Source organism: Humulus lupulus, chromosome 7, assembly GCF_963169125.1.
Source record: "Humulus lupulus chromosome 7, drHumLupu1.1, whole genome shotgun sequence".
NCBI lineage: Eukaryota > Viridiplantae > Streptophyta > Magnoliopsida > Rosales > Cannabaceae > Humulus > Humulus lupulus.
The window spans coordinates 200,811,125-200,955,303 of NC_084799.1; the positions used below are offsets into that span (position 1 = coordinate 200,811,125).

Genomic DNA, 144,179 nt, shown 5'->3' on the forward strand with positions numbered 1-144,179 from the left:
TGGTGGCAAGTTATATGTCGTCAACACAACTGGCCACATACTATAAGAAAGACTCATATTACCAAAGGGATTGAATCCATCTGTAGCCAATCCAAGCCGCACATTCTTGGGTTCCATTGCAAATGTTGGATTATTTCGGTCAAAATCCTTCCAAGCTTTCCCATGAGCAGGATGACGCAATACACCATCTTATTTTATATGTTGCTCGTGATGCCATCTCATATGTTGAGAACTGTGCCTCGATGCATATTTTCGCATTAACCTAGGGGTTAAAGGAAAATAACGCATCACTTTATGAGGCACTTTCTTTCCCTTGGTGTTCTTGTCCACCCATCGATCCTCCCCACAAACAGGACATTTTCTTTTTCCAGCATGTTCCTTCCAAAACAGTGCGCAATCATGCTTGCAGACATGGATTGACTCGTAGCCCAATCCAAGTTTCCGCAACAACCTTTTCGCTGCATAATGCGATTTTGGAAGCTTATTTGGGGCTGGAAATGCATCATGTAACAACTCCAGCATTCCATCAAATATTTTGTTGGGAATTTTTCCCAACACTTTGAAATGCATTAACTTCACTAGGAAATTCAATGATGTGTAATTTTGACACCCGGGGAATAATGAAGCCTCGATCTCAGCAAACAAATCGTTATAATGTTGCCCACCCCTGTAGTCCGTTGTAGGTATCTCTTGATCGCACTCATTCTCTTCGTATTCGTCATTGTCATTTTGCATAACATCATTGAGAACATCCATCATTTCATCTTCATCATTTTGATCTATCACTTTCCTCATTGGTATATTTCCGTAGAAAACCATTTACAAAGAGATGATTTTCTAATACATAAATCGTCTCAAATTCAACGTTGACACACCTCCTACACGGACATTTCACCAATCCCCTTGAGTCAACGCACTGCCGAGCTCTTTGGAGAAAATCCATCACACCAGCCTCATACTCATTGGATAATCAATCTGTCAAATTAATCCAACTCTTGTCGATCGACATTGTATGAATGTAGCACTGCACGAAACACTAATCATCAAACTTACAATCAAGTTGTGTGTGTGTCCTAATTCAGAGAGAGGAAAATTTAAGAGTATTCAATGACTCACCCTCTCTGAACGGGTCTAAGGCTTCTTGTGATGAACACTAAAAAAATAAAAAATTATCACTAGGTGATAATAACACACTATCATATCTTTGGTAATAATCTCTTATTACCAAAGAAATAAACAAATAAAATTAAATATTGTTTTTATAATGTCTTATGCTCTTTGAAGTTAATTATGTTGTTTTATGATATCTAACTATAATATATTTGAGTGTAAATATTATTAAAATTATTTAAATTTTTTGACATATTTTTTACTAACTTCAAATATTAATTTTAATTTTAATAATGATTAAAATTATGTTTAAAATTGGTTTTCTAATAATATATTTGTTAATTTTATTTAATCAAAACTAACAAATATTATTTTTTTACATATTAATTTAGTATTTATTAAATTACATATTTTACTTATGCTTTATTGAATAGTTTTATTAATTTAAACAAAATTTCTAAGATTTGTCTAAAATTTATTTAATTACCATAGGATTTAATTATTACTTAAATTATTTAATTAATGTTTATTTTTATTAAAATTTAGTTGCATAATGTTAATGTTAATTTTTTTTAATGTTAATTTTAAAATATATTACTTTACTTATCAATTCACTATTTATTAAATTAGAAATTTTGTTGAGTACTTCTACTAATATTCACAAGATCTCTAAATTTTACAATTCTATAAAAAATTCGGCAGCATAACGACTATATTTTCATCTACCCCAAAATTTAAAATCCTGCAAATAACACATAAAAAATATCCAGACTCAAATCATGCAGAGAGCAATACAAATACATTATAAACGACTATATAATTTATAATTATTAGTCTAAATTTTATTAATTATTCAATTTTCTAAGCAAAATATCAAAAATCTACTAAAAATTAACAATAACAAATCATTAATATTTATAAAATCTGATTTTTTACTACTAACATAACCAAAAAAATTAAAAAAGACAACAACAACATACTAACATTAGCACCAAAATTTTCAAATTAACACTCAAATATTTAATATGTTTACTAATATGTTTAATACACATAAATTTCACCAAAACAACATAGAATCTATTTTAATAAAAAAAATACTAATTAATCATATAACAATTTTCTAATTCCTAATCTCATTTTTACTAATTAATATTTTTAAAACCTAAAAATAAATACATTCTATCTAATATAATAATTTCATATTTTTATTAAAATTAATATTATTTTATTTATATAAAAAACATAAATTATTCAAAAATTGAAAAAAGAAATTAAAAAAAAAACAGAAAAATTAAAAACAACTTACCAATACCTTCAATTCCTTGCAAGCTTTCTCTCTGTAGTTCAACAAAAACCGCACCCAACCTTCAAACAAAACTTACAAAAAATCATTACCATTTCATAAATATATATATATATATAAAATGAATAAATAAACCTTACCTTTAACAAATAGAGAGAAACTCCTTCACCTTTGGAGATTTTTGGGCTTAAAACTGAAATTTTTGGGAAGAAAATCGAGGTTTTCGGCGGAGAGAGGCGGACGGCGTGGAGAAACCAAAGGGAAACCAGAGAGAAAGGAGAAGGGGGTTCGCGGCTGTTGGGCATATTTATAAACCCTATACCGAGAACATGTTCTCGGTATAGGAACTAACCCTATTTCAGAACCGCGAAAATGTCCTGCGCATTTAAAATGTCTATACCGAGAACATGTTGTCGGTATAACGTTCTCGGTATAGAACTTTTTTTTGTAGTGTCAATGCAAGGCATATATTATCTCTGCTATGTTAGTTACGTATTTATAACCAAAATAATCTTGGAACCCATCTAATTAACTAAACCAGCTATACTACAACTTCTTTCATAATATAATATTTTAATTTTTCTCTCATTAATGTCACATTAATATAATTTGGTAGTACACATATACATATTGTGCCTAATTAAAAAATGACCCTTCCCGCCCCTTCTTTAACTAATTCCAAATTTATCATAGCAACTATATATATATATATATATATCAACACGTACACAAGCAAGTTATTTATTATATCAATAATATGTGTAAATGAAGACTAAATTTAGTCGTCCCTCCCTACCTTATATCGAATATGTAATATATATATATTAATTTATAAAATAACAATTAAAAAAGACTAATAAATTACTTAAATAAGACTATAAAAATTAAATACGTAATACAGTCCAAACATTTTAGGTCAAGATCTCTAAGTGTGGGGAACATATTGATGACTCAATATATTTAGTGTGAGAACGACCATGACATGTGGCCTTATGAGAAAGGCATGACCTATTGGCTCACTCTGTTTGTCATAGTGATTTGAAATCGTGAATTTATAATGAAATCTAAATGAATTTTCAGTCTAGGTGTACATATTGAAATGCCAGAACTATTAATTTAGATGTTTTTTCAGTATATAACCAGACACTCACTACAAATAAAGGTAACATTTAGTGACAACTTTTTAGTTACAACATATATTTTGTGTGACTAAATGCCACTTTTAGTAACAACAAAAAATTACTTGTGACTAAAAAGTCATACTTAATCACAAGTTGTCACTAATATAGTTTTAGTCACGACCTATTATTTTTAGTGATAAAATTTGTTGTGACTAAAAATACATTTAGTGACAACAAATTGTGATCTTTGTGACTAATACTTTTAGCCACGGACTTTTTAGTGATGACATAGGTATAATGATTTTTCCTTAGTCACAAATTTTTTGTTTTTAGTCACAAAATTTTTTGTGACTAAAACTAAGATTTTTCGTAGTGACTTAAAGGAATATGTGTGGAAAAAATTACCTAAAGTTTTTTATTTATACGTGGGATACTCCCAATCTTTTATTTTTAGCAGGGAAAGTACCCAAACATTGTAAAACTATAATTTTGTTAGCGGCAGACATGTGCCCCGTTTTTATTGGTCCAAATCATAATTATTTTTTTAAATTTATTAAAAATACATTTTAATTCATAAATTTTTTAAATATTAAATTAAAAATAGAAGATCAGATTTTTTACAAATGAGTACTAATTAAAGGCTTTTCTTTTACAAAGCTAATATAAAAATAAATTAAAGAGATGGTTAGAGAATTCATGTAAAAGAGGAGCATGTCTTGATCAAGAATGAGAGAGGAGAGAGAGATTGAGTAATGGAGTTTCGGCTTTAGGGACAGTGAGAACTCAATGCCGGCATGGGGTTTTGGGCAAGGGAAAGATTTCGACGCCAAACATGGGGTTTAGGGGTTCGGAGACAGAGAGATATGCAAAAGCTCTTATGATTTAAATAAAAACATAAGAGTACGATTGCTCAATCCAAATGAAGAGTTGTCCTAAAGATGAAAATATAATAGTCTATAAAACAAAACTCATACATAAGACCTCCTACTAACTCGGTCCTCCAACATCGGGATTATCAGGTAGTGGTGGGATACACATTGAGATCTCGTGGTGATAGAATGAGTCCAGATGTGCTCATCTAATTGTCAAAGACGCTTTCTCATCTTAACAATCTCTTCATCTCTAGTTTACAGTGGATGATCAGTAGCAAATGGAGCTTGGTCTCTTATATTAAGTATGATGTTATTGACATTCAATCAAAATTGTTGATAAAAAACGGTTTAACTCATGCGTATAGTTTCTTTTTCAGCTATAAATGGAATGTGAATAAAATTTGTTGGTGTTCTTGAGATTTATTTTTTTATTTTTATGAATTTAAATGTTCTTTTCATTAATTTTTTATTTAAAATTAATTTTAAAAAAAATAAGTATGGTTTGGACCAATAAAAACTTGACACGGATGTACCCAATTATCTCATCAATAGACCTAGCGGGGAAGCCCTAACTGAATTAGGGTTTACTATGTTTGATTACTTTTGGCAATATAAAAAATTCGGAGTATACCTCGTACAAATCCAAAACTTTAGGTACTAAGCATATTAGTAAAAATTGTTGTAACGATCGAACATCGACCATAACAAGTATTCTAACTATCTGTTTTTTGGCTGTTGCTTCTCCCAGCAGGTTGTCCATCAGGTTCAAGATTGGTTAGGCTGTACATGGCCTCTAATCTTCTCGAACTGGTGCAGGTGGATAGAAGACATGAGGAAGTGGATTCGAGCCTCTATAGTGGTGGTTGTGTTCTCAACTACTATCTATTATTTGTGGCATAATAGAAACACTTGTTTTGTCCATAATTACTCTCTTAGTGTTATAGCTGTAGTTCACTTGATTAAAAAAGACATTAAGTGTAGGCTTAGTTTTTTTTCTCTTCACACTACAGGGAAAAGGGGTTTTAGCGACGACTTACGTCGTCGCAAATTCCCAAAATATAGTCGCTAATTCCTTTAGCGACTACCATGTCATCGCTATTTGTCGTTGCTAAATGCTGGTCGCTAATTGGTTTTAATTAGCGACGAAATGAAAAATGTCGTCGCTATTTCCCTTTAGCAACGACATGTGGTCGCTAAAAGATCCACTTTTTCGTCGCTGTTAGTTAGGAATGTCCTCTGATTTTTGAAATTATTTAGGTATTTAGCGACGACATGTTACTTTTTTGCGACAACATATTGTGGCTAAAAGTCTTTTTTTTTCTTTTTTTTTATGCCTAAAGCACTATTATATATACTTAAAAAAATGCCATTATTCAATATATATACTAACACATTTTTTTGCTAAAAGATTTGAAATAGAAGAGAAATTTAATCATGCACAAAATTATATTTTTACTATAAATATTTTTATAACAAAGTAACTATCATAGTAAAATTAAAATACATAAATATAAATATTTTTAACTAGGTGTTGTAGGATCGGCACCATGACCTTGCTGAGAAGATCCAGATCCCGAGACTCCACCAATCCTAGCCAAGTGCTCCTTTATGGCTCGGAGTCGCTCCCTCACCTCTTGCATGTCTTGTGCGGTAGGAGGTGGTTGGGCTGGTTGAGGTACCTCAGCCGCTTCACAATTCGCCCTCGTGCGAATCCTGCGACCAAGACCCGGCTGATAGCCTCGATGACGTCCAAAGATCGTCTCAACAAGAATAATGTCATCATCTTCTCTCGGGATAGTACTCGAGGCAGAGGCGCTCGTAGATGATTGTGACTGCAGAGTGTCACGTTTCTCTATCATCTTTTCCTGTATCACACAATTTTCAAGAATATTAGAATTTACAACACAATAAAGTAAGAAAATCATAAAATATAAATTTACTTACATAGTTATCTTTCGCTGCCTTGCTCACCCAACCTTCCCCGTCTATGTACTTAGTCGCCATCCAAATCTCTGGAACCCCAACAAGACACCCAGTTTGTAAATCACGCTACAATACAAGAAGTTTGAAAAAAATTAAGAAAAAAAACATTATAAAAAAACATAAATAAAAATTATGTAAAAAAGAAAGTACCTTCTTGTAACGAAGGGCTGGCGTAGACTGTGAACCCTGCACGCTTCTCTGTTTTTGTTTTGCACGGTTCGCAGAGTTAGTCTCAAAACGCCTCTGCAAAGAACTTGTGTTAACCATATGTTAAATTAACAAAAATAAATTAAAAAATAATATTTTTGTGAATACCTTCACTTCAGGGCGATCAAAATACTGGAGCGCCTTTTGCCATTTCTCCACCACCAAACCATCAAGAGGATGTGCTCGACCATTCTTTTTTAAATGAGTGGACAAGTCATTCTTCCACTCCGAGTAACGATCAGCGCACGACCGTTGAATGCCCAAAAGAATGCCGAGGAGGTTCTCTGAGGCATATCGACTTCGACCAATGTCGAATAAATCATCCTGAATCAAAAAAATAAAATAAATTAGCTAGATTTAATATTAAAGTGAACCCAATAAAAAAATTATAGAAATAAATTACCTCTAGACGAGGAAGTATGCGATCTCTAACTTCGCTGGGTACTTTATCCCATCGGTCGTAGTCAGGATCGGCATATTGTCGAATGAGAATGCCGATCTCTCTAGAGAAATGTTGGGAATAATCACCAATTTCTTTGTAAGTCTTCCCTCGAACATCCCACTCCAGTGGTAGTGGTCTACCTAATGCAACTCTAGCTTCTCGAGTTGAAAACCCCTTGTTGATGCCGCGCCTTTTCGTTTTAGTCGTCACTATTATTTCTCAAATACATATAATTATTATATACACATAAATAAATTAATTCAATATATTCATCCAAAAAAAATAATTGCATGTGTTACCTCTCTCACAATCAGCCTGTATCTGCGTTGGATCTGGAGGAGGATTTGCCCCACCATCACCTCCGTGATGTTGCATAACCGCAGAAGACATATCTAAAAAAATTGATGATATATATGCATTGATAAATTTGTACAATCAAATTTAAATATTATAAAATTTCAATACATTTGAACAATCTTTCAATGTAAAAATAATATAAGCTTCACTATAATATTCACTATCACCGAAAATAATATAGATTGCTGACATTTAAGATTCATGTGAGGTATTCTAGACACTTTATTTATCACCGAAAATTAAGAATATATATTTCTAACAGTTAAACTCAACATACCAACTAATAATGATATAATGATATATATGTGTGCATATAATAAAATGTTGACAAATAAAGATAAACATAAATAATATGGTTATCCATAAATAATAAGTGCAAACAATCTTTGAATGCAAAAATTACAACTTAATCATCACTATAATATTCATTATCACTATCATTCTCATTTTCTTCTACATTATCTTCTTCTAAGTCCATCTCTTCCTCTTCCTCTTTCTCTTCCTCTTCATCGACCATCTCCTCTTCCTCTTCATCGACCATTTCCTCTTCCTCTTCCTCTTCACCTTCCTCTTGATCAACAGGAGTATCTACATTGACAACATATGGCGATTGATCTCTACGGCAAAAATTGATTTCTGGCAACGGACCAAGATCGACAAACAATTGGAAATCAGATGTTATTGTGTCATGCATAACATCTATTTCAATGGGATCCAACTGTTCATAAGCTGCTGGGGTGTCCCACACATTTCTATGATGAACTTCTTCAACAATTTTCCAATCCCGGTCATTTTTCAAATCATCAAGATAGAAAATTTGTTTTGCCTGAGTTGCCAAGATAAACTTGTCATTTTTGTACCACTCGAACTTAGTAAATATACTGGTTATATTATTTTCATGCTTCATCCTACTCTTGGTAGGATCTGTATCAAACCATTTACACTTAAATAATACAACAGAACAACCAGCAAGGTATGACATCACTATAACCTCTTCTAATTGCCCGTAGAAATTTTTGTTGTCTACTCCGGGTACTAAGACACCACTGTTTTGAGTTTTCAAATTTTTATCTCTATCATAACACAAAAATCAAACTCCATTGACAATACACCCAGTGTATGAAGAAACAAGATTAGAGGAGCCGTTTGCTAAGGAGAATAACTCTTCAGAAGCTTCTGCAGATCCTGCTTGTCGAAGATTGTAAAGCTTATTGTAAAACCACATGGGGAACTCCTTTTTCTGTAATTGATCTAGGTTTTCAGCACCACTAGATAAAAGGATCTGCTTGTGCTCTCTACACATATAAAATATGAAAGACTTAAAAAATTTGAAAGATAAATGGAAGAGTAGATATATTGTTAGTGTGATCAAAGTACTTACTGAATATATGGGAGAATCTCAATGCAATTGTTGAGAATGTACCACTCAGCAGTTTTTTTAAGTTCATCGTCCAAAGTTGTTAGTGTCTTCTTACCGATCGGACAACCTTGAGATTGAAACACAGACAACTTCTTTAGTGATGGAATTGCATCAACATTTCTATCTGGACGATTAAACCTTGTTTCCACCCCTTTGAAGTACATAGAACAGAATGTCAATGCTTCATCGACGACATAACCCTCAGCTATGGACCCCTCAGGACGAGCTTTATTACGCACATAATGTTTCAATTTTTTCATGTATCTCTCAAAGGGATACATCCACCTCATGTGTACTGGACCTCCATCTATTGCTTCTTGAGGCAAATGTATCATTAGGTGAACCATAACATCAAAAAACGCTGGCGGAAAAATGATTTCTAGTCCGCAAAGAATTTCAACAATTGATGTTTTCACTTTCTCCAAATCAGAAACAATCAGAGTTCTAGCACAAATAATCTTGAAGAAAGTGCACAAGTCAATAATGGTCTTGGCAATAGGTTTTTCTAGGAATGAATGAACACCAATTGGCAAAAGACGTTGCAATATGACATGACAATCGTGGGATTTCAACCCAGTAATCTTATTGTCATTTTCAATCACATTCTTCCTTAAATTAGATGCAAACCCATCTGGAAATTTGACTGATTTCAAAAACCGACAAAACTTATGCGATTTTCAGGAATAAATGTGTATTTCGCTGCCGGCTTTTCCATTCGACCATTTACCATTCTCAGATGCAATTCTGGCCTTATCTTCATCTTCTCCAAATATACTCTAGCGCTAATTGTATCTTTGGTCTTATTTTCCAACCCGACTATTGTGCCAACTAAGCTGTCGCATACATTTTTCTCAACATGCATGACGTCTAGGTTATGTCGCAACTTCATATTGGCCCAATATGGGAGCTCAAAGAAAATGCTTTTTTTACGCCAACCAACTTGCTCTTTTGTGCGTTTCCTTTTTTGTCCACCGTAGCTAACATGCTTACCAGGAAGAGATTCAGGCATAAAATTCATTTGTGTGAAAATAGCTTCAGTGCTAAATTCCTCTGGAGGTGGTCTTTTCTCAACTGAACCATATAACTTCTTCTTTTTTCTAATTTGGTGTCCCATTGGTAAAAAATTTCTGTGACCGTAAAATGCAACCTTATTTTGCAAACGAACTGATGGTGTTGATACATTGCAAGTAGGACAAGCAGTGTAACCTTGACCACTCCATCCAGAAAAACTACTCCTCGCTGGAAAATCATTTATAGTCCACAATAAAGCTGCTCGAAGCTTAAAAAAACTACCATCAACAATATCCCGAGTCTGAACACCGCTCACCCATAATTCCTTCAACTCATCAACCAATGGCCTTAAGAAAACATCAAAATCTTTTCCAGGTGAATGTGGACCAGGAATTAATAAAGTCAACATAAAGTTAGTCTCTTTCATGCATAACCACGGTGGCAAGTTGTAAGTCATTAACACAACCGGCCACATGCTATAAGACAAACTCATATTTCCAAAAGGATTGAATCCATCAGCAGCCAATCCAAGGCGCACATTCCTAGGTTCCATTGCAAACGCTAGATTGCTACGGTCAAAATCCTTCCATGCTTTCCCATCTGCAGGATGACGCATGATACCATCTTCTTTAACACGCCCTTCATGATGCCATCTCATATGTTGAGAAATGTGCCTTGACGCATATTTTCGCATCAACTGAGGGGTCAATGGAAAATAACGCATAACTTTTTGGGGCACTTTCTTCCCCTTGGTATTTTTATCCACCCAACGATCCTCCCCACAAATTGGACACTTGTGTTTTCCAGCATTTTCCTTCCAAAACAATGCACAATCATGCTTACAAACATGGATTGACTCGTAACCCAAACCCAATTTCCTCATCAACCTCTTCGCCGCATAATGTGACTTTGGTATCTTATTTGGAGATGGGAATGCATCTTCTAACAACTCCAAGATTCCATCAAAAATTTTGTTAGGAATTTTCCCCAACACTTTGAAATGCATCAACTTAGCTACGAAATTCAAAGATGTGTATTTTTCACACCCTGGGAATAACGGAGACTCCATCTCGGCAAATAAGTCATTATAGTATTGGCTAGTACCTCTGCATTCTGATGCTGGTGGTATCTCATCATCAACCTCATTCTCATCATCTTCACAATTGTTAGGTTGTGCTATATCATTAAGAACATCCATCATCTCGTCCTCGTGACATTGGTGGACTACTCTATTGGTCGGTATTATTTCCTCCTCTCCATGCCAGTACCAATTTGTATAACTTCGTAGAAAACCATTCTCAAAAAGATGACTTTCTAGCACACCAATCGTTTGCAATTCGATATTAATACACTTGTTACAAGGACACTTCACTAGTCCCCTTGTATCCACAAATTGCTGAGCTCTCTCAACAAATGCAAACGCTCCAGCAACATACTCATCAGAAAATTTATTTGAATTATTAATCCAAGTCTTGTCGATCGACATTTTATAGGACACTGCACAGTGTAAGAAATTATTATTTGAATTATTAATTATTACACTGCACAGTGTAAGAAATTATTATTTGAATTATTATTTTTTCAATGAATTATCATGTTTTACAAATAAATCATCAATAACTTATTAGATTAAAGTTTATTAATTAATAAATTAAGTGAGTAATTAATAATCAATTTAATTTCAATTTTATATATAATTTAGTAATTATTTTTATTTGATTTAATTATTTGTTTTATTATACTTATTTTATTAATTATTACTTTTATTGGTTATTAAATTTAGTAAAAAATTTATAAGTTTATGCATATTGACCATTTATAAAATATTTATGAAAGAGAAAACCACAAAATGAATAACATAAATCTTATGGTTATTATTTATTGTATAATTTTATTGATTCACTCATTACTACTTTTTTCTTTCTATTTTTTTTAATGAACGCAAATTGCTTGCTCAGAGTTGATGTATGGTACATATATACATAAATTTCCCTAAAAAAACACACACATGTACCATACATCTTAATTAGAAATATATCATATTTTTTCTTGGGTAAACCTGACTCCATATTTCTTGAGGAAAAATAGTTGCATCAAGAAAATTGATAGACTATTACAAAAGGATGGGAAGTAATTAAAGAAAAATAACATCACAAAGAGCAACAAATATACATATTATTATGAGAAACTCAAAACTTGTAAAAATAGTAAGACTTCTTTTTCTTGATAAAAAACAAATATACTATTTTAAATAGGACTAAATATGTGTAAATATCAATCTAGTTATAGGTAGCTATAGCTTAAACATATTGTATTAATTACATGGAATTGGATTAACCTCCACTTGACTCTATATTGGGTTCTCTTAGAACAATATATATTTTTCTACATACATTAAAGTTTTACAAAAATTCAGTTGAAACATGTATTCTCTTCAACTTATAGCACATAATGAAAAAAAAAAACCAAAATAAACAATCCTAAATATAGAGAATAAACACATTTGAAGAGTAAATACCTCAATAAATCAATCAAAATCCAAAGTCTTTCATTATAGAAAATCCTGCAAAACCAAGCTCCTGCTCAAATTACAATCAACAATTAATCGTGAAAATTAAAAATGTCGTGGTTAGTCAACAGAGTACAAATTAATAAAAAGAAGAGTAATGCAATAGTGATTTATTATGTGGTTTGGATATAAAGACACATCAAATACAACAATATCAACAAGTGCATATGAGCCATACCACAACTAGAGGCAAAACAAACTTTCACATTCTGTAAATTTCTGTCTGCAACACTAAAACTTATGTCCATGTTCGAAGGCATTTAATAGTGCAGTTTCATAAATAAAATTATAATTTCTTTTAATTTTCCTATTTAGTATGGGACTGGTGCTTGTTGGTTTGTTGCTCTTTTTTTTTTAGTCTATTATTTGTATGTATTAGGTATGCATGCTTACTAAGTTTGAGTTTAGCGAAATTTTGGCTCAGCTTCTTTAAAGCTACATTTATCGTGAGCATTTTATTTTGCACATGACACTCCAAACTTTGTTGAGAAATAATCTAATTGATTTTAACTTTCCAAATCTCCAATTTCTATTGCTATATTTTATTCCCCTTCAAAAGTTATAAGGCAAAACTTGCTGAGACTTCCCTGAAATTTGGGGACAATGGCCTATGGACTCTGAATGGTGAATCTTGTTTTTCTCCATTCTTCATTACATCACATATGATTTATTTGGCCTAATATGGCCTAATCAATCCAAACATCAATTTGTATCACATTAAATTCCGAGTTTAGTTGAACTGAAATACATAGCCAAATTGTGGACAAAATAGATACAATGTTGTGCAATGCATATCTTATTGTGGAAAAGTTGGTAGATGATATTAGAATGCTCTTTCAATTGAAACTACTATGTTCATATAGGTTGGTGAACTTATTGGTGGTAGTCAAAGAGAAGAACGGCTTGAATATTTGGAAGATAGGTTGGATCAATTGAAGCTAAACAAGGACAGCTACTAGTGGTATCTAGATTTGCGTCGATATGATTCAGGTGAGAATTTTTTAAGATTATTAAGAATTGTATTCAATATTCATTTTCATTCAATCTTTTCTAACATTAGTTTCTGCCATAGGCTTACAATTTGGGTTTTACAATTAAAAATATAATAATAATTCAATTAAATGTCCCAAAAAATTTCTAACAGTATTGAAGATTGACTTGACATCTATAATGAGTTATTTTTCTGCTGTGGTTGTTGTATGTATCATCTGCTATGCATTTGAAACGAGCCATGGTTTAATTTAAAGGCTGCGATTTTGGAAATTAAAGTTGCCAATCTGAGCACAATGTCTAACACACTTTGTGTTTACAAATTTGAGATTTTGGGGATGAGTAAAATACTTTTTAGCATATGTGGATTTCATCTGTGAGTTTCACCACCCCAATTGTGATAGAGGGTATGTTTTGGAAATCTTGTTTGATTATTTGGGATTAAAAATTTAAGGAGAGATCTAATATTTATTAGTTAATAGAATTGAGAACTGGTAAAATGGTACTCTGAGAAATTAGAATATAATATAAAAAATTAAACAAAAGTTATTTATTTTCTATGTTATGTGCTTGTGCTGAGTATTAACTGGATGAGATATTTTATAGTTTCTTCTCCTAGAGAGGGTTTTTGACAACAATTAAGTAGATTAAAAGAATAGCTCATATGCACTTTTATTTTTTCAGTAATATAATTTTATAGTAATAGATAGCCCTTCTTAACCTACTACGAATCTACTAGACTATATACAGAATCCTAAAGCAGTTTAACTCAATTCTCAGTTATCTATCTGTGATAAAAAAAAAAGGATGCAGTTGAAATCAAAGCCAACTATATACTCTAAGCTAATTTATTTTGTCTTTCTAGAAGGATTCAAAATAGCTATAATTATACAAAAGCAATGTTCAAGATACAGAATAAGTGTGAGTTTTACAAACTTAAATTTGTTGTGACTAAAAATAAGGTTTTTGTTTTTATTTTTAAAAGTGAAAATAAGCATTTTATAATATAGTGAAGAAACAAGTCGTTGAGTTAATAAGACAAACCTTTTGCCCGGAATTCATAATGAGTACACTGTCTTGCAGTTAATGTGTTGTTTGGTGCATGTACCAGAAGAACCTAGATTAAAGGAAAGGCAGAGAAAAATAATGAAGTTGTTGAGCTTCTGGGTGTGAATACAAAAGTGTTTTAGAGAAAAAGAGTTCTGAATCAGTGAAAAAGACTGAATAGAACTTGTATTATTTATATAGAATAGATACAACTGAGTTCTGTTATAAACCAACAGAATATATATATGTCCATGAAAGAGTCTGTTAAGACAGCTGAAAATACAGTTGAAATAAACTAATTAGCAGTTAAATACAAGCCTAACCATATGTACTAACAGCCCCCTCAAGTTGATAGGGACCAACCACCACTACTCTCCTTATTGTGGTGCCTAATATTTTTTATTGCCCAAAAAATTTGTACATGTTTTTAAATCACGGGTGATAAAAAAAACACAGAAAGCAAAAGTTAATGTGAGAGATTATTATATCAACTTGCTTCATTTGGCCTCTGTTCTCTGGTGATCCTGTATGCAAGAGTGGAAGTAATTCAATGAAACTCACTATTTCAGAGTTACTATTTGACAAGATAATTTGGTGTACAATCTGTCTGTCAGATGAGGACTGAGGGGCCCAAACTTGTTATTTTTCATAGATAAAAGAGGATATTATTCTCAAATAACACACACATAGCTAGACCTAAAGAAAGGCTTGTTATTTTATTGTTTAGTGTTGTTTAACTTAGACGAAAAAAAAAAAAAGAATAGCATTGAGTGAGTCTTTACTACTGGGCATCCAATCTTAGTAAAAATAGTGAATCCTTTCAAACTGGGTTTCTGTTAAAATTTGGTTCTCTTTCCCTGATTTACCAACACAGGGGTAAAACATAAAAGCATATGTCAATGGTTAAATCATCCAAATTTGGCCAATCTATTCCAACCCTTTATAATAGTTTGTTTGTATGTGTAACGGGTTTAAATTATTAATGTTCACAACCCATACTTTAAATTGAAAACAACTGCTTTGCAGGATTAATTAAATTAGGGAGAGAGGGGTGAGGAAGAGGTAGAGATAAACGGGAATGAAACCCCCTAAACTCCAAGCACAACCTATAAATACTACTAAATATACTTTATCTATATATATATGTAATAGTAACAGCTAATTTTCTAATAGTAACAGAGAAATCAGTGTAAAAAGGCAAAAAGAACAAACGAGGGGAGTCAAGACATTACCCAAACAAGTCAAATACAGGTTTTGAAACATTGAAATAGAATAAAAATCATAAATAAGCGACCCCACATAGCTAGAAAAGAAGCAGACACAACTTGGATTTTTTAGATTTATGGTTCTTGAAAGTATTTCAATAAAAACACAAGAGAGTTATGCAGATCAAGGCCCATAAATATATATACAATAGAAAATACCTGCTTGAGAGCTTTAGCGAGAGAGTGACCAGTCAATGAAATCCAACAGATCAACCTGGTCATCACAAAATTCAACATCAGAAACAACAACCAACCTCACCACAGACCCTTGTCACTGAAAAAGACCATAACTTGGGAATCTGAGAAAAGGGTCTTCCCCCTCAAATACCCAGTCAAAAGATTCCAAGTTTTCTCCCCATATTTTTCCTAGTCTCTAATTTTTCTGAAAGAAAAAATAATAATAAAAGGGTTTGGGTTTACTCACTTGGCTTCTTGGAATTGCACGATCTGATTCCCCTTGTTGAGAATGATAATGAACGGTGAGTTTCTTAAAGAGCTGAAAACTTTACCCAAACAAGTCCAAAACAGGACATATACATGCAAAACAAAGAGGGAGTCGAGAGATACCTTCAGTCACAAAAGAATATATATATATATAAATTAACTGAACAATACTAATAATAAAAAACTAAATATTTATATATATATAAATATATGTACCCGTCTCTGATGGAGCTTAGAGGAACCGTCTTCGTCTTTGATGGTTCTCACGGTCATCTCCGGCGGAGCTTGGAAGAGCCATAGATGGAGGATGCTCGAGAGGATGGGGGTTCTCACGGTCGTCTCCGTCTCTGATGGTTCTCACGGTCGTCTCCGGCGGAGCTTGGAAGAGCCACAGATGGAGGATGCTCGAGAGGATGGGGGTTCTCACGGTTTCGGGTTGAGGTCTGAGAGAAGAGAGACAGAAGAGAGTGGGGTCTGAGAGGAGATGGGGGTTCTCACGGTTTGGGATTGAGGTCTGAGAGAAGGGCTTCGGTCTGAGAGGGGAGAGAAAGGGGTTTGGGGTATATATGGGTCTGAGGGAAAAAAAACTGGGCAAAACAAAAAATTGGTGGGGAAAACAAAAATTTGGTGGGCTTTTTTATTTGGGTTCGCGGTAAATAGGGTAGACGTGGGGAGTAAGTCTAAAAGTACCTCTAGCGACGAAAATCGAAATGTCGTCGCTAGATGTGTCGTCGCTAGAACCCAATTTTCCTGTAGTGTCAGAAGATGAAAGGCTTTGAGCATTTATAATTGAGGTTTTTGGGGCTCAGGTCATGAACCTGAGTTTTTTGTCCTTTTGGATTGGTTTGTTTGTATTGTGTTGTGATCAATAAAATCTCTTTTCTTGATTAAAAAAAGAATTCTAACTATCACTTATATTTACAATTTCGTTAGAGTACTCACTTTTCTATGTAAATAATTGTTCTATGTTTACACTATACTCCTTCATTAACATATTACAATATTACAAACAAGTACAGTAACGGTCACTTGTATATGTATAAAAATGGTAACCCAGATTTGTGAAAAAGGCTAATTATTTAAAATTTAATATTGTTACTTATTTGATTTGTTAATTTAACAACCAATTAAGTAATTATTTTTTTTTTTTTTATTAATTATTATTTTATTTTAATATTTATATATGAAATTGTTATGGATGGTTTATTTTTATATTATCTCTGTTTAGTTTCTTACGTATTTATAGCCAAAATTAATCTATAGTACAACTTCATTAATAATATAATATTTATTCTATTGTATTTAAAATTATCATTTCTTATCTTATAATGGTACCTAAGTATTTTGTATCAATGTCACATTAATATAATGTGGTAATACGCATATACATATACGTATATTATTATAAATATATATATATAAAAGAAGACTAATTAAATTTGGATCAATTACGTAATTAAATAAGACTAAATAGCAATTAAATACAGAATACATATAATTTATCTAGACATACATTCAGTTGAAAGCATGATATTAATTTTTTTTCATCATTCCAACGTGGTACGTTTACTATGTATATTTATTTTAAATGACCTCATACGCCAACTGTCTATGTAATACGTCATTCCCTTTTAGATCTAAAAAGTTTAATATGTTGTTTTTTAAAAAACAAATATAACATGTTGTTTAATTCGAAATATTAAATAACAAATATAATAACTACTAAAAGTCCATGTTTCTCTCGGCAGCCCCATCCAACTAGAATAATCACAGGAATATATTATAGTTAAATTTTACCAGCTAGTGAATATGGTTTCCTTACAAGTGTTTATACAGTGTGAATGACAATGGATTTCGTTACGCAACAGTCAGATAAACACGACCATCTACATAGCGTACGAACACTGCGAGCCACATCTTGAAAGATTGGAGCAACAGAGCAAGTCAAAAGTCTTGAAAGACAGTCTAAAGATTACAGGTCGCAATGTGTAAGTGTAGGGAACATATTGATGAACCACAGTATATTGAGTGTGAGAAAGACTTTGCTTGTCCCAATAGTTCACGAATGCAGCCATGACACAGTACCTAATGAGAGAGGCACGACCTGGCCACTCACTGTGTCCACACCAACCATAGTCAGTAGATATCTTGCATTTATAATGTCATCTAAACGACTCTTCAGTCGAGGTTAACATGTGAAAATGCCTGAATTATTAACTTAGGTGTTTATGCAGCATGTATCTGAAGACTCAAATGTGCATTCATTAGCATTGATTATTGTAACAGTCGAAGTCATTGACCACAATAAGTATTGTAGGTACGTGTTTTGTCTCAATGTGACAAAATGGTATTATATATATATATAGGGTGAGGTTTCCTTGGAGCAACATTTTTGGTTGCACTAGTGCATCCATTTTTTATTTCCTATACATCTATAATTTTTTTATATAACATTGAATATTGTAGACATTTAAGACACTCTCTAAATTTAAAAAAATTTCGAGTAATTTACAGTGTCGAAAACAAGATTCGAACAGTTGATTTTTACACACGCATACAAAATATTAAACACTCACGCAACAAGTTGTTTGCATCTTGTTTTCAACACTGTATATTATTTAGAATTTCTTGAAACTTTGTAGGGTGTCTTAAATTACTTCAATGTACTCCATCATATGAGAAAAAAATTAGAAAAAAATTATTGACATGTAGAAAATATTACAACTATACTTTCAATCTTACAAACCGCAATTTAAGCTCCAAATTTTTTTTGTTTGTTTTTCTTGTTCCATTTTAAGATGATTTTTTCTTGTTTTGCTGTTTTTAGAAGGGGTTCCTTATTCTTGTTGGTTTAATGGTACAAGTATATGATTGACGTTTCAATGAGAGACACTTTTTCTGTAATTGATGATTTTAACATCTAGCTGAAGGATTTTCCTTCTAGCAATCTCATTTCTGTGGGGAGTTTTCAAATGCGACTAAGTTTGCGGGCTTTAAGTTTTTTAATTTTTAATATTTTAGTTGTCTAATTTTCCGAGTCATCCTTACATGCTATTTGGCTAGACTATAAGATTAAATTGTAATCTCATACAGTTTCAATTTGAATAGTGATAAAGTCTATTCGCCAAAAAAAAATTAATATGTTGTTTAATTTGAAATATTGATTAATAAATGATTCATACACGCCTAGAAATAGCTTCTAAAAGTCCATGTTTCCCTCAGGAGCCCCATCCCATTAGAATAATAATCACTGGATTGCATATTAATTGGATAATCATTGGAATATACTATAGTTAAAATTTACCAGTTAGTGAATATGATTGCTCTACAAGTGTTAATTTATACAGTGTGAAAGAGAATATATTTCGTTAGGCAACATTTAGCACAACACGACCATCTACATAGCGTTGGAAAACTGCGACCTACATCTCGAAAGCTTGGAGCAACAAAGCGAGCTAGAGTCTTGTTAAGCAAGCGATGTCTCGCAAGACAGTCTAAAGATTACAGCTCGCGATGTGTAAGTATAGGGAACATGAACCACAATATAAATAATAAAAAGTTATTTAATTTTAAATATTGATCAATCCATTACACAGAGCTTTACGAGAAAGGCGTGACCTACCCATTTACTGTGTCGACCATAGTGAGTAGAAATATTGCATTTAAAATGTAGTCTAAACGATTCTTCAGTCGAGGCTGACATCTGAAAATGCCTGAAATATTAACTTAGGTATTTATGCAGCATATATCTGAATACGCAAATATGCATTCATTAGCATTAATTGTTATAACAGTCGAAGTCAATGACCACAATAAGTACAAAATGGAAATATATATAGAGTAAGACTTCAATAAAACCACATTTTTGGCTATATCATTGCAACCTTTTTTATTTCCTACACATCGATAATATTTTTTATAAGGCAATGTACATTATAGTCATTTAAGACTTTCTACAAATTTTTATGAAATTCCAAATAATTTACATTGTCAAAAATAATGTTCGAACAACTGAATTTTATATGCATATACAAAAAAAAAAACGTGTGCAACAAGCTGTTTGAACCTTGTTTTGAGCATTATAAATTATTTAGAATTTCTAAAAAATTTGCAGGATGTCTTAATTGACTACAATCTAACCGACATATAAAAAAAATTGGAAAAAAAATTACCGAAGTGTAGAAAATAAACCAAAATCCAAAACTGGATGCACCGTATAGCCGGCCCTTATATATAATAAAATACCAATACACATGTTACTTAATTTCCTTTTATAAACCATGCATATCGAAGTCCATCCATTTATATATATACATATATATTTATATATATATATATCTATTTTATATAATAAATGTGTATATAACGGAAATTTTTAGTTTTAACGGTTTTTTTTTAATGTTATCTTTAATGGAATATTCTTATATTTAGTTGTAGATTGTAAACAGTTAAACTTAAATAAAATAAATAATTAAAAAAATAAAATATGACATTTTTGAGATATTTTACACTAATAATTATTTACAAATAATATATAATTAAAAAATTAAAATAGAATATTTTTTAGATATTTTACAATGATAATTATTTAAAAATAATAAATAATTAAAAAAATTAAAATACGATATTTTTGAGATATTTTACGATGATAATTATTTAAGAATAATAAAATCATACAATTTATAAATGAAATAAAATTTAATTAAATTTAAACTCACTTATTAGAATAATATCATATTAAACATATATAATATAATCTACTATCAATTAGCAACAAATTACTTTTTTTTTTAAATAGCAAGAAACATAAATTTAAAATCCACGTATAATATTTAATATTACATTAAACATATATTATATAATCTATTGTTGTCACTCCCAAATTTATAAACTAGAACAAACATAAACTTAAATATAAATAAATAAATTATTTAATTAAAATATGTTATTTATTTGAAATTTATATGACATTAATATTAATTTAATAAAAATAATTGATAAATTCTATAAATAAAACTGAACAAACGTGCATATTGCACGTTGCTTGTATCTAGTATATATATGTGTATGTGACTCTTCCCCTTCTTTAATTCAAAATTGATAGCAAATATGAACACACGTGTAATTTATTGAATATATAAAAGAAGACTAAATAAAAATATAATATAATAAATTAGTGTTATATAAATGAATATATAATGAGAATTTAAACTTATCTAAATATTAAAATAATACAAAAAATGTGTTATAATATCTATTACAACAACACATTTTATAAGTAAAGAATTTTGTTATGCAAACTTCATTATATAACACAAAAAATGTGTTATACTAAAGTGTAGTATAACACAAAAAATGAGAGTAAAAATTACTTACATTAGTGAGAAACTCATTGATAATCCACCATTGTTGTCCCAAGCTTGAAGAAATTAAAGAAATTTGAGGAATAGATGGTGATTTTCATATTAGGGTTGAAATGAGTGGAAAATTGGTATTTGTGATGGATTTGGGTGGAGAAAGGTAAAGAAAAGGATGGGAGAAGTGATTTTTATGAAATATGGTGAAGAAATTATGAAAAAGGAGTGAAATATGGGTGGTTATGGTGTTTAGAGGTGGTTGGAGGCGAGTTATGCTCGGGGAAGGAGAAGAAAGGCGGAAGAATTGTGAATTTAGGGTTGGGAAAAAAATTGAGATTTTTGGTTTTTAAGTGAGTCAGTCCGATCTTGGGCGGTGACGCTAATTATTTTTTTCGACTTGCTCCAGGATCCGCAGTGCAAGAAATGGGGCAGCAATGCAAGATCAAAATTCAAAAATCCACCCATTCTATAAATGGGTCTCGCCACGGTGCTAATACCTCCAGGCGGCGCGATCCTAATTGAAATCAGACAATTTTCTCTCTTTTTTTTCACATTTTTCACGGCACTCTGTTTGCAGCATTTACAGCTAATTGGGTCTCTGTTTGCCGAACGTTTGAATAGCTTTTCCAGCTTGTGCATCAAACTCTACTTTCATATGGCTAACTTTTTTGGTGGCCAGCTCCTTCTCGATATTGGCAGCGTAGTAAGCTCCCCTGCCCCTCTTGGAGCCACCACCGATGTCATTACTTGGTTCGACAGTTCTACATTAAAATAGTCATTGATTAACTAATTCAAATTATGTATGTCTTTTGTTTTTTGTTATAAAATTAAAATTTTATTACTTATGGTCTTTCCAAACCTACCCTATTCTGACCTGGTGGATCCCTTGGAGATATTAAGCAGTCATGTAGTTCTCCACATTTTTTCAACATGTTTCTCAAACATCTTGAAAAAATGAGGAGCAATACATGAATACATTGGCTATCCCCAAGGCATCCACTAGGTTCATGTCTATTGTTTTTTGTTATAAAATTAACATTTTATTACTTACGGTCTTTCCCAACCTACCCTATTCTGACCTAGTGGATCCCTTGGAGATAGTAAGCAGTCATGTACGTATCCTCATTTTTTCAAGATGTTTCTCAAACATCTTGAAAAAATGAGGAGCGGTACATAAATACATTGACTATCCCCAAGACATCCACTAGGTGCATGTCTATTACTTTTTTTTATACATAAAATTAACATTTTATTATTTATTGTCTTTCCCAGCCTACCCTATTCTAACCTAGTGGATCCCTTGGAGATAGTAAGCAATCATGTACTAATTCTCATTTTTTAAAGATATTTCATCAAATATCTTGAAGAAATGAGAACCAGTTACATGAATACATTGATTATCCCCAAGGCATCCACTAGGTGCATGTGTACCTATATCTGATACTATCATTAATTAATGATAATAAATAAAGTTTTCATTGAATTAAATAAAAAGTTACATATATTTGTTTAAATTACATATCACTGTCCTCATCATCACTAACTACAACATCATTACGGACACCACTATCACTATCACTATCGGCTAGAACATTGTCGTCATCCTCATCGTCTTCATAATTGGCCAACGTGTCGTCTTCAAATTCAACTTCATCATCGACAACAAATTCATCTGAACCTTCACCAACCAAATCATCGACGTTGTACACTTCAGCGGGATTGACATCAACCCAATCATACTTAAGATTATCAAAAATTGGAAGTTCTACCCACAACTGAAATGAAGAAGAATTAACTTCTTGCAATATTGTTATATCATTTGTGGTCTCAGTATCATCAACATTGGAATTTGAGAAATCCCATACATTCCTCGAAATGTATTCATTAATGAGCCTCCAACCATCCCCATTTTTCACATCTCGAAGATAATACACCAACTTTGCTTGAGATGCGAGAACGAAAGGATCATCTTTATAGCATTCTTCCTTCATATATACGCTCCTAAAATTGGATTATTCCACTTTAATTATACTTGTATTGAACAATCTACACTTAAATAGGAGAACACTGTAACCCATCAAGTAGGACAATTCAATTATTTCTTCCAGAACTCCATAGCAGTTCACTCCTTCCTCACTTATCACCATTACACCGCAACTTTGTGTTTTAAACTTCATATCACGACCATGAATAACAAATTTCACACCATTCACTATCATCCCTGGATAAGATAACACGGTGCTGCTTGATTTGTTTGCGAGAGCATACAATTCATTATTAATTTCAGTAGGTGTTGACTCATGCAAACCGTTCACCTATCAACATTCACATTGAAAGTTAGTTTTGGATTGATTAAGTGGGGTTTCAAAAAATAATTGACTAATATACATACTCGTTCTTTGAACCACTGAGCAAACTCAACTTCTTGTTGAACTTCAAGATTCAAGCCCCCCGTCTTCTTGTTGAACTTGTAACTGGCAATCGTGTGATTTCAACCTAGTTATCTTGCCATCATTGACATTGAAATTCTTTGAAAGGTTTGCAGCAAAACCATCCGGGAATTCAACTGACTTCACAAATTCACAAAAAACTCGACGCTCCGAGACACTAAGGGTGTAACTGGCGTGCGGTTTCTTCCACTTGTTTCCCTCTTTGCGGAGATGGAGTTTTCCCCTAATTTTCATGTCTGCTAGATCAAGTGTTGCCTTGTCAGTGTCTTTAGATTTTCCACCTAAGTTCCACAAAGTTCCCAAGAGATTGTCGCAAACATTCTTCTCAATGTGCATTACGCCCAAGTTATTCCTCATCAATAATTCATTCCAATAATCAAGCTCGAATAATATGCTCTTCTTCGACCAATTAAGTTCAGTCGGAGCCCTTTTGCGTTTCACACCACCAAATTCTTTGTGTCGTTTCCCAGGTTGTCTAATCTGCAAATTCTCTAATTTCTTCAACACATCATCACCGGAGTAATCTTTTGGTGAAGGCCTGAGTTCCTTGTTACCGTTGAATAGTGCTCGTTTACTCTTCCATTCATGATCCATATCAAGAAATCTTCTATGGCTAATGTATGCAATTTTACTTCTAATCCCTAGAGAGGGAGTTTCTTCATTGCATGTGGGGCACGCCTTGTACCCTTTTGTGCTCCACCTAGACATCATTGCATAAGTTGGGTAGTTGTTAATCGTCCACAAGATTGTTGCACGCATATTGAACAAGGTACTATTGTATGCATCTCGTGTCTCGACACCATTCCCCCATAACTCCTTCAACTCGTTAGGCAAAGGTCTCATATAGACATCAATATCTTTTCCAGGTGAAGGACTTGGAATTAGAATAGACAACATTAATGACTGTGGTTTCATGCACTTCCACGGCGGCAAGTTGTATGGGACAAGTATCACAGGCCACATGCTGTAAGAGTTGCTCATGTTCCCAAAAGGATCGAAACCATCTGTAGCCAACCCAAGCCTAACATTTCGAGGTTCAGCTGCGAAAGATGGGTACAATTCATCAAGGTGCTTCCACGCCTTACTGTCAGCAGGGTGCCTCATCACACCATCTTCCTTTGGCCTTTAAGAATAGTGACATCTCATATCCTCTGCAGTATATCTAAAATTGTACAACCATTTCAATCTCGGTGTTAACGGAAAGTACCGTATGACCTTATGAGCCACTTTCTTCCCGTTCCCACGATTATCTTGCCAGCAACACTCACCACAAACCGGGCAGAATTCCAAATTCGCATTCTCCTTCCAAAATAGTGCACAGTCATGCTTGCAAGCATCGATGGACTCATCTCCCAATCCAATACTCCCCAACTTTGCCTTCGCTTCATAGTTAGACTTAGGTAAAATTGTTTCGTCGGGCATAGCGTCGACTAACAATTCCAGCAAACAATCAAAGTAATGATTGCTGCACTTGTTAATAACTTTTAGATGCATCAGCTTCACCAAGAATTTCAACGCGGAATACTTTCTGCAACCCGGGTACAGTTCACCTGACATCTCCTTAAATAAATTGTCATAATTGTCGCGATGTTGAACATCATCTTGGGGAGGATCATTATAGTTTCCAGCGAGAGCGTCATCTTTAGCGTAAACATCCTCCGGGATATCCACTATCTCATCTCATTCCTGATCTCGTACCACATCTGGTGGCGGTGGCAACGCCTCTCCATGGTAATGCCACACTTTGTAGGACTGTATGGTGCCATTGTTGAATAAATGCATCGAAATTTCATTTATAGGCTGGAACTTAACAATCCCACATTTCTTGCACGGACAACGAACCAAACCCCAATCGTTCACCTGATTTTTAGCGATCTCGAAGAACTCCTTAACACTATTTTTATACTCCAGAGACCAACGATTCGTTGCACTCATCCAGCTTCTGTCGCTCGCCATCTTCAAGCGAAATAATTCAGAAAATATTAATAATTTTCTTAAAATGAGGAAAATGATAGTCAAAATATTTCATGACTGGTTGTCTCCCTAATTATCACTAAGTGATAATAATATCCTTTCTCTAGCAAAAATAATTATTTATATTTAACAAAGAAAATGTAGTTAATTATTAATTATTACAATTTCTTAAATCATTTAATTATTTATTACTTTTATTTTAAAATTAATTTAATTATTCATTAATTTCATTTTGTAATTTTTTATTAAATTCTTCAATTTGTATTTGATTATTTACTTAATTAATAACAATTTTATTATATTTATATTTTACTTAATTATATTTTATTAAATCACTTATATTTTTAACTTTTTTCAATTACAAAACATCTAATATTAATGTTAAAATTAATTGTTAATTATTATGATTGGTAGTTTTATTTTATTTAAATTATATTTAAAAATTAATTTTTAGATGTATTTTTTAATTATACTTAAAATTTTATTTTATTAATTATTAAACTTTTATTAATTTTACTAACCCTAACAGGATTTGGGCAGCATAACGCTATATATCAAATATCCCAACAATTTTAAAACCTACAAAATAAACACTGTTGACCCTCGTTTTGTCAAACTGACACGGAGTCAAATGCTTGATGTGATAGAAATTATTGAAATAAATCTAATGGAAAGAAAAATAAACGACACAACAAATTATAGTGGTTCGTCCCCACGAATTGGTAATGACCTACGTCCACTTAGAACTAGGGTTCTAAGTGATCAAAGAACTAGAGTTTAAGCTGTTATTGATCTTGATTATCAAAGGAGTGATCAAAGAACTAGGGTTCTTCGAGTTTCACAAGCCTTAGAGAGATGAGTAATACAACCGAAAGATAATAGCTTTAATTCTCTTCTAAACCATAAACCAAAATCAGCCAAAAGTCCCTTCCTTGAGCTATTTCTCTCTATTTATAGGCTCAAGGAGGGTCACATGAATTAGTTGCAGATATTTTTTCCTAACTAATCGGATAATCTCGGATATGATTACAATTGTATAAGATTATCTCAAAATATACGGAGTACACGACCAAGCTGGTCGTATATAAAACCCAAATGTTGTGTCAGGGGAATCTCCCTAGTCGATGGTCGAACAGAACCTCTGCCAGGTGTCAGCCACGTGTTAAAAATGTTTGCCACGTCATCCACACCTGCTTTTTAAATAACAAACACATATATAACTAGAATATTCCTAGATCATACAAAACATATATATACATTAACAAATACATCAATTTACATATATGAAATATTTAACCACGAAAAAACATATACCAAAATTGATTTTTTTATTAATACAAAAAAAATTATTAAATACATATTTACAAACATATCACATTTAATATAAAACAATTGAAAAATATAAACATACATTATTATTCGGATTTTTTTTAAGTTCATACTTTAACTAAAATACATATATATCACAAAATACAATATAATAAATATTAACAAGGAAAAATACACAAATATATATAAAACATTAAAATAAAAAAAATACATATTCAAATCTGTTTTTTAATAAATACAAAAAACATATATTATAAAAATAACTTTAAAATAGTTGTTATTAAGATAAACAAATACATATAAAGCATTAAAATAAAAATTAATGTTAACGGCTATATTTTTTATAATTAGTGTTAATTTTCCTAAGACTAGCAAAATTTGGGTAGCATAACAGCTATATTTTAAACTCTCCCAAAATTTTATAAAACCAGCAAACTACACAAAAAAAATATACATAATATTCCTAGAGCAATATACAGAATATTCCCAGAACACGCACAACATAAACAAAGATTAATAACATATATCAAATATGTTTATATCAGTAACATCAAAATAATTTATTTAGTAAATATTTATAAACAAATAATCTTTAATATAAAAAAGAAAACTATAATACAAATATACAATATAATATAATAATCTAATCTATTTTTTAAATATACATATATAGCATTAAAATTAAAAAAAAATACATACTCAAATCAGTATTTTTTTCATTTTTTAATAAATACTTAAAACATATATTATAAAAATAACATAAAATTAGCAAATAAAAAATATATTATATAGTGGGTCGGCAGTGGCTCGGGGTCGGCAGCGGCTCAGGGGTTGCGGCGGCTCTGGGTCGGCAGCGGCTCGGGGTTGGCAGCGACTCTGGGAGACTCCAAAGAAACAAAAAAAAAATCAAAAAATATTCAATACATAACAAAAACTAAAAAAAATACAAAGTCAAACTCAACTTACCTTAGGCAGAGGCTCGAGGTCAGGGGTGGGTCAGCCTTGGACAGTCAGGGTGGCCGATGGAGCTCGGGGTGGGTGGCGATGGAGGCTTGGGGGTGGTGGTGGGGAAGAAGAAAAAAGATTGTGTTGGTGGTGGCGTTGAAGGGAGGGTCGAGGTGGAGGGTTGGGGTGGTGGTGGGGAAGAAGAGAAAAGATTGTGTTGGTGGTGGCGTTGTAGGGAGGGTCGAGGTGGAGGGTTGGGGTGGTGGTGGAGGGTCAGGGTGGTGATGGTGCCGTTGAAGGGAGTATGAAGATGAGAAAATCGAAAGATTGCAAAAATAAGGAAGAAGGGCTTGGTGGCAGGGGTATATCGTTATGACTTTTGCCGACGCGTTTTGTTGCGCCGGCAATAGTCAATCAGAAAACCCTAATCCAAAACGGTACCATTTAAATAAGTATACATTTTACAGACGCAGTTTAGACTTTTGTCGGCGCAACAAAACGCGCCAGCAAAAGTTTGGACACCTATCTTCTTTAAAACGTGCATCGAGTTTAATATAACACGTTTGACTTTTGTCGGCGCGTTAGATGAAATGCGCCAGCAAAAGTGTTTGCTATCTTTGCCGGCGCAATTCGGGGTTGCGCCGGCAAAAGACCTAGTTTTTGCCAACGCGTTTCACTAATTGCGCCGGTAATAGTTTATTTTACCGACGCAATTCTGAATTACGCCGGCAAAGGCCTTCTTTCTTGTAGCGAGCCTTTTAAATGGCAGCTCGCGCTATTGCTATGCTATGTAAATTGTCATGTTTATCTGAACATTACCTAACGAATCCTCTTCTTGTTAAGAGTGTATAAATTAAATGTTACGCTTAGATCTCATTGTTCATCGAATCCTCTTCTTGTTTGGGCTCCCAAGGGACTTTTCGTAGCTATTGCTATGTGGGTAAGAATCACTTATTGATCAATATATATTAAACAATTTTTTATTATTTTTAATTCCAAAGCATTTATCCTAGGAAGAGACCGCTTATATTTTTCCTGATAAAACAGCAATATATTTAACTTGGTAGATTTAAAAATAAATGACGTACATAGACACATGGCATATGACGTCACTTTAACTAAATGTATATGGTAAACTTACTATGTTCGACTTATTAGAGAAGAAATTAATATCATGTTCTCCACTTAATGTATTTCTAGATGTAATCAATGTATTATGTATTTAGTTTTCATATAGTCTTATTTAATTACTTTATTAATCCTAGTTTTATTAGTCTTTTTTAATTGTTATTTTATAAATTAATATATATATTACATATTCGATATAAGGTAGGTTGGGACGACTAAATTTAGTCTTTATTTACACATTATTGATATAATAAATAACTTGCATGTGTACGTGTTCATATATAGTCAAGGGGCCGGAAGGGTCATTTTCTAATTAGGGACAATATGTATATGTGTATTACCACATTATATTAATGACACATTAATGAGACAAAAATTAAAATATTATATTATGAATGAAGTTGTAGTAGCTAGTTCCAAGATTATTTTGGTTATAAATACGTATCAAACATAGCAGAGATAATATATGCCTTGCATTGAGTGAATCAATCAAGTTAATTAGTTGAGAGAGCATATATATATATATATATATATCAAAATGAGTGGGTGTAGTACTAACGATTACGTAGCATTCAGGCGTTGCAGCGATGGCAAATATTTGAGCGCCAATATGATCGGTGGGCTAGCATATCTGCAGTTCACTATGACTGAACTCTCAGACAAGAATGTGAAACATGAGATAATTCACGTTAACAATGACTTTGTCCGAATAAAATCCATAGCCAATGGACTTTTATGGAAGCGCAGCAGCGGATCCAACTGGGTCCTGGCCTCCGGTGACCCCAATAGTCACCCCGACTCTGACCCCAACATGTTGTTCCTTCCCATTCAACTCGACGAGAACGGCGTGTCATACCGCAGTAAAGGGAACCAGATGTTCTGCAAGAGTCGCTCCCCGGATGGCAAGAGGGAGTGTCTTATTGCCTCTGCTGCCGACATGTCTGATATTGCCAAGTTCGAGCTGGTCGATATCCCAGCTGCTGCTACTTAATTAAAACTACAAGTACTGATGTTGTGTGTGTCCTATAATAAGGGGTCTACCTATTATGTCCATCCATCGATCTCATCTATATAGCTAGATTAGATTGCATTCAGGCATAATATTATATTGACTCCAGGAGAGGGGTATCTTCTGTAATAAATAACTAAGCTCATTATTAGACTAGTATACTACTTACGTACGTACTAGCTAGTCAGGGCTTAGTTCTTCCTTGTGTTGTCTACCTGAATTATTAATATCATTACAAGCATTCATGTTGTTTAAAGTTTCTTTAAAGTTTGTATTATCCATGGATCTCCAACTTCTTATTTTGCTATATATTATGATTAATTACAAAATAACTCAACCCAGCCTAATCGAGTTTGTTGAGGATATGAAAATAGAGGAATCAACTGATCAGAAGACAAATCTAGCTAATAGATTATTTAAAGTAATACATGGGGCACATGCAGCTATCTATAAATATGTATACTTACGTAACATTATTAGATTAGTGATGATCATATATTATATTATGCAAAAGTTGTACTAGCTAGTTTGATTGATTAGCTAGGTTTCAAGAAGGGTATATATATACTAATCAGCGGTGACGGGTTAAAATATTAGGCTCGAGGCGTCTCTACCGATATTAAAACGGACCGTTTCACACAAATGAGACCCGAAAAATTTCCCACATCTATTTTCGGTCAACATTTCAAATTATTAACGGTGATGCCCCATCACTAATAATAAATCTTGTTGTGATTTAATTTGATCAATAATTTGCAAGTGTACACAGTCAACAAGTAATATAATTATAAGTTGAGTATCGTCTCCATAGGGATTGAATTAGCAAATAATCGTGCGCAAATCAATTACCAAACAATCTAATATTGATGAAAAATTAATTGAAAATGATTCGAAATAAACTAAGAAAACAATCTAAAAGCAAGAGAAATTCAATTTGGTGAAATGGGCTTGAACTATTAAATTCCTCTGTGCTCCCAAGTAACCTGTCACGTTTGCTGCAGCAAAATTTCAGTAAAATTCCAAAAGTTAACAAAAATCCCAAATTAGCTCATAGAACTTTCCTAAATCCTATGGTATTAAATTTTTTTCACCTAATTCACATATTCCTATGCAAATCAAGTTTAAGAATTCAATTTCAAGCTTCAATTCACAATTTCTACACAAGGCAAATAACGCATTCCTATGCTATTCACAAAACATCATATAACAAGATTATATACTTGTGTCATTCAAGTTCATCCATTATATTCAAACTTTTCCAGTACAAATTACCTCAAATCTTGCCATTGATGGCCAAAAAACAATAATAATTCTTCATTAACAACACTTGAATGAACCTTCGACTTATAAGTCGATTCTTTTGCCTTTCATTGATAAGTCAATTCTTTTAACCTTCGACTAATAAGTCGATTCCTTAGACCTTCGACTGATAAGTCGAGTCTTTTAACCTTCGACTTATAAGTTGAATCTTTTGCCTTTACTTATAAGTCGATTATTTTGTCCTTCGTCTCATAAGTCGAGTCTCTTAACCTTCGACTGATAAGTCGAGTATTTTATAAACAGATACGTCCTTGACTATTAAGCCAAGCTTTTCGTCATATAACACAGATAAATCTTCAGCTTATAAGCCGAGTCCTTGAATCAGATACAATAGACAGAGCCTCGACTTATAAGTCGTGCTTTACAATCAGATATACATATAAGCAGTTAATACTTAACACAGGTAAGCATAATGCAATTAACACGTTTAATAACACATTCTTAGCATAAACCATGTTCTATAACCTTGCCAAGCCCTACACACAGACCGAGTGCAGTTGTCTTACTTCAGGTCCTGAGTAAAAGTGTTTGATGACCTTCGAGTACGGTCCTTTCCTCCCGAGCCTAATGGTTCACCTTAGTCACAACCATAGCAATGAATGACTATCAGGAAATGAACTAATAAAGGAGTTCAAACAAAGTCCTATAGCCTCCGAGACCTTCCATTCTACTAACCCGGGTAGTAGAACCATCCCCGAGCCCTTAGTTTTGGGTTCCTAGCTCCCCAAACCCAATTTTTCTCATTTCCTCTATTTGAGTCGTGGTGCCCTTGAAAAAAGACTCGCGGTGCAACAAGTCAGAGAGCCCTAAGCCCAAGACCACATGGCATGCACGGCGGCACCAAGGCGGTTCGAGGCACCTACTTGTCCGTCTGAGTTCATAAGAGTCTCAGCGCCCCAAGAAAAGAGCCGCAACGCAACATGGCGAACTCAGAAAACCAGCAATTTTAAAAATCTTCATTCCTCCAAAAACCATCCCAAAATATGGTTTTCACCTGTTTTGACCATAATAATGGTCCCAACAGCTCATAAATTCTATAAACAATCTTAAACTGAGTTCAATAAAACTTAAAAAAAAATACTATAAAACCAAAACTACAACTCAAATAACTGAGTTACCTCTGATTGAGTTCAACCAAGCTAAGTTTCCTTATGCTTATACGCTTTCAATCCACCAAAACTTGCCTCAAACCTCAAGGATCAAGTGTTTTCTAAGAAATTTTGAATTACTTAAAGTGAGAGAGAGAGAGAATGCCCTGTTTCATTGGTGTTTGCTCTATTTTTCCTCTGCTTCCTGAGTTGACAAACTCAGCTGCAAAATAGTCTAAGGGTCCAAATGACCAAAATGCCCGTATGGCAAAACTCCTCCCTTAAAGCACACTAAGGGCAAAACTGTCATTTTGCACTGTCGTCTCTCATTAAACATAAAATTTCAGTTAATTCCGCAAAGCCTGGAATATTACCAATAATCCCAAAATATGACTCATACTCTATTGAGTCCCGGTATCTCTCCGAATTACCGAAATACCATTTGGCTCACCCCCAGTCTGGTGTAAATTTCCCGTTGTGACTAAACCACTAACTTGCTCAAAAGGACCGACTTCTGCCGAATATCTCAAATATATCAACATAATAACATGGTCTCAATCACATAATATCATACAATTACAATTAGACCATAAACGGGTCAAAATTACAAATATTCCCCTTCAAATAAAAGCGGGCATGTTTCGCACATTTAATACACTAAAACATGCATAATCGGCTATATAAAAATATAACTCATGCAGCTCACGTAATCACATCAATATAAAATTAATTCACACAATATTTACATATTATTCCAGTATTTCCCTCCCAGACCCCTAATCAAGGTACTAAGCCTTATTAGGAATATCGGGATGTTACACCTTTCCTTGCCATAAACTCATCAAATCTTCTATACCATTGTCTTGGAGATTGCTTTAAGCCATATAAATATCATTGCAAAAGATAAACTTTTTTCCCAATACCTTTATGTTCAAAACCTTCTGGTTGCCTCATTAAGATCATGGATGGTACATTAGATATCTCCCTTTGACCGGGTCCTTGCTTCTTCCAACAGACCTTAATAAATAAAATATAAATATATTTAAATAACAATAATATAGCTATTAGTTCGGGATATCTGAGAGATTCCCGCGGCAGTTGAGAATGATTCGGGTTGAAGCTTTTACTGAGGCTTTACTTAAATATACGGTAACTTCTGAGATTCTGATCCGTGGACCGACCAAATCAATCCCCAAAGTGACTGGTCGGCCAAGACAACTCACCGGTCGGCATAAGCAAAAGCACTCCTCTAGCACACCTCTGGTCTAACAAGACACATCTCTGGTCTAGCATGACACATCTCTGGTCTAGCATGACACATTTCTGGTCTAGCAAAACACTTGACTGGTCTATCAAAACAAATGATTGGTCGGCCAAAACATTTTACTGGTAGCCCAGAACATCTTACTGGCCAGTCAAAAATCTTTACCGGTCGGACAAAAATTCTACCTGGTCGGTCAAATCATTTCCAAACTAGATAGACAATTCTCATGACCAGTAATGTCACAACTACGAAGAGCCAACACATTTATTGACTATTAATGTGCCATTTACTGACCATGCATTGCCACTTGTCACTTCTGATTGCCGTGTCATCGAATTGAAATTTTGGGGATAACAAGGGGTAAAACGGTAATTTACACATGTCTCATTAATAGATCATCTATAGAGGATTGAATGACGACTATGGTTATTACAATGGATAATGTGTTTACATTTGGTGTAAAGCGTTCTATGAATTAAAGAGTGCAATTCTTATTCTATAGTGGAGTCACGAGGAATTAATAAGATAGTGAGTTTATTTGTTATAATTAAAAGAAGACTAATTAAATTTGGATCAATTACGTAATTAAATAAGACTAAATAGCAATTAAATACAGAATACATATAATTTATCTAGACATACATTCAGTTGAAAGCATGATATTAATTTTTTTTTCATCATTCGAACGTGGTACGTTTACTATGTATATTTATTTTAAATGACCTCATACGCCAACTGTCTATGTAATACGTCATTTCCTTTTAGATCTAAAAAGTTTAATATGTTGTTTTTTAAAAAACAAATATAACATGTTGTTTAATTCGAAATATTAAATAACAAATATAATAACTACTAAAAGTCCATGTTTCTCTCGGCAGCCCCATCCAACTAGAATAATCACAGGAATATATTATAGTTAAATTTTACCAGCTAGTGAATATGGTTTCCTTACAAGTGTTTATACAGTGTGAATGACAATGGATTTCGTTACGCAACAGTCAGATAAACACGACCATCTACATAGCGTACGAACACTGCGAGCCACATCTTGAAAGATTGGAGCAACAGAGCAAGTCAAAAGTCTTGAAAGACAGTCTAAAGATTACAGGTCGCAATGTGTAAGTGTAGGGAACATATTGATGAACCATAGTATATTGAGTGTGAGAAAGACTTTGCTTGTCCCAATAGTTCACGAATGCAGCCATGACACACACAACATTAGTACTTGTAGTTTTAATTAAGTAGCAGCAGCTGGGATATCGACCAGCTCGAACTTGGCAATATCAGACATGTCGGCAGCAGAGGCAATAAGACACTTGTAGAGTCCAAGAACTTTACTTAGCTAGTTAGATAGTAGTATTATAGTATTTATAGCATTATCTTTGTAACTGTGGATTTTTGGTTCAGACCGGGAATTATTTGGACACTCATAGTAGTACTTGTAGATTTTCTAAGTTTAACCAATAGTTTAAGAATATTAATGTTAACCTAAGGTTTCATTATATGACTGATATTAAGGATAATATTTATTATACTATAAGGTTTAGATAAGGACCAATAGGATTTTAAGCACATGTTATGTATGGATGATTAAGGATTAAGTATTTTGAGGATTAAATTTAATAAGGGTAAAAGTTTGAATGCTATAAGGTCAGTCAGCAGCTTTGAATACGTTGAGGGCTTAGTCAAGGCTGTTTACTCCATTCAAACTTAGCTAAAAATGTGTAATTTCGTGTTTAATTAATCAGCGTGTGCCGATATATCGCAGCACGTAGATACGGAAAACACGAGACGATGCACGACAGCCTTGGGCATACTGGCCCAGGCGATATATCGCCTACAGGGGGCGATATATCGCCTACAGGGGGCGATATATCGCCTCCTTCAGCATATTTTGAAACATTTTGAATTTGTTTTCCATTCATCCATTCAACCTCTTGATAAGTCCAGTACCTTTTTGAACGAGTCTTCAGCCTCTGCTGAACGATTATTCAAATTATTTTCACCTAAAAAGCTATTATTTTTATTCAAGTAAAATTAAGATCCTTTCATTCCTAAACTCTATAAATAGGACCTATTACCCAGCCATTATTCACCTTTTACTCTAAGTTCAGAGGCTGCAAGTGCTAGGAGAGTGTGAGAGTTAAACACTTGGGTGGGGAAATCATAAGCTTGATCACCATAAGCTTATCAAACACTTGGGGAAGTAAGGTTTTATAGTATTTCGATTTGAGGTGTAGATTGGCCTTACAATTCTTCAAGGTAACCCAAAACTCTAGTTCATTTCTGTACTTGTTCTTTTATGTTCTCATAGTCTTCTACTCAGCCTCTAACCTTAATCTTTATTTTGGTTAGGAAATCTAAGTTCTTGAGCAGAAAGGTTTTGGTAAGTATTTTTCTCAAGGTTTAGTCCTTCCATTCCTTTCATTTCTTTTTCTTCAAATCTACTCACCCTGTTATATATGGTTTTAGGAGTGTTCCAAAAGTCCCAACTTTGTCCTCATATCCCGGTAACTTTGGTAAGGAAAATAGGATAGAATCTATATGTTATATGCTTATGTTATCTTATGTTTTATGCTATGAAATATGTTATGAAATATGTATGATAGGCTTGGGCATATGACCCATTTGACTAACAAGCCCCAAATAGATTATGGGCATATGACCTACTTAGCTAGTAGGACCCCACTAATCTAATGGGCATATGACTTGATTAGTCTATGGGACCCCAAGTAATAATGGCCCTTATAGTATGTGTATGATAAAGTGTTATGTTAAGTTTTTATGTTTCTTATGAAATTATGTATATGAACTATGTGTTAGATTTTTCCTTGCTGGGCATTAGGCTCATTCCTTTTTGTTTATATGTGCAGGAAAATAGCTATAGTGGCGGTAAGATTCATGGATGCTTGGGAGAATGTGTATCAGTGGTGAATGGAGTCAAGGAGTCTAGAGTTCGATTTTCGAGGATGTAGTCTTGTTTTACCTTTTTTATGGTTTTACATGTATTTTTCCACACTTTCTATGTAACTCCTTTTCACTTTAAATTATGTTTTGTTTTAAAGACAATGGGATCCCATATCCTACTTGATATTTTATGAAAGTAACTCTTATTTCTACAAGTTTCCAATAAAGTTATGGTATTTTCGCAAATGTAAGTTTTATTAAGGATTTGTATGTGTAGTTTCGTTAATGGTCCAAAAGTCTAGAGTAGGTGGGTCATTACAACACTCCTTCTTGCCATCCGGAGAGCGACTCTTGCAGAACATCTAGTTTCCTTTACTGCGGTATGACATGCCGTTCTCGTCGAGTTGAATGGGAAGGAACAACATGTTGGGGTCAGAGTCGGGGTGACTATTGGGGTCACCAGAGGCAAAGACCCAGTTGGATCCGCTGCTGTGCTTCCATAAAAGTCCATTGGCTATGGATTTTATTCGGACAAAGTCATTGTTAACGTGAATTATCTCATGTTTCACGTTCTTGTCTGAGAGTATAGTCGTAGTGAACTGTAGATATGCTAGCCCACCGATCATGTTGGCGCTCAGATATTTCCCATCGCTGCACCGCCTGAACGCTATGTAATCGTTAGTACTGCACCCACTCATCTTGAGTTATCAACTTATTAACTTGATTGATTCACTCACACTACAAAAAACAAGGTCTATACCGAGAACAAATGTCATCTGTATAAGCCTAAATGTTCTCGGTAGACCTTATACCAAGAACATGTCGTCGGCAGTAAGTCCTCGGTACAGCCGCGTCAGTAGAAGTAAACGTCTACCGACGAAAATCAACATGTTCTCGGTATAGGTTGTACCGAGGACAATTTCATCAGTATAGAGTGAAAAATGTCCTCGGCACAACCAACCCAAATTTGTCATCTTAATGGAATATACCGAGGACAATGTCCTCGGTATAGACTAAACCATAATTTTTTTTTATATTTGATATATTTATTCCCTTATTTATTTATTTATTTAATTTGAATTAAATATAAAACAATAGAATAAAATTAAAACACTTATATTAAACATATAAATAAAAACATAAGAGTATGTTTGCTGAATCAAAATAAAGAGTTGTTTTAAACATGATAATGTCCATTGTAATAAAATTCATACATAAGTCCTACTGAGTCGGTGCTCCAACATCGGGATCATCGGGTGGTGGTGGGGCACATTGAGATCCCGGGGTGATACAATGAGTCCAAACATGCTCCTCTAACTGTCGAAGACGCTCTCTCATCTCAGACATCTCTTCATCTCTAGTTTGTGAAGGACGAAAATCAAATGGAGTTCGGTCCCTTATGTTAAGGATACGTCCATATCCTTTCTGGTGGCCCCGTCGTTTTCCGAAGACAGTTTGTACCGAAGATATGTCTTCATCTTCAGGCGCACTCGAAACTGGTGTGGAACTCTCAGTATCAGTTGTCTGTGTCTGCTGTGTGTCGCGATATGCACGCAAGCCCTCCTATGATACAATGTATAATGTAATTATGTTTTGTAAACAAACAATTAAAATTTTGAAAAATGTTAAAAAAAACTTAACGTACCCAAGTATTTTTGGCTCTCTCTGTCACCCACCCTGTGCCTGATTTATGGTGAGTATCCATCCAGCTATCCGGGATGGGCTCAAGTTGCCCAGTCTCTAAATTGTGCTGTCACGTACATATATTTTTATAAAATTAATAATTAAACGTAAATAAGAAAAACAAACTAAAAAATAATTAATTAACTAACTTTTTTATAGCGCAGCGCTGGGATTGACTGAGAACCTCCATAGCTAAGCTCTTTCAGTTTCTTCCTATTTTCCTTGTTGACCACAGAACGTTTCTGAAAAAAGTTATCGTTAGTAATATATTTAATTAAGATAGTTAAGTTTAGTAAGAAATTATTACCGTAATTTCTGGGCATCGGAAAAATTCAATGGCTTTTTGCCACTGCGTATCCGTGCAACCACCATAACGATTTTGTGGCCCATTAATCGTTAAATGCTCTTTAATATTGTACTTCCAGTCAGAATACTTTTTTGCACACGAAGTATCAATGCCTCTCAAGATCCCAGGCATATGCCCTTCTCCATATCTAGTACGCCCAATACCAAACAAATCATCCTAATTTACAAACATTTATTAGTAAATATGATATATAACATAAAATGAGAGTTAACATAAAAATACATAAACTACTTACTTCCAAATGTGCAAGTATTCTTTGTTTCGAGGCATTCGGTACTTTTGACCATTGAGGACAGTCCGGATCTGTGTAATGTCGAACAAGTAATCCGAGCTCTCTTGAGAAATTTGAGCTGTAATCTCCGATCTCTTTATATGTTCTCCCCCGCACATCCCACTCATGTGGGAGAGGACGCCCCAACTATTCCCTTTTTTCCCGCGTGTTCAATCCTTTATGGCGTCCACGTTTGTTTCGAGGCTATTGTATGCAAATTCAATATTTTAAAATTAATATGGATTAATTGTTAAAATTTAAGGAGTATATCAATGTGTAAAGTATTACCTCATTCACAATCAGCTGGGATATCTGACGGTCCACGTGGAGGATCACATCCTCCACCTGCACCCCCGTGAGATCGAGCAATAACATCAGCCATATCTGTGAAATTAATCGATATTAAAATTACATTTATCGGTTAAAAATGACTATATAAAATTAATTATTGATAAAAATAATTACTTCAACATATTATAAAATTACCACTTAATTATCACTATAATAATCTTCACTATCATCATCGGTTTCTATGTGTTCATCTTCCTCTTCATCATCTTCATATTCAACTTCCTCCTCCTCCACTTCCTCTTCCTCCTCCTCCTCTTCCTCTTCCATTTCCTCCTCCCTCTCCTCCTCAATTGCAACATTATCTATCTCAAAAAATTGTAATGGAGCCCCCGTACTTTCAAAGCTGATTTGTGGCAACGGTCGAAGATCAAAATCTTTTCCTGGCGAATGAGGTCCCAGAATTAATAAGCTCAACATGAAATTAGTTTCTCGCATGCACAACCATGGTGGCAAGTTATATGTCGTCAACACAACTGGCCACATACTATAAGAAAGACTCATATTACCAAAGGGATTGAATCCATCTGTAGCCAATCCAAGCCGCACATTCTTGGGTTCCATTGCAAATGTTGGATTATTTCGGTCAAAATCCTTCCAAGCTTTCCCATGAGCAGGATGACGCAATACACCATCTTATTTTATATGTTGCTCGTGATGCCATCTCATATGTTGAGAACTGTGCCTCGATGCATATTTTCGCATTAACCTAGGGGTTAAAGGAAAATAACGCATCACTTTATGAGGCACTTTCTTTCCCTTGGTGTTCTTGTCCACCCATCGATCCTCCCCACAAACAGGACATTTTCTTTTTCCAGCATGTTCCTTCCAAAACAGTGCGCAATCATGCTTGCAGACATGGATTGACTCGTAGCCCAATCCAAGTTTCCGCAACAACCTTTTCGCTGCATAATGCGATTTTGGAAGCTTATTTGGGGCTGGAAATGCATCATGTAACAACTCCAGCATTCCATCAAATATTTTGTTGGGAATTTTTCCCAACACTTTGAAATGCATTAACTTCACTAGGAAATTCAATGATGTGTAATTTTGACACCCGGGGAATAATGAAGCCTCGATCTCAGCAAACAAATCGTTATAATGTTGCCCACCCCTGTAGTCCGTTGTAGGTATCTCTTGATCGCACTCATTCTCTTCGTATTCGTCATTGTCATTTTGCATAACATCATTGAGAACATCCATCATTTCATCTTCATCATTTTGATCTATCACTTTCCTCATTGGTATATTTCCGTAGAAAACCATTTACAAAGAGATGATTTTCTAATACATAAATCGTCTCAAATTCAACGTTGACACACCTCCTACACGGACATTTCACCAATCCCCTTGAGTCAACGCACTGCCGAGCTCTTTGGAGAAAATCCATCACACCAGCCTCATACTCATTGGATAATCAATCTGTCAAATTAATCCAACTCTTGTCGATCGACATTGTATGAATGTAGCACTGCACGAAACACTAATCATCAAACTTACAATCAAGTTGTGTGTGTGTCCTAATTAAGAGAGAGGAAAATTTAAGAGTATTCAATGACTCACCCTCTCTGAACGGGTCTAAGGCTTCTTGTGATGAACACTAAAAAAATAAAAAATTATCACTAGGTGATAATAACACACTATCATATCTTTGGTAATAATCTCTTATTACCAAAGAAATAAACAAATAAAATTAAATATTGTTTTTATAATGTCTTATGCTCTTTGAAGTTAATTATGTTGTTTTATGATATCTAACTATAATATATTTGAGTGTAAATATTATTAAAATTATTTAAATTTTTTGACATATTTTTTACTAACTTCAAATATTAATTTTAATTTTAATAATGATTAAAATTATGTTTAAAATTGGTTTTCTAATAATATATTTGTTAATTTTATTTAATCAAAACTAACAAATATTATTTTTTTACATATTAATTTAGTATTTATTAAATTACATATTTTACTTATGCTTTATTGAATAGTTTTATTAATTTAAACAAAATTTCTAAGATTTGTCTAAAATTTATTTAATTACCATAGGATTTAATTATTACTTAAATTATTTAATTAATGTTTATTTTTATTAAAATTTAGTTGCATAATGTTAATGTTAATTTTTTTTAATCTTAATTTTAAAATATATTACTTTACTTATCAATTCACTATTTATTAAATTAGAAATTTTGTTGAGTACTTCTACTAATATTCACAAGATCTCTAAATTTTACAATTCTATAAAAAATTCGGCAGCATAACGACTATATTTTCATCTACCCCAAAATTTAAAATCCTGCAAATAACACATAAAAAATATCCAGACTCAAATCATGCAGAGAGCAATACAAATACATTTTAAACGACTATATAATTTATAATTATTAGTCTAAATTTTATTAATTATTCAATTTTCTAAGCAAAATATCAAAAATCTACTAAAAATTAACAATAACAAATCATTAATATTTATAAAATCTGATTTTTTACTACTAACATAACCAAAAAAATTAAAAAAGACAACAACAACATACTAACATTAGCACCAAAATTTTCAAATTAACACTCAAATATTTAATATGTTTACTAATATGTTTAATACAAATAAATTTCACCAAAACAACATAGAATCTATTTTAATAAAAAAAATACTAATTAATCATATAACAATTTTCTAATTCCTAATCTCATTTTTACTAATTAATATTTTTAAAACCTAAAAATAAATACATTCTATCTAATATAATAATTTCATATTTTTATTAAAATTAATATTATTTTATTTATATAAAAAACATAAATTATTCAAAAATTGAAAAAAGAAATTAAAAAAAAAACAGAAAAATTAAAAACAACTTACCAATACCTTCAATTCCTTGCAAGCTTTCTCTCTGTAGTTCAACAAAAACCGCACCCAACCTTCAAACAAAAATTACAAAAAATCATTACCATTTCATAAATATATATATATATATAAAATGAATAAATAAACCTTACCTTTAACAAATAGAGAGAAACTCCTTCACCTTTGGAGATTTTTGGGCTTAAAACTGAAATTTTTGGGAAGAAAATCGAGGTTTTCGGCGGAGAGAGGCGGACGGCGTGGAGAAACCAAAGGGAAACCAGAGAGAAAGGAGAAGGGGGTTCGCGGCTGTTGGGCATATTTATAAACCCTATACCGAGAACATGTTCTCGGTATAGGAACTAACCCTATTTCAGAACCGCGAAATTGTCCTGCGCATTTAAAATGTCTATACCGAGAACATGTTGTCGGTATAACGTTCTCGGTATAGAACTTTTTTTTGTAGTGTCAATGCAAGGCATATATTATCTCTGCTATGTTAGTTACGTATTTATAACCAAAATAATCTTGGAACCCATCTAATTAACTAAACCAGCTATACTACAACTTCTTTCATAATATAATATTTTAATTTTTCTCTCATTAATGTCACATTAATATAATTTGGTAGTACACATATACATATTGTGCCTAATTAAAAAATGACCCTTCCCGCCCCTTCTTTAACTAATTCCAAATTTATCATAGCAACTATATATATATATATATATATATATCAACACGTACACAAGCAAGTTATTTATTATATCAATAATATGTGTAAATGAAGACTAAATTTAGTCGTCCCTCCCTACCTTATATCGAATATGTAATATATATATATTAATTTATAAAATAACAATTAAAAAAGACTAATAAATTACTTAAATAAGACTATAAAAATTAAATACGTAATACAGTCCAAACATTTTAGGTCAAGATCTCTAAGTGTGGGGAACATATTGATGACTCAATATATTTAGTGTGAGAACGACCATGACATGTGGCCTTATGAGAAAGGCATGACCTATTGGCTCACTCTGTTTGTCATAGTGATTTGAAATCGTGAATTTATAATGAAATCTAAATGAATTTTCAGTCTAGGTGTACATATTGAAATGCCAGAACTATTAATTTAGATGTTTTTTCAGTATATAACCAGACACTCACTACAAATAAAGGTAACATTTAGTGACAACTTTTTAGTTACAACATATATTTTGTGTGACTAAATGCCACTTTTAGTAACAACAAAAAATTACTTGTGACTAAAAAGTCATACTTAATCACAAGTTGTCACTAATATAGTTTTAGTCACGACCTATTATTTTTAGTGATAAAATTTGTTGTGACTAAAAATACATTTAGTGACAACAAATTGTGATCTTTGTGACTAATACTTTTAGCCACGGACTTTTTAGTGATGACATAGGTATAATGATTTTTCCTTAGTCACAAATTTTTTGTTTTTAGTCACAAAATTTGTTGTGACTAAAACTAAGATTTTTCGTAGTGACTTAAAGGAATATGTGTGGAAAAAATTACCTAAAGTTTTTTATTTATACGTGGGATACTCCCAATCTTTTATTTTTAGCAGGGAAAGTACCCAAACATTGTAAAACTATAATTTTGTTAGCGGCAGACATGTGCCCCGTTTTTATTGGTCCAAATCATAATTATTTTTTTAAATTTATTAAAAATACATTTTAATTCATAAATTTTTTAAATATTAAATTAAAAATAGAAGATCAGATTTTTTACAAATGAGTACTAATTAAAGGCTTTTCTTTTACAAAGCTAATATAAAAATAAATTAAAGAGATGGTTAGAGAATTCATGTAAAAGAGGAGCATGTCTTGATCAAGAATGAGAGAGGAGAGAGAGATTGAGTAATGGAGTTTCGGCTTTAGGGACAGTGAGAACTCAATGCCGGCATGGGGTTTTGGGCAAGGGAAAGATTTCGACGCCAAACATGGGGTTTAGGGGTTCAGAGACAGAGAGATATGCAAAAGCTCTTATGATTTAAATAAAAACATAAGAGTACGATTGCTCAATCCAAATGAAGAGTTGTCCTAAAGATGAAAATATAATAGTCTATAAAACAAAACTCATACATAAGACCTCCTACTAACTCGGTCCTCCAACATCGGGATTATCAGGTAGTGGTGGGATACACATTGAGATCTCGTGGTGATAGAATGAGTCCAGATGTGCTCATCTAATTGTCAAAGACGCTTTCTCATCTTAACAATCTCTTCATCTCTAGTTTACAGTGGATGATCAGTAGCAAATGGAGCTTGGTCTCTTATATTAAGTATGATGTTATTGACATTCAATCAAAATTGTTGATAAAAAACGGTTTAACTCATGCGTATAGTTTCTTTTTCAGCTATAAATGGAATGTGAATAAAATTTGTTGGTGTTCTTGAGATTTATTTTTTTATTTTTATGAATTTAAATGTTCTTTTCATTAATTTTTTATTTAAAATTAATTTAAAAAAAAATAAGTATGGTTTGGACCAATAAAAACTTGACACGGATGTACCCAATTATCTCATCAATAGACCTAGCGGGGAAGCCCTAACTGAATTAGGGTTTACTATGTTTGATTACTTTTGGCAATATAAAAAATTCGGAGTATACCTCGTACAAATCCAAAACTTTAGGTACTAAGCATATTAGTAAAAATTGTTGTAACGATCGAACATCGACCATAACAAGTATTCTAACTATCTGTTTTTTGGCTGTTGCTTCTCCCAGCAGGTTGTCCATCAGGTTCAAGATTGGTTAGGCTGTACATGGCCTCTAATCTTCTCGAACTGGTGCAGGTGGATAGAAGACATGAGGAAGTGGATTCGAGCCTCTATAGTGGTGGTTGTGTTCTCAACTACTATCTATTATTTGTGGCATAATAGAAACACTTGTTTTGTCCATAATTACTCTCTTAGTGTTATAGCTGTAGTTCACTTGATTAAAAAAGACATTAAGTGTAGGCTTAGTTTTTTTTCTCTTCACACTACAGGGAAAAGGGGTTTTAGCGACGACTTACGTCGTCGCAAATTCCCAAAATATAGTCGCTAATTCCTTTAGCGACTACCATGTCATCGCTATTTGTCGTTGCTAAATGCTGGTCGCTAATTGGTTTTAATTAGCGACGAAATGAAAAATGTCGTCGCTATTTCCCTTTAGCAACGACATGTGGTCGCTAAAAGATCCACTTTTTCGTCGCTGTTAGTTAGGAATGTCCTCTGATTTTTGAAATTATTTAGGTATTTAGCGACGACATGTTACTTTTTTGCGACAACATATTGTGGCTAAAAGTCTTTTTTTTTCTTTTTTTTTATGCCTAAAGCACTATTATATATACTTAAAAAAATGCCATTATTCAATATATATACTAACACATTTTTTTGCTAAAAGATTTGAAATAGAAGAGAAATTTAATCATGCACAAAATTATATTTTTACTATAAATATTTTTATAACAAAGTAACTATCATAGTAAAATTAAAATACATAAATATAAATATTTTTAACTAGGTGTTGTAGGATCGGCACCATGACCTTGCTGAGAAGATCCAGATCCCGAGACTCCACCAATCCTAGCCAAGTGCTCCTTTATGGCTCGGAGTCGCTCCCTCACCTCTTGCATGTCTTGTGCGGTAGGAGGTGGTTGGGCTGGTTGAGGTACCTCAGCCGCTTCACAATTCGCCCTCGTGCGAATCCTGCGACCAAGACCCGGCTGATAGCCTCGATGACGTCCAAAGATCGTCTCAACAAGAATAATGTCATCATCTTCTCTCGGGATAGTACTCGAGGCAGAGGCGCTCGTAGATGATTGTGACTGCAGAGTGTCACGTATCTCTATCATCTTTTCCTGTATCACACAATTTTCAAGAATATTAGAATTTACAACACAATAAAGTAAGAAAATCATAAAATATAAATTTACTTACATAGTTATCTTTCGCTGCCTTGCTCACCCAACCTTCCCCGTCTATGTACTTAGTCGCCATCCAAATCTCTGGAACCCCAACAAGACACCCAGTTTGTAAATCACGCTACAATACAAGAAGTTTGAAAAAAATTAAGAAAAAAAACATTATAAAAAAACATAAATAAAAATTATGTAAAAAAGAAAGTACCTTCTTGTAACGAAGGGCTGGCGTAGACTGTGAACCCTGCACGCTTCTCTGTTTTTGTTTTGCACGGTTCGCAGAGTTAGTCTCAAAACGCCTCTGCAAAGAACTTGTGTTAACCATATGTTAAATTAACAAAAATAAATTAAAAAATAATATTTTTGTGAATACCTTCACTTCAGGGCGATCAAAATACTGGAGCGCCTTTTGCCATTTCTCCACCACCAAACCATCAAGAGGATGTGCTCGACCATTCTTTTTTAAATGAGTGGACAAGTCATTCTTCCACTCCGAGTAACGATCAGCGCACGACCGTTGAATGCCCAAAAGAATGCCGAGGAGGTTCTCTGAGGCATATCGACTTCGACCAATGTCGAATAAATCATCCTGAATCAAAAAAATAAAATAAATTAGCTAGATTTAATATTAAAGTGAACCCAATAAAAAAATTATAGAAATAAATTACCTCTAGACGAGGAAGTATGCGATCTCTAACTTCGCTGGGTACTTTATCCCATCGGTCGTAGTCAGGATCGGCATATTGTCGAATGAGAATGCCGATCTCTCTAGAGAAATGTTGGGAATAATCACCAATTTCTTTGTAAGTCTTCCCTCGAACATCCCACTCCAGTGGTAGTGGTCTACCTAATGCAACTCTAGCTTCTCGAGTTGAAAACCCCTTGTTGATGCCGCGCCTTTTCGTTTTAGTCGTCACTATTATTTCTCAAATACATATAATTATTATATACACATAAATAAATTAATTCAATATATTCATCCAAAAAAAATAATTGCATGTGTTACCTCTCTCACAATCAGCCTGTATCTGCGTTGGATCTGGAGGAGGATTTGCCCCACCATCACCTCCGTGATGTTGCATAACCGCAGAAGACATATCTAAAAAAATTGATGATATATATGCATTGATAAATTTGTACAATCAAATTTAAATATTATAAAATTTCAATACATTTGAACAATCTTTCAATGTAAAAATAATATAAGCTTCACTATAATATTCACTATCACCGAAAATAATATAGATTGCTGACATTTAAGATTCATGTGAGGTATTCTAGACACTTTATTTATCACCGAAAATTAAGAATATATATTTCTAACAGTTAAACTCAACATACCAACTAATAATGATATAATGATATATATGTGTGCATATAATAAAATGTTGACAAATAAAGATAAACATAAATAATATGGTTATCCATAAATAATAAGTGCAAACAATCTTTGAATGCAAAAATTACAACTTAATCATCACTATAATATTCATTATCACTATCATTCTCATTTTCCTCTACATTATCTTCTTCTAAGTCCATCTCTTCCTCTTCCTCTTTCTCTTCCTCTTCATCGACCATCTCCTCTTCCTCTTCATCGACCATTTCCTCTTCCTCTTCCTCTTCACCTTCCTCTTGATCAACAGGAGTATCTACATTGACAACATATGGCGATTGATCTCTACGGCAAAAATTGATTTCTGGCAACGGACCAAGATCGACAAACAATTGGAAATCAGATGTTATTGTGTCATGCATAACATCTATTTCAATGGGATCCAACTGTTCATAAGCTGCTGGGGTGTCCCACACATTTCTATGATGAACTTCTTCAACAATTTTCCAATCCCGGTCATTTTTCAAATCATCAAGATAGAAAATTTGTTTTGCCTGAGTTGCCAAGATAAACTTGTCATTTTTGTACCACTCGAACTTAGTAAATATACTGGTTATATTATTTTCATGCTTCATCCTACTCTTGGTAGGATCTGTATCAAACCATTTACACTTAAATAATACAACAGAACAACCAGCAAGGTATGACATCACTATAACCTCTTCTAATTGCCCGTAGAAATTTTTGTTGTCTACTCCGGGTACTAAGACACCACTGTTTTGAGTTTTCAAATTTTTATCTCTATCATAACACAAAAATCAAACTCCATTGACAATACACCCAGTGTATGAAGAAACAAGATTAGAGGAGCCGTTTGCTAAGGAGAATAACTCTTCAGAAGCTTCTGCAGATCCTGCTTGTCGAAGATTGTAAAGCTTATTGTAAAACCACATGGGGAACTCCTTTTTCTGTAATTGATCTAGGTTTTCAGCACCACTAGATAAAAGGATCTGCTTGTGCTCTCTACACATATAAAATATGAAAGACTTAAAAAATTTGAAAGATAAATGGAAGAGTAGATATATTGTTAGTGTGATCAAAGTACTTACTGAATATATGGGAGAATCTCAATGCAATTGTTGAGAATGTACCACTCAGCAGTTTTTTTAAGTTCATCGTCCAAAGTTGTTAGTGTCTTCTTACCGATCGGACAACCTTGAGATTGAAACACAGACAACTTCTTTAGTGATGGAATTGCATCAACATTTCTATCTGGACGATTAAACCTTGTTTCCACCCCTTTGAAGTACATAGAACAGAATGTCAATGCTTCATCGACGACATAACCCTCAGCTATGGACCCCTCAGGACGAGCTTTATTACGCACATAATGTTTCAATTTTTTCATGTATCTCTCAAAGGGATACATCCACCTCATGTGTACTGGACCTCCATCTATTGCTTCTTGAGGCAAATGTATCATTAGGTGAACCATAACATCAAAAAACGCTGGCGGAAAAATGATTTCTAGTCCGCAAAGAATTTCAACAATTGATGTTTTCACTTTCTCCAAATCAGAAACAATCAGAGTTCTAGCACAAATAATCTTGAAGAAAGTGCACAAGTCAATAATGGTCTTGGCAATAGGTTTTTCTAGGAATGAATGAACACCAATTGGCAAAAGACGTTGCAATATGACATGACAATCGTGGGATTTCAACCCAGTAATCTTATTGTCATTTTCAATCACATTCTTCCTTAAATTAGATGCAAACCCATCTGGAAATTTGACTGATTTCAAAAACCGACAAAACTTATGCGATTTTCAGGAATAAATGTGTATTTCGCTGCCGGCTTTTCCATTCGACCATTTACCATTCTCAGATGCAATTCTGGCCTTATCTTCATCTTCTCCAAATATACTCTAGCGCTAATTGTATCTTTGGTCTTATTTTCCAACCCGACTATTGTGCCAACTAAGCTGTCGCATACATTTTTCTCAACATGCATGACGTCTAGGTTATGTCGCAACTTCATATTGGCCCAATATGGGAGCTCAAAGAAAATGCTTTTTTTACGCCAACCAACTTGCTCTTTTGTGCGTTTCCTTTTTTGTCCACCGTAGCTAACATGCTTACCAGGAAGAGATTCAGGCATAAAATTCATTTGTGTGAAAATAGCTTCAGTGCTAAATTCCTCTGGAGGTGGTCTTTTCTCAACTGAACCATATAACTTCTTCTTTTTTCTAATTTGGTGTCCCATTGGTAAAAAATTTCTGTGACCGTAAAATGCAACCTTATTTTGCAAACGAACTGATGGTGTTGATACATTGCAAGTAGGACAAGCAGTGTAACCTTGACCACTCCATCCAGAAAAACTACTCCTCGCTGGAAAATCATTTATAGTCCACAATAAAGCTGCTCGAAGCTTAAAAAAACTACCATCAACAATATCCCGAGTCTGAACACCGCTCACCCATAATTCCTTCAACTCATCAACCAATGGCCTTAAGAAAACATCAAAATCTTTTCCAGGTGAATGTGGACCAGGAATTAATAAAGTCAACATAAAGTTAGTCTCTTTCATGCATAACCACGGTGGCAAGTTGTAAGTCATTAACACAACCGGCCACATGCTATAAGACAAACTCATATTTCCAAAAGGATTGAATCCATCAGCAGCCAATCCAAGGCGCACATTCCTAGGTTCCATTGCAAACGCTAGATTGCTACGGTCAAAATCCTTCCATGCTTTCCCATCTGCAGGATGACGCATGATACCATCTTCTTTAACACGCCCTTCATGATGCCATCTCATATGTTGAGAAATGTGCCTTGACGCATATTTTCGCATCAACTGAGGGGTCAATGGAAAATAACGCATAACTTTTTGGGGCACTTTCTTCCCCTTGGTATTTTTATCCACCCAACGATCCTCCCCACAAATTGGACACTTGTGTTTTCCAGCATTTTCCTTCCAAAACAATGCACAATCATGCTTACAAACATGGATTGACTCGTAACCCAAACCCAATTTCCTCATCAACCTCTTCGCCGCATAATGTGACTTTGGTATCTTATTTGGAGATGGGAATGCATCTTCTAACAACTCCAAGATTCCATCAAAAATTTTGTTAGGAATTTTCCCCAACACTTTGAAATGCATCAACTTAGCTACGAAATTCAAAGATGTGTATTTTTCACACCCTGGGAATAACGGAGACTCCATCTCGGCAAATAAGTCATTATAGTATTGGCTAGTACCTCTGCATTCTGATGCTGGTGGTATCTCATCATCAACCTCATTCTCATCATCTTCACAATTGTTAGGTTGTGCTATATCATTAAGAACATCCATCATCTCGTCCTCGTGACATTGGTGGACTACTCTATTGGTCGGTATTATTTCCTCCTCTCCATGCCAGTACCAATTTGTATAACTTCGTAGAAAACCATTCTCAAAAAGATGACTTTCTAGCACACCAATCGTTTGCAATTCGATATTAATACACTTGTTACAAGGACACTTCACTAGTCCCCTTGTATCCACAAATTGCTGAGCTCTCTCAACAAATGCAAACGCTCCAGCAACATACTCATCAGAAAATTTATTTGAATTATTAATCCAAGTCTTGTCGATCGACATTTTATAGGACACTGCACAGTGTAAGAAATTATTATTTGAATTATTAATTATTACACTGCACAGTGTAAGAAATTATTATTTGAATTATTATTTTTTCAATGAATTATCATGTTTTACAAATAAATCATCAATAACTTATTAGATTAAAGTTTATTAATTAATAAATTAAGTGAGTAATTAATAATCAATTTAATTTCAATTTTATATATAATTTAGTAATTATTTTTATTTGATTTAATTATTTGTTTTATTATACTTATTTTATTAATTATTACTTTTATTGGTTATTAAATTTAGTAAAAAATTTATAAGTTTATGCATATTGACCATTTATAAAATATTTATGAAAGAGAAAACCACAAAATGAATAACATAAATCTTATGGTTATTATTTATTGTATAATTTTATTGATTCACTCATTACTACTTTTTTCTTTCTATTTTTTTTAATGAACGCAAATTGCTTGCTCAGAGTTGATGTATGGTACATATATACATAAATTTCCCTAAAAAAACACACACATGTACCATACATCTTAATTAGAAATATATCATATTTTTTCTTGGGTAAACCTGACTCCATATTTCTTGAGGAAAAATAGTTGCATCAAGAAAATTGATAGACTATTACAAAAGGATGGGAAGTAATTAAAGAAAAATAACATCACAAAGAGCAACAAATATACATATTATTATGAGAAACTCAAAACTTGTAAAAATAGTAAGACTTCTTTTTCTTGATAAAAAACAAATATACTATTTTAAATAGGACTAAATATGTGTAAATATCAATCTAGTTATAGGTAGCTATAGCTTAAACATATTGTATTAATTACATGGAATTGGATTAACCTCCACTTGACTCTATATTGGGTTCTCTTAGAACAATATATATTTTTCTACATACATTAAAGTTTTACAAAAATTCAGTTGAAACATGTATTCTCTTCAACTTATAGCACATAATGAAAAAAAAAAACCAAAATAAACAATCCTAAATATAGAGAATAAACACATTTGAAGAGTAAATACCTCAATAAATCAATCAAAATCCAAAGTCTTTCATTATAGAAAATCCTGCAAAACCAAGCTCCTGCTCAAATTACAATCAACAATTAATCGTGAAAATTAAAAATGTCGTGGTTAGTCAACAGAGTACAAATTAATAAAAAGAAGAGTAATGCAATAGTGATTTATTATGTGGTTTGGATATAAAGACACATCAAATACAACAATATCAACAAGTGCATATGAGCCATACCACAACTAGAGGCAAAACAAACTTTCACATTCTGTAAATTTCTGTCTGCAACACTAAAACTTATGTCCATGTTCGAAGGCATTTAATAGTGCAGTTTCATAAATAAAATTATAATTTCTTTTAATTTTCCTATTTAGTATGGGACTGGTGCTTGTTGGTTTGTTGCTCTTTTTTTTTTAGTCTATTATTTGTATGTATTAGGTATGCATGCTTACTAAGTTTGAGTTTAGCGAAATTTTGGCTCAGCTTCTTTAAAGCTACATTTATCGTGAGCATTTTATTTTGCACATGACACTCCAAACTTTGTTGAGAAATAATCTAATTGATTTTAACTTTCCAAATCTCCAATTTCTATTGCTATATTTTATTCCCCTTCAAAAGTTATAAGGCAAAACTTGCTGAGACTTCCCTGAAATTTGGGGACAATGGCCTATGGACTCTGAATGGTGAATCTTGTTTTTCTCCATTCTTCATTACATCACATATGATTTATTTGGCCTAATATGGCCTAATCAATCCAAACATCAATTTGTATCACATTAAATTCCGAGTTTAGTTGAACTGAAATACATAGCCAAATTGTGGACAAAATAGATACAATGTTGTGCAATGCATATCTTATTGTGGAAAAGTTGGTAGATGATATTAGAATGCTCTTTCAATTGAAACTACTATGTTCATATAGGTTGGTGAACTTATTGGTGGTAGTCAAAGAGAAGAACGGCTTGAATATTTGGAAGATAGGTTGGATCAATTGAAGCTAAACAAGGACAGCTACTAGTGGTATCTAGATTTGCGTCGATATGATTCAGGTGAGAATTTTTTAAGATTATTAAGAATTGTATTCAATATTCATTTTCATTCAATCTTTTCTAACATTAGTTTCTGCCATAGGCTTACAATTTGGGTTTTACAATTAAAAATATAATAATAATTCAATTAAATGTCCCAAAAAATTTCTAACAGTATTGAAGATTGACTTGACATCTATAATGAGTTATTTTTCTGCTGTGGTTGTTGTATGTATCATCTGCTATGCATTTGAAACGAGCCATGGTTTAATTTAAAGGCTGCGATTTTGGAAATTAAAGTTGCCAATCTGAGCACAATGTCTAACACACTTTGTGTTTACAAATTTGAGATTTTGGGGATGAGTAAAATACTTTTTAGCATATGTGGATTTCATCTGTGAGTTTCACCACCCCAATTGTGATAGAGGGTATGTTTTGGAAATCTTGTTTGATTATTTGGGATTAAAAATTTAAGGAGAGATCTAATATTTATTAGTTAATAGAATTGAGAACTGGTAAAATGGTACTCTGAGAAATTAGAATATAATATAAAAAATTAAACAAAAGTTATTTATTTTCTATGTTATGTGCTTGTGCTGAGTATTAACTGGATGAGATATTTTATAGTTTCTTCTCCTAGAGAGGGTTTTTGACAACAATTAAGTAGATTAAAAGAATAGCTCATATGCACTTTTATTTTTTCAATAATATAATTTTATAGTAATAGATAGCCCTTCTTAACCTACTACGAATCTACTAGACTATATACAGAATCCTAAAGCAGTTTAACTCAATTCTCAGTTATCTATCTGTGATAAAAAAAAAAGGATGCAGTTGAAATCAAAGCGAACTATATACTCTAAGCTAATTTATTTTGTCTTTCTAGAAGGATTCAAAATAGCTATAATTATACAAAAGCAATGTTCAAGATACAGAATAAGTGTGAGTTTTACAAACTTAAATTTGTTGTGACTAAAAATAAGGTTTTTGTTTTTATTTTTAAAAGTGAAAATAAGCATTTTATAATATAGTGAAGAAACAAGTCGTTGAGTTAATAAGACAAACCTTTTGCCCGGAATTCATAATGAGTACACTGTCTTGCAGTTAATGTGTTGTTTGGTGCATGTACCAGAAGAACCTAGATTAAAGGAAAGGCAGAGAAAAATAATGAAGTTGTTGAGCTTCTGGGTGTGAATACAAAAGTGTTTTAGAGAAAAAGAGTTCTGAATCAGTGAAAAAGACTGAATAGAACTTGTATTATTTATATAGAATAGATACAACTGAGTTCTGTTATAAACCAACAGAATATATATATGTCCATGAAAGAGTCTGTTAAGACAGCTGAAAATACAGTTGAAATAAACTAATTAGCAGTTAAATACAAGCCTAACCATATGTACTAACAGCCCCCTCAAGTTGATAGGGACCAACCACCACTACTCTCCTTATTGTGGTGCCTAATATTTTTTATTGCCCAAAAAATTTGTACATGTTTTTAAATCACGGGTGATAAAAAAAACACAGAAAGCAAAAGTTAATGTGAGAGATTATTATATCAACTTGCTTCATTTGGCCTCTGTTCTCTGGTGATCCTGTATGCAAGAGTGGAAGTAATTCAATGAAACTCACTATTTCAGAGTTACTATTTGACAAGATAATTTGGTGTACAATCTGTCTGTCAGATGAGGACTGAGGGGCCCAAACTTGTTATTTTTCATAGATAAAAGAGGATATTATTCTCAAATAACACACACATAGCTAGACCTAAAGAAAGGCTTGTTATTTTATTGTTTAGTGTTGTTTAACTTAGACGAAAAAAAAAAAAAGAATAGCATTGAGTGAGTCTTTACTACTGGGCATCCAATCTTAGTAAAAATAGTGAATCCTTTCAAACTGGGTTTCTGTTAAAATTTGGTTCTCTTTCCCTGATTTACCAACACAGGGGTAAAACATAAAAGCATATGTCAATGGTTAAATCATCCAAATTTGGCCAATCTATTCCAACCCTTTATAATAGTTTGTTTGTATGTGTAACGGGTTTAAATTATTAATGTTCACAACCCATACTTTAAATTGAAAACAACTGCTTTGCAGGATTAATTAAATTAGGGAGAGAGGGGTGAGGAAGAGGTAGAGATAAACGGGAATGAAACCCCCTAAACTCCAAGCACAACCTATAAATACTACTAAATATACTTTATCTATATATATATGTAATAGTAACAGCTAATTTTCTAATAGTAACAGAGAAATCAGTGTAAAAAGGCAAAAAGAACAAACGAGGGGAGTCAAGACATTACCCAAACAAGTCAAATACAGGTTTTGAAACATTGAAATAGAATAAAAATCATAAATAAGCGACCCCACATAGCTAGAAAAGAAGCAGACACAACTTGGATTTTTTAGATTTATGGTTCTTGAAAGTATTTCAATAAAAACACAAGAGAGTTATGCAGATCAAGGCCCATAAATATATATACAATAGAAAATACCTGCTTGAGAGCTTTAGCGAGAGAGTGACCAGTCAATGAAATCCAACAGATCAACCTGGTCATCACAAAATTCAACATCAGAAACAACAACCAACCTCACCACAGACCCTTGTCACTGAAAAAGACCATAACTTGGGAATCTGAGAAAAGGGTCTTCCCCCTCAAATACCCAGTCAAAAGATTCCAAGTTTTCTCCCCATATTTTTCCTAGTCTCTAATTTTTCTGAAAGAAAAAATAATAATAAAAGGGTTTGGGTTTACTCACTTGGCTTCTTGGAATTGCACGATCTGATTCCCCTTGTTGAGAATGATAATGAACGGTGAGTTTCTTAAAGAGCTGAAAACTTTACCCAAACAAGTCCAAAACAGGACATATACATGCAAAACAAAGAGGGAGTCGAGAGATACCTTCAGTCACAAAAGAATATATATATATATATAAATTAACTGAACAATACTAATAATAAAAAACTAAATATTTATATATATATAAATATATGTACCCGTCTCTGATGGAGCTTAGAGGAACCGTCTTCGTCTTTGATGGTTCTCACGGTCATCTCCGGCGGAGCTTGGAAGAGCCATAGATGGAGGATGCTCGAGAGGATGGGGGTTCTCACGGTCGTCTCCGTCTCTGATGGTTCTCACGGTCGTCTCCGGCGGAGCTTGGAAGAGCCACAGATGGAGGATGCTCGAGAGGATGGGGGTTCTCACGGTTTCGGGTTGAGGTCTGAGAGAAGAGAGACAGAAGAGAGTGGGGTCTGAGAGGAGATGGGGGTTCTCACGGTTTGGGATTGAGGTCTGAGAGAAGGGCTTCGGTCTGAGAGGGGAGAGAAAGGGGTTTGGGGTATATATGGGTCTGAGGGAAAAAAAACTGGGCAAAACAAAAAATTGGTGGGGAAAACAAAAATTTGGTGGGCTTTTTTATTTGGGTTCGCGGTAAATAGGGTAGACGTGGGGAGTAAGTCTAAAAGTACCTCTAGCGACGAAAATCGAAATGTCGTCGCTAGATGTGTCGTCGCTAGAACCCAATTTTCCTGTAGTGTCAGAAGATGAAAGGCTTTGAGCATTTGTAATTGAGGTTTTTGGGGCTCAGGTCATGAACCTGAGTTTTTTGTCCTTTTGGATTGGTTTGTTTGTATTGTGTTGTGATCAATAAAATCTCTTTTCTTGATTAAAAAAAGAATTCTAACTATCACTTATATTTACAATTTCGTTAGAGTACTCACTTTTCTATGTAAATAATTGTTCTATGTTTACACTATACTCCTTCATTAACATATTACAATATTACAAACAAGTACAGTAACGGTCACTTGTATATGTATAAAAATGGTAACCCAGATTTGTGAAAAAGGCTAATTATTTAAAATTTAATATTGTTACTTATTTGATTTGTTAATTTAACAACCAATTAAGTAATTATTATTTTTTTTTTTTATTAATTATTATTTTATTTTAATATTTATATATGAAATTGTTATGGATGGTTTATTTTTATATTATCTCTGTTTAGTTTCTTACGTATTTATAGCCAAAATTAATCTATAGTACAACTTCATTAATAATATAATATTTATTCTATTGTATTTAAAATTATCATTTCTTATCTTATAATGGTACCTAAGTATTTTGTATCAATGTCACATTAATATAATGTGGTAATACGCATATACATATACGTATATTATTATAAATATATATATATAAAAGAAGACTAATTAAATTTGGATCAATTACGTAATTAAATAAGACTAAATAGCAATTAAATACAGAATACATATAATTTATCTAGACATACATTCAGTTGAAAGCATGATATTAATTTTTTTTCATCATTCCAACGTGGTACGTTTACTATGTATATTTATTTTAAATGACCTCATACGCCAACTGTCTATGTAATACGTCATTCCCTTTTAGATCTAAAAAGTTTAATATGTTGTTTTTTAAAAAACAAATATAACATGTTGTTTAATTCGAAATATTAAATAACAAATATAATAACTACTAAAAGTCCATGTTTCTCTCGGCAGCCCCATCCAACTAGAATAATCACAGGAATATATTATAGTTAAATTTTACCAGCTAGTGAATATGGTTTCCTTACAAGTGTTTATACAGTGTGAATGACAATGGATTTCGTTACGCAACAGTCAGATAAACACGACCATCTACATAGCGTACGAACACTGCGAGCCACATCTTGAAAGATTGGAGCAACAGAGCAAGTCAAAAGTCTTGAAAGACAGTCTAAAGATTACAGGTCGCAATGTGTAAGTGTAGGGAACATATTGATGAACCACAGTATATTGAGTGTGAGAAAGACTTTGCTTGTCCCAATAGTTCACGAATGCAGCCATGACACAGTACCTAATGAGAGAGGCACGACCTGGCCACTCACTGTGTCCACACCAACCATAGTCAGTAGATATCTTGCATTTATAATGTCATCTAAACGACTCTTCAGTCGAGGTTAACATGTGAAAATGCCTGAATTATTAACTTAGGTGTTTATGCAGCATGTATCTGAAGACTCAAATGTGCATTCATTAGCATTGATTATTGTAACAGTCGAAGTCATTGACCACAATAAGTATTGTAGGTACGTGTTTTGTCTCAATGTGACAAAATGGTATTATATATATATATAGGGTGAGGTTTCCTTGGAGCAACATTTTTGGTTGCACTAGTGCATCCATTTTTTATTTCCTATACATCTATAATTTTTTTATATAACATTGAATATTGTAGACATTTAAGACACTCTCTAAATTTAAAAAAATTTCGAGTAATTTACAGTGTCGAAAACAAGATTCGAACAGTTGATTTTTACACACGCATACAAAATATTAAACACTCACGCAACAAGTTGTTTGCATCTTGTTTTCAACACTGTATATTATTTAGAATTTCTTGAAACTTTGTAGGGTGTCTTAAATTACTTCAATGTACTCCATCATATGAGAAAAAAATTAGAAAAAAATTATTGACATGTAGAAAATATTACAACTATACTTTCAATCTTACAAACCGCAATTTAAGCTCCAAATTTTTTTTGTTTGTTTTTCTTGTTCCATTTTAAGATGATTTTTTCTTGTTTTGCTGTTTTTAGAAGGGGTTCCTTATTCTTGTTGGTTTAATGGTACAAGTATATGATTGACGTTTCAATGAGAGACACTTTTTCTGTAATTGATGATTTTAACATCTAGCCGAAGGATTTTCCTTCTAGCAATCTCATTTCTGTGGGGAGTTTTCAAATGCGACTAAGTTTGCGGGCTTTAAGTTTTTTAATTTTTAATATTTTAGTTGTCTAATTTTCCGAGTCATCCTTACATGCTATTTGGCTAGACTATAAGATTAAATTGTAATCTCATACAGTTTCAATTTGAATAGTGATAAAGTCTATTCGCCAAAAAAAAATTAATATGTTGTTTAATTTGAAATATTGATTAATAAATGATTCATACACGCCTAGAAATAGCTTCTAAAAGTCCATGTTTCCCTCAGGAGCCCCATCCCATTAGAATAATAATCACTGGATTGCATATTAATTGGATAATCATTGGAATATACTATAGTTAAAATTTACCAGTTAGTGAATATGATTGCTCTACAAGTGTTAATTTATACAGTGTGAAAGAGAATATATTTCGTTAGGCAACATTTAGCACAACACGACCATCTACATAGCGTTGGAAAACTGCGACCTACATCTCGAAAGCTTGGAGCAACAAAGCGAGCTAGAGTCTTGTTAAGCAAGCGATGTCTCGCAAGACAGTCTAAAGATTACAGCTTGCGATGTGTAAGTATAGGGAACATGAACCACAATATAAATAATAAAAAGTTATTTAATTTTAAATATTGATCAATCCATTACACAGAGCTTTACGAGGAAGGCGTGACCTACCCATTTACTGTGTCGACCATAGTGAGTAGAAATATTGCATTTAAAATGTAGTCTAAACGATTCTTCAGTCGAGGCTGACATCTGAAAATGCCTGAAATATTAACTTAGGTATTTATGCAGCATATATCTGAATACGCAAATATGCATTCATTAGCATTAATTGTTATAACAGTCGAAGTCAATGACCACAATAAGTACAAAATGGAAATATATATAGAGTAAGACTTCAATAAAACCACATTTTTGGCTATATCATTGCAACCTTTTTTATTTCCTACACATCGATAATATTTTTTATAAGGCAATGTACATTATAGTCATTTAAGACTTTCTACAAATTTTTATGAAATTCCAAATAATTTACATTGTCAAAAATAATGTTCGAACAACTGAATTTTATATGCATATACAAAAAAAAAAAACGTGTGCAACAAGCTGTTTGAACCTTGTTTTGAGCATTATAAATTATTTAGAATTTCTAAAAAATTTGCAGGATGTCTTAATTGACTACAATCTAACCGACATATAAAAAAAATTGGAAAAAAAATTACCGAAGTGTAGAAAATAAACCAAAATCCAAAACTGGATGCACCGTATAGCCGGCCCTTATATATAATAAAATACCAATACACATGTTACTTAATTTCCTTTTATAAACCATGCATATCGAAGTCCATCCATTTATATATATACATATATATTTATATATATATATCTATTTTATATAATAAATGTGTATATAACGGAAATTTTTAGTTTTAACGGTTTTTTTTTAATGTTATCTTTAATGGAATATTCTTATATTTAGTTGTAGATTGTAAACAGTTAAACTTAAATAAAATAAATAATTAAAAAAATAAAATATGACATTTTTGAGATATTTTACACTAATAATTATTTACAAATAATATATAATTAAAAAATTAAAATAGAATATTTTTTAGATATTTTACAATGATAATTATTTAAAAATAATAAATAATTAAAAAAATTAAAATACGATATTTTTGAGATATTTTACGATGATAATTATTTAAGAATAATAAAATCATACAATTTATAAATGAAATAAAATTTAATTAAATTTAAACTCACTTATTAGAATAATATCATATTAAACATATATAATATAATCTACTATCAATTAGCAACAAATTACTTTTTTTTTTAAATAGCAAGAAACATAAATTTAAAATCCACGTATAATATTTAATATTACATTAAACATATATTATATAATCTATTGTTGTCACTCCCAAATTTATAAACTAGAACAAACATAAACTTAAATATAAATAAATAAATTATTTAATTAAAATATGTTATTTATTTGAAATTTATATGACATTAATATTAATTTAATAAAAATAATTGATAAATTCTATAAATAAAACTGAATAAACGTGCATATTGCACGTTGCTTGTATCTAGTATATATATGTGTATGTGACTCTTCCCCTTCTTTAATTCAAAATTGATAGCAAATATGAACACACGTGTAATTTATTGAATATATAAAAGAAGACTAAATAAAAATATAATATAATAAATTAGTGTTATATAAATGAATATATAATGAGAATTTAAACTTATCTAAATATTAAAATAATACAAAAAATGTGTTATAATATCTATTACAACAACACATTTTATAAGTAAAGAATTTTGTTATGCAAACTTCATTATATAACACAAAAAATGTGTTATACTAAAGTGTAGTATAACACAAAAAATGAGAGTAAAAATTACTTACATTAGTGAGAAACTCATTGATAATCCACCATTGTTGTCCCAAGCTTGAAGAAATTAAAGAAATTTGAGGAATAGATGGTGATTTTCATATTAGGGTTGAAATGAGTGGAAAATTGGTATTTGTGATGGATTTGGGTGGAGAAAGGTAAAGAAAAGGATGGGAGAAGTGATTTTTATGAAATATGGTGAAGAAATTATGAAAAAGGAGTGAAATATGGGTGGTTATGGTGTTTAGAGGTGGTTGGAGGCGAGTTATGCTCGGGGAAGGAGAAGAAAGGCGGAAGAATTGTGAATTTAGGGTTGGGAAAAAAATTGAGATTTTTGGTTTTTAAGTGAGTCAGTCCGATCTTGGGCGGTGACGCTAATTATTTTTTTCGACTTGCTCCAGGATCCGCAGTGCAAGAAATGGGGCAGCAATGCAAGATCAAAATTCAAAAATCCACCCATTCTATAAATGGGTCTCGCCACGGTGCTAATACCTCCAGGCGGCACGATCCTGATTGAAATCAGACAATTTTCTCTCTTTTTTTTCACATTTTTCACGGCACTCTGTTTGCAGCATTTACAGCTAATTGGGTCTCTGTTTGCCGAACGTTTGAATAGCTTTTCCAGCTTGTGCATCAAACTCTACTTTCATATGGCTAACTTTTTTGGTGGCCAGCTCCTTCTCGATATTGGCAGCGTAGTAAGCTCCCCTGCCCCTCTTGGAGCCACCACCGATGTCATTACTTGGTTCGACAGTTCTACATTAAAATAGTCATTGATTAACTAATTCAAATTATGTATGTCTTTTGTTTTTTGTTATAAAATTAAAATTTTATTACTTATGGTCTTTCCAAACCTACCCTATTCTGACCTGGTGGATCCCTTGGAGATATTAAGCAGTCATGTAGTTCTCCACATTTTTTCAACATGTTTCTCAAACATCTTGAAAAAATGAGGAGCAATACATGAATACATTGGCTATCCCCAAGGCATCCACTAGGTTCATGTCTATTGTTTTTTGTTATAAAATTAACATTTTATTACTTACGGTCTTTCCCAACCTACCCTATTCTGACCTAGTGGATCCCTTGGAGATAGTAAGCAGTCATGTACGTATCCTCATTTTTTCAAGATGTTTCTCAAACATCTTGAAAAAATGAGGAGCGGTACATAAATACATTGACTATCCCCAAGACATCCACTAGGTGCATGTCTATTACTTTTTTTTATACATAAAATTAACATTTTATTATTTATTGTCTTTCCCAGCCTACCCTATTCTAACCTAGTGGATCCCTTGGAGATAGTAAGCAATCATGTACTAATTCTCATTTTTTAAAGATATTTCATCAAATATCTTGAAGAAATGAGAACCAGTTACATGAATACATTGATTATCCCCAAGGCATCCACTAGGTGCATGTGTACCTATATCTGATACTATCATTAATTAATGATAATAAATAAAGTTTTCATTGAATTAAATAAAAAGTTACATATATTTGTTTAAATTACATATCACTGTCCTCATCATCACTAACTACAACATCATTACGGACACCACTATCACTATCACTATCGGCTAGAACATTGTCGTCATCCTCATCGTCTTCATAATTGGCCAACGTGTCGTCTTCAAATTCAACTTCATCATCGACAACAAATTCATCTGAACCTTCACCAACCAAATCATCGACGTTGTACACTTCAGCGGGATTGACATCAACCCAATCATACTTAAGATTATCAAAAATTGGAAGTTCTACCCACAACTGAAATGAAGAAGAATTAACTTCTTGCAATATTGTTATATCATTTGTGGTCTCAGTATCATCAACATTGGAATTTGAGAAATCCCATACATTCCTCGAAATGTATTCATTAATGAGCCTCCAACCATCCCCATTTTTCACATCTCGAAGATAATACACCAACTTTGCTTGAGATGCGAGAACGAAAGGATCATCTTTATAGCATTCTTCCTTCATATATACGCTCCTAAAATTGGATTATTCCACTTTAATTATACTTGTATTGAACAATCTACACTTAAATAGGAGAACACTGTAACCCATCAAGTAGGACAATTCAATTATTTCTTCCAGAACTCCATAGCAGTTCACTCCTTCCTCACTTATCACCATTACACCGCAACTTTGTGTTTTAAACTTCATATCACGACCATGAATAAAAAATTTCACACCATTCACTATCATCCCTGGATAAGATAACACGGTGCTGCTTGATTTGTTTGCGAGAGCATACAATTCATTATTAATTTCAGTAGGTGTTGACTCATGCAAACCGTTCACCTATCAACATTCACATTGAAAGTTAGTTTTGGATTGATTAAGTGGGGTTTCAAAAAATAATTGACTAATATACATACTCGTTCTTTGAACCACTGAGCAAACTCAACTTCTTGTTGAACTTCAAGATTCAAGCCCCCCGTCTTCTTGTTGAACTTGTAACTGGCAATCGTGTGATTTCAACCCAGTTATCTTGCCATCATTGACATTGAAATTCTTTGAAAGGTTTGCAGCAAAACCATCCGGGAATTCAACTGACTTCACAAATTCACAAAAAACTCGACGCTCCGAGACACTAAGGGTGTAACTGGCGTGCGGTTTCTTCCACTTGTTTCCCTCTTTGCGGAGATGGAGTTTTCCCCTAATTTTCATGTCTGCTAGATCAAGTGTTGCCTTGTCAGTGTCTTTAGATTTTCCACCTAAGTTCCACAAAGTTCCCAAGAGATTGTCGCAAACATTCTTCTCAATGTGCATTACGCCCAAGTTATTCCTCATCAATAATTCATTCCAATAATCAAGCTCGAATAATATGCTCTTCTTCGACCAATTAAGTTCAGTCGGAGCCCTTTTGCGTTTCACACCACCAAATTCTTTGTGTCGTTTCCCAGGTTGTCTAATCTGCAAATTCTCTAATTTCTTCAACACATCATCACCGGAGTAATCTTTTGGTGAAGGCCTGAGTTCCTTGTTACCGTTGAATAGTGCTCGTTTACTCTTCCATTCATGATCCATATCAAGAAATCTTCTATGGCTAATGTATGCAATTTTACTTCTAATCCCTAGAGAGGGAGTTTCTTCATTGCATGTGGGGCACGCCTTGTACCCTTTTGTGCTCCACCTAGACATCATTGCATAAGTTGGGTAGTTGTTAATCGTCCACAAGATTGTTGCACGCATATTGAACAAGGTACTATTGTATGCATCTCGTGTCTCGACACCATTCCCCCATAACTCCTTCAACTCGTTAGGCAAAGGTCTCATATAGACATCAATATCTTTTCCAGGTGAAGGACTTGGAATTAGAATAGACAACATTAATGACTGTGGTTTCATGCACTTCCACGGCGGCAAGTTGTATGGGACAAGTATCACAGGCCACATGCTGTAAGAGTTGCTCATGTTCCCAAAAGGATCGAAACCATCTGTAGCCAACCCAAGCCTAACATTTCGAGGTTCAGCTGCGAAAGATGGGTACAATTCATCAAGGTGCTTCCACGCCTTACTGTCAGCAGGGTGCCTCATCACACCATCTTCCTTTGGCCTTTAAGAATAGTGACATCTCATATCCTCTGCAGTATATCTAAAATTGTACAACCATTTCAATCTCGGTGTTAACGGAAAGTACCGTATGACCTTATGAGCCACTTTCTTCCCGTTCCCACGATTATCTTGCCAGCAACACTCACCACAAACCGGGCAGAATTCCAAATTCGCATTCTCCTTCCAAAATAGTGCACAGTCATGCTTGCAAGCATCGATGGACTCATCTCCCAATCCAATACTCCCCAACTTTGCCTTCGCTTCATAGTTAGACTTAGGTAAAATTGTTTCGTCGGGCATAGCGTCGACTAACAATTCCAGCAAACAATCAAAGTAATGATTGCTGCACTTGTTAATAACTTTTAGATGCATCAGCTTCACCAAGAATTTCAACGCGGAATACTTTCTGCAACCCGGGTACAGTTCACCTGACATCTCCTTAAATAAATTGTCATAATTGTCGCGATGTTGAACATCATCTTGGGGAGGATCATTATAGTTTCCAGCGAGAGCGTCATCTTTAGCGTAAACATCCTCCGGGATATCCACTATCTCATCTCATTCCTGATCTCGTACCACATCTGGTGGCGGTGGCAACGCCTCTCCATGGTAATGCCACACTTTGTAGGACTGTATGGTGCCATTGTTGAATAAATGCATCGAAATTTCATTTATAGGCTGGAACTTAACAATCCCACATTTCTTGCACGGACAACGAACCAAACCCCAATCGTTCACCTGATTTTTAGCGATCTCGAAGAACTCCTTAACACTATTTTTATACTCCAGAGACCAACGATTCGTTGCACTCATCCAGCTTCTGTCGCTCGCCATCTTCAAGCGAAATAATTCAGAAAATATTAATAATTTTCTTAAAATGAGGAAAATGATAGTCAAAATATTTCATGACTGGTTGTCTCCCTAATTATCACTAAGTGATAATAATATCCTTTCTCTAGCAAAAATAATTATTTATATTTAACAAAGAAAATGTAGTTAATTATTAATTATTACAATTTCTTAAATCATTTAATTATTTATTACTTTTATTTTAAAATTAATTTAATTATTCATTAATTTCATTTTGTAATTTTTTATTAAATTCTTCAATTTGTATTTGATTATTTACTTAATTAATAACAATTTTATTATATTTATATTTTACTTAATTATATTTTATTAAATCACTTATATTTTTAACTTTTTTCAATTACAAAACATCTAATATTAATGTTAAAATTAATTGTTAATTATTATGATTGGTAGTTTTATTTTATTTAAATTATATTTAAAAATTAATTTTTAGATGTATTTTTTAATTATACTTAAAATTTTATTTTATTAATTATTAAACTTTTATTAATTTTACTAACCCTAACAGGATTTGGGCAGCATAACGCTATATATCAAATATCCCAACAATTTTAAAACCTACAAAATAAACACTGTTGACCCTCGTTTTGTCAAACTGACACGGAGTCAAATGCTTGATGTGATAGAAATTATTGAAATAAATCTAATGGAAAGAAAAATAAACGACACAACAAATTATAGTGGTTCGTCCCCACGAATTGGTAATGACCTACGTCCACTTAGAACTAGGGTTCTAAGTGATCAAAGAACTAGAGTTTAAGCTGTTATTGATCTTGATTATCAAAGGAGTGATCAAAGAACTAGGGTTCTTCGAGTTTCACAAGCCTTAGAGAGATGAGTAATACAACTGAAAGATAATAGCTTTAATTCTCTTCTAAACCATAAACCAAAATCAGCCAAAAGTCCCTTCCTTGAGCTATTTCTCTCTATTTATAGGCTCAAGGAGGGTCACATGAATTAGTTGCAGATATTTTTTCCTAACTAATCGGATAATCTCGGATATGATTACAATTGTATAAGATTATCTCAAAATATACGGAGTACACGACCAAGCTGGTCGTATATAAAACCCAAATGTTGTGTCAGGGGAATCTCCCTAGTCGATGGTCGAACAGAACCTCTGCCAGGTGTCAGCCACGTGTTAAAAATGTTTGCCACGTCATCCACACCTGCTTTTTAAATAACAAACACATATATAACTAGAATATTCCTAGATCATACAAAACATATATATACATTAACAAATACATCAATTTACATATATGAAATATTTAACCACGAAAAAACATATACCAAAATTGATTTTTTTATTAATACAAAAAAAATTATTAAATACATATTTACAAACATATCACATTTAATATAAAACAATTGAAAAATATAAACATACATTATTATTCGGATTTTTTTTAAGTTCATACTTTAACTAAAATACATATATATCACAAAATACAATATAATAAATATTAACAAGGAAAAATACACAAATATATATAAAACATTAAAATAAAAAAAATACATATTCAAATCTGTTTTTTAATAAATACAAAAAACATATATTATAAAAATAACTTTAAAATAGTTGTTATTAAGATAAACAAATACATATAAAGCATTAAAATAAAAATTAATGTTAACGGCTATATTTTTTATAATTAGTGTTAATTTTCCTAAGACTAGCAAAATTTGGGTAGCATAACAGCTATATTTTAAACTCTCCCAAAATTTTATAAAACCAGCAAACTGCACAAAAAAAATATACATAATATTCCTAGAGCAATATACAGAATATTCCCAGAACACGCACAACATAAACAAAGATTAATAACATATATCAAATATGTTTATATCAGTAACATCAAAATAATTTATTTAGTAAATATTTATAAACAAATAATCTTTAATATAAAAAAGAAAACTATAATACAAATATACAATATAATATAATAATCTAATCTATTTTTTAAATATACATATATAGCATTAAAATTAAAAAAAAAATACATACTCAAATCAGTATTTTTTCATTTTTTAATAAATACTTAAAACATATATTATAAAAATAACATAAAATTAGCAAATAAAAAATATATTATATAGTGGGTCGGCAGTGGCTCGGGGTCGGCAGCGGCTCAGGGGTTGCGGCGGCTCTGGGTCGGCAGCGGCTCGGGGTTGGCAGCGACTCTGGGAGACTCCAAAGAAACAAAAAAAAAATCAAAAAATATTCAATACATAACAAAAACTAAAAAAAATACAAAGTCAAACTCAACTTACCTTAGGCAGAGGCTCGAGGTCAGGGGTGGGTCAGCCTTGGACAGTCAGGGTGGCCGATGGAGCTCGGGGTGGGTGGCGATGGAGGCTTGGGGGTGGTGGTGGGGAAGAAGAAAAAAGATTGTGTTGGTGGTGGCGTTGAAGGGAGGGTCGAGGTGGAGGGTTGGGGTGGTGGTGGGGAAGAAGAGAAAAGATTGTGTTGGTGGTGGCGTTGTAGGGAGGGTCGAGGTGGAGGGTTGGGGTGGTGGTGGAGGGTCAGGGTGGTGATGGTGCCGTTGAAGGGAGTATGAAGATGAGAAAATCGAAAGATTGCAAAAATAAGGAAGAAGGGCTTGGTGGCAGGGGTATATCGTTATGACTTTTGCCGACGCGTTTTGTTGCGCCGGCAATAGTCAATCAGAAAACCCTAATCCAAAACGGTACCATTTAAATAAGTATACATTTTACAGACGCAGTTTAGACTTTTGTCGGCGCAACAAAACGCGCCAGCAAAAGTTTGGACACCTATCTTCTTTAAAACGTGCATCGAGTTTAATATAACACGTTTGACTTTTGTCGGCGCGTTGGATGAAATGCGCCAGCAAAAGTGTTTGCTATCTTTGCCGGCGCAATTCGGGGTTGCGCCGGCAAAAGACCTAGTTTTTGCCAACGCGTTTCACTAATTGCGCCGGTAGTAGTTTATTTTACCGACGCAATTCTGAATTACGCCGGCAAAGGCCTTCTTTCTTGTAGCGAGCCTTTTAAATGGCAGCTCGCGCTATTGCTATGCTATGTAAATTGTCATGTTTATCTGAACATTACCTAACGAATCCTCTTCTTGTTAAGAGTGTATAAATTAAATGTTACGCTTAGATCTCATTGTTCATCGAATCCTCTTCTTGTTTGGGCTCCCAAGGGACTTTTCGTAGCTATTGCTATGTGGGTAAGAATCACTTATTGATCAATATATATTAAACAATTTTTTATTATTTTTAATTCCAAAGCATTTATCCTAGGAAGAGACCGCTTATATTTTTCCTGATAAAACAGCAATATATTTAACTTGGTAGATTTAAAAATAAATGACGTACATAGACACATGGCATATGACGTCACTTTAACTAAATGTATATGGTAAACTTACTATGTTCGACTTATTAGAGAAGAAATTAATATCATGTTCTCCACTTAATGTATTTCTAGATGTAATCAATGTATTATGTATTTAGTTTTCATATAGTCTTATTTAATTACTTTATTAATCCTAGTTTTATTAGTCTTTTTTAATTGTTATTTTATAAATTAATATATATATTACATATTCGATATAAGGTAGGTTGGGACGACTAAATTTAGTCTTTATTTACACATTATTGATATAATAAATAACTTGCATGTGTACGTGTTCATATATAGTCAAGGGGCCGGAAGGGTCATTTTCTAATTAGGGACAATATGTATATGTGTATTACCACATTATATTAATGTCACATTAATGAGACAAAAATTAAAATATTATATTATGAATGAAGTTGTAGTAGCTAGTTCCAAGATTATTTTGGTTATAAATACGTATCAAACATAGCAGAGATAATATATGCCTTGCATTGAGTGAATCAATCAAGTTAATTAGTTGAGAGAGCATATATATATATATATATATATCAAAATGAGTGGGTGTAGTACTAACGATTACGTAGCATTCAGGCGTTGCAGCGATGGCAAATATTTGAGCGCCAATATGATCGGTGGGCTAGCATATCTGCAGTTCACTATGACTGAACTCTCAGACAAGAATGTGAAACATGAGATAATTCACGTTAACAATGACTTTGTCCGAATAAAATCCATAGCCAATGGACTTTTATGGAAGCGCAGCAGCGGATCCAACTGGGTCCTGGCCTCCGGTGACCCCAATAGTCACCCCGACTCTGACCCCAACATGTTGTTCCTTCCCATTCAACTCGACGAGAACGGCGTGTCATACCGCAGTAAAGGGAACCAGATGTTCTGCAAGAGTCGCTCCCCGGATGGCAAGAGGGAGTGTCTTATTGCCTCTGCTGCCGACATGTCTGATATTGCCAAGTTCGAGCTGGTCGATATCCCAGCTGCTGCTACTTAATTAAAACTACAAGTACTGATGTTGTGTGTGTCCTATAATAAGGGGTCTACCTATTATGTCCATCCATCGATCTCATCTATATAGCTAGATTAGATTGCATTCAGGCATAATATTATATTGACTCCAGGAGAGGGGTATCTTCTGTAATAAATAACTAAGCTCATTATTAGACTAGTATACTACTTACGTACGTACTAGCTAGTCAGGGCTTAGTTCTTCCTTGTGTTGTCTACCTGAATTATTAATATCATTACAAGCATTCATGTTGTTTAAAGTTTCTTTAAAGTTTGTATTATCCATGGATCTCCAACTTCTTATTTTACTATATATTATGATTAATTACAAAATAACTCAACCCAGCCTAATCGAGTTTGTTGAGGATATGAAAATAGAGGAATCAACTGATCAGAAGACAAATCTAGCTAATAGATTATTTAAAGTAATACATGGGGCACATGCAGCTATCTATAAATATGTATACTTACGTAACATTATTAGATTAGTGATGATCATATATTATATTATGCAAAAGTTGTACTAGCTAGTTTGATTGATTAGCTAGGTTTCAAGAAGGGTATATATATACTAATCAGCGGTGACGGGTTAAAATATTAGGCTCGAGGCGTCTCTACCGATATTAAAACGGACCGTTTCACACAAATGAGACCCGAAAAATTTCCCACATCTATTTTCGGTCAACATTTCAAATTATTAACGGTGATGCCCCATCACTAATAATAAATCTTGTTGTGATTTAATTTGATCAATAATTTGCAAGTGTACACAGTCAACAAGTAATATAATTATAAGTTGAGTATCGTCTCCATAGGGATTGAATTAGCAAATAATCGTGCGCAAATCAATTACCAAACAATATAATAATGATGAAAAATTAATTGAAAATGATTTGAAATAAACTAAGAAAACAATCTAAAAGGAAGAGAAATTCAATTTGGTGAAATGGGCTTGAACTATTAAATTCCTCTGTGCTCCCAAGTAACCTGTCACGTTTGCTGCAGCAAAATTTCAGTAAAATTCCAAAAGTTAACAAAAATCCCAAATTAGCTCATAGAACTTTCCTAAATCCTATGGTATTAAATTTTTTTCACCTAATTCACATATTCCTATGCAAATCAAGTTTAAGAATTCAATTTCAAGCTTCAATTCACAATTTCTACACAAGGCAAATAACGCATTCCTATGCTATTCACAAAACATCATATAACAAGATTATATACTTGTGTCATTCAAGTTCATCCATTATATTCAAACTTTTCCAGTACAAATTACCTCAAATCTTGCCATTGATGGCCAAAAAACAATAATAATTCTTCATTAACAGCACTTGAATGAACCTTCGACTTATAAGTCGATTCTTTTGCCATTCATTGATAAGTCAATTCTTTTAACCTTCGACTAATAAGTCGATTCCTTAGACCTTCGACTGATAAGTCGAGTCTTTTAACCTTCGACTTATAAGTTGAATCTTTTGCCTTTACTTATAAGTCGATTATTTTGTCCTTCGTCTCATAAGTCGAGTCTCTTAACCTTCGACTGATAAGTCGAGTATTTTATAAACAGATACGTCCTTGACTATTAAGCCAAGCTTTTCGTCATATAACACAGATAAATCTTCAGCTTATAAGCCGAGTCCTTGAATCAGATACAATAGACAGAGCCTCGACTTATAAGTCGTGCTTTACAATCAGATATACATATAAGCAGTTAATACTTAACACAGGTAAGCATAATGCAATTAACACGTTTAATAACACATTCTTAGCATAAACCATGTTCTATAACCTTGCCAAGCCCTACACACAGACCGAGTGCAGTTGTCTTACTTCAGGTCCTGAGTAAAAGTGTTTGATGACCTTCGAGTACGGTCCTTTCCTCCCGAGCCTAATGGTTCACCTTAGTCACAACCATAGCAATGAATGACTATCAGGAAATGAACTAATAAAGGAGTTCAAACAAAGTCCTATAGCCTCCGAGACCTTCCATTCTACTAACCCGGGTAGTAGAACCATCCCCGAGCCCTTAGTTTTGGGTTCCTAGCTCCCCAAACCCAATTTTTCTCATTTCCTCTATTTGAGTCGTGGTGCCCTTGAAAAAAGACTCGCGGTGCAACAAGTCAGAGAGCCCTAAGCCCAAGACCACATGGCATGCACGGCGGCACCAAGGCGGTTCGAGGCACCTACTTGTCCGTCTGAGTTCATAAGAGTCTCAGCGCCCCAAGAAAAGAGCCGCAACGCAACATGGCGAACTCAGAAAACCAGCAATTTTAAAAATCTTCATTCCTCCAAAAACCATCCCAAAATATGGTTTTCACCTGTTTTGACCATAATAATGGTCCCAACAGCTCATAAATTCTATAAACAATCTTAAACTGAGTTCAATAAAACTTAAAAAAAAATACTATAAAACCAAAACTACAACTCAAATAACTGAGTTACCTCTGATTGAGTTCAACCAAGCTAAGTTTCCTTATGCTTATACGCTTTCAATCCACCAAAACTTGCCTCAAACCTCAAGGATCAAGTGTTTTCTAAGAAATTTTGAATTACTTAAAGTGAGAGAGAGAGAGAATGCCCTGTTTCATTGGTGTTTGCTCTATTTTTCCTCTGCTTCCTGAGTTGACAAACTCAGCTGCAAAATAGTCTAAGGGTCCAAATGGCCAAAATGCCCGTATGGCAAAACTCCTCCCTTAAAGCACACTAAGGGCAAAACTGTCATTTTGCACTGTCGTCTCTCATTAAACATAAAATTTCAGTTAATTCCGCAAAGCCTGGAATATTACCAATAATCCCAAAATATGACTCATACTCTATTGAGTCCCGGTATCTCTCCGAATTACCGAAATACCATTTGGCTCACCCCCAGTCTGGTGTAAATTTCCCGTTGTGACTAAACCACTAACTTGCTCAAAAGGACCGACTTCTGCCGAATATCTCAAATATATCAACATAATAACATGGTCTCAATCACATAATATCATACAATTACAATTAGACCATAAACGGGTCAAAATTACAAATATTCCCCTTCAAATAAAAGCGGGCATGTTTCGCACATTTAATACACTAAAACATGCATAATCGGCTATATAAAAATATAACTCATGCAGCTCACGTAATCACATCAATATAAAATTAATTCACACAATATTTACATATTATTCCAGTATTTCCCTCCCAGACCCCTAATCAAGGTACTAAGCCTTATTAGGAATATCGGGATGTTACACCTTTCCTTGCCATAAACTCATCAAATCTTCTATACCATTGTCTTGGAGATTGCTTTAAGCCATATAAATATCATTGCAAAAGATAAACTTTTTTCCCAATACCTTTATGTTCAAAACCTTCTGGTTGCCTCATTAAGATCATGGATGGTACATTAGATATCTCCCTTTGACCGGGTCCTTGCTTCTTCCAACAGACCTTAATAAATAAAATATAAATATATTTAAATAACAATAATATAGCTATTAGTTCGGGATATCTGAGAGATTCCCGCGGCAGTTGAGAATGATTCGGGTTGAAGCTTTTACTGAGGCTTTACATAAATAGACGGTAACTTCTGAGATTCTGATCCGTGGACCGACCAAATCAATCCCCAAAGTGACTGGTCGGCCAAGACAACTCACCGGTCGGCATAAGCAAAAGCACTCCTCTAGCACACCTCTGGTCTAACAAGACACATCTCTGGTCTAGCATGACACATCTCTGGTCTAGCATGACACATTTCTGGTCTAGCAAAACACTTGACTGGTCTATCAAAACAAATGATTGGTCGGCCAAAACATTTTACTGGTAGCCCAGAACATCTTACTGGCCAGTCAAAAATCTTTACCGGTCGGACAAAAATTCTACCTGGTCGGTCAAATCATTTCCAAACTAGATAGACAATTCTCATGACCAGTAATGTCACAACTACGAAGAGCCAACACATTTATTGACTATTAATGTGCCATTTACTGACCATGCATTGCCACTTGTCACTTCTGATTGCCGTGTCATCGAATTGAAATTTTGGGGATAACAAGGGGTAAAACGGTAATTTACACCTGTCTCATTAATAGATCATCTATAGAGGATTGAATGACGACTATGGTTATTACAATGGATAATGTGTTTACATTTGGTGTAAAGCGTTCTATGAATTAAAGAGTGCAATTCTTATTCTATAGTGGAGTCACGAGGAATTAATAAGATAGTGAGTTTATTTGTTATAATTAAAAGAAGACTAATTAAATTTGGATCAATTACGTAATTAAATAAGACTAAATAGCAATTAAATACAGAATACATATAATTTATCTAGACATACATTCAGTTGAAAGCATGATATTAATTTTTTTTTCATCATTCGAACGTGGTACGTTTACTATGTATATTTATTTTAAATGACCTCATACGCCAACTGTCTATGTAATACGTCATTTCCTTTTAGATCTAAAAAGTTTAATATGTTGTTTTTTAAAAAACAAATATAACATGTTGTTTAATTCGAAATATTAAATAACAAATATAATAACTGCTAAAAGTCCATGTTTCTCTCGGCAGCCCCATCCAACTAGAATAATCACAGGAATATATTATAGTTAAATTTTACCAGCTAGTGAATATGGTTTCCTTACAAGTGTTTATACAGTGTGAATGACAATGGATTTCGTTACGCAACAGTCAGATAAACACGACCATCTACATAGCGTACGAACACTGCGAGCCACATCTTGAAAGATTGGAGCAACAGAGCAAGTCAAAAGTCTTGAAAGACAGTCTAAAGATTACAGGTCGCAATGTGTAAGTGTAGGGAACATATTGATGAACCACAGTATATTGAGTGTGAGAAAGACTTTGCTTGTCCCAATAGTTCACGAATGCAGCCATGACACAGTACCTAATGAGAGAGGCACGACCTGGCCACTCACTGTGTCCACACCAACCATAGTCAGTAGATATCTTGCATTTATAATGTCATCTAAACGACTCTTCAGTCGAGGTTAACATGTGAAAATGCCTGAATTATTAACTTAGGTGTTTATGCAGCATGTATCTGAAGACTCAAATGTGCATTCATTAGCATTGATTATTGTAACAGTCGAAGTCATTGACCACAATAAGTATTGTAGGTACGTGTTTTGTCTCAATGTGACAAAATGGTATTATATATATATATAGGGTGAGGTTTCCTTGGAGCAACATTTTTGGTTGCACTAGTGCATCCATTTTTTATTTCCTATACATCTATAATTTTTTTATATAACATTGAATATTGTAGACATTTAAGACACTCTCTAAATTTAAAAAAATTTCGAATAATTTACAGTGTCGAAAACAAGATTCGAACAGTTGATTTTTACACACGCATACAAAATATTAAACACTCACGCAACAAGTTGTTTGCATCTTGTTTTCAACACTGTATATTATTTAGAATTTCTTGAAACTTTGTAGGGTGTCTTAAATTACTTCAATGTACTCCATCATATGAGAAAAAAATTAGAAAAAAATTACTGACATGTAGAAAATATTACAACTATACTTTCAATCTTACAAACCGCAATTTAAGCTCCAAATTTTGTTTGTTTGTTTTTCTTGTTCCATTTTAAGATGATTTTTTCTTGTTTTGCTGTTTTTAGAAGGGGTTCCTTATTCTTGTTGGTTTAATGGTACAAGTATATGATTGACCTTTCAATGAGAGACACTTTTTCTGTAATTGATGATTTTAACATCTAGCTGAAGGATTTTCCTTCTAGCAATCTCATTTCTGTGGGGAGTTTTCAAATGCGACTAAGTTTGCGGGCTTTAAGTTTTTTAATTTTTAATATTTTAGTTGTCTAATTTTCCGAGTCATCCTTACATGCTATTTGGCTAGACTATAAGATTAAATTGTAATCTCATACAGTTTCAATTTGAATAGTGATAAAGTCTATTCGCCAAAAAAAAATTAATATGTTGTTTAATTTGAAATATTGATTAATAAATGATTCATACACGCCTAGAAATAGCTTCTAAAAGTCCATGTTTCCCTCAGGAGCCCCATCCCATTAGAATAATAATCACTGGATTGCATATTAATTGGATAATCATTGGAATATACTATAGTTAAAATTTACCAGTTAGTGAATATGATTGCTCTACAAGTGTTAATTTATACAGTGTGAAAGAGAATATATTTCGTTAGGCAACATTTAGCACAACACGACCATCTACATAGCGTTGGAAAACTGCGACCTACATCTCGAAAGCTTGGAGCAACAAAGCGAGCTAGAGTCTTGTTAAGCAAGCGATGTCTCGCAAGACAGTCTAAAGATTACAGCTCGCGATGTGTAAGTATAGGGAACATGAACCACAATATAAATAATAAAAAGTTATTTAATTTTAAATATTGATCAATCCATTACACAGAGCTTTACGAGAAAGGCGTGACCTACCCATTTACTGTGTCGACCATAGTGAGTAGAAATATTGCATTTAAAATGTAGTCTAAACGATTCTTCAGTCGAGGCTGACATCTGAAAATGCCTGAAATATTAACTTAGGTATTTATGCAGCATATATCTGAATACGCAAATATGCATTCATTAGCATTAATTGTTATAACAGTCGAAGTCAATGACCACAATAAGTACAAAATGGAAATATATATAGAGTAAGACTTCAATAAAACCACATTTTTGGCTATATCAGTGCAACCTTTTTTATTTCCTACACATCGATAATATTTTTTATAAGGCAATGTACATTATAGTCATTTAAGACTTTCTACAAATTTTTATGAAATTCCAAATAATTTACATTGTCAAAAATAATGTTCGAACAACTGAATTTTATACGCATATACAAAAAAAAAAAAAAACGTGTGCAACAAGCTGTTTGAACCTTGTTTTGAGCATTATAAATTATTTAGAATTTCTAAAAAATTTGCAGGATGTCTTAATTGACTACAATCTAACCGACATATAAAAAAAATTGGAAAAAAAATTACCGAAGTGTAGAAAATAAACCAAAATCCAAAACTGGATGCACCGTATAGCCGGCCCTTATATATAATAAAATACCAATACACATGTTACTTAATTTCCTTTTATAAACCATGCATATCGAAGTCCATCCATTTATATATATACATATATATTTATATATATATATATCTATTTTATATAATAAATGTGTATATAACGGAAATTTTTAGTTTTAACGGTTTTTTTTTAATGTTATCTTTAATGGAATATTCTTATATTTAGTTGTAGATTGTAAACAGTTAAACTTAAATAAAATAAATAATTAAAAAAATAAAATATGACATTTTTGAGATATTTTACACTAATAATTATTTACAAATAATATATAATTAAAAAATTAAAATAGAATATTTTTTAGATATTTTACAATGATAATTATTTAAAAATAATAAATAATTAAAAAAATTAAAATACGATATTTTTGAGATATTTTACGATGATAATTATTTAAGAATAATAAAATCATACATTTTATAAATGAAATAAAATTTAATTAAATTTAAACTCACTTATTAGAATAATATCATATTAAACATATATAATATAATCTACTATCAATTAGCAACAAATTACTTTTTTTTTTAAATAGCAAGAAACATAAATTTAAAATCCACGTATAATATTTAATATTACATTAAACATATATTATATAATCTATTGTTGTCACTCCCAAATTTATAAACTAGAACAAACATAAACTTAAATATAAATAAATAAATTATTTAATTAAAATATGTTATTTATTTGAAATTTATATGACATTAATATAAATTTAATAAAAATAATTGATAAATTCTATAAATAAAACTGAACAAACGTGCATATTGCACGTTGCTTGTATCTAGTATATATATGTGTATGTGACTCTTCCCCTTCTTTAATTCAAAATTGATAGCAAATATGAACACACGTGTAATTTATTGAATATATAAAAGAAGACTAAATAAAAATATAATATAATAAATTAGTGTTATATAAATGAATATATAATGAGAATTTAAACTTATCTAAATATTAAAATAATACAAAAAATGTGTTATAATATCTATTACAACAACACTTTTTATAAGTAAAGAATTTTGTTATGCAAACTTCATTATATAACACAAAAAATGTGTTATACTAAAGTGTAGTATAACACAAAAAATGAGAGTAAAAATTACTTACATTAGTGAGAAACTCATTGATAATCCACCATTGTTGTCCCAAGCTTGAAGAAATTAAAGAAATTTGAGGAATAGATGGTGATTTTCATATTAGGGTTGAAATGAGTGGAAAATTGGTATTTGTGATGGATTTGGGTGGAGAAAGGTAAAGAAAAGGATGGGAGAAGTGATTTTTATGAAATATGGTGAAGAAATTATGAAAAAGGAGTGAAATATGGGTGGTTATGGTGTTTAGAGGTGGTTGGAGGCGAGTTATGCTCGGGGAAGGAGAAGAAAGGCGGAAGAATTGTGAATTTAGGGTTGGGAAAAAAATTGAGATTTTTGGTTTTTAAGTGAGTCAGTCCGATCTTGGGCGGTGACGCTAATTATTTTTTTCGACTTGCTCCAGGATCCGCAGTGCAAGAAATGGGGCAGCAATGCAAGATCAAAATTCAAAAATCCACCCATTCTATAAATGGGTCTCGCCACGGTGCTAATACCTCCAGGCGGCGCGATCCTAATTGAAATCAGACAATTTTCTCTCTTTTTTTTCACATTTTTCACGGCACTCTGTTTGCAGCATTTACAGCTAATTGGGTCTCTGTTTGCCGAACGTTTGAATAGCTTTTCCAGCTTGTGCATCAAACTCTACTTTCATATGGCTAACTTTTTTGGTGGCCAGCTCCTTCTCGATATTGGCAGCGTAGTAAGCTCCCCTGCCCCTCTTGGAGCCACCACCGATGTCATTACTTGGTTCGACAGTTCTACATTAAAATAGTCATTGATTAACTAATTCAAATTATGTATGTCTTTTGTTTTTTGTTATAAAATTAAAATTTTATTACTTATGGTCTTTCCAAACCTACCCTATTCTGACCTGGTGGATCCCTTGGAGATATTAAGCAGTCATGTAGTTCTCCACATTTTTTCAACATGTTTCTCAAACATCTTGAAAAAATGAGGAGCAATACATGAATACATTGGCTATCCCCAAGGCATCCACTAGGTTCATGTCTATTGTTTTTTGTTATAAAATTAACATTTTATTACTTACGGTCTTTCCCAACCTACCCTATTCTGACCTAGTGGATCCCTTGGAGATAGTAAGCAGTCATGTACGTATCCTCATTTTTTCAAGATGTTTCTCAAACATCTTGAAAAAATGAGGAGCGGTACATAAATACATTGACTATCCCCAAGACATCCACTAGGTGCATGTCTATTACTTTTTTTTATACATAAAATTAACATTTTATTATTTATTGTCTTTCCCAGCCTACCCTATTCTAACCTAGTGGATCCCTTGGAGATAGTAAGCAATCATGTACTAATTCTCATTTTTTAAAGATATTTCATCAAATATCTTGAAGAAATGAGAACCAGTTACATGAATACATTGATTATCCCCAAGGCATCCACTAGGTGCATGTGTACCTATATCTGATACTATCATTAATTAATGATAATAAATAAAGTTTTCATTGAATTAAATAAAAAGTTACATATATTTGTTTAAATTACATATCACTGTCCTCATCATCACTAACTACAACATCATTACGGACACCACTATCACTATCACTATCGGCTAGAACATTGTCGTCATCCTCATCGTCTTCATAATTGGCCAACGTGTCGTCTTCAAATTCAACTTCATCATCGACAACAAATTCATCTGAACCTTCACCAACCAAATCATCGACGTTGTACACTTCAGCGGGATTGACATCAACCCATTCATACTTAAGATTATCAAAAATTGGAAGTTCTACCCACAACTGAAATGAAGAAGAATTAACTTCTTGCAATATTGTTATATCATTTGTGGTCTCAGTATCATCAACATTGGAATTTGAGAAATCCCATACATTCCTCGAAATGTATTCATTAATGAGCCTCCAACCATCCCCATTTTTCACATCTCGAAGATAATACACCAACTTTGCTTGAGATGCGAGAACGAAAGGATCATCTTTATAGCATTCTTCCTTCATATATACGCTCCTAAAATTGGATTATTCCACTTTAATTATACTTGTATTGAACAATCTACACTTAAATAGGAGAACACTGTAACCCATCAAGTAGGACAATTCAATTATTTCTTCCAGAACTCCATAGTAGTTCACTCCTTCCTCACTTATCACCATTACACCGCAACTTTGTGTTTTAAACTTCATATCACGACCATGAATAACAAATTTCACACCATTCACTATCATCCCTGGATAAGATAACACGGTGCTGCTTGATTTGTTTGCGAGAGCATACAATTCATTATTAATTTCAGTAGGTGTTGACTCATGCAAACCGTTCACCTATCAACATTCACATTGAAAGTTAGTTTTGGATTGATTAAGTGGGGTTTCAAAAAATAATTGACTAATATACATACTCGTTCTTTGAACCACTGAGCAAACTCAACTTCTTGTTGAACTTCAAGATTCAAGCCCCCCGTCTTCTTGTTGAACTTGTAACTGGCAATCGTGTGATTTCAACCCAGTTATCTTGCCATCATTGACATTGAAATTCTTTGAAAGGTTTGCAGCAAAACCATCCGGGAATTCAACTGACTTCACAAATTCACAAAAAACTCGACGCTCCGAGACACTAAGGGTGTAACTGGCGTGCGGTTTCTTCCACTTGTTTCCCTCTTTGCGGAGATGGAGTTTTCCCCTAATTTTCATGTCTGCTAGATCAAGTGTTGCCTTGTCAGTGTCTTTAGATTTTCCACCTAAGTTCCACAAAGTTCCCAAGAGATTGTCGCAAACATTCTTCTCAATGTGCATTACGCCCAAGTTATTCCTCATCAATAATTCATTCCAATAATCAAGCTCGAATAATATGCTCTTCTTCGACCAATTAAGTTCAGTCGGAGCCCTTTTGCGTTTCACACCACCAAATTCTTTGTGTCGTTTCCCAGGTTGTCTAATCTGCAAATTCTCTAATTTCTTCAACACATCATCACCGGAGTAATCTTTTGGTGAAGGCCTGAGTTCCTTGTTACCGTTGAATAGTGCTCGTTTACTCTTCCATTCATGATCCATATCAAGAAATCTTCTATGGCTAATGTATGCAATTTTACTTCTAATCCCTAGAGAGGGAGTTTCTTCATTGCATGTGGGGCACGCCTTGTACCCTTTTGTGCTCCACCTAGACATCATTGCATAAGTTGGGTAGTTGTTAATCGTCCACAAGATTGTTGCACGCATATTGAACAAGGTACTATTGTATGCATCTCGTGTCTCGACACCATTCCCCCATAACTCCTTCAACTCGTTAGGCAAAGGTCTCATATAGACATCAATATCTTTTCCAGGTGAAGGACTTGGAATTAGAATAGACAACATTAATGACTGTGGTTTCATGCACTTCCACGGCGGCAAGTTGTATGGGACAAGTATCACAGGCCACATGCTGTAAGAGTTGCTCATGTTCCCAAAAGGATCGAAACCATCTGTAGCCAACCCAAGCCTAACATTTCGAGGTTCAGCTGCGAAAGATGGGTACAATTCATCAAGGTGCTTCCACGCCTTACTGTCAGCAGGGTGCCTCATCACACCATCTTCCTTTGGCCTTTAAGAATAGTGACATCTCATATCCTCTGCAGTATATCTAAAATTGTACAACCATTTCAATCTCGGTGTTAACGGAAAGTACCGTATGACCTTATGAGCCACTTTCTTCCCGTTCCCACGATTATCTTGCCAGCAACACTCACCACAAACCGGGCAGAATTCCAAATTCGCATTCTCCTTCCAAAATAGTGCACAGTCATGCTTGCAAGCATCGATGGACTCATCTCCCAATCCAATACTCCCCAACTTTGCCTTCGCTTCATAGTTAGACTTAGGTAAAATTGTTTCGTCGGGCATAGCGTCGACTAACAATTCCAGCAAACAATCAAAGTAATGATTGCTGCACTTGTTAATAACTTTTAGATGCATCAGCTTCACCAAGAATTTCAACGCGGAATACTTTCTGCAACCCGGGTACAGTTCACCTGACATCTCCTTAAATAAATTGTCATAATTGTCGCGATGTTGAACATCATCTTGGGGAGGATCATTATAGTTTCCAGCGAGAGCGTCATCTTTAGCGTAAACATCCTCCGGGATATCCACTATCTCATCTCATTCCTGATCTCGTACCACATCTGGTGGCGGTGGCAACGCCTCTCCATGGTAATGCCACACTTTGTAGGACTGTATGGTGCCATTGTTGAATAAATGCATCGAAATTTCATTTATAGGCTGGAACTTAACAATCCCACATTTCTTGCACGGACAACGAACCAAACCCCAATCGTTCACCTGATTTTTAGCGATCTCGAAGAACTCCTTAACACTATTTTTATACTCCAGAGACCAACGATTCGTTGCACTCATCCAGCTTCTGTCGCTCGCCATCTTCAAGCGAAATAATTCAGAAAATATTAATAATTTTCTTAAAATGAGGAAAATGATAGTCAAAATATTTCATGACTGGTTGTCTCCCTAATTATCACTAAGTGATAATAATATCCTTTCTCTAGCAAAAATAATTATTTATATTTAACAAAGAAAATGTAGTTAATTATTAATTATTACAATTTCTTAAATCATTTAATTATTTATTACTTTTATTTTAAAATTAATTTAATTATTCATTAATTTCATTTTGTAATTTTTTATTAAATTCTTCAATTTGTATTTGATTATTTACTTAATTAATAACAATTTTATTATATTTATATTTTACTTAATTATATTTTATTAAATCACTTATATTTTTAACTTTTTTCAATTACAAAACATCTAATATTAATGTTAAAATTAATTGTTAATTATTATGATTGGTAGTTTTATTTTATTTAAATTATATTTAAAAATTAATTTTTAGATGTATTTTTTAATTATACTTAAAATTTTATTTTATTAATTATTAAACTTTTATTAATTTTACTAACCCTAACAGGATTTGGGCAGCATAACGCTATATATCAAATATCCCAACAATTTTAAAACCTACAAAATAAACACTGTTGACCCTCGTTTTGTCAAACTGACACGGAGTCAAATGCTTGATGTGATAGAAATTATTGAAATAAATCTAATGGAAAGAAAAATAAACGACACAACAAATTATAGTGGTTCGTCCCCACGAATTGGTAATGACCTACGTCCACTTAGAACTAGGGTTCTAAGTGATCAAAGAACTAGAGTTTAAGCTGTTATTGATCTTGATTATCAAAGGAGTGATCAAAGAACTAGGGTTCTTCGAGTTTCACAAGCCTTAGAGAGATGAGTAATACAACTGAAAGATAATAGCTTTAATTCTCTTCTAAACCATAAACCAAAATCAGCCAAAAGTCCCTTCCTTGAGCTATTTCTCTCTATTTATAGGCTCAAGGAGGGTCACATGAATTAGTTGCAGATATTTTTTCCTAACTAATCGGATAATCTCGGATATGATTACAATTGTATAAGATTATCTCAAAATATACGGAGTACACGACCAAGCTGGTCGTATATAAAACCCAAATGTTGTGTCAGGGGAATCTCCCTAGTCGATGGTCGAACAGAACCTCTGCCAGGTGTCAGCCACGTGTTAAAAATGTTTGCCACGTCATCCACACCTGCTTTTTAAATAACAAACACATATATAACTAGAATATTCCTAGATCATACAAAACATATATATACATTAACAAATACATCAATTTACATATATGAAATATTTAACCACGAAAAAACATATACCAAAATTGATTTTTTTATTAATACAAAAAAAATTATTAAATACATATTTACAAACATATCACATTTAATATAAAACAATTGAAAAATATAAACATACATTATTATTCGGATTTTTTTTAAGTTCATACTTTAACTAAAATACATATATATCACAAAATACAATATAATAAATATTAACAAGGAAAAATACACAAATATATATAAAACATTAAAATAAAAAAAATACATATTCAAATCTGTTTTTTAATAAATACAAAAAACATATATTATAAAAATAACTTTAAAATAGTTGTTATTAAGATAAACAAATACATATAAAGCATTAAAATAAAAATTAATGTTAACGGCTATATTTTTTATAATTAGTGTTAATTTTCCTAAGACTAGCAAAATTTGGGTAGCATAACAGCTATATTTTAAACTCTCCCAAAATTTTATAAAACCAGCAAACTGCACAAAAAAAATATACATAATATTCCTAGAGCAATATACAGAATATTCCCAGAACACGCACAACATAAACAAAGATTAATAACATATATCAAATATGTTTATATCAGTAACATCAAAATAATTTATTTAGTAAATATTTATAAACAAATAATCTTTAATATAAAAAAGAAAACTATAATACAAATATACAATATAATATAATAATCTAATCTATTTTTTAAATATACATATATAGCATTAAAATTAAAAAAAAAATACATACTCAAATCAGTATTTTTTCATTTTTTAATAAATACTTAAAACATATATTATAAAAATAACATAAAATTAGCAAATAAAAAATATATTATATAGTGGGTCGGCAGTGGCTCGGGGTCGGCAGCGGCTCAGGGGTTGCGGCGGCTCTGGGTCGGCAGCGGCTCGGGGTTGGCAGCGACTCTGGGAGACTCCAAAGAAACAAAAAAAAAATCAAAAAATATTCAATACATAACAAAAACTAAAAAAAATACAAAGTCAAACTCAACTTACCTTAGGCAGAGGCTCGAGGTCAGGGGTGGGTCAGCCTTGGACAGTCAGGGTGGCCGATGGAGCTCGGGGTGGGTGGCGATGGAGGCTTGGGGGTGGTGGTGGGGAAGAAGAAAAAAGATTGTGTTGGTGGTGGCGTTGAAGGGAGGGTCGAGGTGGAGGGTTGGGGTGGTGGTGGGGAAGAAGAGAAAAGATTGTGTTGGTGGTGGCGTTGTAGGGAGGGTCGAGGTGGAGGGTTGGGGTGGTGGTGGAGGGTCAAGGTGGTGATGGTGCCGTTGAAGGGAGTATGAAGATGAGAAAATCGAAAGATTGCAAAAATAAGGAAGAAGGGCTTGGTGGCAGGGGTATATCGTTATGACTTTTGCCGACGCGTTTTGTTGCGCCGGCAATAGTCAATCAGAAAACCCTAATCCAAAACGGTACCATTTAAATAAGTATACATTTTACAGACGCAGTTTAGACTTTTGTCGGCGCAACAAAACGCGCCAGCAAAAGTTTGGACACCTATCTTCTTTAAAACGTGCATCGAGTTTAATATAACACGTTTGACTTTTGTCGGCGCGTTAGATGAAATGCGCCAGCAAAAGTGTTTGCTATCTTTGCCGGCGCAATTCGGGGTTGCGCCGGCAAAAGACCTAGTTTTTGCCAACGCGTTTCACTAATTGCGCCGGTAATAGTTTATTTTACCGACGCAATTCTGAATTACGCCGGCAAAGGCCTTCTTTCTTGTAGCGAGCCTTTTAAATGGCAGCTCGCGCTATTGCTATGCTATGTAAATTGTCATGTTTATCTGAACATTACCTAACGAATCCTCTTCTTGTTAAGAGTGTATAAATTAAATGTTACGCTTAGATCTCATTGTTCATCGAATCCTCTTCTTGTTTGGGCTCCCAAGGGACTTTTCGTAGCTATTGCTATGTGGGTAAGAATCACTTATTGATCAATATATATTAAACAATTTTTTATTATTTTTAATTCCAAAGCATTTATCCTAGGAAGAGACCGCTTATATTTTTCCTGATAAAACAGCAATATATTTAACTTGGTAGATTTAAAAATAAATGACGTACATAGACACATGGCATATGACGTCACTTTAACTAAATGTATATGGTAAACTTACTATGTTCGACTTATTAGAGAAGAAATTAATATCATGTTCTCCACTTAATGTATTTCTAGATGTAATCAATGTATTATGTATTTAGTTTTCATATAGTCTTATTTAATTACTTTATTAATCCTAGTTTTATTAGTCTTTTTTAATTGTTATTTTATAAATTAATATATATATTACATATTCGATATAAGGTAGGTTGGGACGACTAAATTTAGTCTTTATTTACACATTATTGATATAATAAATAACTTGCATGTGTACGTGTTCATATATAGTCAAGGGGCCGGAAGGGTCATTTTCTAATTAGGGACAATATGTATATGTGTATTACCACATTATATTAATGACACATTAATGAGACAAAAATTAAAATATTATATTATGAATGAAGTTGTAGTAGCTAGTTCCAAGATTATTTTGGTTATAAATACGTATCAAACATAGCAGAGATAATATATGCCTTGCATTGAGTGAATCAATCAAGTTAATTAGTTGAGAGAGCATATATATATATATATATATATCAAAATGAGTGGGTGTAGTACTAACGATTACGTAGCATTCAGGCGTTGCAGCGATGGCAAATATTTGAGCGCCAATATGATCGGTGGGCTAGCATATCTGCAGTTCACTATGACTGAACTCTCAGACAAGAATGTGAAACATGAGATAATTCACGTTAACAATGACTTTGTCCGAATAAAATCCATAGCCAATGGACTTTTATGGAAGCGCAGCAGCGGATCCAACTGGGTCCTGGCCTCCGGTGACCCCAATAGTCACCCCGACTCTGACCCCAACATGTTGTTCCTTCCCATTCAACTCGACGAGAACGGCGTGTCATACCGCAGTAAAGGGAACCAGATGTTCTGCAAGAGTCGCTCCCCGGATGGCAAGAGGGAGTGTCTTATTGCCTCTGCTGCCGACATGTCTGATATTGCCAAGTTCGAGCTGGTCGATATCCCAGCTGCTGCTACTTAATTAAAACTACAAGTACTGATGTTGTGTGTGTCCTATAATAAGGGGTCTACCTATTATGTCCATCCATCGATCTCATCTATATAGCTAGATTAGATTGCATTCAGGCATAATATTATATTGACTCCAGGAGAGGGGTATCTTCTGTAATAAATAACTAAGCTCATTATTAGACTAGTATACTACTTACGTACGTACTAGCTAGTCAGGGCTTAGTTCTTCCTTGTGTTGTCTACCTGAATTATTAATATCATTACAAGCATTCATGTTGTTTAAAGTTTCTTTAAAGTTTGTATTATCCATGGATCTCCAACTTCTTATTTTACTATATATTATGATTAATTACAAAATAACTCAACCCAGCCTAATCGAGTTTGTTGAGGATATGAAAATAGAGGAATCAACTGATCAGAAGACAAATCTAGCTAATAGATTATTTAAAGTAATACATGGGGCACATGCAGCTATCTATAAATATGTATACTTACGTAACATTATTAGATTAGTGATGATCATATATTATATTATGCAAAAGTTGTACTAGCTAGTTTGATTGATTAGCTAGGTTTCAAGAAGGGTATATATATACTAATCTGCGGTGACGGGTTAAAATATTAGGCTCGAGGCGTCTCTACCGATATTAAAACGGACCGTTTCACACAAATGAGACCCGAAAAATTTCCCACATCTATTTTCGGTCAACATTTCAAATTATTAACGGTGATGCCCCATCACTAATAATAAATCTTGTTGTGATTTAATTTGATCAATAATTTGCAAGTGTACACAGTCAACAAGTAATATAATTATAAGTTGAGTATCGTCTCCATAGGGATTGAATTAGCAAATAATCGTGCGCAAATCAATTACCAAACAATATAATAATGATGAAAAATTAATTGAAAATGATTTGAAATAAACTAAGAAAACAATCTAAAAGGAAGAGAAATTCAATTTGGTGAAATGGGCTTGAACTATTAAATTCCTCTGTGCTCCCAAGTAACCTGTCACGTTTGCTGCAGCAAAATTTCAGTAAAATTCCAAAAGTTAACAAAAATCCCAAATTAGCTCATAGAACTTTCCTAAATCCTATGGTATTAAATTTTTTTCACCTAATTCACATATTCCTATGCAAATCAAGTTTAAGAATTCAATTTCAAGCTTCAATTCACAATTTCTACACAAGGCAAATAACGCATTCCTATGCTATTCACAAAACATCATATAACAAGATTATATACTTGTGTCATTCAAGTTCATCCATTATATTCAAACTTTTCCAGTACAAATTACCTCAAATCTTGCCATTGATGGCCAAAAAACAATAATAATTCTTCATTAACAGCACTTGAATGAACCTTCGACTTATAAGTCGATTCTTTTGCCATTCATTGATAAGTCAATTCTTTTAACCTTCGACTAATAAGTCGATTCCTTAGACCTTCGACTGATAAGTCGAGTCTTTTAACCTTCGACTTATAAGTTGAATCTTTTGCCTTTACTTATAAGTCGATTATTTTGTCCTTCGTCTCATAAGTCGAGTCTCTTAACCTTCGACTGATAAGTCGAGTATTTTATAAACAGATACGTCCTTGACTATTAAGCCAAGCTTTTCGTCATATAACACAGATAAATCTTCAGCTTATAAGCCGAGTCCTTGAATCAGATACAATAGACAGAGCCTCGACTTATAAGTCGTGCTTTACAATCAGATATACATATAAGCAGTTAATACTTAACACAGGTAAGCATAATGCAATTAACACGTTTAATAACACATTCTTAGCATAAACCATGTTCTATAACCTTGCCAAGCCCTACACACAGACCGAGTGCAGTTGTCTTACTTCAGGTCCTGAGTAAAAGTGTTTGATGACCTTCGAGTACGGTCCTTTCCTCCCGAGCCTAATGGTTCACCTTAGTCACAACCATAGCAATGAATGACTATCAGGAAATGAACTAATAAAGGAGTTCAAACAAAGTCCTATAGCCTCCGAGACCTTCCATTCTACTAACCCGGGTAGTAGAACCATCCCCGAGCCCTTAGTTTTGGGTTCCTAGCTCCCCAAACCCAATTTTTCTCATTTCCTCTATTTGAGTCGTGGTGCCCTTGAAAAAAGACTCGCGGTGCAACAAGTCAGAGAGCCCTAAGCCCAAGACCACATGGCATGCACGGCGGCACCAAGGCGGTTCGAGGCACCTACTTGTCCGTCTGAGTTCATAAGAGTCTCAGCGCCCCAAGAAAAGAGCCGCAACGCAACATGGCGAACTCAGAAAACCAGCAATTTTAAAAATCTTCATTCCTCCAAAAACCATCCCAAAATATGGTTTTCACCTGTTTTGACCATAATAATGGTCCCAACAGCTCATAAATTCTATAAACAATCTTAAACTGAGTTCAATAAAACTTAAAAAAAAATACTATAAAACCAAAAATACAACTCAAATAACTGAGTTACCTCTGATTGAGTTCAACCAAGCTAAGTTTCCTTATGCTTATACGCTTTCAATCCACCAAAACTTGCCTCAAACCTCAAGGATCAAGTGTTTTCTAAGAAATTTTGAATTACTTAAAGTGAGAGAGAGAGAGAATGCCCTGTTTCATTGGTGTTTGCTCTATTTTTCCTCTGCTTCCTGAGTTGACAAACTCAGCTGCAAAATAGTCTAAGGGTCCAAATGGCCAAAATGCCCGTATGGCAAAACTCCTCCCTTAAAGCACACTAAGGGCAAAACTGTCATTTTGCACTGTCGTCTCTCATTAAACATAAAATTTCAGTTAATTCCGCAAAGCCTGGAATATTACCAATAATCCCAAAATATGACTCATACTCTATTGAGTCCCGGTATCTCTCCGAATTACCGAAATACCATTTGGCTCACCCCCAGTCTGGTGTAAATTTCCCGTTGTGACTAAACCACTAACTTGCTCAAAAGGACCGACTTCTGCCGAATATCTCAAATATATCAACATAATAACATGGTCTCAATCACATAATATCATACAATTACAATTAGACCATAAACGGGTCAAAATTACAAATATTCCCCTTCAAATAAAAGCGGGCATGTTTCGCACATTTAATACACTAAAACATGCATAATCGGCTATATAAAAATATAACTCATGCAGCTCACGTAATCACATCAATATAAAATTAATTCACACAATATTTACATATTATTCCAGTATTTCCCTCCCAGACCCCTAATCAAGGTACTAAGCCTTATTAGGAATATCGGGATGTTACACCTTTCCTTGCCATAAACTCATCAAATCTTCTATACCATTGTCTTGGAGATTGCTTTAAGCCATATAAATATCATTGCAAAAGATAAACTTTTTTCCCAATACCTTTATGTTCAAAACCTTCTGGTTGCCTCATTAAGATCATGGATGGTACATTAGATATCTCCCTTTGACCGGGTCCTTGCTTCTTCCAACAGACCTTAATAAATAAAATATAAATATATTTAAATAACAATAATATAGCTATTAGTTCGGGATATCTGAGAGATTCCCGCGGCAGTTGAGAATGATTCGGGTTGAAGCTTTTACTGAGGCTTTACATAAATAGACGGTAACTTCTGAGATTCTGATCCGTGGACCGACCAAATCAATCCCCAAAGTGACTGGTCGGCCAAGACAACTCACCGGTCGGCATAAGCAAAAGCACTCCTCTAGCACACCTCTGGTCTAACAAGACACATCTCTGGTCTAGCATGACACATCTCTGGTCTAGCATGACACATTTCTGGTCTAGCAAAACACTTGACTGGTCTATCAAAACAAATGATTGGTCGGCCAAAACATTTTACTGGTAGCCCAGAACATCTTACTGGCCAGTCAAAAATCTTTACCGGTCGGACAAAAATTTTACCTGGTCGGTCAAATCATTTCCAAACTAGATAGACAATTCTCATGACCAGTAATGTCACAACTACGAAGAGCCAACACATTTATTGACTATTAATGTGCCATTTACTGACCATGCATTGCCACTTGTCACTTCTGATTGCCGTGTCATCGAATTGAAATTTTGGGGATAACAAGGGGTAAAACGGTAATTTACACCTGTCTCATTAATAGATCATCTATAGAGGATTGAATGACGACTATGGTTATTACAATGGATAATGTATTTACATTTGGTGTAAAGCGTTCTATGAATTAAAGAGTGCAATTCTTATTCTATAGTGGAGTCACGAGGAATTAATAAGATAGTGAGTTTATTTGTTATAATTAAACTCATGGTAACTTATTGGAGCTTGAGTTCATGGATCCATGGTCCCCATGCCATCTCTTATCAAAATGAACCTAGTATTCTTGAATAATTAATTTAATTATTAATTATAAAAATATCATTTTGACTAGTTCAATGAAAATAAATAATGTTAAATTATTTATTGATATTTTGTGAGAAAAGAAATAGGAGAAATTGTGAGGATTTTATTGCAAAGTCTCAAAAAGAGAGTTTTATAGTCAATTGAGACAATTGTGTTAATATAGATAGATTAATATTAATATTAATAAAATGAATTAAATAAAGGTCAAAATTATAATTGGTTAATTTTGACAAGTATTTAATTAATTATAATTATTAAATAATCAAATAAAAATGGGAAACTAAAGCCTATTTTATGTCCTAGCTAATTGTCTATATATACTCTTTTCATAGAATACATTAAAAAAACTGAATTTGAAAAGGTAAAAATTCACTACTAGTATTCTATACCTATCCGCTCACCATCTCTCATAGCTTTCTCTCTATGAATTCTCTTTTCATGTGTTGAGACCTGCCCACACAAACACTGGCGGTTGTTTTAGAGAAAGACTTGGAAGACTGTGGTCTTGTTTCATAGCGATTTGGATTCCTTACAATACCTAACATTCAACAAGGACAAAAGTTTAGGGAATACAAAGGGCGTAGTCACTGTTCCGTTACGCATCTCGTACGTACTCTAATGGTTTTATTGTTGTATTTGCGAATCTTTGTATGAAAATCACTTCTATTCATGTTTTTATGTTTTCTATTGTATGTTATTTTGTGCAATAGGGAGCAGGCATATAGACTTATATATATGAGATCCTACATATCTGTAGGTGTAAAGACCTAGGACCTATATGGGGAGTGATGTCAGCCAACCACTTGTGGTGGTAATAGGCCCAACTACCGAGTTTAATTAGGATTTCAGTTTTCTATGGTGGGTATCGAGAGCTAGGGACCGAGTGTGTTGTGTGATGTGCATGTATGTAGCTTGTCTCTTGTGATTATTTGTGTTCTCTCTATTATGTTTATACATGATGTCGATATGTTTTGTTTTAAAAGCTAATCATGCAGATGTTTTATCAAACTATTGGTCCATTGGTGTTATTAGTTGCTTTATTACTAGGCTTTGTAAGCTCGCTCTCTATCCTCCAGGTTGTAATGGATTATAACATAAGACGATTTTTGTGCCACGACAGACGTGGAACTATAGGAAAGGCGTAGACGCAAAATGAGACTTATGGTGCAAAAACTTATTTAAGTCTTCGGTGATAATAGGATTTTTAGTGGCACGTTTTCCCATCAGTAAAGGTAGAGACTTTTGCAAGAGTAATTTTGCGTCGGTAAAAGTACTTTTTAAATAATTTTTTTTATAATATTACTAATTTTATTTTCAATATATTAATACCAATTAATAAATTTTGATTTTAATATATTTATAATTATTTAATTTTTTTAGTAATATTATTTAATTAGAAATCTAATAAAAATTAAGATTTTATAAATAAATAAATAAATATTTTATAACTATTAATGTTTATTGTATCTACCAAACATGAAAATATAAAAGTAGTTTAGTAAATTAAATCTCTAATCAATTAAACTTTAAATAAATAAAAAAGTTCTACAAATGTGTACTGTCCTCCTCATCATCCCCGCCCTCGTGAGAATCATCGTCACCTGGACCATCGTCCTTGTCCGGATCCTCTTATGGTAAGTCGACAGTAAAACCAGGAGCCAATACACCAACCTTCTTCAACAAAGCACTGAGGAGTGCATCTTGACGCCGCTGACGACTCTCAAGTTTAGTCGTATACTTCTTTAGGTTCTGAATTTCCTGGATAATGTCCTGAGTTTGCTGCAAAATGTTGTCCACTTCAGGTGGAAATTGCCCGGACATTTGAGAAGTTGATGAAGACGCTGCCCTCTTTGCGCCGATTGCCCTGAACCTAGGCAACCCCAAAAACCCTTTCTTATAACGCGAGCGGGGCCCAAGGACATCCGTGACAATATCCATATCAGGCGAGAACTGACCGTCGGCACTATCGCGGACACAAGAAGCAGCAGATGATACAGGGGTCGTACTCTTCGATGCTCGACGCTCATTCATCTCAGTCTGAACAATAAATAACACATATATCACATTCCAATATAACATTATTTGAAAACCTAACATAGAAAATTTTAATATAACTACATATAAAGTATAACTTTACTATCTATCTGCCAACATCTTATCACCCGATCGTTCACCATATTTTGAAACCTTGAAGTAATCTTTAACACTATTTCTGTACTCTAGAGACCAACGATCCCTCGCACCCATCCAGCTTCTTTCACTCGCATTGAGTGAAATATAGTGACTTCGTATAGCAAGTCACCAACAGGTGAATATTTTTTTTTCTATATTGATTTCGAATTTAGTTTTTTTCTGCCATAATTAATGGTGTTTCAACCAAGGAGAAACACTAGTTATATTTAGAAATTTACATACATTTGAAAAATGAAAAAGTTTACAATATTATATTTTCATAATAAATACACATTTTTGATCAGGTGACCCTTCCAAAAATTTGAAAAACTCAAAAGTTAGTTTTAGAAATATTAATTAACAACTATAAATATGAACCATTGATCTTAATTCAATGATTAATATTAAAGTAATCACCCATGGGTAGTAAACATTAAGAGTGCACCCAACATCTACATACCTTGCATTGCATTGAGTGAAATATATGTATTACGTATATTTAGACTGTCTAGCTAGATATGACTCACTTAACGAGACGTTGCCTCGCTTTGTATGCAGCCTTTTATTTAAAAGGTGGCTCGCACTATTCTTATGCTATGTAAATGGTCGCATTTATCTGAACGCTGCCGAACGAATCCTGTTCTCGTTAAGAATGTATAAATAAAATGTTAGGATTAGGTCTCATTTATCAATATATATTAAACAATTTTTTATTATTTTTAATCCCAAAGTATTTATCCTAGGAAGAGGCCGCTTATATTTTTTTGATAAAAAAACAATATATTAAACTTGGTAGATTTAAAAAGAAATGACGTACATAAACACATGGCATATGACGTCACTTTAAGTAAATGTATATCGTAAACTAACTATGTTTGACTTATTAAAGAAGAAATTAATATCATGTTCTCAACTTAATGTATTTCTAGATGAAATATATGTATTACGTATTTAATTTGTATATAGTCTTATTTAATTACTTTATTAATCCAAATTTTATTAGTCTTTTTTAATTGTTGTTTTATAAATTAATATATATATATATTACATATTCTATATAAGTTTGGGAGGGGCGACTAAATTTAGTCTTTATTTAGACATATTATTGATATAATAAATAACTTGCATGTGTACGCGTTCATATCTAGTTGTTATGATAAATTTTGAATTAATTAAAGAAGGGTCATTTTTTAATTAGGCACAATATGTATATGTGTATTACCACATTATATTAATGTGACATTAATGAGACAACAGTTTTCAAACAAATCAAATAATACAAAGGTTTTCATCCACATATCATCGCAGCATACAGAATTTTCGGAACCTACTTCACTGAGACATGCAAGTTTTCAACCTTCCGTTATCACTGCAGCACATAGAATTCCAAAATCTTACTTCACTACGGATGAATATCTAAGATATTCAAACTCCACTAAAGTTATACAGTTTGTATTCGAAATTGTAAAAGATAACAAATATTTCATGATCAATGGTGAAAAATAATGTGAAGAAGAATTGATTGCAGAACTCCAAACTCTATCAATATGTCTGCAAAACTATAAAAGAATAAAAAGAGAATTACACTTAATTTCTTATACAACAAAATTATAATGATAACTAAGATGGATGCCATAGCAAAGAAAAATATGACACTCTCTTTTATAGTGGAATAAACCTCGTTCTAGTTATTTACGCTAGAGCCCATTTGATATGCAACATTCTAGAGCTTTCTGTGTCTAAAGTATGTAACAGTTCAATCATCTTAAGAAGTAGGCCTAAATAGCTTTCCAAAGATGGTGCTAGTAGTGCAAAATTACTTTTTTCATCCTTTTTTTTTTTGGAAATGCTTAACATTTTTTTTTCTTTTGATTGTTTCACATTTCATTTATCCTTCAGAAACAAGCAGGCAAAGTAAGGTACTAATATACAAGTTACAAAATATATGGTGAATTAATGTTAAATGTTGGTCACTGAAATCCACCATGAAAAACTAATAGACAAAAGACTTATATGCATAGGAGACCTGAAAATATTCAAATAGCTAGAAAAATTACCAATGGGCCATCTCTTTTCCCTTAAGAACATTTCTTGAGCGTCTCAATCTCAGATTGTAGCCAAAGCAAGAACTTTAAGCTAGTGCAATATGCGAAACCTGAAACAAGGGAATCATTAGAGTATGAAATGTTGGGGTTTTATGCCCTAATTAAAACTTAATTTCTTTGTAATCTCATTTTATTGTCAATAAAAGAATAGAAATCAATTTTTGACTTGGTCAATCACTTTGCTCACATGTTTTATTTTCATAATTATTTGTTTAATAGAAACTTCTATTCAATTCCGAGCATATAGATATCCATATTTATAGTGACGTAATCACAGTGGAATATAAATATGATTATATGTTCAAAATAGGTTATTCAAAAGATTAGTTAGTGCACAGGATTTACACTGACTTGCCAATCTACGATGTGATCTACTTACACATCGCAGTGTTATGTTTTTTCCAGAACATTAGCAATGTAGATAAGATCAAATCTATTTGTTACATCGGACTGGACTGATATTGACAGTAGAAAAGATGAGTAAACATGCAGTTATTATCTATTCTAGTCATATCAAATAGCTGACCATAGGCCAATTCAATCTCAATTCTGAGTGGTTAGTATTCTAACTGATTGTATTATTTGAGTTCATTGACTTGTTTGTTACCAGCTTATCCTACGGACTACCACATACTAACATCTTGGGAACTCGGTAGTATAATTGAGTGGGAGTGTTAATCAATGATATGAACATCTATAGCTTCTGATGAATAATTGAAATGATGGTTTCCTTTTAGTTTGGTTCAAGGTGCTAAATGATAGAGATCTCGTTTCAGTAATTAATATTAGTTTACTGAAATATCATTTACAAGGAACTAAGTGTTTTAAGGATAAAATAAAATAAGGGGTAAAATAATATTTTAGTCCCATCTCATTGTAGACCGTCTATAGAGGATTGAGTAACAAATTATGGTTGTAATATTGGATAATTGATAATGTATCCGTCTCTATAGAGTCTTTTTCTTGTATTGCAATTTCGACACTACAAGGAAAAAGCTCTACAGAGACGACATCTATTGCGACGACTCCAAAGTTGTGATTTGTCGCTATATGTAGTTGAAATCCATGAAAAATTATTTTTTCTTAATTTATTTAAAAATGTCGTCAACAACACACGACCAAGTCCTCCAAATTCCTGGTGCCCTACAACGACAATCGTTGTAGGGTATCAAGAATTTGGAGGGAACAAGAGGCGGGAACTAACTCTATGGCGACGACATGCCGTCGTTGTAGGGTCTTCGTCGAATAAAAGAGGGAAATATGTTTGGCTATAGCGACGATATGTCGTCGCTGTAGGATAGAGAGGGAACTCAACCGCCCATAGTTGGTTGCCTACCCCAAAACAACAGCCGTGGTTGTTCGGAACTATGGGGTGTTTATATGGGGTATCCGCATTTCTTTCGGGTCGATTGAATTTAGTCTGTACGCCCTGAAGATATTGCGAACAAAATGTCAAAGCTTCATCGGCAACATAACCCTCCGCTATAGAACCTTCAGGGCGCGCCTTATTCCTCACATAATTTTTCAACTTCTTCATATATCGCTCAACCGGATACATCCACCTCATGTAAAACGGTCCTCCGAGGATAGTTTCTTTTGGTAAATGAAGAATTAAATGAATCATTAAGTTAAAAAAGGCTGGAGGAAAAATTAACTCCAACTTGCACAAAATTTGTATCACTTGACCTTCTGCATTCTCCATGCCCTTAACAACCAATGTACGAGCACAAATTTGCTTAAAGAAATTGCAAAGTTCAATGATTGTCTTCGAAATAGACTTATCCAAGTAGCCTTGAACTCCTACCGGCAACAGACATTGCATAAGAATGTGAAAATCATGAGATTTCAACCCAACAATGTTGCCATCAGTGTCAGTTACTTTCTTGGAGAAATTTGAACCGAAACCATGAGGAAGTCTAACTCCTTTTACGAATTGACAAAAAAACCGTCTATCATCCGGTGTGAAAAAGTACACTTAATGTCTTTCTTGATAAAACATATGTATTACGTATTTAATTTTTATATAGTCTTATTTAATTATTATATTAATCCAAATTTTATTAGTCTTTTTTAATTGTTATTTTATAAATTAATATACATGTATATATATATATATATTACATATTCGATATGAGGTAGGGTGGGACGACTAAATTTAGTCTTTATTTACACATATTATTGATATAATAAATAACTTGCATGTGTACGTGTTCATATATAGTCAAGGGGCCGGAAGGGTCATTTTCTAATTAGGGACAATATGTATATGTGTATTACCACATTATATTAATGTCACATTAATGAGACAAAAATTAAAATATTATATTATGAATGAAGTTGTAGTAGCTAGTTCCAAGATTATTTTGGTTATAAATACGTATCAAACATAGCAGAGATAATATATGCCTTGCATTGAGTGAATCAATCAAGTTAATTAGATGAGAGAGCATATATATATATATATATCAAAATGAGTGGGTGTAGTACTAACGATTACGTAGCATTCAGGCGTTGCAGCGATGGCAAATATTTGAGCGCCAATATGATCGGTGGGCTAGCATATCTGCAGTTCACTATGACTGAACTCTCAGACAAGAATGTGAAACATGAGATAATTCACGTTAACAATGACTTTGTCCGAATAAAATCCATAGCCAATGGACTTTTATGGAAGCGCAGCAGCGGATCCAACTGGGTCCTGGCCTCCGGTGACCCCAATAGTCACCCCGACTCTGACCCCAACATGTTGTTCCTTCCCATTCAACTCGACGAGAACGGCGTGTCATACCGCAGTAAAGGGAACCAGATGTTCTGCAAGAGTCGCTCCCCGGATGGCAAGAGGGAGTGTCTTATTGCCTCTGCTGCCGACATGTCTGATATTGCCAAGTTCGAGCTGGTCGATATCCCAGCTGCTGCTACTTAATTAAAACTACAAGTACTGATGTTGTGTGTGTCCTATAATAAGGGGTCTACCTATTATGTCCATCCATCGATCTCATCTATATAGCTAGATTAGATTGCATTCAGGCATAATATTATATTGACTCCAGGAGAGGGGTATCTTCTGTAATAAATGACTAAGCTCATTATTAGACTAGTATACTACTTACGTACGTACTAGCTAGTCAGGGCTTAGTTCTTCCTTGTGTTGTCTACCTGAATTATTAATATCATTACAAGCATTCATGTTGTTTAAAGTTTCTTTAAAGTTTGTATTATCCACGGATCTCCAACTTCTTATTTTACTATATATTATGATTAATTACAAAATAACTCAACCCAGCCTAATCGAGTTTGTTGAGGATATGAAAATAGAGGAATCAACTGATCAGAAGACAAATCTAGCTAATAGATTATTTAAAGTAATACATGGGGCACATGCAGCTATCTATAAATATGTATACTTACGTAACATTATTAGATTAGTGATGATCATATATTATATTATGCAAAAGTTGTACTAGCTAGTTTGATTGATTAGCTAGGTTTCAAGAAGGGTATATATATACTAATCAGCGGTGACGGGTTAAAATATTAGGCTCGAGGCGTCTCTACCGATATTAAAACGGACCGTTTCACACAAATGAGACCCGAAAAATTTCCCACATCTATTTTCGGTCAACATTTCAAATTATTAACGGTGATGCCCCATCACTAATAATAAATCTTGTTGTGATTTAATTTGATCAATAATTTGCAAGTGTACACAGTCAACAAGTAATATAATTATAAGTTGAGTATCGTCTCCATAGGGATTGAATTAGCAAATAATCGTGCGCAAATCAATTACCAAACAATCTAATATTGATGAAAAATTAATTGAAAATGATTCGAAATAAACTAAGAAAACAATCTAAAAGGAAGAGAAATTCAATTTGGTGAAATGGGCTTGAACTATTAAATTCCTCTGTGCTCCCAAGTAACCTGTCACGTTTGCTGCAGCAAAATTTCAGTAAAATTCCAAAAGTTAACAAAAATCCCAAATTAGCTCATAGAACTTTCCTAAATCCTATGGTATTAAATTTTTTTCACCTAATTCACATATTCCTATGCAAATCAAGTTTAAGAATTCAATTTCAAGCTTCAATTCACAATTTCTACACAAGGCAAATAACGCATTCCTATGCTATTCACAAAACATCATATAACAAGATTATATACTTGTGTCATTCAAGTTCATCCATTATATTCAAACTTTTCCAGTACAAATTACCTCAAATCTTGCCATTGATGGCCAAAAAACAATAATAATTCTTCATTAACAACACTTGAATGAACCTTCGACTTATAAGTCGATTCTTTTGCCTTTCATTGATAAGTCAATTCTTTTAACCTTCGACTAATAAGTCGATTCCTTAGACCTTCGACTGATAAGTCGAGTCTTTTAACCTTCGACTTATAAGTTGAATCTTTTGCCTTTACTTATAAGTCGATTATTTTGTCCTTCGTCTCATAAGTCGAGTCTCTTAACCTTCGACTGATAAGTCGAGTATTTTATAAACAGATACGTCCTTGACTATTAAGCCAAGCGTTTTTGTCATATAACACAGATAAATCTTCGGCTTATAAGCCGAGTCCTTGAATCAGATACAATAGACAGAGCCTCGACTTATAAGTCGTGCTTTACAATCAGATATACATATAAGCAGTTAATACTTAACACAGGTAAGCATAATGCAATTAACACGTTTAATAAAACATTCTTCGCATAAACCATGTTCTATAACCTTGCCAAGCCCTACACACAGACCGAGTGCCGTTGTCTTACTTCAGGTCCTGAGTAAAAGTGTTTGATGACCTTCGAGTACGGTCCTTTCCTCCCGAGCCTAATGGTTCACCTTAGTCACAACCATAGCAATGAATGACTATCAGGAAATGAACTAATAAAGGAGTTCAAACAAAGTCCTATAGCCTCCGAGACCTTCCATTCTACTAACCCGGGTAGTAGAACCATCCCCGAGCCCTTAGTTTTGGGTTCCTAGCTCCCCAAACCCAATTTTTCTCATTTCCTCTATTTGAGTCGTGGTGCCCTTGAAAAAAGACTCGCGGTGCAACAAGTCAGAGAGCCCTAAGCCCAAGACCACATGGCATGCACGACGGCACCAAGGCGGTTCGAGGCACCTACTTGTCCGTCTGAGTTCATAAGAGTCTCAGCGCCCCAAGAAAAGAGCCGCAACGCAACATGGCGAACTCAGAAAACCAGCAATTTTAAAAATCTTCATTCCTCCAAAAACCATCCAAAAATATGGTTTTCACCTGTTTTGACCATAATAATGGTCCCAACAGCTCATAAATTCTATAAACAATCTTAAACTGAGTTCAATAAAACTTAAAAAAAAATACTATAAAACCAAAACTACAACTCAAATAACTGAGTTACCTCTGATTGAGTTCAACCAAGCTAAGTTTCCTTATGCTTATACGCTTTCAATCCACCAAAACTTGCCTCAAACCTCAAGGATCAAGTGTTTTCTAAGAAATTTTGAATTACTTAAAGTGAGAGAGAGAGAGAAAGAGAGAGAGAGAGAGAGAGAGAGAGAGAGAGAGAGAATGCCCTGTTTCATTGGTGTTTGCTCTATTTTCCCTCTGCTTCCTGAGTTGACAAACTCAGCTGCAAAATAGTCTAAGGGTCCAAATGACCAAAATGCCCCTATGGCAAAACTTCTCCCTTAAAGCACACTATGGGAAAAACTGTCATTTTGCACTGTCGTCTCTCATTAAACATAAAATTTCAGTTAATTCCGCAAAGCCTGGAATATTACCAATAATCCCAAAATATGACTCATACTCCATTGAGTCCCGGTATCTCTCCGAATTATCGAAATACCATTTGGCTCACCCCCAGCCAGGTGTAAATTTCCCGTTGCGACTAAACCACTAACTTGCTCAAAAGGACCGACTTCTGCCGAATATCTCAAATATATCAACATAATAATATGGCTTCAATCACATAATATCATAAAATTACAATTAGACCATAAACGGGTCAAAATTACAAATATTCCCCTTCAAATAAAAGCGGGCATGTTTCGCACATTTAATACACTAAAACATGCATAATCGGCTATATAATAATATAACTCATGCTGCTCACGTAATCACCTCAATATAAAATTAATTCACACAATATCTACATATTATTCCAGTATTTCCCTCCAAGACCCCTAATCAAGGTACTAAGCCTTATTAGGAATATCGGGACGTTACACCTTTCCTTGCCATAAACTCATCAAATCTTCTATACCATTGTCTTTGTAATGACCCACTACTCTAGACTTTTGGACCATTAACGAAACTATACATACAAATCCTTAATAAAGCTTACATTGCGAAAATACCATAATTTTATTAGGTAACTTGTAAAAATAAGAGTTAAAACTTTACATAATTCAAAGCAGGATATGGGATCCCATTGTTTTAAAAAGAAAACATAGCTTAATTGAAATAAGAAAAGATTACATCAATAGGTGCGGAAAAATTACACATAAACCCAAAAATAAAAGACTACATCCTCGAAATCGAACTCTCGACTCCTTGAATTCCATTCACCATCGATACACAATCTCCAAGCATCCACGAACCTTACCGCCACTAATAGCTATTTTCCTGCACATTTAAACAAAAAGGAATGAGCCTAATGCCCAGCAAGGAAAATCTAACACATACTTCATGTACATAAATTTCATAATAAACATAAAGACATAACATAACACTTATTACATACACATACTATAATGGCCATTATTACTTGGGGTCCCATAGACTAAACAAGTCATATGCCCATGAGATTAGTGGGGTCCTACTAGCTAAGTAGGTCATATGCCCATAATCTATTTGGGGTCTTGCTAGTCATATGGGTCATATGCCCAAGCCTACAAACATACACATTTCATAACATCTTTTATAACATATTTCATATCATAGAACATAAGATAACATAAGCATAAAACATATAGATTCTATCCTATTTTCCTTACCAAAGTTACCGGGATATGAGGACAGAGTTGGGACTTTTGGAACACTCCTAAAACCATATATAACAGGGTGAGTAGATTTGAAGAAAAAGAAATGATAGGAATGGAAGGACTAAACCTTGAGAAAAATACTTACCAAAACATTTTTGCTCAAGAACTTAGATTTCCTAACCAAAATAAAAATTAAGGTTAGAGGTTGAGTAGAAGACTATGAGAACTTAAAAGAACAAGTACAGAAATGAACTAGAGTTTTGGGTTACCTTGAAGACTTGTAAGACCAATCTACACCTCAAACCGAAATACTATAAAACCTTACTTCCCAAAGTGTTTGATAAGCTTATGATGATCAAGCTTATGATTCCCCAACCCAGGTGTTTACACTCTCACACTCACTTAGCACTTGCAGCCTCTGAACTTAGAGCAAAAGATGAATAATGGCTAGGTACTAGGTCCTATCTATAGAGTTTAGGAATGAAATGATCTTAATTTTACTAGAATAAAAATAATAGCTTTTTAGGTGAAAATAATTTGAATTATCGTTCAGCAGAGGCTGAAGACTCGTTCAAAAAGATGCTGGACTTATCAAGAGGTTGAAGGGCTGAATGGAAAACGATTTCAAAATGTTTCAAAATATACTGAAGGAGGCGATATATCGCCCCCTGTAGGCGATATATCGCCTGGGCCAGTATGCCCGAGGCTGTCGTGCATCGTCTCGTGTTTTCCGTGTCTACGTGCTACGATATATCGCCCCCTATAGCTGCGATATATCGGCACACGCTGATTAATTAAACACGAAATTACACATTTTTAGCTAAGTTTGAATGGAGTAAACAGCCTTGACTAAGCCCTCAACGTATTCAAAGCTGCTGACTGACCTTAGAGCATTCAAACTTTACTCCTTATTATATTTAATCCTCAAAATTCTTAATCCTTAATCACCCATTCATAACATGTGCTTAAAATCCTATTGGTCCTTATCTAAACCTTATAGTATAATAAATATTATTCTTAATATCAGTCATATAATCAAACCTTAGGTTAACATTAATATTCTTAAACTATAGGTTAAACATAGAAAATCTACAAGTACTACTATGAGTGTCCAAATAATTCCCGGTCTAAATAAAAAATCCACAGTTAAAAAGATGATACTATAAATACTATAATACTACTATCTAACTAGCTAAGTAAAGTTCTTGGACTCTACAGTCTTGGAGATTGCTTTAAGCCATATAAATATCATTGCAAAAGTTAAACTTTTTTCCCATTACCTTTATGTTCAAAACCTTCTGGTTGCCTCATTAAGATCATGGATGGTACATTAGATATCTCCCTTTGACCGGGTCCTTGGTTCTTCCAACAGACCTTAATAAATAAAATATAAATATATTTAAATAACAATAATATAGCTATTAGTTCGGGATATCTGAGAGATTCCCGCGGCAGTTGAGAATGATTCGGGTTGAAGCTTTTACTGAGGCTTTACTTAAATAGACGGTAACTTCTGAGATTCTGATCCGTGGACCGACCAAATCAATCCCCAAAGTGACTGGTCGGCCAAGACAACTCACCGGTCGGCATAAGCAAAAGCACTCCTCTAGCACACCTCTGGTCTAACAAGACACATCTCTGGTCTAGCATGACACATCTCTGGTCTAGCATGACACATTTCTGGTCTAGCAAAACACTTGACTGGTCTATCAAAACAAATGATTGGTCGGCCAAAACATTTTACTGGTAGCCCAGAACATCTTACTGGCCAGTCAAAAATCTTTACCGGTCGGACAAAAATTCTACCTGGTCGGTCAAATCATTTCCAAACTAGATAGACAATTCTCATGACCAGTAATGTCACAACTACGAAGAGCCAACACATTTATTGACTATTAATGTGCCATTTACTGACCATGCATTGCCACTTGTCACTTCTGATTGCCGTGTCATCGAATTGAAATTTTGGGGATAACAAGGGGTAAAACGGTAATTTACACCTGTCTCATTAATAGATCATCTATAGAGGATTGAATGACGACTATGGTTATTACAATGGATAATGTGTTTACATTTGGTGTAAAGCGTTCTATGAATTAAAGAGTGCAATTCTTATTCTATAGTGGAGTCACGAGGAATTAATAAGATAGTGAGTTTATTTGTTATAATTAAACTCATGGTAACTTATTGGAGCTTGAGTTCATGGATCCATGGTCCCCATGCCATCTCTTATCAAAATGAACCTAGTATTCTTGAATAATTAATTATAAAAATATCATTTTGACTAGTTCAATGGAAATAAATAATGTTAAATTATTTATTGATATTTTGTGAGAAAAGAAATAGAAGAAATTGTGAGGATTTTATTGCGAAGTCTCAAAAAGAGAGTTTTATAGTCAATTGAGACAATTGTGTTAATATAGATAGATTAATATTAATATTAATAAAATGAATTAAATAAAGGTCAAAATTATAATTGGTTAATTTTGACAAGTATTTAATTAATTATAATTATTAAATAATCAAATAAAAATGGGAAACTAAAGCCTATTTTATGTCCTAGCTAAATGTCTATATATACTCTTGTCATAGAATACATTAAAAAAACTGAATTTGAAAAGGTAAAAATTCACTACTAGCATTCTATACCTAGCCGCTCACCATCTCTCATAGCTTTCTCTCTATGAATTCTCTTTTCATGTGTTGAGACCTGCCCACACAAACACTGGCGGTTGTTTTAGAGAAAGACTTGGAAGACTGTGGTCTTGTTTCATAGCGATTTGGATTCCTTACAATACCTAACATTCAACAAGGACAAAAGTTTAGGGAATACAAAGGGCGTAGTCACTGTTCCGTTACGCATCTCGTACGTACTCTAATGGTTTTATTGTTGTATTTGCGAATCTTTGTATGAAAATCACTTCTATTCATGTTTTTATGTTTTCTATTGTATGTTATTTTGTGCAATAGGGAGCAGGCATATAGACTTATATATATGAGATCCTACATATCTGTAGGTGTAAAGACCTAGGACCTATATGGGGAGTGATGTCAGCCAACCACTTGTGGTGGTAATAGGCCCAACTACCGAGTTTAATTAGGATTTCAGTTTTCTGTGGTGGGTATCGAGAGCTAGGGACCGAGTGTGTTGTGTGATGTGCATGTATGTAGCTTGTCTCTTGTGATTATTTGTGTTCTCTCTATTATGTTTATACATGATGTCGATATGTTTTGTTTTAAAAGCTAATCATGCAGATGTTTTATCAAACTATTGGTCCATTGGTGTTATTAGTTGCTTTATTACTAGGCTTTGTAAGCTCGCTCTCTATCCTCCAGGTTGTAATGGATTATAACATAAGACGATTTTTGTGCCACGACAGACGTGGAACTATAGGAAAGGCATAGACGCAAAATGAGACTTATGGTGCAAAAACTTATTTAAGTCTTCGGTGATAATAGGATTTTTAGTGGCACGTTTTCCCATCGGCAAAAGGTAGAGACTTTTGCCTGAGTAATTTTGCGTCGGTAAAAGTACTTTTTAAATAATTTTTTTTATAATATTACTAATTTTATTTTCAATATATTAATACCAATTAATAAATTTTGATTTTAATATATTTATAATTATTTAATTTTTTTAGTAATATTATTTAATTAGAAATCTAATAAAAATTAAGATTTTATAAATAAATAAATAAATATTTTATAACTATTAATGTTTATTGTATCTACCAAACATGAAAATATAAAAGTAGTTTAGTAAATTAAATCTCTAATCAATTAAACTTTAAATAAATAAAAAAGTTCTACAAATGTGTACTGTCCTCCTCATCATCCCCGCCCTCGTGAGAATCATCGTCACCTGGACCATCGTCCTTGTCCGGATCCTCTTATGGTAAGTCGACAGTAAAACCAGGAGCCAATACACCAACCTTCTTCAACAAAGCACTGAGGAGTGCATCTTGACGCCGCTGACGACTCTCAAGTTTAGTCGTATACTTCTTTAGGTTCTGAATTTCCTGGATAATGTCCTGAGTTTGCTGCAAAATGTTGTCCACTTCAGGTGGAAATTGCCCGGACATTTGAGAAGTTGATGAAGACGCTGCCCTCTTTGCGCCGATTGCCCTGAACCTAGGCAACCCCAAAAACCCTTTCTTATAACGCGAGCGGGGCCCAAGGACATCCGTGACAATATCCATATCAGGCGAGAACTGACCGTCGGCACTATCGCGGACACAAGAAGCAGCAGATGATACAGGGGTCGTACTCTTCGATGCTCGACGCTCATTCATCTCAGTCTGAACAATAAATAACACATATATCACATTCCAATATAACATTATTTGAAAACCTAACATAGAAAATTTTAATATAACTACATATAAAGTATAACTTTACTATCTATCTGCCAACATCTTATCACCCGATCGTTCACCATATTTTGAAACCTTGAAGTAATCTTTAACACTATTTCTGTACTCTAGAGACCAACGATCCCTCGCACCCATCCAGCTTCTTTCACTCGCATTGAGTGAAATATAGTGACTTCGTATAGCAAGTCACCAACAGGTGAATATTTTTTTTTCTATATTGATTTCGAATTTAGTTTTTTTCTGCCATAATTAATGGTGTTTCAACCAAGGAGAAACACTAGTTATATTTAGAAATTGACATACATTTGAAAAATGAAAAAGTTTACAATATTATATTTTCATAATAAATACACATTTTTGATCAGGTGACCCTTCCAAAAATTTGAAAAACTCAAAAGTTAGTTTTAGAAATATTAATTAACAACTATAAATATGAATCATTGATCTTAATCCAATGATTAATATTAAAGTAATCACCCACGGGTAGTAAACATTAAGAGCGCACCCAACATCTATATGCCTTGCATTGAGTGAAATATATGTATTACGTATATTTAGACTGTCTAGCTAGATATGACTCACTTAACGAGACGTTGCCTCGCTTTGTATGCAATCTTTTATTTAAAAGGTGGCTCGCACTATTCTTATGCTATGTAAATGGTCGCATTTATCTGAACGCTGCCGAACGAATCCTGTTCTTGTTAAGAATGTATAAATAAAATGTTAGGATTAGGTCTCATTTATCAATATATATTAAACAATTTTTTATTATTTTTAATCCCAAAGTATTTATCCTAGGAAGAGGCCGCTTATATTTTTTTGATAAAAAAACAATATATTAAACTTGGTAGATTTAAAAAGAAATGACGTACATAAACACATGGCATATGACGTCACTTTAAGTAAATGTATATCGTAAACTAACTATGTTTGACTTATTAAAGAAGAAATTAATATCATGTTCTCAACTTAATGTATTTCTAGATGAGATATATGTATTACGTATTTAATTTGTATATAGTCTTATTTAATTACTTTATTAATCCAAATTTTATTAGTCTTTTTTAATTGTTGTTTTATAAATTAATATATATATATATTACATATTCTATATAAGTTTGGGAGGGGCGACTAAATTTAGTCTTTATTTAGACATATTATTGATATAATAAATAACTTGCATGTGTACGCGTTCATATCTAGTTGTTATGATAAATTTTGAATTAATTAAAGAAGGGTCATTTTTTAATTAGGCACAATATGTATATGTGTATTACCACATTATATTAATGTGACATTAATGAGACAACGGTTTTCAAACAAATCAAATAATACAAAGGTTTTCATCCACATATCATCGCAGCATACAGAATTTTCGGAACCTACTTCACTGAGACATGCAAGTTTTCAACCTTCCGTTATCACTGCAGCACATAGAATTCCAAAATCTTACTTCACTACGGATGAATATCTAAGATATTCAAACTCCACTAAAGTTATACAGTTTGTATTCGAAATTGTAAAAGATAACAAATATTTCATGATCAATGGTGAAAAATAATGTGAAGAAGAATTGATTGCAGAACTCCAAACTCTATCAATATGTCTGCAAAACTATAAAAGAATAAAAAGAGAATTACACTTAATTTCTTATACAACAAAATTATAATGATAACTAAGATGGATGCCATAGCAAAGAAAAATATGACACTCTCTTTTATAGTGGAATAAACCTCGTTCTAGTTATTTACGCTAGAGCCCATTTGATATGCAACATTCTAGAGCTTTCTGTGTCTAAAGTATGTAACAGTTCAATCATCTTAAGAAGTAGGCCTAAATAGCTTTCCAAAGATGGTGCTAGTAGTGCAAAATTACTTTTTTCATCCTTTTTTTTTTTGGAAATGCTTAACATTTTTTTTTCTTTTGATTGTTTCACATTTCATTTATCCTTCAGAAACAAGCAGGCAAAGTAAGGTACTAATATATAAGTTACAAAATATATGGTGAATTAATGTTAAATGTTGGTCACTGAAATCCACCATGAAAAACTAATAGACAAAAGACTTATATGCATAGGAGACCTGAAAATATTCAAATAGCTAGAAAAATTACCAATGGGCCATCTCTTTTCCCTTAAGAACATTTCTTGAGCGTCTCAATCTCAGATTGTAGCCAAAGCAAGAACTTTAAGCTAGTGCAATATGCGAAACCTGAAACAAGGGAATCATTAGAGTATGAAATGTTGGGGTTTTATGCCCTAATTAAAACTTAATTTCTTTGTAATCTCATTTTATTGTCAATAAAAGAATAGAAATCAATTTTTGACTTGGTCAATCACTTTGCTCACATGTTTTATTTTCATAATTATTTGTTTAATATAAACTTCTATTCAATTCCGAGTAGCCATATTTATAGTGACGTAATCACAGTGGAATATAAATATGATTATATGTTCAAAATAGGTTATTCAAAAGATTAGTTAGTGCACAGGATTTACACTGACTTGCCAATCTACGATGTGATCTACTTACACATCGCAGTGTTATGTTTTTTCCAGAACATTAGCAATGTAGATAAGATCAAATCAATTTGTTACATCGGACTGGACTGATATTGACAGTAGAAAGGATGAGTAAACATGCAGTTATTATCTATTCTAGTCATATCAAATAGCTGACCATAGGCCAATTCAATCTCAATTCTGAGTGGTTAGTATTCTAACTGATTGTATTATTTGAGTTCATTGACTTGTTTGTTACCAGCTTATCCTACGGACTACCACATACTAACATCTTGGGAACTCGGTAGTATAATTGAGTGGGAGTGTTAATCAATGATATGAACATCTATAGCTTCTGATGAATAATTGAAATGATGGTTTCCTTTTAGTTTGGTTCAAGGTGCTAAATGATAGAGATCTCGTTTCAGTAATTAATATTAGTTTACTGAAATATCATTTACAAGGAACTAAGTGTTTTAAGGATAAAATAAAATAAGGGGTAAAATAATATTTTAGTCCCATCTCATTGTAGACCGTCTATAGAGGATTGAGTAACAAATTATGGTTGTAATATTGGATAATTGATAATGTATCCGTCTCTATAGAGTCTTTTTCTTGTATTGCAATTTCGACACTACAAGGAAAAAGCTCTACAGAGACGACATCTATTGCGACGACTCCAAAGTTGTGATTTGTCGCTATATGTAGTTGAAATCCATGAAAAATTATTTTTTCTTAATTTATTTAAAAATGTCGTCAACAACACACGACCAAGTCCTCCAAATTCCTGGTGCCCTACAACGACAATCGTTGTAGGGTATCAAGAATTTGGAGGGAACAAGAGGCGGGAACTAACTCTACGGCGACGACATGCCGTCGTTGTAGGGTCTTCGTCGAATAAAAGAGGGAAATATGTTTGGCTATAGCGACGATATGTCGTTGCTGTAGGATAGAGAGGGAACTCAACCGCCCATAGTTGGTTGCCTACCCCAAAACAACAGCCGTGGTTGTTCGGAACTATGGGGTGTTTATATGGGGTATCCGCATTTCTTTCGGGTCGATTGAATTTAGTCTGTACGCCCTGAAGATATTGCGAACAAAATGTCAAAGCTTCATCAGCAACATAACCCTCCGCTATTCAACCTTCAGGGCGCGCCTTATTCCTCACATAATTTTTCAACTTCTTCATATATCGCTCAACCGGATACATCCACCTCATGTAAAACGGTCCTCCGAGGATAGCTTCTTTCGGTAAATGAAGAATTAAATGAATCATTAAGTCAAAAAAGGCTGGAGGAAAAATTAACTCCAACTTGCACAAAATTTGTATCACTTGACCTTCTGCATTCTCCATGCCCTTAACAACCAATGTACGAGCACAAATTTGCTTAAAGAAATTGCAAAGTTCAATGATTGTCTTCGAAATAGACTTATCCAAGTAGCCTTGAACTCCTACCGGCAACAGACATTGCATAAGAATGTGACAATCATGAGATTTCAACCCAACAATGTTGCCATCAGTGTCAGTTACTTTCTTGGAGAAATTTGAACCGAAACCATGAGGAAGTCTAACTCCTTTTACGAATTGACAAAAAAACCGTCTATCATCCGGTGTGAAAAAGTACACTTAATGTCTTTCTTGATGAAACATATGTATTACGTATTTAATTTTTATATAGTCTTATTTAATTATTATATTAATCCAAATTTTATTAGTCTTTTTTAATTGTTATTTTATAAATTAATATACATGTATATATATATATATTACATATTCGATATGAGGTAGGGTGGGACGACTAAATTTAGTCTTTATTTACACATATTATTGATATAATAAATAACTTGCATGTGTACGTGTTCATATATAGTTAAGGGGCCGGAAGGGTCATTTTCTAACTAGGGACAATATGTATATGTGTATTACCACATTATATTAATGACACATTAATGAGACAAAAATTAAAATATTATATTATGAATGAAGTTGTAGTAGCTAGTTCCAAGATTATTTTGGTTATAAATACGTATCAAACATAGCAGAGATAATATATGCCTTGCATTGAGTGAATCAATCAAGTTAATTAGTTGAGAGAGCATATATATATATATATCAAAATGAGTGGGTGTAGTACTAACGATTACGTAGCATTCAGGCGTTGCAGCGATGGCAAATATTTGAGCGCCAATATGATCGGTGGGCTAGCATATCTGCAGTTCACTATGACTGAACTCTCAGACAAGAATGTGAAACATGAGATAATTCACGTTAACAATGACTTTGTCCGAATAAAATCCATAGCCAATGGACTTTTATGGAAGCGCAGCAGCGGATCCAACTGGGTCCTGGCCTCCGGTGACCCCAATAGTCACCCCGACTCTGACCCCAACATGTTGTTCCTTCCCATTCAACTCGACGAGAACGGCGTGTCATACCGCAGTAAAGGGAACCAGATGTTCTGCAAGAGTCGCTCCCCGGATGGCAAGAGGGAGTGTCTTATTGCCTCTGCTGCCGACATGTCTGATATTGCCAAGTTCGAGCTGGTCGATATCCCAGCTGCTGCTACTTAATTAAAACTACAAGTACTGATGTTGTGTGTGTCCTATAATAAGGGGTCTACCTATTATGTCCATCCATCGATCTCATCTATATAGCTAGATTAGATTGCATTCAGGCATAATATTATATTGACTCCAGGAGAGGGGTATCTTCTGTAATAAATAACTAAGCTCATTATTAGACTAGTATACTACTTACGTACGTACTAGCTAGTCAGGGCTTAGTTCTTCCTTGTGTTGTCTACCTGAATTATTAATATCATTACAAGCATTCATGTTGTTTAAAGTTTCTTTAAAGTTTGTATTATCCATGGACCTCCAACTTCTTATTTTACTATATATTATGATTAATTACAAAATAACTCAACCCAGCCTAATCGAGTTTGTTGAGGATATGAAAATAGAGGAATCAACTGATCAGAAGACAAATCTAGCTAATAGATTATTTAAAGTAATACATGGGGCACATGCAGCTGTCTATAAATATGTATACTTACGTAACATTATTAGATTAGAGATGATCATATATTATATTATGCAAAAGTTGTACTAGCTAGTTTGATTGATTAGCTAGGTTTCAAGAAGGGTATATATATACTAATCAGCGGTGACGGGTTAAAATATTAGGCTCGAGGCGTCTCTACCGATATTAAAACGGACCGTTTCACACAAATGAGACCCGAAAAATTTCCCACATCTATTTTCGGTCAACATTTCAAATTATTAACGGTGATGACCCATCACTAATAATAAATCTTGTTGTGAATTAATTTGATCAATAATTTGCAAGTGTACACAGTCAACAAGTAATATAATTATAAGTTGAGTATCGTCTCCATAGGGATTAAATTAGCAAATAATCATGCCTAAATCAATTACCAAACAATCTAATATTGATGAAAAATTAATTGAAAATGATTCGAAATAAACTAAGAAAACAATCTAAAAGCAAGAGAAATTCAATTTGGTGAAATGGGCTTGAACTATTAAATTCCTCTGTGCTCCCAAGTAACCTGTCACGTTTGCTGCAGCAAAATTTCAGTAAAATTCCAAAAGTTAACAAAAATCCCAAATTAGCTCATAGAACTTTCCTAAATCCTATGGTATTAAATTTTTTTCACCTAATTCACATATTCCTATGCAAATCAAGTTTAAGAATTCAATTTCAAGCTACAATTCACAATTTCTACACAAGGCAAATAACGCATTCCTATGCTATTCACAAAACATCATATAACAAGATTATATACTTGTGTCATTCAAGTTCATCCATTATATTCAAACTTTTCCAGTACAAATTACCTCAAATCTTGCCATTGATGGCCAAAAAACAATAATAATTCTTCATTAACAACACTTGAATGAACCTTCGACTTATAAGTCGATTCTTTTGCCTTTCATTGATAAGTCAATTCTTTTAACCTTCGACTAATAAGTCGATTCCTTAGACCTTCGACTGATAAGTCGAGTCTTTTAACCTTCGACTTATAAGTTGAATCTTTTGCCTTTACTTATAAGTCGATTATTTTGTCCTTCGTCTCATAAGTCGAGTCTCTTAACCTTCGACTGATAAGTCGAGTATTTTATAAACAGATACGTCCTTGACTATTAAGCCAAGCTTTTCTTCATATAACACAGATAAATCTTCGGCTTATAAGCCGAGTCCTTGAATCAGATACAATAGACAGAGCCTCGACTTATAAGTCGTGCTTTACAATCAGATATACATATAAGCAGTTAATACTTAACACAGGTAAGCATAATGCAATTAACACGTTTAATAAAACATTCTTAGCATAAACCATGTTCTATAACTGTGCCAAGCCCTACACACAGACCGAGTGCAGTTGTCTTACTTCAGGTCCTGAGTAAAAGTGTTTGATGACCTTCGAGTACGGTCCTTTCCTCCCGAGCCTAATGGTTCACCTTAGTCACAACCATAGCAATGAATGACTATCAGGAAATGAACTAATAAACACTACAACAATATTGAGTATATATTACATTAAAGAATAGCATATATTTATAAGTGCTATTATTAAGTGGGGGGATAAAAAAATACGGAACTGAACAGTGGGGATTAAAAACACACAGTCTGTTTTTGGCGCCATATGACTAAAAACACAGGCGACAAAATGAATTTCTGCCAAATTCCCTTTCTCTCAGCCTTTCTCTAAGTTACCCTTTCTCTCAGCCTCCATCTCTCACTCACAAAGCCCTCTCTGCCCTCTCTGCCCTCACGAAGACTCACCGCCCTCTACTCATCTCTGCCTCACCGCCCTCACGAAGTCTCTCCGCCCTCAACTCAGCTCTGCATCACGAAGACTCGCTCCAGAGTCGAGCTCTTTCTCCGCCTCACGAAGTCACGCTCCAGAGTGGAGCTTCTCTGCGTCACGAGTTCTCTGCCTCACGCCCACATAACTTTACAGCAAGAAAAGGTACTGATTTCCCATGGATCCTTAGTATCGATAATGATTTGTTCTTCTTCTTGTGTGAAGGAGCCTTTCTTAATCTTAATAAACCCTTCTCTGGTTCTCATCACTGGTGATCTCACAAGTTTCTCTCTCAATCTATCTTCCTTTATTTTTATTGAACTTTTATGTTTTGGCTGATATAGCTTCGTGGGTTGTTGAATTATTTGGTAGTCTGATATGGGTTTCTTCTATATTTGTAATATTTGCTTCATGTCTGAGATTAGTATCGTGGACTTTTATAAATATGTAACGCTTAAGGAATTAGATTCTTCTTATGCATGACTGTATCTGGTGAAATTTTCACTTTTTAAAAAGCATAACACAAATTTCTTGTCTTGTTTGGGCAGAGACTAACCTTTCTAAAGAAGTTACGCATTCTTTTTTTAATTAATGGCATTGTTGTGTGTGTTTCTTTTCGGAGAAATTTGTGCTTTTTATATGCTGTCAACTGATATAAGTTTTGATGATATGCATACTCAGATTTGAGAGTTGAGAGTCGTGTTGTACTTATAAGAGTTTAAGTTATTTTGCTATGTTCTCACTGGTTGATAAAGTACTGTTGCATGCTCCCCCTTATCCGTATAGAAATCATAAGCAGTTTGCTTTATATCAATATACTCAGTATAAATTAGATTATGATTCCCACTAGCCTGCGTTAAGCCATCTACAGACATGATTTGTCAAATCGAACACTGTCTAACTTCTTGTTGTTATCTCCACTAGATGGCAAGAGCAAGGATTTTTTAACAATGAAGCAAAATGAGGTGGTCTGGTCTCAAATAGTTTATCCATCTTAATCTACAGCTCTTCCCACACCTTTGTAATCCTGCACTCTAGTACTCATTCTATTCATTTATATTTACAAATTATTGAAATATATATATACATATTTAAAATATTATACATCTCACAATATAAGAAAAGATGATGTAAACTTTAAAATCACTAATTTTTACAGATAGAGCAAAAGAAACAGAACTTGCAAGCTTTGGGACAGAGCTCCAATTGCCATGGCCATGAGTGGTGATATGTGGAAGGAGCTTGTCATCTTCTTCAGGTGACCAAAAGAAACAGAACCTGCAAGCTTTGGGACAGACCTCCAATTATCTCTGGTATAAATATTTTATTTATTTTCTATCTCTAGTTCGAACATTATGACGCCACTCATAGTCTAAAATATGATTTGGTAGTGATACCTAGAGAAATTTTTGAAGTCAATGTGTTGGTTAAAGTGATTGAAAATTTCAGGAAATAGTGTATAGCTTTATGTTTTTTCGCATTGTAGGAATGATAAATATATGTATATATATATAAAAATAAAAGTAGATGAAAAGAGCCACTGTAAAGCAAAAACTCAAAAAATAAATAAATAAAGGACGTTATGTACTGGGTTAGTTCTCACAATACAACCTTTATTACAGTGTTCTAATAGTTTGCATATTTAGTGTTTAAGCACCTCTGAATACTTAATGTTAGTTTTTTCTCTCCTTTATATTGTTTTCAATAAATTCTTTTTTGGTTTGGTCAATATATTGATTGAAATGGTATAAAATCAGAGAAGTTGTTAGGCGGATGATAAGTCTGTTTTCATTTCACATCTTATGACAATTTTTTTGTTGTCAAATATCTACATTTCATATTATTCTATAACAATTTTAAACACTAATACTTTCAAATTTGAAGCATCATGACTTTCTCTGAGGTTTTACAAGATCTGAGTTTTCTATATTTAAAGGTATTTTTTTTAAACTAATTCATAAATTTATATAATTTGTTTATTCTATATTTTTATTTATCTCCATCATGTATGCTTATGTGAATGGTAAATAATACTTTTTTTTAACCTTTTTATTTTACATGCTCTTCCATATGTAATTCATATGCTTATTATTTGTTTGATATAGTCAATTTGTTTACTATGTATAATTTGTTGACTTAGCTACCAACATCCGAAAGATCATAGAATGAGTGATCACAGAGACAGTGGTTTCTGAGCATTGAAATCTATAAGATGGTTTAGTTTTCTTTGTTAAAAAAAATATATATATAATAAGAGCTGAACTAAAGGAGGTTATTATATTTTTTAATCAATGATCATTTGAGTATGTAAATAATATCTATGTCTTTGTTCATGTAATTTTTATTTTGATCTTATAAGCATGTTGTTCTTTCAATATGAGATAATTGTGACGTGACTTTTTGATTTATTGGGTTCTCTACAAAAGTTTCTAAATTTCTTTAACTCTTTCAGAAATTCAGAATTGGAGGGAACTTTATTTGCAGCAGTTTGCAAGAGGTATGTTTTCTTTTATTTTTGTTAAAATACTTTGCAAATGTTAGAGGAGTTTGAATATCTTAGATATTCATCCATAGTGAAGTAGGTTCTGAGATTATTATTATTGTGTGCTGTGGTGATAACGGAAGGTTGAGAACTTGTGTGTATTAGTGAAGTAGGTTCTGAGAAATTTGTGTGCTGCGGCGAGATAAGGAAGAAAACTTCTGTGTTGATTGAATATTTTGAATTGATAATGATTGATGGTTGGTTAATAAATATGGCTGGAATGTTTTTTGATTTTCTGTTAGTTATTTGATGTATATCTAACAAACTTCAAAAACCATAGAAATTTGAAAGTAGAATCGAAACCCATGTGGGGAAATATATTAGAATAATTATAGAAATAGCTTCTTGCAATTCAAAAATATATTAGAATAATTGTTCGAATATCAGGAGAAAGACCGCCATGAACACAAAGTACCTGGAGAGAAAAATAATATATATTATTACATAACTGAAGCACCCAGGCATCTATGCAACCAAATAACATATGATAAGTGCGTGTATAAACTATGCATAAATAATAGGAAATATTAGAATGTGACATCATGTGTGAGTGTGTGTAAAGCAAGAGAACCTTACAGTGCCATCTATGATTGCTGAAAGCGTCAAATAATCAAAAACATCTGTACAATACCACCATGCATTAGCATTTCCATACTTCCTCTGGCACTCGTCATAAAAACCATACACCTAGCAGAGATGACATGATCCATAAAAAAAAATCAGTGATAAGAACTCCTAAAAGCTTCTAAACTGGTATTCGGAGACATTAGCATCTCTATTTTAGTCATAAAATATCAAGAGAGAAAAATAACAGTTGATAAACTTTATTTTAACACACCCAGCTGCCTAAGCTATCAAGTTGAAACAGTTGAGAAACTGTTGAAGTGTGACTAACAGTAAAGTCTTCCATTTTTTGTGCACAAAGCAAAACTTTTTTAATGAAGAAAAGGACAATAGGCAAACTCAGAAGATAATTGATAATTGTTGAACACTAAATCCTTCCAGCTAAGACAATAAAACAAGAAAGGAAAGTCATTGAACTCCTTAACCATCAACCCACGAATAGAAGCTAAAAGCTTGGCTCTACAATAAAATGTAGCTTTATCCGGATAATGTAAATTATAAATAGATATCAAATTCTTGAACTGAAAATACTCTTTATATATATATAAATATATATAATATTTCTTTGAGATGAGGATTGGAAATGCCAGAATTATCTCAAGTTTAGCAATAAGACTAAATAAACAGCTTAAATTCATTTCTGAACTCAAAATCAAGTAATTTTAAAAATAAAATCATATAGTATATTTTGGTTGATACAATTTTGTATTTACCATTACATAGACTTATCAAAATTTTGCTTTTTGTTGGTTAGAACAGGACAACTAAATTGGTGATCATGTTGGATAAAAATTGGCTACGCTTCAATAGGTAATAAGAATTAGGGATTTAATTAGTGCTAGCTTAGTAAAATTAGTAACTTACTGTATTTGTTACTAATATATTATAAATATGAACTTGTCTTTGAATTGTAGAGCCTCGGATGAGTATAGAGAAGGCGCTAAGAATTTTGTAGAAATGTCAGAAAAGCTAGCTGGTTATCCAGAAAAGTTATTGTGTCCATGCAAAGTTTGTCGAAACTTAAGTCACCAATGTATTAACATTTTGTATGAACACTTAGTCATTTATGGGATTGATCCAACATACAAAATCTGGTTTCATCATGGGGAAGAATTATCAAGAGATGATGATGTAGAGACAATGGAAACATTTGATTCTTACAACTTGTTTAGGGCTACAAATATTGATGGTTGTGATTTTGAAAGTCATCTAGAAGGTCATGATGACACTTTTATGGAAAAAATAGAAGATGCAGACACTCCATTATATCCACAATGCACTAAATATACTAAGTTATCGTCAATTGTTGCATTGTATAAGGTTAAAACTACCAATGGATGGTCTGACAAAAGTTTTGATGAATTGTTAAGACTTTTGAATGATATGTTTCCTTTAGATAATATGATCCCCAAGTCTATGTATGAGGTTCGAAAATTTCTTCGATTATTTGATTTAGGATATGAAAAGATTCATGCGTGTGTTAATGATTGCTGTTTGTTTAGAAAAGATAAAGAAAACTTGCAAGAATGTCCAACATGTGGAACTTCACGTTGGATGTCAGATAAGCTGACTAAAAAGGTTCGACACGGTGTCCCAGCAAAAGTTTTGAGGTACTTTCCTATAATCCCTAGGTTGAAACGGATGTTCATGTCTAAAAGAATTTCAAAGGAATTAAGATGGCATCACAACAATAAAAGTTGCGATGGAAAAATGCGTCACCCAGTGGATTCAGCAGCATGGGAGCTAGTCAATGATAAATGGCCATCATTTTCAAATGAAGAGAGAAATATTAGACTTGGCCTTTCCACAGATGGATTTAACCCATTTAGTAATTTAAGTTCTAAGTATAGTGTTTGGCCTGTTTTGTTGGTCATGTACAACTTACCCCCATGGTTGAAACAGGAGAATATTTTATTATCAATGTTAATTCCAAGACCTAAACAGCCTGGGAATGATATTGATATATACTTAGAACCCCTCGTAGAGGACTTGAAATTATTATGGAATGAGGGTGTCGATGCTCATGATGCATTGGACAATACAAATTTCAAGTTGCGGGCTATTTTGATGTGGACAATCCAAGATTTTCCAGCATACGGGAACCTTGCTGGTTGTAAAAATAAGGGATGTTTTAGTTGTCCCCTATGTGGTTATGGTACTCATTCAAAGTGGCTAAAACATAGTGGGAAGTTTTCATATCGAGGTCATCATAAATTTCTTAAAGAGGACCATCCATTTCGGAGTACAAGAAGTTGGTTTGATGGAGAAGTTGAGCATGGAAATCCGCCAAGAATCATGAATGGGACTACAATTGCTGAACACCTTAAAGATTTTGTGAATGTTTGGGGAAAATCCACTTCAAAGAAAAGGAAACAAAATGATTCAAAAGAAATGTGGAAAAAACGATCCATATTTTTTCAGTTACCTTATTGGAAGGTTAGCACATTCTTACTATAAATTTTTTGTGTAAATTATTGTTTTTGGAGGAATTTCATTAGTTATTTCTTTTGCAATTTTTTTAGGAATTGTATGTTCGTCACAATTTGGATGTGATGCACATAGAGAAAAATGTTTGTGAAAGCATCTATAATACATTGCTAGATGTTGCTGAAAAAAGTAAAAATGGACTAAAAGCTCGCTTGGATTTGCAACATATGGGTATTAGGAGTGCATTACACCCACAAGAGAAGGGGACTAGAACCTATCTTCCTGCAGCTTTACACACACTATCAAAGCTTGAGAAAGAATTATTTTGTAAAAGGTTGTTCTCATTGAAAGTACCTGATGGATATAGCTCAAATATTCGAAATTGTGTTTCAATGGAACAATGCAAGCTCATGGGTCTTAAGTCACACGATTGCCACATTTTGATGCAACAATTACTACCGGTGGCTATAAAAGGATTGATGCCATTGGGTCCAAGAGATGCTATAATAAGATTATGCACGTTCTTTAATCGAATATGTCAACGTGTTCTTGATAGAGAAAGCATAATGACATTAGAAAATGATGTTATTGAAACTTTATGCTTACTAGAGAGATTCTTTCCACCATCATTTTTTGATGTCATGATTCACTTAGTGGTTCATATCGGACGAGAAACACGACTATGTGGACCAGTCCAATTTCGATGGATGTATCCATTTGAGAGGTGAATCACTAAGACTTAATTGTTTTGTTTATTCTTATTAGTTTATGTGAACATTCTATTAATGATGAGAAATTGTGTGATTAATAGACGCATGAAGATATTGAAAGATTATGTCAGAAATCGAGCAAGGCCTGAAGGTTGTATTACAGAGTGTTATCTTGCAGATGAGTGTGTGAGCTTTTGTAATGAATTCACTGACCATTCAATTGAACTAAACACAAAAGAAGGTCGAAATGAAGAGTGGTCAAATGATGTGATACTTGAAGGTCGTCCAATTTCTAGGAGGAAAGAAATTATATTGACAGATGAGTTGTTAGAAATTGCACATCGATACATTCTGTTAAATACATCTGTTGTGGAGCCTTTTCTAGAGTAAGTGTCTAATATTAGAAATTATTATTTTTTATATTAAAAATGTAGTAATACTAACTCATTGGTCCTATAAATTAGGATTCACTTAGAGGAGTTGAAAAAAACAAACAAAATATATGAGAGAAATAGTGGATTACTTTGGAAGAAACATATACAAACTTTTTCAACATGGATGAAGGAAAAGGTAAATTAATGCAAACTAACTGGTTCATATCAGTTGTTTTAAATATCATTAAGAAAATTAACAATGTCATACTATTATTTGTATAGGTTCCTATGCATTCCTCAACTTGTGATGAAACTGATTTGTTGAAATAGCTAGCATATGGACCCAGAAAACATGCTGCTTCTTACACTGGATATATTATCAATGGTCAAAGATTCCATGTACATGACATTGAGAAGTCCACACAGAATAGTGGTGTCTCAATTGAAGCTACAACTATGTGTAGATCTAGTGCCAAAGATGTATCTCAAGTTCCTAATTTAGTTTCATACTATGGGGTTATAAGGGAGATAATCTTGTTAGATTACTATATAGTTCAGATTCAAATTTTCAAATGTGATTGGGCAAATGTCCCTAACGGTGTTAGGCTGGAGGATAGTCTTACTTTAGTTAATCTACACCAAAGTCAATGGTCTGTTGGTAGAGACCCTTTTATTTTAGCCTCACAAGCTAAACAAGTCTTCTACTCAAGAGAACATGATTCTTCCAATTGGTATGTGGTGATTAGGGCACCCCCTAGACGTTTTTATGACATGGAAAATTATGATGAGCAAGAATTCATGCCTGTAATGTCTGAAGTTACTGAATCTAGGTTATATAATGTAGTGGAAGATGAACAATATGTTAGAGATGATTGTGAGGGTATATTAGTTTGATTATTGTTGTGTTTTTTGTAAATTGTAGCAGATGTTGCACTTGACATTCAAAGTTGTAATCAATGGAAATTTCAGTTTATACTTTAGCTCATTAATTGGTTGTTTCTTATTTGTGTATTTTTAGCGAAGAACTCTTGAAAACATGTCTTTGATGTCAAGAATGACTATTTATTTCTTTTTTTCTGACTTTTATTATATGTTTTTTTTTTGTGATAATTGATAATATGTTGTTATATATGATTTTTGCAACTCATAAAAAATCTTACTAATTATAGAAACGGTTGATCAGAAACTAGTCAAAGAGTTTGCCATGTACAAGATATGTCACCTCCATCTACAAAAGGAAAGAGGCCAAAACACATACCTACAGGAAAATTAGTTAAACTCCTCAATGAAAAGAGGAAGAGCTTTAGACTAAATTTGGAAATGGATAAGGTTGTTGAAGAGAGATATACTAAGGATGTGTCTCCAAAGAAAAAGACACGTAGAATGATTGTAAGAAATGACTCTTCTGATGAAGAAGAAGTACCCATCTCCCCTATGACAAGGAGATCTCTTAAAAATCTATTTGAGGTTGAACAACCAATAGACTTTCTTGAAAAAATAGTGAGACCACCTACTAATGACCTAATTTCTCCATTCTTAGCTTCAATGACAGCCACTGGGGGATCTATTAAAAGAGTGGTTGAAGTAGAAATTAGTCCTTCAAATGACCATGCCATCTCACCAACAACCACAAGAAAATCACAATGCCTACAAATCCCAGAAAACCCAAATGAAACAATTGTTGAAAACTTGCCAGACACAATTGTTGAAAACTTGCCTGACGAACAAGAACTACTTGAAGAAGTTGTTGCACCTATTACCCAAAAGAGAACTAGAGGCCCTAGTAAAATGAAGTCTATTGCAATAGACAGTGATGGTCGTTTGGAAGTTAAGTTTAACTCAAAGGGACAACCAATAGGTGCAACATCAATATCTTTGTCTTCATTTTTGGGTGCACTTGTTAGAGAAATTGTACCAGTAACAATAAAAGATTGGAGGAAGATTCCTCTAGGAATGAAAGAGGTCTTATGGAAATCTATTCAGGTATATATACTCAGGTTTTATGCATTGAACATGAAATTTGTTGAAATTCATTTACATTAATACTAACCTATTATTAATTTTACTAGGCAAGATATAAGGTTGACAAAGATTGGCAAAATAACTATATATTCAAAAGTATGGCAGATCTTTGGAGAGCTTCGAAATCAAGGCTAGTTACTAAAATAACAAAGGCACCAAATGAAGAAGCAAGATTGAAACTAAAGCCTGATAATATTAAATCTATGAATGAGTGGAAAAGTTTTGTTAAGGAAAAAAATAGTGCTGAGTTTAAGGTATTTTATTCTTAACATCTTATAACCAAATATATTTATGATTAAAATTTATAGTTTAATGTCTCTATTAACTTTATATTCTTAGGCTACAAGCGAGAAATTCAAAAAAATACGGATAAAGCAACTACCCCAAACTTGTAGTCGCAAAGGTTATGCAAGATTGATTGAAGAATTGGTAAAGCCAAACATATTTACAGTTGTTTTATTATAGAATTTGGTTTAGATATTTTTTTAATTTATTTTCTTATTTTGATAGATGAACCATAGTGAAACCAATACACCACCTTCTAGAGTTGATGTTTGGACCAAAGCACATAAGAAGAGAAATGGCGAACCAGTAAATTCAGAAGTGGGTGAAGCTTTTGTATACACCTTGCCCTTTCAAAATCATGTGACTTTAGTTTTAATTTACTCATTTGTTTGAATACATTTATTGATACTATATATTTTTGAAGGATTTGGTTGAAGAATATAAGAAAGATCCTGCTATGTCTTCAACTACAAGTGTTAATGAAGACATCCTCACAAAAGTCCTTGGTCCTGAAAAAAATTCATACATGAGAGCTTTCGGAAGAGGAGTTACTCGGTCAAAGTTGCAAGTTGTGTCAGAAAGAGATGACCATTTGATGAAGATAGAAGGTCAATGCAAAGTTTTGAAAGACAAAATGCAACACATGGAGCAACTCATTGTTTCTTTAATGAAAAATCAAGTAAGTATTTTGATGCTGAAACTATATTTTCATGTGGCTGAATTGCAATAATAACTAAGATTCATGTTTAATTTTTTGGTTAGTCTTTACTTTTGTATTTTTTTTAATTTTGATGTTGAATTCATGTCTTTCTATCTTACTTGTAAATAGAATACATCTACTCAGAGCGAGGAGCAATCAAATTCTCATGTTCATTCCACTCAGGTAATTATGATACTAATTAAATGAAAATGATAAAATCTAAAACATATAATATTCAATATAAAATCATTTACTGCTGCTGAATTTTTTATATTGATATATTGTTAGAGTGTCAAGAACCACACATTTGGCTCAAAATGCAAAATATTAGATTGGATTGGATCTGGAGAAATTATTGCAGAAGGTTATTTTATCTCAAGTGACCCAAAGGATGAGGTTCACCATGTTCCTCTTGGGCCTAGTGCTATGAATGTGGGGATAGATCTTGTGAGAAAGAATGATGCATTTCTGTGGAGGCCTTCAACAATTATGTCTACTATAGAAGATGCTGTAGGTAGTATAATTGCATGGCCAGCTGATAAAGTTATAATTAGGTAATTAACTTTTTTTATGTACTCTTTTAGTTTACTATAACTTTAAGTTGAAGCATTACTTATTTAAATTTTGTTGCAGCTAAACAAATGGACTCACAACAAAGACAAGTGCACAAAGGATGATGAATTGAAGGATGGAGCAGGTTTCACGCATGGTTTACTTTTGTGTATCTTGTAATGTTCTATTTTTCATTTTTGAAGTAAAAATTGTTCAAGATTATAAAACTTTATTATGTTATGCTTTCAAACTTAAGTTAGAACTAAGATCTCATGAAGTAGACACATTCATGGTTTGAATTAGTTATTGTTTAATGTAATACTTATTTTTTTTTAATCTATTGAGAATTACATTTTATGATTAATTTTGAATTTTTTTTTTATCAAAATACAATAATGAAAATATTTTAATTAAAAAAAAAACCATATAAGTATACTTATCAAAATAAAATTTAAAATTTTATTACTATATGTTATGATTTAAAAACATATTATAAGCGTAAAAAATCGTTATGGTTTATATAATATAACAAACTAAAAATGTTATCAAAATAATCAAATGTAACAGTTGAAAAGTGTTATGAAAAAAGTACAAGATTAAACTTCAAATTTATAACCAAAAACTCTATCTAAATGTTATTATTTGAATATTATAGCACCTAAAAATGTGTTATTGAATAGTTTAAGATAACACGAACATAACATTCAAAAACTGTTATAGAAAAGACTGGACTTTTAATAACATGGGCTACGTTAGCATTTTCAGAAGTGCTATCAATAGTCCCGGTTAGTAGTTTTTAAGTGTTATGAATACTGTTTTTTTCTTGTAGTGAAAGGTGTTTAAAAAAAGTCCTATAGCCTCCGAGACCTTCCATTCTACTAACCCGGGTAGTAGAACCATCCCCGAGCCCTTAGTTTTGGGTTCCTAGCTCCCTAAACCCAATTTTTCTCATTTCCTCTATTTGAGTCGTGGTGCCCTTGAAAAAAGACTCGCGGCGCAACAAGTCAGAGAGCCCCAAGCCCAAGACCACATGGCATTCACGGCGGCACCAAGTCGGTTCGAGGCACCTACTTGTCCGTCTGAGTTCATAAGAGTCTCAGCGCCCCAAGAAAAGAGCCGCAACGCAACATGGCGAACTCAGAAAACCAGCAATTTTAAAAATCTTCATTCCTCCAAAAACCATCCCAAAACATGGTTTTCACCTGTTTTGACCATAATAATGGTCCCAACAGCTCATAAATTCTATAAACAATCTTAAACTGAGTTCAATAAAACTTAAAAAAATACTATAAAACCAAAACTACAACTCAAATAACTGAGTTACCTCTGATTGAGTTCAACCAAACTAAGTTTCCTTATGCTTATACGCTTTCAATCCACCAAAACTTGCCTCAAACCTCAAGGATCAAGTGTTTTCTAAGAAATTTTGAATTACTTAAAGTGAGAGAGAGAGAGAAAGAGAGAGAGAGAGAGAGACAGAGACAGAGAATGCCCTGTTTCATTGGTGTTTGCTCTATTTTTCCTCTGCTTCCTCAGTTGACAAACTCAGCTGCAAAATAGTCTAAGGGTCCAAATGACCAAAATGCCCCTATGGCAAAACTTCTCCCTTAAAGCACACTATGGGAAAAACTGTCATTTTGCACTGTCGTCTCTCATTAAACATAAAATTTCAGTTAATTCCGCAAAGCCTGGAATATTACCAATAATCCCAAAATATGACTCATACTCCATTGAGTCCCGGTATCTCTCCGAATTATCGAAATACCATTTGGCTCACCCCCAGCCAGGTGTAAATTTCCCGTTGCGACTAAACCACTAACTTGCTCAAAAGGACCGACTTCTGCCGAATATCTCAAATATATCAACATAATAATATGGCTTCAATCACATAATATCATAAAATTACAATTAGACCATAAACGGGTCAAAATTACAAATATTCCCCTTCAAATAAAAGCGGGCATGTTTCGCACATTTAATACACTAAAACATGCATAATCGGCTATATAATAATATAACTCATGCTGCTCACGTAATCACCTCAATATAAAATTAATTCACACAATATCTACATATTATTCCAGTATTTCCCTCCAAGACCCCTAATCAAGGTACTAAGCCTTATTAGGAATATCGGGACGTTACACCTTTCCTTGCCATAAACTCATCAAATCTTCTATACCATTGTCTTTGTAATGACCCACTACTCTAGACTTTTGGACCATTAACGAAACTATACATACAAATCCTTAATAAAGCTTACATTGCGAAAATACCATAATTTTATTAGGTAACTTGTAAAAATAAGAGTTAAAACTTTACATAATTCAAAGCAGGATATGGGATCCCATTGTTTTAAAAAGAAAACATAGCTTAATTGAAATAAGAAAAGATTACATCAATAGGTGCGGAAAAATTACACATAAACCCAAAAATAAAAGACTACATCCTCGAAATCGAACTCTCGACTCCTTGAATTCCATTCACCATCGATATACAATCTCCAAGCATCCACGAACCTTACCGCCACTAATAGCTATTTTCCTGCACATTTAAACAAAAAGGAATGAGCCTAATGCCCAGCAAGGAAAATCTAACACATACTTCATGTACATAAATTTCATAATAAACATAAAGACATAACATAACACTTATTACATACACATACTATAATGGCCATTATTACTTGGGGTCCCATAGACTAAACAAGTCATATGCCCATGAGATTAGTGGGGTCCTACTAGCTAAGTAGGTCATATGCCCATAATCTATTTGGGGTCTTGCTAGTCATATGGGTCATATGCCCAAGCCTACAAACATACACATTTCATAACATCTTTTATAACATATTTCATATCATAGAACATAAGATAACATAAGCATAAAACATATAGATTCTATCCTATTTTCCTTACCAAAGTTACCGGGATATGAGGACAGAGTTGGGACTTTTGGAACACTCCTAAAACCATATATAACAGGGTGAGTAGATTTGAAGAAAAAGAAATGATAGGAATGGAAGGACTAAACCTTGAGAAAAATACTTACCAAAACATTTTTGCTCAAGAACTTAGATTTCCTAACCAAAATAAAAATTAAGGTTAGAGGTTGAGTAGAAGACTATGAGAACTTAAAAGAACAAGTACAGAAATGAACTAGAGTTTTGGGTTACCTTGAAGACTTGTAAGACCAATCTACACCTCAAACCGAAATACTATAAAACCTTACTTCCCAAAGTGTTTGATAAGCTTATGATGATCAAGCTTATGATTCCCCAACCCAGGTGTTTACACTCTCACACTCACTTAGCACTTGCAGCCTCTGAACTTAGAGCAAAAGATGAATAATGGCTAGGTACTAGGTCCTATCTATAGAGTTTAGGAATGAAATGATCTTAATTTTACTAGAATAAAAATAATAGCTTTTTAGGTGAAAATAATTTGAATTATCGTTCAGCAGAGGCTGAAGACTCGTTCAAAAAGATGCTGGACTTATCAAGAGGTTGAAGGGCTGAATGGAAAACGATTTCAAAATGTTTCAAAATATACTGAAGGAGGCGATATATCGCCCCCTGTAGGCGATATATCGCCTGGGCCAGTATGCCCGAGGCTGTCGTGCATCGTCTCGTGTTTTCCGTGTCTACGTGCTACGATATATCGCCCCCTATAGCTGCGATATATCGGCACACGCTGATTAATTAAACACGAAATTACACATTTTTAGCTAAGTTTGAATGGAGTAAACAGCCTTGACTAAGCCCTCAACGTATTCAAAGCTGCTGACTGACCTTAGAGCATTCAAACTTTACTCCTTATTATATTTAATCCTCAAAATTCTTAATCCTTAATCACCCATTCATAACATGTGCTTAAAATCCTATTGGTCCTTATCTAAACCTTATAGTATAATAAATATTATTCTTAATATCAGTCATATAATCAAACCTTAGGTTAACATTAATATTCTTAAACTATAGGTTAAACATAGAAAATCTACAAGTACTACTATGAGTGTCCAAATAATTCCCGGTCTAAATAAAAAATCCACAGTTAAAAAGATGATACTATAAATACTATAATACTACTATCTAACTAGCTAAGTAAAGTTCTTGGACTCTACAGTCTTGGAGATTGCTTTAAGCCATATAAATATCATTGCAAAAGTTAAACTTTTTTCCCATTACCTTTATGTTCAAAACCTTCTGGTTGCCTCATTAAGATCATGGATGGTACATTAGATATCTCCCTTTGACCGGGTCCTTGGTTCTTCCAACAGACCTTAATAAATAAAATATAAATATATTTAAATAACAATAATATAGCTATTAGTTCGGGATATCTGAGAGATTCCCGCGGCAGTTGAGAATGATTCGGGTTGAAGCTTTTACTGAGGCTTTACTTAAATAGACGGTAACTTCTGAGATTCTGATCCGTGGACCGACCAAATCAATCCCCAAAGTGACTGGTCGGCCAAGACAACTCACCGGTCGGCATAAGCAAAAGCACTCCTCTAGCACACCTCTGGTCTAACAAGACACATCTCTGGTCTAGCATGACACATCTCTGGTCTAGCATGACACATTTCTGGTCTAGCAAAACACTTGACTGGTCTATCAAAACAAATGATTGGTCGGCCAAAACATTTTACTGGTAGCCCAGAACATCTTACTGGCCAGTCAAAAATCTTTACCGGTCGGACAAAAATTCTACCTGGTCGGTCAAATCATTTCCAAACTAGATAGACAATTCTCATGACCAGTAATGTCACAACTACGAAGAGCCAACACATTTATTGACTATTAATGTGCCATTTACTGACCATGCATTGCCACTTGTCACTTCTAATTGCCGTGTCATCGAATTGAAATTTTGGGGATAACAAGGGGTAAAACGGTAATTTACACCTGTCTCATTAATAGATCATCTATAGAGGATTGAATGACGACTATGGTTATTACAATGGATAATGTGTTTACATTTGGTGTAAAGCGTTCTATGAATTAAAGAGTGCAATTCTTATTCTATAGTGGAGTCACGAGGAATTAATAAGATAGTGAGTTTATTTGTTATAATTAAACTCATGGTAACTTATTGGAGCTTGAGTTCATGGATCCATGGTCCCCATGCCATCTCTTATCAAAATGAACCTAGTATTCTTGAATAATTAATTATAAAAATATCATTTTGACTAGTTCAATGGAAATAAATAATGTTAAATTATTTATTGATATTTTGTGAGAAAAGAAATAGAAGAAATTGTGAGGATTTTATTGCGAAGTCTCAAAAAGAGAGTTTTATAGTCAATTGAGACAATTGTGTTAATATAGATAGATTAATATTAATATTAATAAAATGAATTAAATAAAGGTCAAAATTATAATTGGTTAATTTTGACAAGTATTTAATTAATTATAATTATTAAATAATCAAATAAAAATGGGAAACTAAAGCCTATTTTATGTCCTAGCTAAATGTCTATATATACTCTTGTCATAGAATACATTAAAAAAACTGAATTTGAAAAGGTAAAAATTCACTACTAGCATTCTATACCTAGCCGCTCACCATCTCTCATAGCTTTCTCTCTATGAATTCTCTTTTCATGTGTTGAGACCTGCCCACACAAACACTGGCGGTTGTTTTAGAGAAAGACTTGGAAGACTGTGGTCTTGTTTCATAGCGATTTGGATTCCTTACAATACCTAACATTCAACAAGGACAAAAGTTTAGGGAATACAAAGGGCGTAGTCACTGTTCCGTTACGCATCTCGTACGTACTCTAATGGTTTTATTGTTGTATTTGCGAATCTTTGTATGACAATCACTTCTATTCATGTTTTTATGTTTTCTATTGTATGTTATTTTGTGCAATAGGGAGCAGGCATATAGACTTATATATATGAGATCCTACATATCTGTAGGTGTAAAGACCTAGGACCTATATGGGGAGTGATGTCAGCCAACCACTTGTGGTGGTAATAGGCCCAACTACCGAGTTTAATTAGGATTTCAGTTTTCTGTGGTGGGTATCGAGAGCTAGGGACCGAGTGTGTTGTGTGATGTGCATGTATGTAGCTTGTCTCTTGTGATTATTTGTGTTCTCTCTATTATGTTTATACATGATGTCGATATGTTTTGTTTTAAAAGCTAATCATGCAGATGTTTTATCAAACTATTGGTCCATTGGTGTTATTAGTTGCTTTATTACTAGGCTTTGTAAGCTCGCTCTCTATCCTCCAGGTTGTAATGGATTATAACATAAGACGATTTTTGTGCCACGACAGACGTGGAACTATAGGAAAGGCATAGACGCAAAATGAGACTTATGGTGCAAAAACTTATTTAAGTCTTCGGTGATAATAGGATTTTTAGTGGCACGTTTTCCCATCGGCAAAAGGTAGAGACTTTTGCCTGAGTAATTTTGCGTCGGTAAAAGTACTTTTTAAATAATTTTTTTTATAATATTACTAATTTTATTCTCAATATATTAATACCAATAAATAAATTTTGATTTTAATATATTTATAATTATTTAATTTTTTTAGTAATATTATTTAATTAGAAATCTAATAAAAATTAAGATTTTATAAATAAATAAATAAATATTTTATAACTATTAATGTTTATTGTCTCTACCAAACATGAAAATATAAAAGTAGTTTAGTAAATCAAATCTCTAATCAATTAAACTTTAAATAAATAAAAAAGTTCTACAAATGTGTACTGTCCTCCTCATCATCCCCGCCCTCGTGAGAATCATCGTCACCTGGACCATCGTCCTTGTCTGGATCCTCTTATGGTAAGTCGACAGTAAAACCAGGAGCCAATACACCAACCTTCTTCAACAAAGCACTGAGGAGTACATCTTGACGCCGTTGAGGACTCTCAAGTTTAGTCGTATACTTCTTTAGGTTCTGAATTTCCTGGATAATGTCCTGAGTTTGCTGCAAAATGTTGTCCACTTCAGGTGGAAATTGCCCGGACATTTGAGAAGTTGATGAAGACGCTGCCCTCTTTGCGCCGATTGCCCTGAACCTAGGCAACCCCAAAAACCCTTTCTTATAATGCGAGCGGGGCCCAAGGACATCCGTGACAATATCCATATCAGGCGAGAACTGACCGTCGGCACTATCGCGGACACAAGAAGCAGCAGATGATACAGGGGTCGTACTCTTCGATGCTCGACGCTCATTCATCTCAGTCTGAACAATAAATAACACATATATCACATTCCAATATAACATTATTTGAAAACCTAACATAGAAAATTTTAATATAACTACATATAAAGTATAACTTTACTATCTATCTGCCAACATCTTATCACCCGATCGTTCACCATATTTTGAAACCTTGAAGTAATCTTTAACACTATTTCTGTACTCTAGAGACCAACGATCCCTCGCACCCATCCAGCTTCTTTCACTCGCATTGAGTGAAATATAGTGACTTCGTATAGCAAGTCACCAACAGGTGAATATTTTTTTTCTATATTGATTTCGAATTTAGTTTTTTTCTGCCATAATTAATGGTGTTTCAACCAAGGAGAAACACTAGTTATATTTAGAAATTGACATACATTTGAAAAATGAAAAAGTTTACAATATTATATTTTCATAATAAATACACATTTTTGATCAGGTGACCCTTCCAAAAATTTGAAAAACTCAAAAGTTAGTTTTAGAAATATTAATTAACAACTATAAATATGAATCATTGATCTTAATCCAATGATTAATATTAAAGTAATCACCCACGGGTAGTAAACATTAAGAGCGCACCCAACATCTATATGCCTTGCATTGAGTGAAATATATGTATTACGTATATTTAGACTGTCTAGCTAGATATGACTCACTTAACGAGACGTTGCCTCGCTTTGTATGCAATCTTTTATTTAAAAGGTGGCTCGCACTATTCTTATGCTATGTAAATGGTCGCATTTATCTGAACGCTGCCGAACGAATCCTGTTCTCGTTAAGAATGTATAAATAAAATGTTAGGTTAGGTCTCATTTATCAATATATATTAAACAATTTTTTATTATTTTTAATCCCAAAGTATTTATCCTAGGAAGAGGCCGCTTATATTTTTTTGATAAAAAAACAATATATTAAACTTGGTAGATTTAAAAAGAAATGACGTACATAAACACATGGCATATGACGTCACTTTAAGTAAATGTATATCGTAAACTAACTATGTTTGACTTATTAAAGAAGAAATTAATATCATGTTCTCAACTTAATGTATTTCTAGATGAGATATATGTATTACGTATTTAATTTGTATATAGTCTTATTTAATTACTTTATTAATCCAAATTTTATTAGTCTTTTTTAATTGTTGTTTTATAAATTAATATATATATATTACATATTCTATATAAGTTTGGGAGGGGCGACTAAATTTAGTCTTTATTTAGACATATTATTGATATAATAAATAACTTGCATGTGTACGCGTTCATATCTAGTTGTTATGATAAATTTTGAATTAATTAAAGAAGGGTCATTTTTTAATTAGGCACAATATGTATATGTGTATTACCACATTATATTAATGTGACATTAATGAGACAACGGTTTTCAAACAAATCAAATAATACAAAGGTTTTCATCCACATATCATCGCAGCATACAGAATTTTCGGAACCTACTTCACTGAGACATGCAAGTTTTCAACCTTCCGTTATCACTGCAGCACATAGAATTCCAAAATCTTACTTCACTACGGATGAATATCTAAGATATTCAAACTCCACTAAAGTTATACAGTTTGTATTCGAAATTGTAAAAGATAACAAATATTTCATGATCAATGGTGAAAAATAATGTGAAGAAGAATTGATTGCAGAACTCCAAACTCTATCAATATGTCTGCAAAACTATAAAAGAATAAAAAGAGAATTACACTTAATTTCTTATACAACAAAATTATAATGATAACTAAGATGGATGCCATAGCAAAGAAAAATATGACACTCTCTTTTATAGTGGAATAAACCTCGTTCTAGTTATTTACGCTAGAGCCCATTTGATATGCAACATTCTAGAGCTTTCTGTGTCTAAAGTATGTAACAGTTCAATCATCTTAAGAAGTAGGCCTAAATAGCTTTCCAAAGATGGTGCTAGTAGTGCAAAATTACTTTTTTCATCCTTTTTTTTTTTGGAAATGCTTAACATTTTTTTTTCTTTTGATTGTTTCACATTTCATTTATCCTTCAGAAACAAGCAGGCAAAGTAAGGTACTAATATATAAGTTACAAAATATATGGTGAATTAATGTTAAATGTTGGTCACTGAAATCCACCATGAAAAACTAATAGACAAAAGACTTATATGCATAGGAGACCTGAAAATATTCAAATAGCTAGAAAAATTACCAATGGGCCATCTCTTTTCCCTTAAGAACATTTCTTGAGCGTCTCAATCTCAGATTGTAGCCAAAGCAAGAACTTTAAGCTAGTGCAATATGCGAAACCTGAAACAAGGGAATCATTAGAGTATGAAATGTTGGGGTTTTATGCCCTAATTAAAACTTAATTTCTTTGTAATCTCATTTTATTGTCAATAAAAGAATAGAAATCAATTTTTGACTTGGTCAATCACTTTGCTCACATGTTTTATTTTCATAATTATTTGTTTAATATAAACTTCTATTCAATTCCGAGCATATAGATAGCCATATTTATAGTGACGTAATCACAGTGGAATATAAATATGATTATATGTTCAAAATAGGTTATTCAAAAGATTAGTTAGTGCACAGGATTTACACTGACTTGCCAATCTACGATGTGATCTACTTACACATCGCAGTGTTATGTTTTTTCCAGAACATTAGCAATGTAGATAAGATCAAATCAATTTGTTACATCGGACTGGACTGATATTGACAGTAGAAAGGATGAGTAAACATGCAGTTATTATCTATTCTAGTCATATCAAATAGCTGACCATAGGCCAATTCAATCTCAATTCTGAGTGGTTAGTATTCTAACTGATTGTATTATTTGAGTTCATTGACTTGTTTGTTACCAGCTTATCCTACGGACTACCACATACTAACATCTTGGGAACTCGGTAGTATAATTGAGTGGGAGTGTTAATCAATGATATGAACATCTATAGCTTCTGATGAATAATTGAAATGATGGTTTCCTTTTAGTTTGGTTCAAGGTGCTAAATGATAGAGATCTCGTTTCAGTAATTAATATTAGTTTACTGAAATATCATTTACAAGGAACTAAGTGTTTTAAGGATAAAATAAAATAAGGGGTAAAATAATATTTTAGTCCCATCTCATTGTAGACCGTCTATAGAGGATTGAGTAACAAATTATGGTTGTAATATTGGATAATTGATAATGTATCCGTCTCTATAGAGTCTTTTTCTTGTATTGCAATTTCGACACTACAAGGAAAAAGCTCTACAGAGACGACATCTATTGCGACGACTCCAAAGTTGTGATTTGTCGCTATATGTAGTTGAAATCCATGAAAAATTATTTTTTCTTAATTTATTTAAAAATGTCGTCAACAACACACGACCAAGTCCTCCAAATTCCTGGTGCCCTACAACGACAATCGTTGTAGGGTATCAAGAATTTGGAGGGAACAAGAGGCGGGAACTAACTCTACGGCGACGACATGCCGTCGTTGTAGGGTCTTCGTCGAATAAAAGAGGGAAATATGTTTGGCTATAGCGACGATATGTCGTCGCTGTAGGATAGAGAGGGAACTCAACCGCCCATAGTTGGTTGCCTACCCCAAAACAACAGCCGTGGTTGTTCGGAACTATGGGGTGTTTATATGGGGTATCCGCATTTCTTTCGGGTCGATTGAATTTAGTCTGTACGCCCTGAAGATATTGCGAACAAAATGTCAAAGCTTCATCGGCAACATAACCCTCCGCTATTCAACCTTCAGGGCGCGCCTTATTCCTCACATAATTTTTCAACTTCTTCATATATCGCTCAACCGGATACATCCACCTCATGTAAAACGGTCCTCCGAGGATAGCTTCTTTCGGTAAATGAAGAATTAAATGAATCATTAAGTCAAAAAAGGCTGGAGGAAAAATTAACTCCAACTTGCACAAAATTTGTATCACTTGACCTTCTGCATTCTCCATGCCCTTAACAACCAATGTACGAGCACAAATTTGCTTAAAGAAATTGCAAAGTTCAATGATTGTCTTCGAAATAGACTTATCCAAGTAGCCTTGAACTCCTACCGGCAGCAGACATTGCATAAGAATGTGACAATCATGAGATTTCAACCCAACAATGTTGCCATCAGTGTCAGTTACTTTCTTGGAGAAATTTGAACCGAAACCATGAGGAAGTCTAACTCCTTTTACGAATTGACAAAAAAACCGTCTATCATCCGGTGTGAAAAAGTACACTTAATGTCTTTCTTGATGAAACATATGTATTACGTATTTAATTTTTATATAGTCTTATTTAATTATTATATTAATCCAAATTTTATTAGTCTTTTTTAATTGTTATTTTATAAATTAATATACATGTATATATATATATATTACATATTCGATATGAGGTAGGGTGGGACGACTAAATTTAGTCTTTATTTACACATATTATTGATATAATAAATAACTTGCATGTGTACGTGTTCATATATAGTTAAGGGGCCGGAAGGGTCATTTTCTAACTAGGGACAATATGTATATGTGTATTACCACATTATATTAATGACACATTAATGAGACAAAAATTAAAATATTATATTATGAATGAAGTTGTAGTAGCTAGTTCCAAGATTATTTTGGTTATAAATACGTATCAAACATAGCAGAGATAATATATGCCTTGCATTGAGTGAATCAATCAAGTTAATTAGTTGAGAGAGCATATATATATATATATATATATATCAAAATGAGTGGGTGTAGTACTAACGATTACGTAGCATTCAGGCGTTGCAGCGATGGCAAATATTTGAGCGCCAATATGATCGGTGGGCTAGCATATCTGCAGTTCACTATGACTGAACTCTCAGACAAGAATGTGAAACATGAGATAATTCACGTTAACAATGACTTTGTCCGAATAAAATCCATAGCCAATGGACTTTTATGGAAGCGCAGCAGCGGATCCAACTGGGTCCTGGCCTCCGGTGACCCCAATAGTCACCCCGACTCTGACCCCAACATGTTGTTCCTTCCCATTCAACTCGACGAGAACGGCGTGTCATACCGCAGTAAAGGGAACCAGATGTTCTGCAAGAGTCGCTCCCCGGATGGCAAGAGGGAGTGTCTTATTGCCTCTGCTGCCGACATGTCTGATATTGCCAAGTTCGAGCTGGTCGATATCCCAGCTGCTGCTACTTAATTAAAACTACAAGTACTGATGTTGTGTGTGTCCTATAATAAGGGGTCTACCTATTATGTCCATCCATCGATCTCATCTATATAGCTAGATTAGATTGCATTCAGGCATAATATTATATTGACTCCAGGAGAGGGGTATCTTCTGTAATAAATAACTAAGCTCATTATTAGACTAGTATACTACTTACGTACGTACTAGCTAGTCAGGGCTTAGTTCTTCCTTGTGTTGTCTACCTGAATTATTAATATCATTACAAGCATTCATGTTGTTTAAAGTTTCTTTAAAGTTTGTATTATCCATGGACCTCCAACTTCTTATTTTACTATATATTATGATTAATTACAAAATAACTCAACCCAGCCTAATCGAGTTTGTTGAGGATATGAAAATAGAGGAATCAACTGATCAGAAGACAAATCTAGCTAATAGATTATTTAAAGTAATACATGGGGCACATGCAGCTGTCTATAAATATGTATACTTACGTAACATTATTAGATTAGAGATGATCATATATTATATTATGCAAAAGTTGTACTAGCTAGTTTGATTGATTAGCTAGGTTTCAAGAAGGGTATATATATACTAATCAGCGGTGACGGGTTAAAATATTAGGCTCGAGGCGTCTCTACCGATATTAAAACGGACCGTTTCACACAAATGAGACCCGAAAAATTTCCCACATCTATTTTCGGTCAACATTTCAAATTATTAACGGTGATGACCCATCACTAATAATAAATCTTGTTGTGAATTAATTTGATCAATAATTTGCAAGTGTACACAGTCAACAAGTAATATAATTATAAGTTGAGTATCGTCTCCATAGGGATTAAATTAGCAAATAATCATGCCTAAATCAATTACCAAACAATCTAATATTGATGAAAAATTAATTGAAAATGATTCGAAATAAACTAAGAAAACAATCTAAAAGCAAGAGAAATTCAATTTGGTGAAATGGGCTTGAACTATTAAATTCCTCTGTGCTCCCAAGTAACCTGTCACGTTTGCTGCAGCAAAATTTCAGTAAAATTCCAAAAGTTAACAAAAATCCCAAATTAGCTCATAGAACTTTCCTAAATCCTATGGTATTAAATTTTTTTCACCTAATTCACATATTCCTATGCAAATCAAGTTTAAGAATTCAATTTCAAGCTACAATTCACAATTTCTACACAAGGCAAATAACGCATTCCTATGCTATTCACAAAACATCATATAACAAGATTATATACTTGTGTCATTCAAGTTCATCCATTATATTCAAACTTTTCCAGTACAAATTACCTCAAATCTTGCCATTGATGGCCAAAAAACAATAATAATTCTTCATTAACAACACTTGAATGAACCTTCGACTTATAAGTCGATTCTTTTGCCTTTCATTGATAAGTCAATTCTTTTAACCTTCGACTAATAAGTCGATTCCTTAGACCTTCGACTGATAAGTCGAGTCTTTTAACCTTCGACTTATAAGTTGAATCTTTTGCCTTTACTTATAAGTCGATTATTTTGTCCTTCGTCTCATAAGTCGAGTCTCTTAACCTTCGACTGATAAGTCGATTATTTTATAAACAGATACGTCCTTGACTATTAAGCCAAGCTTTTCGTCATATAACACAGATAAATCTTCGGCTTATAAGCCGAGTCCTTGAATCAGATACAATAGACAGAGCCTCGACTTATAAGTCGTGCTTTACAATCAGATATACATATAAGCAGTTAATACTTAACACAGGTAAGCATAATGCAATTAACACGTTTAATAAAACATTCTTAGCATAAACCATGTTCTATAACTGTGCCAAGCCCTACACACAGACCGAGTGCAGTTGTCTTACTTCAGGTCCTGAGTAAAAGTGTTTGATGACCTTCGAGTACGGTCCTTTCCTCCCGAGCCTAATGGTTCACCTTAGTCACAACCATAGCAATGAATGACTATCAGGAAATGAACTAATAAAGGAGTTCAAACAAAGTCCTATAGCCTCCGAGACCTTCCATTCTACTAACCCGGGTAGTAGAACCATCCCCGAGCCCTTAGTTCTGGGTTCCTAGCTCCCCAAACCCAATTTTTCTCATTTCCTCTATTTGAGTCGTGGTGCCCTTGAAAAAAGACTCGCGGTGCAACAAGTCAGAGAGCCCCAAGCCCAAGACCACATGGCATGCACGGCGGCACCAAGGCGGTTCGAGGCACCTACTTGTCCGTCTGAGTTCATAAGAGTCTCAGCGCCCCAAGAAAAGAGCCGCAACGCAACATGGCGAACTCAGAAAACCAGCAATTTTAAAAATCTTCATTCCTCCAAAAACCATCCCAAAATATGGTTTTCACCTGTTTTGACCATAATAATGGTCCCAACAGCTCATAAATTCTATAAACAATCTTAAACCGAGTTCAATAAAACTTAAAAAAAAATACTATAAAACCAAAACTACAACTCAAATAACTGAGTTACCTCTGATTGAGTTCAACCAAGCTAAGTTTCCTTATGCTTATACGCTTTCAATCCACCAAAACTTGCCTCAAACCTCAAGGATCAAGTGTTTTCTAAGAAATTTTGAATTACTTAAAGTGAGAGAGAGAGAGAGAGAGAGAGAATGCCCTGTTTCATTGGTGTTTGCTCTATTTTTCCTCTTCTTCCTGAGTTGACAAACTCAGCTGCAAAATAGTCTAAGGGTCCAAATGACCAAAATGCCCGTATGGCAAAACTCCTCCCTTAAAGCACACTAAGGGCAAAACTGTCATTTTGCACTGTCGTCTCTCATTAAACATAAAATTTCAGTTAATTCCGCAAAGCCTGGAATATTACCAATAATCCCAAAATATGACTCATACTCTATTGAGTCCCGGTATCTCTCCGAATTACCGAAATACCATTTGGCTCACCCCCAGTCTGGTGTAAATTTCCCGTTGTGACTAAACCACTAACTTGCTCAAAAGGACCGACTTCTGCCGAATATCTCAAATATATCAACATAATAACATGGTCTCAATCACATAATATCATACAATTACAATTAGACCATAAACGGGTCAAAATTACAAATATTCCCCTTCAAATAAAAGCGGGCATGTTTCGCACATTTAATACACTAAAACATGCATAATCGGCTATATAAAAATATAACTCATGCAGCTCACGTAATCACATCAATATAAAATTAATTCACACAATATTTACATATTATTCCAGTATTTCCCTCCCAGACCCCTAATCAAGGTACTAAGCCTTATTAGGAATATCGGGATGTTACACCTTTCCTTGCCATAAACTCATCAAATCTTCTATACCATTGTCTTGGAGATTGCTTTAAGCCATATAAATATCATTGCAAAAGTTAAACTTTTTTCCCAATACCTTTATGTTCAAAACCTTCTGGTTGCCTCATTAAGATCATGGATGGTACATGTAGAGTCCAAGAACTTTACTTAGCTAATTGTTTAGTAGTATTATAGTATGTTTAGTGTTATCATTGTTACTTTGGATTTTTGGTTCAGACCGGGAGTTATTTGGACACTCATAGTAGTACTTATAGATTTTCTAAGTTTAACCTATAGTTTAAGAATATTAAGTATAACCTAAGGTTTGATTAATGTGTCTGATATTAAGGAATATATTATTATATTATAAGGTTTAGACATCAACCAATAGGATTTTAAGCACATGTTTTGAATGGTAATTAAGGATTAAGTATTTTTGAGGATTAAATTAAATAAGGGTAAAAGTTTGAATGTATAGGGTCAGTCAGCAGCTTTGAGCACGTTGAGGGCTTAGTCAAGGCTGTTTAGTCCATTCAAACTTAGCTAAAAATGTGTAAACTCGTGTTTAAATATTCTGCGTATGCCGATATATCGCAGCTATAGGGGGCGATATGTCGCAGCACGTAGATACAGAAAACACGAATCGATGCACGGTCGCCTCGGGAACAAAGGTCCAGGCGATATATCGCCTATAGGGGGCGATATATCGCCTCCACCAGCATGTTTTCAAATTCATTTGAATTCTTTTCCCTTCAGCCATTCAAACGCCTTCAACAGTCCAGCATCTTCTGAACGAGTCTTCAGCCTCTGCTGAACGATTATTCAAATGATTTTCACTTAAAAAGCCATTATTTTTATTCAAGTAAAATCAAGATATTTTCATTCCCAAACTCTATAAATAAGACCTAGTACCCAGCCATTATTCACCATTTTCTCTAAGTTCAGAGGCTGCTAGTGTTAAGTGAGTGAGAGAGTGTAAACACTTGGTTTGGGGAAAAAAAAACTATAAGCTTAAACATCATAAGCTTATCAAACACTTGGGAAGTAAGTGAGTGCTATAGTATTTCGGTGGATGTTAGATTGATCTTGCAATCTTTGAGGTAAACCCAAAACTCTAGTCCTTTCTGTGTTCTATGTTATTTCTTTCTCAAAACCTTCTACTTAGTCCCCTAACCTTATTCTTATTTTTGGTTAGGGAATCCAAGTTCTTAAGCACTTAAGTGGTGGTAAGCATATTTTCGTTTAATGGTTTAGTCTTCCTATTCTCTTTCATTTCATCTCCTTTCTTTAGACTCACCCTTGTTCATTGTGGTTTTAGGAGTGTTCCAAAAGTCCTAACTCAGTCCATTTGATCCCGGTAACTTTGGTAAGGAAAATAGGCTAGAATTAATATGTTATGTGCTTATGTTATCTATATGTTTATGTTATTAAAAGTGTTATGATATGTATATGTGTATGTAGGCTTGGGCATATGACCCATATGACTAACAAGACCCCAAATGGGTTATGGGCATATGACCTACTTAGCTAGTAGGACCCCATTAACCCCATGGGCATATGCTTGTTTAGTCTATGGGACCCCAAGTAATAATGGCCATTATAATAAGTGTATGTTATATGTATTATGTTAAGTCTTTATGTTTTCTTATGAAATTGTGTATATGACTATGTGTTAGGTTTTTCCTTGCTGGGCATTAGGCTCACTCCTTTCTGTTTATGTGCAGGAAAATAAGCTTAGAGGCGGTAAGATTCGTGATGCTTGGGAGGATGTGTATCGATGATGAATGGAGTCAAGGGGCCGAGCGTTATCGATTCGAGGATGTAGTCTCCTTTTATGTTTTTTTATGGTTTTACATGTATTTTTCGCATTATTATGTAATGTCTTTTATTTTAAATCTTGTTTTGTTTTAAAGACAATGGGATCCCAAAATCCTTCTTAGTATTCTGTTTCTTTGTAAATAACTCTTATTTTCAAGTTACTCAATAAATTATGGTATTTTCGTAAAATGTAAGTTTTTATGTATAGTTTCGATAATGGTCCAATTAGTCTAGATTAGTGGGTCATTACAGTTGGTATCAGAGCAACGGTTCCTTCGCATGAAGTTCTCCTCGATACACATGCTCAAAGCTCCGAATCGGACCGCCAAGTAAGTGTTTAAGTTACAAGTTACAAGTTACTTTGTCTATGTGTATAGCTAACAACTTTAGTGTTTATGTTTCAGTTAAAAATGAATGGAGCTTTAACCTACCAAGATATCCGAGCCATTAAGGCCTTAAAAAGAATAAGGGAGCCAAGAAACACCGTAGGAGCCTTAGAAAGGATTACACGAAGGTTGCTTTTGTTTCACCAAGCAATAGGTGGCCTTCAAGAGGCTAAACAAATAATGCTAAGATCAACAGAACAATATGTATTAGTGATTAGGTTGTTTAAAGATTTCCATCCTGTAATAGCAGCCTTAGAAGAAATATGGGAAGCAATGAATGATGAGGATGAATCACCATTAGCAATGAGATACTATTTCCTCTTAGTTAGGTTCACCGCAAAATTTGAATTTCAATTCACCAAGGAGCAAAAGAATAGGATTCTCACAAACCTTCCTAGAGGGCATTTTGATGCTCATGATAATGATGACTATGAGGCTATAGATGATGATATGTTAGATGACGGATCGGATGTAGAAGATCCCGATTTTTAGATTAGTAGTTTTTATTTGTTTTATTTACTTTTATGTTATGATTGTAATAAGTGAAATTGTTTTCCAAATGAATAAACATGCTATTTGAATATCATGTGTGAGTTTGAAATTTTTTTTCACAATCATAATAAATACTAAATAAAATGAATAATGACTGAGTTCGGTGAGGGTGGATACGAATCAATGAACCTGGTTTCCTTGTTGAGAGTTAGGGGGCCTTAGTAGTGGGAACGATTTTACTGATCCCAGCCCTCCCTCAATATGGTTAACTTTGGAACAAAGATAAGTTTCGAGCCTGAGAATTAAGTCATATAGGATGATTAGAAACACACTTAGAAAATAAATATGACTTGTTTTTCTAAGTATAGAAACCCACTCTAATAATAAATAAAGACCTATATAATTTTTCATAAAAAGTCATAATAAATAGGTCCGAGATATGTTTGTTTTAGAATAAGTTTTTGCCTTAGAGCCTATTAGGAAAAAGTTCTAACATGTTTCTTTTAACTGTTAGAACTCTGCTACGATGTCTCTCCGAAGATCTGCTCGCACCAACGGGAACGCTTCCAACGATGTTCCAGCGACCAATGCGGTCCCTACCGTTCGCCGAAGGAGAGTACGTGTTACTGCTCGCCGCAACGCACCGGCACAGCCAGCTGACAACACTGCAGAGATTGCCAGACTACGACAGCAAGTCGAGGAACTTCTGCAGCAACAACGCCAACAGGCTCAATCTCAGCCTCAGCCTCCGCCACAGCCGCAGCCGCAGCCACAGCCAATGGCCCCAGCACCCCAACAAGTTGGTCCGTATGGGGGATGGCCTATGACGAACTACGCTCCTTATCCTGTTCAGCACATGGAGCCAGTGTACGAGAGGTTCCGCAAGCAGCACGCTCCGAACTTCGAAGGGACTACGGACCCCTTTGAAGCAGAAGAATGGCTAAGGAATGTGGAGCCGATCCTAGCCCACATGAACCTTAGTAATGCAGAC

At 33.5% G+C, this 144,179-nt stretch overlaps 5 protein-coding genes across 7 annotated transcripts; 1 reads left to right on the top strand and 4 right to left on the bottom strand.

Moving 5' to 3' along the window:
- Positions 1 to 5,463: 5,463 nt before the first annotated feature.
- Positions 5,464 to 12,408, bottom strand: LOC133789116 (uncharacterized). 2 transcript variants are annotated; one of them, XM_062226833.1, is made up of 6 exons: positions 12,345 to 12,408; positions 7,338 to 7,430; positions 7,000 to 7,247; positions 6,705 to 6,920; positions 6,540 to 6,587; positions 5,464 to 6,455 (listed from the first exon to the last, which is right to left on the bottom strand). In XM_062226833.1, the coding sequence occupies exons 2-6, from the start codon at positions 7,426 to 7,428 to the stop codon at positions 6,297 to 6,299; spliced, it is 762 nt and encodes a 253-aa protein (XP_062082817.1). In that variant the 5' UTR covers positions 7,429 to 7,430; positions 12,345 to 12,408; the 3' UTR covers positions 5,464 to 6,296. The 2 variants fall into 2 exon arrangements, with proteins under 2 accessions (XP_062082817.1, XP_062082818.1); XM_062226834.1 differs by lacking the exon at positions 12,345 to 12,408 and having other exon boundaries at positions 6,366 to 6,418; positions 7,338 to 7,680.
- Positions 8,269 to 11,312, bottom strand: LOC133792582 (uncharacterized). The gene is made up of 3 exons (XM_062230490.1): positions 9,806 to 11,312; positions 8,777 to 9,458; positions 8,269 to 8,690 (listed from the first exon to the last, which is right to left on the bottom strand). The coding sequence occupies exons 1-3, from the start codon at positions 11,310 to 11,312 to the stop codon at positions 8,486 to 8,488; spliced, it is 2,394 nt and encodes a 797-aa protein (XP_062086474.1). The 3' UTR covers positions 8,269 to 8,485.
- A 33,087-nt stretch (positions 12,409 to 45,495) lies between the features above and the next one.
- LOC133789117 (uncharacterized) lies at positions 45,496 to 52,440 on the bottom strand. Of its 2 annotated transcripts, XM_062226836.1 has the most exons (6): positions 52,377 to 52,440; positions 47,370 to 47,462; positions 47,032 to 47,279; positions 46,737 to 46,952; positions 46,572 to 46,619; positions 45,496 to 46,487 (listed from the first exon to the last, which is right to left on the bottom strand). In XM_062226836.1, exons 2-6 carry the CDS (start codon positions 47,458 to 47,460, stop codon positions 46,329 to 46,331), a joined length of 762 nt encoding a protein of 253 aa, XP_062082820.1. In that variant the 5' UTR covers positions 47,461 to 47,462; positions 52,377 to 52,440; the 3' UTR covers positions 45,496 to 46,328. The 2 variants fall into 2 exon arrangements, with proteins under 2 accessions (XP_062082820.1, XP_062082821.1); XM_062226837.1 differs by lacking the exon at positions 52,377 to 52,440 and having other exon boundaries at positions 46,398 to 46,450; positions 47,370 to 47,712.
- LOC133792583 (uncharacterized) lies at positions 47,834 to 51,344 on the bottom strand. Its single transcript, XM_062230491.1, has 4 exons — positions 49,838 to 51,344; positions 48,809 to 49,490; positions 48,538 to 48,722; positions 47,834 to 48,351 (listed from the first exon to the last, which is right to left on the bottom strand). The coding sequence occupies exons 1-4, from the start codon at positions 51,342 to 51,344 to the stop codon at positions 47,834 to 47,836; spliced, it is 2,892 nt and encodes a 963-aa protein (XP_062086475.1).
- Positions 52,441 to 118,758: 66,318 nt separating the features above from the next.
- Positions 118,759 to 121,328, top strand: LOC133792584 (uncharacterized). The gene is made up of 3 exons (XM_062230492.1): positions 118,759 to 119,911; positions 120,403 to 120,937; positions 121,040 to 121,328. Exons 1-3 carry the CDS (start codon positions 118,759 to 118,761, stop codon positions 121,326 to 121,328), a joined length of 1,977 nt encoding a protein of 658 aa, XP_062086476.1.
- The last annotated feature ends 22,851 nt before the right edge of the window (positions 121,329 to 144,179 follow it).

What these genes read in the sequence shown, in the direction of transcription:
- LOC133789117 (XM_062226836.1), bottom strand. Translation starts at nt 47,460, where the DNA reads ATGTCTTCTGCGGTTATGCAACATCACGGAGGTGATGGTGGGGCAAAT. An exon ending in TTGATCGCCCTGAAGTGAAG is followed by an intron (nt 46,620 to 46,736) that starts GTATTCACAAAA and finishes AAACAAAAACAG; the next exon opens with AGAAGCGTGCAGGGTTCACA. An exon ending in CAGCCCTTCGTTACAAGAAG is followed by an intron (nt 46,488 to 46,571) that starts GTACTTTCTTTT and finishes CTTGTATTGTAG; the next exon opens with CGTGATTTACAAACTGGGTG.
- LOC133792582 (XM_062230490.1), bottom strand. Translation starts at nt 11,312, where the DNA reads ATGTCGATCGACAAGACTTGGATTAATAATTCAAATAAATTTTCTGAT. An exon ending in TATGCCTGAATCTCTTCCTG is followed by an intron (nt 9,459 to 9,805) that starts GTAAGCATGTTA and finishes TTTTGAAATCAG; the next exon opens with TCAAATTTCCAGATGGGTTT. An exon ending in GAGATTCTCCCATATATTCA is followed by an intron (nt 8,691 to 8,776) that starts GTAAGTACTTTG and finishes TTATATGTGTAG; the next exon opens with AGAGCACAAGCAGATCCTTT.
- LOC133789116 (XM_062226833.1), bottom strand. Translation starts at nt 7,428, where the DNA reads ATGTCTTCTGCGGTTATGCAACATCACGGAGGTGATGGTGGGGCAAAT. An exon ending in ACAGGCTGATTGTGAGAGAG is followed by an intron (nt 7,248 to 7,337) that starts GTAACACATGCA and finishes GAGAAATAATAG; the next exon opens with TGACGACTAAAACGAAAAGG. An exon ending in CAGCCCTTCGTTACAAGAAG is followed by an intron (nt 6,456 to 6,539) that starts GTACTTTCTTTT and finishes CTTGTATTGTAG; the next exon opens with CGTGATTTACAAACTGGGTG.
- LOC133792584 (XM_062230492.1), top strand. Translation starts at nt 118,759, where the DNA reads ATGTCAGAAAAGCTAGCTGGTTATCCAGAAAAGTTATTGTGTCCATGC. An exon ending in AGCATACGGGAACCTTGCTG is followed by an intron (nt 119,912 to 120,402) that starts GTTGTAAAAATA and finishes ATACATTGCTAG; the next exon opens with ATGTTGCTGAAAAAAGTAAA. An exon ending in CCAGTCCAATTTCGATGGAT is followed by an intron (nt 120,938 to 121,039) that starts GTATCCATTTGA and finishes TGTGATTAATAG; the next exon opens with ACGCATGAAGATATTGAAAG.
- LOC133792583 (XM_062230491.1), bottom strand. Translation starts at nt 51,344, where the DNA reads ATGTCGATCGACAAGACTTGGATTAATAATTCAAATAAATTTTCTGAT. An exon ending in TATGCCTGAATCTCTTCCTG is followed by an intron (nt 49,491 to 49,837) that starts GTAAGCATGTTA and finishes TTTTGAAATCAG; the next exon opens with TCAAATTTCCAGATGGGTTT. An exon ending in TGTTTCTTCATACACTGGGT is followed by an intron (nt 48,352 to 48,537) that starts GTATTGTCAATG and finishes GGTTTGATACAG; the next exon opens with ATCCTACCAAGAGTAGGATG.